Below are 144,179 nucleotides of genomic sequence, written 5' to 3' on the forward strand. Positions count from 1 at the left end.
AAGCATATGCATAGCATTTTAAATCATCCTAGACGTAGAATAAATCTTCGCCGTAGCAAATCCAACCCAAGTGCTCTGTTAGAAGTCTAATTGTTTGAGGTTTTTCAGAATACATTAAACTCAATATTTTTATTTACCTTGACAACTTTTATTTGTTTACATTTGCATATTTTTATTGCCTCGACCAAATTTTTCTGCTCACTTCACTTTTTAATTTTTCTCGCCTCGACAATACTTTTTCATCTGTTCACATCATTTGATACTACATGTTCTTCTTTTTAGACAAAAATCTTAGGACTAATTAGTGACACTTAGTTTTAGCTGTAGCAAACATAAAAAACTCCCACCAATCCCTGTGGAGATGATAACTCACTCACTACTATATTACTTGCATCGATTGTGTATACTTGCACAGATTTGTGTGTCACAACACATACATTTTACATGCGATCATTGATCAAATTGACAAGAACAAATTATAACAGTTGGGAAGATATTACGCTTCTTTCATATTTAAGGAAATAATTAGGGCACCGATTCTCCCGTTCCATTTTTCTTTTGCTTGACTCCCAATCTATTGTAACAATTTCTAGGGATTTTTTTACAAAGTTTTCTTCTTCAGACTAATTTTTATTATTAATAAGAAATAGTGCTATTGGAGAGAAAATGAAAGCCTCCAAACCAACAATATGGTGGAAAGAAATTAACAGGAAGTTTCAAATGCGTTGATTCAACGGTTGATCCTCGTTAAAGCTAATGGCAATAAATTGATTGATGAAGCCCTAGAAAACTTTCAAGGCTTTAAGGACATTGGAGATAAGTGCGAGTATAACTTGATTTGGGCACTACGATTTGTCTCACTCTCCATGATATATCAAGGTGTAGCCATCATCATTCTTGGGGTTTTTCTCAGGGGTATCATTTGACTCATATAACACTGTTGAGGAAAGTTGGGAAGACTTCAAGTGACGTGTGAGGTCTTATGTGCAACACTCCTAAAATCGATATAGTTTTCGAATTTTGATGATTGGAAAATTATTATTATTATTATTATTATTATTATTTCTTGAATCAAGCTTTCGAATAAATAAGTTTAAGTTTGGAATAAATCCTAAAGTAATTTAGGTTAATCTTGAAATTCTTTGAATAAGGACCAAATAAAAAGAAATGTGAGATTAGTAGCCTTGAATGTGAATAAATTTTGAAAACTCTTTCATGTTCATGTTCTTGTTAAAGGACCAAAGCTTTAGTTTTCCCAAAATCCTAGAGTTGGAGATTGATGAGTGTTTAATATTGCATATATTTATTGTTACTTACTCCTTATTTTTGATTGAATATTATTGATTTATTTTTATTTTGGGTTTATTTTAGACATAAGCTTTATTAATTTAATTATCCCAAAAAGTAGTAGTTTTCGACGGTCCAGATAACATCTTCTAGAAAGCGAGAAGAATTATCTTGATTACTTGATTTGAAATTTACCTGGGACAAGGTTATCCAGAAGATGAAGCAAAATTCAACCAGGATTATAAGACTCAAATACTTAATTTTATATTTTGTGATAAACCTTTTAAATTTAGGATTTTTAGTTTAATTATTTTATTATTATTTTTATTTTTATTTAGGATGTTCTAGTTTTCTTTCATCTCTTTATTTTCTTTTCATTATGCTAAGTATGACTCAATCCATGCTTAGCTAGAGTCCACTTAGACTAAAGCTTTGTGAAGCTCAATTCTAAAGCGTGAGAATTCAGTCTTATTCTTCGTAACTTCAAATAGTATTCTTCAATTCTCTGGAAGCTAGGAGTGATAATCGGCTACTTCTTTAAAGTTACTGCATATTCAATCCGAAAAGATTTTGTTGGCTTGAAGGTTGTTTTGACTTATAGTTGGGAAGTCATATCGGTTAGTTGTAATTCGACTTTTTCTAAACAAACTTAGCGATGGTCTGCTAAGAGAAATCAAGACTGGGTTTGACACTCTGAGAGACGCTATAACTCGAGTTGTGCTTTTCCAGAACTTAAAGTTATTTTGGATCTAACAGCGATAGACGTGGTTAGACCAAAACGAATTGAATTTCAAAGATAGACATGGAAATTTCAATTAACCGGAGAGAAGAGTTAGCTATAGGGGTTGGACCCTATTAACTTTAATCGACGTGCATCACGAAGGGAAAGTTCTGTTTCGATGATTGATCGAAGTTGAGGCTAAGAAAAACCTAAGGCTATATCATCTCAATTTAATTCTTCTACTTTATTTATTTTCTCATAATTTATTTTTATTATTTATTATTTTCATTATTTCTAAATCCCTATATTTATTTTTGTAGTTTAAACCAAAGGATCGAAACAAGAAAATTTATTAAACTTCCTTAGTCCATGTGGATCAACCTCTACTACTCTATACTATTTTATTTATTTATTTGAGATTAGAATATTTATTTGGAAAATTCAATGCTTGTTAAATTGGCTATGTTGTCGGGGACTTCGGCAAAAGTTACTAATCATTTATTGTTTTGATTTATGACCAGGTTGTATCCAGGAGAATTAGTAAATTACGAACCTGAAATTGAAGAACTTGATCGAAGATTACGTGGAGAAAATCTTCAGTGAAGGAAACAACAACAACATCAATTGAAACTCGATCCAAACTAATGAGAAATATCTTAGACGGAAGCTTTATTCACATTCAATGGAGAAAAATCAATACATATGGCTGAACCAACGATACGAGAGCTGGTTGCAGCACCTAATTAACAACAACCTCTTTACATCATGTTCTCAAATGGTGAAATATTGTTCGAGTTAAAGACGGGTTTGATCCATCTTATACTGACCTTTAACGGTTTGTAAAATGAAAACCCACATAAATATTTGAAAGAGTTTTATATGGTCTGCCTAAGTATGAAACCACATCGAGTATCTGAAGACCACATTAAACTTCATATTTTCATTTTTCCTTAGCCGATTTGGCGAAAGATTGATTATTTTATTTACCTCATGATTCTATTAATACATGAGTTGATATGTCTCGTTTATTCCTTGACAGGTTTTTCTTGCAACTAAAGCGAGCGAACACATGAGAAATATTGTAGGGATTAAAAAAATATAATGAATCATTATATGATTACTTGGAATGTTTCAGAAAGCTATGTGCAAGCTGTCCACAAAACGACCTATCCAAACAAACTCTCCTACAATATTTATGAAGGACTACTTCCCATGGAGATGAAAATGATTAATGTTACAAGTGGATGAGCCCTTGTTAACATGAACCCTCATGATGTCAGGGATTTAATTTCAACTATGGTCGCTAACGCTCAACAATTTTGTCATTTTAATGAACCCACTCGAAGGGTTCACGAGATAAGTACTCCTTCCATCGAAGATAAGATTGGTAAACTTGCTAATGTTGCTCAATCTTTATTTGTAGGAAAAACAAGTCCAACACGCTTTTGTGGAATTTGTATAATGTCAGATCATCCAACGGATTGTTGTCAATACTTCAGGAAGATAATATAACACATGTGGATCTTTTAGGGAATTTCTTAGGACCTCCCCAAAGACGCTATGAACCTCACTGAAATAATTACAATTTTGATTGGAGGGACCATCCAAACTTTAGCTATGGTTAAAATCCCATATACAATCAAGTTTATCAATTGTGGCCACCTATGTCTCAACAATATCAACCACACAATTCATCTTTAGAGTCAATAGTGGAAAGGCTTACACTTTTCCAGGAGAAATTCCAACAAAAGATTGAGGCACATTTTCAAGAAATCGACAAACAAATTAGTCAATTTACATTAGCTTTGAGTTGCATGAAATCCCAGGGAAAACTTCTATTTTAAATGGAGCTAAATCCAAGATAAAGTTTGAATACACCATCACCCTATGAAATACAATTGTCATTGAATCTGGATCCCCAGAAGAAGTTGGCACAAAATCTAAGAAGAAAAAGAAAGGGTCAAAATCACCAGTGGAACCACTTGTTCCATCGCCATATGTCATAACTCCCCATTCCCAGGAAGGCTCATCAAACGCGACAAGGAGGCTGAAAAAAAGAGATTCTTGACATTTTTTTGAAAAGTCAAATCAATATTCCACTCATTAACGTGATAAAAAAAAATTCAAGGTATGCGATATTTTTTAAAGATCTCTGTACTAACAAGAGGAATATCAATGGGAATGAAAAAGTAAATTTAGGTGAGAATGTTTCTACTATTACTCAACGAAAAATACCACCTAAATAAAAGAACCAAGGTATGTTTGCATTTTTTTTACAAAATCGATAAGGTTGGTATAAAAAAGGCTATGTGTGATTTAGGAGCTTTGATTAACGTTATGCCTTTATCTATTTATAAGGTTCTTAACACATGTTCATTGAAAGAGACAAGGGTTATGATCCAACTTGTTGACAGGTCGGTGGTATATCTAGAAGAAGTGCTGGAAAATATTTTGGTAAAGGTAAATGAATTAATTTTTCCAGCCGACTTCTATGTGATTGATATGGAGGATGATCGATTCAATACTTCTTCTAAAATTCTGCTCAGAAGACCAATCTTAAGTACACACGCAAGAAAAGATTGACTTTCGAAGTGGAATACTCACCATGGAGTTTGACAGTGAAGTGCTGAAGTTTGATGTCTATAAGGCCATGAAATATCCTAACTCTATGGAAAATGTTATATTTGTCAATATTATTGAACCAATTGATGATGAAAATATTAAGGATAACTTTTTTGACGGTTTATGCAGGGACTTGAATGATGAAGTTGATGTGTCAATAGAGTTAGAATTTTTTTTAAAACTGATTTGGATTTGCGCTTAGAACCCTCAAAGACTAAACTTTTTCCTTCAATTTTACATGCACCAAATATTAAGTTAAAACCACCGCAGGAACATTTGAAGTATACTTTTTTGTGAAAAGAGATACCTTGCAGGTTATCATTTCAGACAAGTTTTAAAAGATAAAAAAGATTTAAAGAAAAGCCTATAAGAATGTCATAATCAACAACAACAAAAAATGAAGGAATTCAATTGTTGAAGAATTTCTCATAGGAAGTTCTTGGTTGGAAAAAAGAATATTGTCACACCCCAAAATAGGGTCAATTTATAAGTTTTACAAACTTATATTTAGTTTTAGAAAGTTGCAAGAATTCGGAGACCAAACCCAGAGTTTGCCTATTTTTCTTTATCAGTGAAAAATAAAAACTTTCCTTTTTCTTTCCCCCCGATCGGGTTCTAAATTGTTTTCCTATACCCAACATAGTCACTGCATCTCCACCCCACTTCACTCCTATCCTGTTGCCGTTACCGTGCCCTGACCTTACCATCATGATTGGAGTCCTTCGACGAGCAAACCCCAGCCATCAACGGCCTCCATTGATCGTCGAACTTCGTTAATCGAAGGGAAGAAATTATTTTGTCGTCACCGCTTCCCTCTCTGATTTTGGTTATTCCAACCGTTGGTAAGCCTCACCGCAGTAGCCGTTAGACTCCCCAGCTCCGTGCGACCAAAACCTGACCAGGTTCATCTCCTTAGTGTTGCCCGTTCACCGTCTGCCGTGGGTAAGGTTTTCGTTTCCTTTTTCATTTAGTTTTGGGCATTTGAATATCGAATTTTGGCTAATTTATAGTTTAATTAGATGATTGGATGATATTGGATGAATCGACCGGCCGAAATTGCCCTTGTCATTGCCGCACGCGCCCCCACACGCCGCTGGGTGTGCTTGAGGCTTGTTTTCGGTCTGGGAGGTTTCTAGAAATGGGTTGGCCTGACCTGTCTACCTGACCCGCTTGACCCGATCGAGTCAACTCGGTTGAGTCAACTCATTGGGTTAACTCATTGACTTTGACCGAGTCAACCCATTGACCGTTGACTTTGACCAAAAAGTCAAATTTTTCGAAAAGCCCTATTTTATGTTTTTCGACATCCTGAGTCCGATTCTAAAGTCTGTTTTGCCAAATTCACACCAGGTAAGTTGTTTTTCAATATTTTATCTTCGGATTCAAGTTGGTTTCTAAATTAAGTTCAGTTTCTGACGTAAATTTGGTTGCTTGGTATCCCAGGAATTATGGGGACTTGAATTCAAGTTTGAGGCGATCAAATGGAATTACATGGTCGATTAATATGGCATAAAAATAGTGGTAATACTTTACTACCTTTTGAATGCTTTTCGGGACTCACTGATAAATGATAAATGCATGAATGGAAATAAGTACTCCATTAGGGTAGTTAGCTATCATGGGATTCAGACAGAAATTGGATTAAAGACGGAACATTGTATAAGACTCTGACGAATCAAAAAAGAAATTGGTAGACTGATCAGAAACAAATTTCAGTTCAATGAATAAATCGATAAATTACTCAATCTTAGAATGTGTAATTTCTGATTAATCTCGTTAAAGATTAAATAATGGAAATATTTGGATAAGAAATTACCAAGAATATCACTTTGGGGTAAAATTAAGAAAATGCCCTTGTACTGAAAAATGACCCAGGTATCCCCCAATGGTGAAAATAACCTCTAGTGATTAAATGAATAAAGTACTCTGAACTCTAAAGGAACTAGAATACATTCAAGCCTAAGTTATTCGAAGTAATTCCACTGTCATAATTAGATGAAATGACGATAATATCCTTAAAGTGTAATATGATTCGAAGCATGTCCAAGCCCTGAAATAACTAATACCCACAGCTCTAAAATGAATTTAGTAACCTCAATGATTATGGATTAAGTAAATGATTGGATAAGTATGGAAACTCTAATGAACTTACATGATGTACTATTCTTTTGGGTTATAAACCACAAATCAAGTAAGTTGGTATTTCCTGATACTGTTGAATCGTGGAAATGAAATAAAGACCTATTGAAGATATGTTCTTCTCCTTAAGATATATTCAATGATGATTCAGAAGATGATATTTGGTTAAGAATTGTTGGCATTAAAGAGTGAATACCCTGGAAGGGCAATGAATTGAACAGTCGACAGACATCAGTTCTGGAGTTGTTCATCTTGAGTTGTTTGTTAATCCGATTGATTGACATGGATGGTAAATGCTTTGAATCTTCGTTTCTCCCTTATCAGCTCAAATTACTATGAATTCTCTAAGAACCTAATACCCAAAATGCCCCTGATTTTCCTGAATAATAAAATTCACTTCAGTCATATCTGAAACATAAGTAACTCAAATACAAAGGACTCTGAATACCCTTCTAATTTCTTAGTGCCTCCGAAAAATGTCCGAATACAATATGATCCTGATAAATCACATTCTGAATAACTAATGATTCCGTCAACTAATGAACTCTTTCGATAGTGATTCTAACATCTGACATTTTGTCGGTATACTGAAGATCCATGTTTCTGTGCCTAATAAGATATCCAATATCTCCGAATAATATCTGGAACCTCTAGTGTGTTCCCTTATCACAAGGATGTTTTTTCTGATTTCTGTTCTGATTTCTGATATCTCTGGTTACTGACTGAAAATGTTTTATTTGGGGTATTCTGGGATCTGGTATGAAGACTCTGGCAGGTTCAGTCGCTGCAGTTAATTCCTTTTATAGGTTATGCACCGACTGGTAATTCCTTACGGACCTAAGGGGACCCTTGGGTAGGCTCTGTGGCCCCGAGATCTTTCTTGGGTAGGTCTCCGTGGCCCCGAGAACTTTCTTGGGTAGGCTATCAGGCCCCAAGGTGCCCTCTTAGGTTATACAGTTCTGGGGAGCTTCATATGGCGTTCGGTTGGAGGACTATTATGATTTTGAAAACATGTTTTAAATGGTTTTGTGGAAACACATTAAACACTCTATCCTGATCTCCTGAACTCAGTCATCCAAAATATTTCCCTTTGAACGGAAAACTTAATGTCTATTACTACCTGAGATATCAGTGGGACCTTAACTCAGCCTAAAAATCTATAGATGTCTGAACCAATAAGGAAACATATAATTATCTGTTATCTTCATGTTCTTCAGCATCACCTAGTAGTTTTGTATTACTGAGCTTTCCAAAGCTCACTCTGTTACTCACAATTTCAGGTTAAAAGAATCATATCAGCGCAACTATCGACTTCAGTAGGGAAGTTCCACCGACGTTGCTTGCGGAATACGATGCATGAGATTAGGGGGCATATAAGTTGTATTTTATTTTTATATCTGAGTCTGGAAAACTATTTTTATTTATGAATATTGACAAATTTTACTTTTTTATTTTTAAATTATTTTATTATTTTACATGTTTTAATCAAAATGTTAATTGTTTTCGAGATTTTTACGGTGTGCCGCTCCGGTGGCCCTAATGTGACAGTCGAATCGGATCGGGCCACCCGTATCAGTCTAAGGGGGTTACATTTAGTGGTATCAGAGCTTAGTTTGAGTCAAATTTTTCTAGATAGACCGACCGGTCGAGTGTCAAAAGATGTTTGGTCAGTACATGCCCCTAGAATATAACCGTATTTCTCTAAGCCGAAACTTCAAAGTTATATTCCTCTCTGTAATGAGATAACCTAAAATTTATATCCGTTAGGGCTCGAACTATGTATAAAGGGATACAGTAACATTTTTTCAAACTCTGTAAAGTGCCTCACGAGAAATGTGAGAGTTAATCATTCGAGAAATTCTGACCCGACTCCAGAAATGAATTGGAACATGTTATCGCTCTATAAATCTAATGTCGTATCCAAGATCAAATTGTTTCCACAAGGATAATTTCATTATGATTCTTTTATTGGAATGAGGGAGAGTTCAAATGAGAATTTATACTCATCTGGTTAAGGATTAGTAGAGGAACGTACTTCTATAAAAGCTATCGGAAGATAATAAAGAATTTCTGAAAGTTTCGCTTATGCATTTATGTGACTTGAGTGAATTTCGAGGATGAAATTATTTTAAGGAGGGGAGAATTGTCACACCCCAAAATAAGGGTTTTATAAGTTTTAGAAACTTATATTCAATTTTAGAAAGTTGTAAGAATTCGGGGACCAAACCCAGAGTTTGCCCATTTTTCTTTATCAGTGAAAAATAAAAACTTTCTTTTTTCTTTCCCCTCCGATCGAGTCCCAAATTATTTTCCCATACCCAACCTAGTCGCCGCCTCTCCACCCCGCTTCCCTCCGATCCTGCTGCCGTTACCATGCCCTGACCCTACTATCGTGACTAGCGTCCTCCGGCGACCAAACCCCAGCCATCAACGACCTTTATTGATCGTCGAACATCGTTAATCGAAGGGAAGAAATTATTTCATCGTTCCAACCGTCAGTAAGCCTCACCGCCGTAGCCGTTAGACTCCCCATTTTTATCATTTTTCCTTCAGTTTATTTATTATACTATTTTTCTTTTTTTCTTGTTTTTGTTATCTATTTATTTTTCTTTGTATTTTTAGGTACACCAGGTATTTTGACTGATCTCGAAGATATGACCATGAGGTTTATTTGTGTCTCATAACATTAGACATGAGGAGTATTTTACCTTCTTTCACTTTGTGCTTACTTTTTTTACCTTGTATTGGGACAATACTCTTTATCTAAAGGGTAGAGTGAAAATTTCACCTTGCACATTCATGTTGATTTAATGGATATCTCGATTCTCATGATTGTTGTTTGCGTTGGTTGACTTGTTAGTTTTGTCATGGTCCCTTGTTAACAAGCTTGAGTTGATCTTTTTATGCATGAAAAATTGATTTGAGTTAATAACTTGATTTGATGAAAGCTTTTAACCTTGTGGTATAAATATTAGTGTTTCTTAAAGGTGACGCTTGTGAGTGGTAGATCGTTTGAATGTTACCTAATTGGAGAACCGGGCAAGGTGCTTGGGTTGTCATCTCGCTTTTAGTTTGAAGTTTGGTGATGAGTTGATACTATGGAGTTAAAAAAAATAGAGAGAAACACAGAAAATGGGGAGGAATTCAAATAAAGAAGAATAAAAAACATTGAAAAAAATAAGAGGAAAATAAGCGTTTAGAAAAAAGAAGAAGAAAAAAGAGTGAGTGATATAAAAGGGGGGAAATAAACTCACTCTGCTAATCGTTTACCACATGAGAATTAATCTTGGTTTGATTTCGTCTTTCAAGCAAATGGCAAAAGTTTTGCATATCTACCTCTTATTCATTAAGTTAATTGGTGTTTATTGGATTATCTTGTCTCTTTAGTCTGATTATCTTGTCTAACTTTTTCAATTACTGCTTGAACTTTTGAGTGAATCTTCGGTAAGTGATGGAAATAGGGATTGAAGTATGCTTGAGGACAAGCATTGAATAAGTGATGGGGAATTTGATGAGTGTTTAATATTGCATATATTTTTTGTTATTTACTCCTTATTTTTCGATTGGATATTAATGATTTATCTTTATTTTGGGTTTGTTTTGGACATGAGATTTCGACAGTCCAATCAGCATATTTTAGAAGATGAACATAATTATCTTGATTAATTAAATTGGTATTTACCTGGGACAAAGTTATCCCGAAGATGAAGCAGAATTCACCCAGGACTACAATACTTAAATATTTATTTTTATCTTTTGTGATAAACCTTTTAAATTTAGGATTTTTACTTTGATTATTTTATTTTTATTATTTTTATTTATTTAGGAATTATTTATTTACTTAGAAGTATCATTAGTATTTTTATTTTGATTATATCTTTATCTTTTATTTAGGAATTAATTATTTTATTTAATTAGAACTCTCGGCTTTACCCTTGAACCTCAACAATTGAAATACATATTGGAATTTATATTTCCTTGACTATTTATTAAAGTTTTACTTTTCTTTCATCTCTTTATTTTCTTTTCATTATGTTAAGTATGATCCAATCATGCTTAGTTAAACTCCACTTAGCCTAAAGCTTTACGAAGCTAAATTCTGAATCGTGAGAATTTAGTCTTATTCTTCAATACTTCAGATAACATTCTTCGGTTCTATGGAAACTAGGAGTGGTAATCGACTACTTCTTTAAAGTTACTAATTCTTCAATTTGAAAAGACGTTGTTGGCTTGAAGGTTGTTTTGGCTTACAATTGGGAAGACGGATCGGTTGGTCGTAATTCACTTTTTGGGAATAAATTTAGCGACGGTCTGCTAAGGGGAATCAAGACCGGGTTAGATTATCAGAGAGACGCTATAACTTGAGTCGTACTTTTCTAGAACTTAAAGTTGTTTTTGATCTAACGATGATAGATGTGGTTAGACCAACAATAACCGAATTTGGAGATAGACTTATAAATTTTGATTAATCGGAGAAAATAGTTAGGGTTAGGTATTGAGCCCTGTTGACTGTAACCGACGTGCATTACAAAGAGAAAATTCTATTTCGATGATCGATCGAAATTGAGACTAAGCAAAGCCTAAGGCTATATCATCTCAATTGAATTATTCTACTTTATTTATTTATTTATTTTCTCATCTTTTATTCATTATTTATTTTTATTATTTTATTATTTCCATTATTTCTAAATCCCCATATTTATCTTTGCAGTTTAAATTAAAGGATCGAAACAAACGAATTTATCAAACTTCCTTAGTCATGTAGATCGACTTCCACTTTTCTATACTACTTTCATTATTTATTTGAGATTAAAGTATTTATTTATTTGAAAATTTTGATGTTTGTCAGTGATTCATCACTTATGTTTCATGAAATGGTAAATTGTAATCATTTTATTAATTAAAAAAAATATGGAAATTGATATATTTTGGTGTAGTTCACGCAACACCAAGGGCTAAGTGAGAGAATATATTTTTCTCTCTGTCTTCGACATCTATTCTTTCACCATTAAAGAATATTCATTAAGAACTCATAGCTTTCTAAGCCAAATTCTTCATAAATCAGCCATTGATTTTGAAATCCAAGTAAATATTTGGTAAGCCCATGATTCTACCTTTCTTTTGGTACTAATTTCATTAAGTTTTGAACACATGTATTCTTGATCCATAAACTCTAGCTTTGAGGGTTTGTTTAATTAGTGACCTTAAGTTGTAATAGAAGTAATTCTCAGTTTTATGGTGATTTGTTTTATGATTTTTAGGGCTTTGGAACGTCAAAGCCTAATCTTTTGAAATTTTGGGTCATGTCAATTAGTATAATATGATGTTATGTGTTTTATATGTGTGATTGATGAATTATATGTTTAATTTTATGAATGTGGTAAACTGATTGAAGAAACTCCTCTTTGCAAAAGAGAATCGAGCCTTCAAGATGGTATGATGATCCGAAGTATATAGTGAGTGTAGTTTGTGTGTTAGGGTGACTCGGTGTCATTTCGATTCGATATTTTAACATCTATTATAGGGGAATTCAATTGATGTATTTTGGGCTCACATAGAGCATTGAACGACAAAATGAATATCAAAATAAACTTTGTAAGCTTATTTACCTTATTATGTGTTTTATGAACATGCTATGTTAAATTTATATGATTATTATATGTGTGATATGAATGAATAAAATAAACTAGGTTGGGATGTAAGTGTGAAACAAGAAATGTTATGATAAGCTCTAAATGTTATGATATTTGTACTAAGCAAGCATGTGACATGTGAAGTTATAATTCAATGTGATTTGTAAGAATAAAAGTATGATAAATTGTGTTGTGAAAACATTAATCAAAACATGTTATGACTATGGCTCACTTGATACGCCAAGATAAGAAACTATGTGAAAAAGGAGCTACGGCTCACTTGTATGCAAATATAAGAAATCATTTGAAAATTATATGTTAAGTATTGCCTTTGGATGATAAGTTTAGTTTGGGTACAATTGGCATGTCATAGATCCATTTGAGCTTATGTTAGGGTTTGTATTATGATCCATGGATTACGATCCTTATTTGGCGATGTTGGAGGGAAGTTGTTGATCATTGGTGATGGGGAGGGAGACCATTCTTTGTATTTGATGACAGTTTGGTTGGGGATTCTTGTATCCATGGCTACTTATAATCCATTGGACTAAATAATGACTTTATATGTTATGAATTCTTTCTATAAAAGCCAAAAGACTAAGTTAATGAATAAATATAATTTGATTATGATTGTAATTGGTATTCTAAGTTGCAATAAACTAAGTATATGATACAAGTTATAGCCATTCAAGTATATTAAGAACAAGTTATCATGTTATATTTAATTAATTTACATTATGTTAACTACTTCACTAAGCTATATAAACTTATACTTTCTTTGTTTCGCCATTTCAGGAAATAAGTTCAATAGCTCTCCGATTGTATTTAGGATGTTGCAAGTCACTTCCAAAGCAATCAGTGTAATCTCGTTTTGTTTAAATTCCTAGATGGTGGCATGTCTTTGTTGTATAATTAATTTGTAGTTAAGGTTTGATGCTCTCTAGTTTTAAGTTTGAAAAACTATTATGTTGTGTTGGTTGTGAAGTATATAGTTGATGTGGAAGTCCCTTAAGTGCTATGATGGTGATGGGTAACATCACACATGCAAGTATAAGGCTACGAAGCCTTAAGGTAAGTGCATTGATTTTATGTTACATGATTTATGAATATAATTTATGACATTTTTTATAGCTTAAGTTGCACGGAATATTGATAGTATGATATATGCACGAATAAAATGATTGTGTAGGTCACAAGATTTAATAAATTATGTATGAAATGCTTATATGATGAATGTTAAATAAGTATTACGAATAAATTTGCAAATATATTTTTTTGGTATGCAAATCATGTTTGTTGATTGTATGTTGCGATAGCAAGTGCATGTTAAATGTAATTTGATATTAATTATTGTTAAATTGAATTGCCAAGTGAAGTAATTTATAATTTGAGGTGTCCCAGAGCTTTAGAAAGTGACTTTTAAGGCTTCAAGGGGTCCAATATCGAAACACAGTCATCAGTATATACGTTGGTGATTCTAGAATGCTTTTTGGTATCGAAACCAACATTTGGTATTGATATTGGGTACCCGGTATCCAAACCGGAACCTTGGAATCGATATTGAACTCAAAATTTTGAAATTTTGCATTTTAGTCCTTAATTTATAACTTTGTCATGTGTCAGTCGTCGTTTTTTTTCTTTCTAAATTCATAATTTTGAAAGTATAATTTGTTAATAGACAAATAGATATTAAAATTGAATACTTTTAATGATCCCCATAACTATTAACATTTACATTTTAGTCCTCAAAATTTTCAAAGACTAATAACTAGTCCCTAATAATTTTTTAGGGTTAATGATGAATTACTAATAGCTTTTATGTTTAAGAATATTGTGCTTGATACATTTCTAAATAATGGTTTATTGGTATAAGTTTAGATTTTTTATTAATTCTGATTAAGTCCCCAAGCTTTTGAAAAGTTCCAATTTCACCCTTAAGCAAGATAGAGCTATGATATAATTGAATTTGATGGTGATGATCAAAATATAGTTATGTATTGATTGTACAACAACCTTGGTTTAAGTGAACAATTCTCATAGTTTCAATATTTATAGATAAATCCGTGAATTTCCATGAGTTTTAAAATAATCTCTAAGTATGAATTCAAGTTATAATATATTAATGATTGGCTATTATATGATAATGCTGATGAGGTGATTTGAATTGTGATTATTTGATTTAGTTTTGATGATTGTAAGTTAATATTATGACTGTTCCGTGATTATTTCATTTTGGTTTGAGTTTCATTAACATCTCTGATCCATTTTTCATCTAAACCGGATTCAGGGTGTTACATTATGTCTTAGGCACAAGCTCTTCCTTAATTTCTGATGTGGAGACTCCCTTAAAGGAAAACCCTACTTCTATTTCGGAGGCTACTCTGGATAGCACTGTAGTTGATTCAAAGGCATATTAGATGACGTGGTTGCTAATTCAGAGATTCTTAGTGATAGCTCTCCCGTTCAGTCTTTTATTTGTAATGAATGCTAAGAATCAATCGCTTTTTAATAAACTTATGTTTTGCTTTTCAAATATATTTTGATATTATTGTTGTAGTTCGTAAGTTTTGTTAATCGGATAAGTTTTGGAATTTTGTTTCACATACATAAAATGTTTAATTTGAAAAAAGGGATGGAGAAGACTCCACATGAATTGTGTCGTGAATTGAGTGGGCAATCTCGAATTCAGGCGAAAACCATTTCAACAACACCTCACTCATAAATTTGCTTGAGTTCATAGTTTTCGGTACGATATCATTTTAATTCTTAAAAATTAAACAAACATTTTTGGATTGGTCAGAGTTATTTTGATGTCTATATGCATATTCTGTGGAGAATTCTGTACGCTTTTAAATCATCAATGGAACCTATGGTTCAACTTTACATATAATTTTTGCTAAGTGAAGCTATTATTATGCATATTTTTGTGAACCTTTCGTCGCCCTTATTCACCCTCAACGAGTCGTGGAACCTTGGCAGGGGTCTTGGGTTCTTCCTAGTTCGTTGGCCTTGGGAGATCGATCCCGAGGAAGTCGAGCTCTACCCAATGATAGCTACGAACCTCATTTCCTCTGCCTCAGTATACCGGCTAGCTACCTCATACAACTGGTTGATCTTTGTATATTGGTTATCTATCAGTGCATATTTGAGGGCTTATGTCGGAGCCCGAAGATACACGCGAACACCACCCATTCGCCTGTTAAATCACAGACTTAGTGGGTAGCTTCATATGTTAAGGCAAGCTAATCTGTGCAAGTATACACAATCGATGCAAGTAATATAGTAGTGAGTGAGTATCGTCTCCACAGGGATTGAATTAGAAATATCTTTTCACCATAACTAGAACTAATACCACAAATTAATCCTACTAAGTATTAAAGCTAAGAACTAATATTAAGGAGATTAGAATAATGATTCAATGATTGCAGACAAGTGTGGTCGAGACAAAGAAAGTTTGCAGACAGATAAAACAAAACAAAACAAGTAGTGGATTAAATATAATGCAAACAACCTCACATATTCATACGTGTCACAGAGCACTGATGCTAAACTATTGTCTCGACAACAATTATTTTAAGCCCATAATGAATTATTATGACTCACTAAACTGCCCGACAGGAGTGCTAGGTATTCTTAGACGGTTGCTATGGTAATACCTCTCGGCGTTAACTATAGACGCTGTCTTAACCTACTCTAGCCTTTATCCCTTTTAGTCGTTTCAAACTCACTCCATATCTCTAAGATAGACAAGTTAGAACTTCACCATCCTGGATTCATTCCTTTGCTCACGTTGATCTCTCTTAATTCTCTCGAAATCAAGAATCACTTTCTAGACAAAAAAAGGCTATCTCTCGATGCTCTTACAATGCCCATACATGTTTTACCGAAACCCCAGGCGATCTCTCGATGCTCTTACAGTGTTAAGGCAAAATATTTAAACTATGAGCAAAACAGTCATAAGCAAACATAATTCATCATTCATAAACATAAAAATATTGTTCTGGCAAAACAAAGTTTAACACCAAGTAAAGCATTCATGGTGTTATCAAAGATCATCCAAGATTAAACCGTTTAATATAACCCCAAATAGAATTATAGTTTAGGAACAAATGAAGAACGACTCCCAAAGCCGGGGCTCTGTCACGACAATCCTGATCAGCACCACGCCTGCCTTGGTGATCACCCTCTCTCGAGGCCTGATGACCGCTCTTCTATCATTTGGCTATGGAGGACACCAAGGAAGACTAGGGGGTAGACAGAGGGAAAGCACTACAGCTGCTTGCTCACGCCTAAGGTAAAACTCTTATTTCTTCTTCTTTTTTTTTCCTTCCTTTTGCGGCTATGAATGGTAATTATAAGGAGAATCTCCTAGGGCTTTGCATGCTTTTGGAGTTTCCTTAGTTAGCCGTTATTAATTTCCCAAACTTAAAAAGGAAAGGCGGCTAGCGGCTGGCGGCTGTCAGAATAATCAAGGCTTGCTTGCACGTAAAGTAGGTCATCCAGCTGGCATGTGACATAGGCGGTTTCGCCACATGTGCTTCAGACTTCTTTAGATAAATCTTGCCTCGGTGAGATAAATATGCTCCTCACGTTCTCATCTGCTCCATTGGGCTTTGCAACTTTTCATTGTCACGACTGAAATGTTCTTCCTCTGTAGAGTTCCTGCATAAACACAACTCAAACAACCCCCTTCTCCTCAACAGCACCAGTTAAGCCAAATAAATCTTGCCTAGGAAAAACTTATCCACCACAAGCAAATATAACCTATATGCAACTAAATGCAACTAAAAATGCAATGCATACTTTGTTTAGACGAGCAATAACTTAAGTGAAAAGACTATAAATTATGTCTTTTTACGGAGTTATCACACCCCCAAACTTAAGCTATTACTTGTCCTCAAGCAATGGATAATAGCTAGAAAAAAATTAAAATTGCCATGGCAAAGCAGTATCAAGAACATTATCAGGTTTGCGATTTCAACCCTTAGCAAAAATATGTGGCCTCAACATGTTTGACAGTCATATTAATCAAGTCCCCTCCCTAGTCAGGATCCTTTGCTATTGTGTGTGCGTGATTGTAACCATTCTATGCATAGAGGCAATTAGAAAACTTAAAGTAAGCACTTCTAGGTTATCAAGGCAACAAATTATTCGTCAGGCTTAGTTTATACTCCTAGTTATTTATCAACTTTTATTCTCTTTATTCATATTTTTTTATATAGGGGAGTCAGCTCATCACAACTACCGTTCCACACTCTAGGTGAAAGGGAGCATACCTTCCACCCTTAAACTAGTCGGGCAGAGTCATCCTGTGACTACTTTCATTCACTCATATGCCTTGTCTACTCTTAATTTTTTTTTGAGTTTTTATCATTCATGCCTTTGCGTAAAGGAGTGTCCCTTTTTGTTTTTCGAGTTTTCAAGTTTTTAAAAACTAGAGAGTTTTTACCTTACCCTTAGAATATTTTTGAAGTCTCGGCAATTAGAAAGTTCTTTCCCAAAAATTTTATAGATTACATAGAGCAAAGATAACCTACAATCGTGTTTATATGTTTCAATGGATCAAGCCTAGGGTTGGTTCTCTTCTTCAGACAGTCTTTACAATAATTCTGGCCTAGGCAATAGAATTTTGCATTCATCATTGGGCATCCCTAATTCATTCCTAACAATAATATTTACATGCTTATGTCATTACAACCAAAATTTTCAACCAATTAACATCAATTACTATTTAACAAAGTATGACAGAATGGACAACACCTCCCCCAAACTTGAGGGATGCATTATCCTCAATGCATGAAAACTACACTAAATGATGTTATATGCATATGCGAAAATAAAAATAAAAACGAAGACTAAAAAAAACTTACCTATGGTGGTGTTTCTTAACTTGACGCCCTCGTGCGGCGGCGTTTGGGAGGGGAAGGGCTCTCGGATCCCAAGTATATTGCTTCTGGCTGAGAAGGAGATGGCTGAAGTATACGACCCGCCGTTCTCTTGTATCGCTTCTTGATGGTCGAAGCGCGGGCTGGAGTGGATTGCTCGGTCGCAGGAATCGATTGTGCTGGAACTGGTGGTGGACTAGGAGCTGCTGTTGGAGCTGGTGTGTTGATCGAACTGGGGATGGAATAGGATCCTGCTCAGGCTGCTTCGGTGCTGGCGTGAAATCTTCATCAGTGAAGAAATGGGGTGGAGTATCACTGCTTCTTTCGGTGGTGGAGAAGGATGAGGAACTGAGGAACTCCTCAGTGTCGTCGTGGCTTTTTCTGGTACGGGTGAGACATGGGTTGCCAATGGTGGCACATCAGTAGGCACCCCTGGTGGAACGTCTGGAGGGATATAAGATGTCGAGGCATGGAACGTGTTTCTGCCCGTATTATAGTTGAGGATAACACTGGAATGTTGGCAGTTTGATCATTGTGGTTGGGAGCAACTCATTGATGAAGGTGTTGAGTTGCATGTCCCTTGCCTTGGCGTATTCAAAATAAATTTTCATGTGGTCCTCCAGGCACCCGATCTTTTCACGCATCTCATACGTGTGTGTGACCACAGCGGCCATTTTAGTTGCAGCAACCAATTTTGCTCCTCGCTCCAGACCCTCCTTTGGGTCGTCATCATTGAAACTCATCAACTCGGGGACCTTTTTCTTTGTAATACCCTCCTTGGGTTTGATGAAGTCTTCGAATTGGTCCTTAGGAACCTTTTTCTTTCTTCACAGTGCAGTTATAAGGTTTGGGAATAGTAGGTTACCACGGTTCCTCTTGGCACAATCATGGATCTGCTCAAAGATAATTTCACCCACATTGATCATCTTGTCGTATATGATTGAGTGCAACAGCATCAGCCGCTTGACGAGGACAGTGGTATTGTAGGACATTGTCATCAGCTTGCCTTTAAGAAAATGGTTCCACAGTTTCACGTGTGGCTTGAGGGCTCGGCGATCTACTCGTTTTCTTGTGGGGGCATTCCCTTCGAACTTGGCCCACCAAAAACATAAATTTTGTAGAACTCCACTGTACGTTTCTTGATCTGCCTCAGCCACAAATTTCTTATGTTGATCACCCACTTTCCCCAACTTAAAGTATTTGTTAAGTGCAGAAGGGGAAAAGCGAATGAGTTTTCCTCGAACATATACCGTGTGGTTGGAGGTGTCCGCGAGGTAGGCATAGAACTCCCTCACCATTGCCAGTGCTACGGCGTTAGGATTATGAGCAAACTTCTCCCAGTTATGCTTCTTTATGATGTCAATCACCTTAGGGCCAAACTGCTCTTCTCCCTCAGCTGGAAAAACGAATCCATCTTCCAAATAGACTTGGCATTGTTGAATGGTTTTAAAGTGTGCCTCTGCTTCGGCTGTTTGGAAACGTTCAAAACTCTGTCTGGGAGGTAGGGCTAGTCTCGATCTCACCATTTTTCTTAGCTGATTTTAGTGGTGGCGATAGGGAGGTATTTTTGGGAGAAAGAAAAAAAAAATTCTGGTTTGTAGAGAAATATGGAAACACGATGAAGAAAAAGAATAGTGGGTAGTTTTTTCTTGGAAAATGATGGTTGGTTTCGGGGTATTTTCATCTTTTCTTGACAGGGAAAAGATTTCTCATTAAATGAGAAATATGTGATTTGACGTAAAGGAGGGGCAAAGATTTCTTTCCCTTTTGTTCTACTGCCAAAACTTTTGCCCTAGTTCGTCATTTCTCCTTCATGCATGTTTCAATTCCCCATGCTGCTACGTGTTCCTTATTTGCCTACAATATGAGAGAATAGAATAATAAAATAAAACGGATTAAAGCATAAAATAACTTAACTTATTTATGTACAGAATTCAGATTTTCGTTGCCTAGGCAAAGAATATTTGCTCAATTAAAAAAGCAAACTCTTGGGCATCGTGTGCCAACGATGCCGGTTTGTCGCACATGGCTAGGGCTCCTTTGTACTCCTTGAGTCTCTGCCCATTCACTTTGAAGATGGAACCATCGTTTTGGTTCTGAATTTTAATCGCTCCATTGTCATGGACTTGGTGTACGATAAATGGTCATGACCATCGTGATTTTAGCTTGCCTAGGAATAACTTAAGGCATGAATTGTAGAGCAGTACTTGTTGTCCAGAATAAAATTGCCTTGGCAATATTTTTTTGTCATGCCATCGTTTTATTTTGTCCATGTAAAGGCAGGCATTCTCGTATTCATGTGCTCTAAATTCATCCATCTCGTTTAGTTCCAATAGTCTTCTTTCTCCAGCAAGTTGAGCATCTATGTTTATCTTTTTTATGGCCCAATAAGCTTTGTGTTCGAGTTCAACCGGTAGATGACATTCTTTTCCATAGACTATCTTGAACTGGGACATTCCCAGCGGTGTCTTGAATGTTGTGCGATAGGCCCATAGTGTTTCATTTAGCTTCGGCGACCAATCTTTTCGACTTGGGTTGACCACTTTTTCAAGGATCTGCTTGATTTCTTGGTTAGATACTTCGGCTTGTCCATTTGTCTGAGGGTGATACGCCATAGCAATTCTATGTCGTACTCCATATCTTTTCAGTTCCTTGGCAATCAATTTATTATCAAAATGTGTCCCTTCATCGCTAATAAGAGCTCATGGTGTCCCAAAACAGGTGAATATATTTTCGTTCAAAAACTTCAACACCGTCTTGGAATCGTTCTTAGGTGTTGCAATGGCTTCAACCCATTTTGATACGTAATCCACAGCCAAGAGAATATACATATCTCCGAATGATGTTGGAAAAAGTCCCATGAAATCTATGCCCCATACGTCGAAAAGTTTGATCTCCAGAATGTTTTGTCATGGCATCTCATGCCGTTTCGAGATGTTTCCTGTTCGTTGGCATCTATCACATGACTTGTAGAATTCATGCGCGTCTTTGAACAGGGTTGACCAATAAAATCCCGACTGAAGCACTTTTACTACTGTTCTCATCCCACCAAAATGTCCTCCATATGGTGACGAGTGGCATTGGAGTAGGATATCTTGTTGCTCTTCTTCTGGAATGCACCTTCGAATTATTTGTTCTCCGCACTGCTTGAATAGAAATGGTTCATCCCAGTAGTAATGTCTCACATCGTGTCGAATTTCCGTTTACCCTGGCTAGATAAATCAAGAGGAACAATACCACTAACAAGAAAATTAACGATGTCAGCATACCACGGTGCAACCGTGACAAATAATATTTTTTCATCAGGGAAATCCTCTTTAATATCTGTGATGTCAGGACAATCAGGTTTGTTATCTAGCCTAGACAAATGGTATGCTACTTGATTTTTTATACATTTTCTATCCTTGATCTCTAAATTAAATTCTTGCAGTAATAATATCCATCGAATTAGTCTAGGCTTTGCATCTTTTTTATTAATCAGATATTTAATAGCTGAGTGATCTGTGTGCACAATTACCTTAGTACCTATTAGATATGGTCTAAACTTATCGAATGCAAATACTACTGCTAATAGTTCCTTTTCAGTGGTGGTATAGTTCACTTGAGCATCATTAAGCGTTCGACTTGCATAGTAGATAACATGAAAATTTTTACTTTTTCGTTACCCTAGCACTGCTCCAACTGCATAGTCACTAGCGTCGCACATAAGCTCAAATGGTTCGTTCCAGTCTAGTGGGATAACTATTGGAATTGCTGAAAGTTTTTTCTTCAAATCTGTGAAGGCGTTCAAACAATCATTAGTAAACTTAAATGAATGATTTTGTTGAAGAAAAAGACATAAGGGTTTAGAGATTTAAGAAAAGTCTTTTATGAATCGCTTATAGAATCCTGCATGTCCAAGGAAACTGCGTACACCTTGCACATTAGTAGGTGGGGGAAGATTTGCAATTACATCCACCTTGGTTTTGTCGACTTCGATGCCATGGCATGAAATTTTGTGTCCCAACACTATTTCTTCATTTACCATAAAATGACATTTTTTCCAATTCAGTACTAGGTTGGCTTATTCACACCTTGGATAAATTGCCGAGGCATCGGTCAAAGTCATCACCCGAAACGGAGAAGTCGTCCATAAATATTTCCATGCATTCTTCCACCATTTCTGAAAAGATTGCCATTATGCATCGTTGGAATGTGGCTGGAGGTTACACAGTCCAAACGACATTCGCCTAAATGCCTAGGTACTATACGGGCATGTGAACGTTGTTTTCTCTTGGTCTTCGAGTGCTATGGCAATTTGATTATACCCCGAGTATCCATCGAGGAAGCAATAAAATGCCTTTCCTGCTAATCTATCCAACATTTGATCAATGAAAGAGAGGGGAAAATGATCATTCTTTGTGGCTTTGTTGAGCTTCCTATAATCCATGTATATGTGCCAGCCCATGACTGTTCTCGTGATGATTAACTCATCATGCTCACTTTTAACCACGATTACACCACCTTTCTTTGGCACGTATTGGACTGGGCTAACCCATGAACTATCGGATATAGGATAAATCACTCCCACATCCAGCCATTTTATTATTTCCTTCATGACAACCTTCTTCATGATTGGGTTGAGCCGTCTTTGGGGTTTCACCGAGTGCTATGGCTATCTTCAAGATTGCTTTTATGCATGCATATGGTTGGACTGATTCCTTTCAAGTCTGCCATCGTCCATCCTATAGCTTTTCTGTGCTGTGACAAAACACGCAACAAACTCTTCTCCTGTTTGGAGGTTATGTTGGCAGAGATTATCACTGGTAAAGTTTCATCAACTCCTAGATAAGTATATTTCAAATGTGATGGTAAAGTCTTAAGCTTCAATTTTGGTGCATGTTGTGAAGATGACTCTTGAGATTTAACTTCATCATAATCTAAAGGTTCAGATTTCATACCTGGCCTATGAAGAAATCTCAATTGGTCATTTGTCTTTCCTCTGTGTTCTGCATTGTCGTCGCTTTCAGGGTGTTCATTGTGCAGATTTCTGTTTTCGTGGCCATGATTGTCAGAACCGTCTTCTGAAAATAGTTCGTCTGGGTCAAAGTTTTCTGCTTCATGCATCCCGGTTGTAGGTTCATGGTACAAAGTAGTGTACTCATCGAGCCTTAGGGATTCACCTCGTCCAAGGATTGCCTTTTTTTCAATCTTACTAATGCATTGACATTCCTTTAAATCATCTGCGTATTTCATAGAGTTGAAAACATTGATCGTGACACTTTGCTCGCCAACTCTCATGGTGAATTTTCCCTTTTCATAATCTATTAAAATTCTCCCGATGGCTAAGAATGGCCGTCCCAAAATGATTGGTGCATTTTCATTGGCTTCGCAATCCAGAATGAGAAAAATCACTGGAAATACGAATTTATCTGCCTTTACTGCAACGTCTTCAATTCTGCCCTCGAGTCGCATATAAGGCCGATCAGCCAACTATAGAATGACCGAGGTTGGATGGGCGTGATACCCGTCTAGTTTCATGAATATCGATTTTGGTATCAAGTTTACACTTGATCCCAAGTCAATGAGACCTCTTCCGATGAAGTCATTACCAATGAAACATGATATTATAAAGCTGCCAGAGTCCTTTTGCTTTGGTGGGAGTTTGCTCACTGCTGAGCAGTTTTCTGTTGCCGTGGCGACACGTTCTACCTTCCTTTTCTTTGTAACAATTTATTTCAGATACTTGGCATGGGAAGGCATTTGCTCGATGGCTTCGAGTAGGGGCACATTGATACACAATTGGTCCAGAACATCAACGAATTTCTTGAACTGAATGTCATCATCATGTTTCTTCAACCGTTGAGGAAACGGTGGTGGAGGTCTCACATCGACTACTGATGGTGCACGGTAATCGCAGGCCTTGACCATGAATTTCTTGTTATTCGGTTGATGCTTTTCTGATCATTCACTTCTTTCCTTCTCTTCATGCGCTTTCTCTTGTTCAGTATTCTCAGATTCCTCATACGTTTGTGTTACGCCTTGGTGAGAATTGTTCAGTTGTTCTCCCCCAAACTTGTCATCTTGATCAACTTGTTTTCCACTCCTTAGCGTAAGTACATTGCATTGCTCCTTTCCATGATGCTTAGTGAATTTAGTATCACTAGGGAGATTTTCGTGTGGGCGAGAATGTAATGCCGTGGCAATCTGTCCCACTTGATTCTCCAATGCTCTGAGAGATGAACTATGGCTTTGCAAAAGTGTTGTCTGGCTTTGTAACAAATTTCCTTGTTTTTTTATTGTTGCAGAATTTTCGTGCATCAAGGTCTTTGTAGACGCCATGAAATCTTTTGTCGAGGCCATGAATTCCTGCAAGGATAATTCCAATGAGTTAGTATTGGAATGAGTGTTAGAGGAAGAAGCTATACCTTTATTGTTTTGCCAGGGCTGCTGATTCTGAATATGCTGATGGTCTGAATTATTTTGTTGTGGCTTGTAATTTGTGGCTTGATTGTTGTTGTTCCCTTGATTATTCCACGAAAAATTTGGGTTTTGTCTCCAACTAGGGTTGTACGTGTTCGAATAGGGATTATTGTTATTCCGATTATAGGTGCCCACAAAATTAGTTGACTCATGGTTTTCAGGACATTCACTCTCATGATGGTTGCCGTGACAGAATAGGCACACATTATTGGTCGCCTTGACTTCTCTTACCTCATTAGGACGTTGCAAATTTTCAACATATTGGTTATGGCAAAAAGTTGGGCTGCTACCGAATCTTTGCTTTCTAATTCATATGCTCCAGAGGTTTTTCTGTTGGTTCCCAATCTTACACTTGGAAATTGATAGTCATTATTCGTTATCCTGTCGATGATGTCAAAAGCTTCCTCGGGTGATTTGTCTAGTAGGGTGCCATTTGCTGAGGCATCCAACATCATTTGAGTTGGTGCATTGACTCCATTGTAAAACATCACCACTTGCGTCCAATCATGAAATCCATGATTAACACATTTGCGAAGTAAACTTTTATATCTATCCCAACATTCATACATTGATTCATCATCGCCTTGGCAAAAACTTGCAATGTCATTCTGAAGCTGTGTATTCATATTTGGTGGATTATATCGGAGTAAGAAACTCTTGCATAAATCTGCCCATGACTCCATTGATCCAGAAGGAACTCCGCTGAGCCAAGCTCTTGCTCTTTCACTTAAGGAGTAAGGAAAAAGCTTCAGTTTGAGCACATCTTCATGTACTCCTTGTTGTCTAAATGAATCGCATACTTCAAGGAAAACATGCACATGTTGTCTAGCGTCTTCATTGGGTGTACCACCAAATTGGCCGATAGAGTTCAACATATTAAACATCACCGATTTGAGTTCAAAATGAGTGGCTTGTATCTCATGTGCCACTATGCCAGGATTGAGGTCATCGAGAATTGGGTTCAAGTTATCTCGTATCGCTCTTGGTCTTGCAGCTTGATCTCCTAAATCTCCCATGTCGTTTTGCATTTGATTCAATTGTTCTCTGGTTCTTTGGGCACGCAACCTTTGTCTGAACGATTACTCAACTTCAGGGTCGAATGGTTCCAAAGGCTTACCATCAGATCCCAAGGTCATGCAATAATAAAAACCTATAAAAGAAAATAATAAACTACGTTAGACTAAATAATTAAAAAGTGACACAAATAACTTGTTATGGTTAGAAATTTCGTCAGTTGTCAATCCCCGGCAACGGCACCAAAAACTTGATCGCTTGTGAATGTATTTGTTAAGACAAGCTAATATGTGCAAGAATACACAATCGATGCAAGTAATATAGTAGTCAGTGAGTATCGTCTCCACAGAGATTGGATTAAAAATATATTTTCACCACAACTAGAACTAATGCCACAAATTAATCATACTAAGTATTAAAGCTAAGAACTAATATTAAGGAGCTAAAAATAATGATTCAATGATTGCAGACAAGTGTGGTCGAGACAAAGAAAGTATGAAGACAAATAAAACAAAACAAAACAAGTAGTGGATTAAATATAATGCAAACAACCTCATATATTCAGATGTGTCACAGAGCACTGATGCTAAACTATTGTCTCGACAACAATTATTTTAAGCCCAAAATGAATTATTATGACTCACTAAACTGTCCGACAGGATTGCTAGGTATTCTTAGACGATTGCTATGGTAATACCTCTCGGCGTTAACTATAGACGTTGTCTTAACCTACTCTAGCCTTTATCCCTTTTAGTTGTTTTAAACTCACTCCTTATCTCTAAGGTAGACAAGTTAGAACTTCACCATCCTGGATTCATTCCTTTGCTCACGTTGATCTCTCTTAATTCTCTCGAATTCAAGAATCACTTTCTAGACAAAAGGCTATCTCTCTATGCTCTTACAGTTTTAAGGCAAAATATTTAAACTATGAGCAAAACAGTCATAAGCAAACATAATTCATCATTCATAAACATAAAAATATTGTTCAGGCAAAACAAAGTTTAACACCAAGTAAAACATTCATGGTGTTATCAAAGATCATCCAAGATTAAACCGTTTAATACAACCCTAAATAGAATTAGAGTTTAGGAACAAAGGAAGAACGACTCCCAAAGCCGGGGCTCTGTCACGACAGTCCTGATCAGCACCACGCCTGCCTTGGTGATCACCCTCACTCGAGGCCTGATCACTGCTCTGCTATCGTCTGGCTATGGAGGACACCAAGAAAGACTGGGGGTAGACGGAGGGAAAACACTGCAACTGTTTGCTCACGCCTAAGGTAAAGCTCTTCTTTCTTCTTTTTTTTCCTTCCTTTTACGACTACGGCTGGTAATTATAAGAAGAATCTCCTAGGGCTTTGCATGCTTTTGGAGTTTCCTTAATTAGCCGTTATTAATTTCCCAAACTTAAAAAGAAAAGGCGGCTGACGGCTGTCAGAATAATCAAGGCTTGCTTGCACGTGAAGTAGGTCATCCAGCTGGCATGTGACATAGGCGGTTTCGCCACATGTGCTTCAGACTTCTTCAGATAAATCTTACCTCGACGAGATAAATCTGCTCCTCACGTTCTCATCTGCTCCATTGGCCTTTGCAACTTTTCATTGTCAAGATTGAAATGTCCTTCCTCTGTAGAGTTCCTGCGCAAACACAACTCAAACGACCCCTTCTCCTCAGCAGCATCTGTTAAGCCAAATAAATATTGCCTAGGCAAAACTTATCCAACACAAGCAAATATAACCTATATGCAACTAAAAATGCAATACGTACTTTGTTTAGACGAGCAATAACTTAAGTGAAAAGACTATAAATTAAGTCTTTTTACGGAATTATCAACGAGAAACTCAAGTCTAAAACAAAAAATTAGAAGGCAAAACAATTAAAAACACAGGATCTTACTTTATCCATTGTATAGGTGAAATGCTCCCATAAATGAGTGTAGAGCCATGCTCCCCCCATTGGCCATAGAGCCCATACAGCTTCACCTCGATCTGATGATGTTTTCGCCCATATGTCAGTCACCTGATAAGCAACCCAACCACTTGCTTCGTAATTCACCTGCAACATTCAGTGGCCAAATAAGTAAGTTTACACTTGATGCAGAAAGACATAAGATGCATAAAACCAAAAATATAAAAGGAAAATCTTTCATGGGAAAAAAACAGATGGTAGAGATGGATGGTTGATAGTTTAGCTTTGGGCTATTTTTGAAGTCGAGGTGAGCAGATGCAAAAATTTTATGTAAAACTAAGGCGAAGAAATAACAAGACAATTTTCTTCAAAATACTTAAAAGGTAACCCTGAAACTAAATTTTAGATGCACCACATCTACTTGTAGAAGAGAAAAATAACAAAAGAACCTTACTTTTGCAGTTTTACTCCCATTGATCGAAAGACTGGAAATAAAATCGAATAAAGGTTCTTGGCACTCTTTAAGGTTGCAAGGAAGGGATGGCCAATAGTTCATTTGCAGATTAATATTGAGATGAGGAGTACAACTGACAAATAAAAAACAGGAAATCATCAAATCAAGACATAGGCATATCACTGTGAAATTTAAATTTCTTTAGTTGGTAATAACTTTTTTTGAGATATCATAATGGAATAAGCAATAACTGTGACAGATTTGTTCCACTCATACACAAATATATCAAGGGGATGAGAACTAGCCGGTCTAGCACATTTAAACAGGTAGGAAGAAATTCCAAAGCAGGAAGAGAAAAATATAGAAGGTGTGGTTAAGATAGTTGAAAACATACTCCCATGCTGGTTCAATATCCTTGTTCCAAATACCCTGCAGGTTTGACACCTGAGTTCCTGGTCGTGAAGATATAAGCAAATACCGACCATATTGAAACAAGAGCTCCACAAAGGAAGGATCTTCGTCTGTTTGAAAAGATTTCACCCTCTCAGCAGTTGAAACTGCACCATCTTCGCTTTTACTGAAATATGATTTTTTTGTAGAAGATTTAACTTTATTCATCTCCAAAGAGCCATCTATTAAGTTACTCTTCGAACTTTTTGAAAGCTGCAGAGAGACACGATGAAAAAGATTCTGATAATCATCCAAGTGTCGGGCATAAAGATCAGAATATGACGAGGTTTTTATAGATTTCAATGCATTGAGAGACTCTGAAACGGGATCCTTTCGAGAATCCAAGGGCTTGGTGAATGGACCATCATACGAGGACGAAGCTACCAGAAGCAAAACAGCCCAATCTGAACCTTGAACCTTCAACTTCTTGTCATATAAAATATGTACAACACCTCCTTTACTAATTTGTAAACCAAGAACAGCAGCAAACTGGATTCCTTTTGGAATATCATTTGCGCTAGCTTTTGGTTGGACCCTTTTACCAAGGCAACTTCCTTGCATTAGAATCTGATTTTGCCCATTTGCCTGTGAATGATGGTGTAACTTGCTGTCTAGAGAAACTGTAAATGAAAGAAACCCCGGTTTGCTTCCAGAAATCTTTGTTACTATAACCTGCTCAGGATTTGAAGCAAAATGTTCCCTCGTAAATTCGGTATCACCAACAGAATATTTCACCATTGCTGTTGCAGTTTCCAAGTCAAGCTCTCTGCTATATGAGCCTTCCGTATACTTAATATGGGAATCATCAAACTCTAGCTTGAAATGCCCCAGCAGCTGGTAAACCTTCACCATTACAAAAAGATCATTAGATTATAGAGCTTGAACCAGAACTTGATGAGTTACACAAGGTAAGAATTCATTGAAGTTTAAGTCAAAGCTCAAAAGTTTCCTATAAGTAGAAGCTCTTAGGGAAGAAGAATACAGAAAGTAATTACACATCAGAGCAAACTGAACACAAATTACGAGTAGGTGCAATCAAATTAGACCATCCCCTTATTTATCAACTAACAATAGCAAAATTACATGCATCTAAAACATGCATAAATTATGCAACAATATTTTGTAGCCCCTCTTCCATCATGTCTCTTCAGCTTAAGGATACTGTGGTAGTAATATGTTCAAGCTCCATGTTCAGGTCATAACAAGAATGCACTAGTTCAAAAGAACAGTTTAGAACAGCTTTCAAGTAACTAAACTTCAAATGTCACCGCCTCCGGGAAATTTCAAATTCCCATATATTTTAGATACTTTATTCGTTATTTCTATCGATAATAGGTTTTCGTCTCTTAAAACTTTATAAGTTTATTCCCTAAAATATTATAACTTCACTCTCCCTAGCCTAAAATATTGGGTCCGTCCTGAATGTCACATGCGAATATGATTTTCAAATGGAAATAACATTAAAAACAAAACAGAAATCGCTTGCTTTTGCATATATGATTAAAAGAAAAGTAATGCAAGGGAAGAAACAGATAACTTACATCAGAGGGTTGACCGCTGCTTTTGTAGCCTCGGCATAATCACCATTGTCAACAAGTTTCCGAACCTTCGACAGGGCGGCTGGAGCATCCGGATTCGTGTAATCCCCTGGAACCCCAGTCCACTAAGTGTCCTCTACAAAGCAATTCAAACAGCATTGGCTAATTAAGTATAGGAAATAAAAGATAAAATATCATTAAGAAAATGTATAACAAAAAAGCCCTCTCTTTTTCTCTAAATAAAGTAAGGGGATAAGGGGTGCTCTTGGAATCTAATTACCATTGAGCTGAAGAGTTTCAGTTGCAATGCCGCCCAGACCATGGCTCCAAGGCGACCATTTCCGATGGGAATTGCATCGGTCCAGGCTTGGCAGGGCCGCTGAAAGTAACTTTCAACGACCTGGAAGTGTCGCCAAGGTCCATAGAGGTGGGGTTCCAAAGTCCTTCTCCGCCGGTTTCCGCACCAAAACCCACACTCCATCTTCCATCAGTTCACCACCCAAAAACCAGCAATCCCCACCGGAGGCAAAGAAAATGAAGCTGTAAAGCTGAAAATGGTAAAAAGAAAAAAAAAAGCAAAAGAGAGAACTTTGAGTAGTACAGACGAATACAAAGATAGGGACACAGCGACGTGAGAGAGTGTGTGTGATCGGTTAAATAAGTGATCGGTTAAAATTTAGATCGATTATATTAATATTATTTAACCGGAAATATTATAAAATACAATAACATATTAGTTAGTGCTTATATAATATAATAGGTAACGCTTATATTGACCTATTTTATAAGTAAATCAATATATTTATACCGATAACATTACAAATTTACCTATTACATTATAATATGTTGAAAGTATTCATACTTTTTTATAAAAAAGATCGATACTTTTTTTAAAGTTATGTAAATTATGTTTCAATTTTTTAATAGTGTTTCATGTTTTCCACCTACAATATTAATTTAATAATTTCATTTGCACAAAATATTATTTGATTGTTTTGATATTTTATAAAATTTAGAATTTAAATATAATAATATTAACCAAAGATAATAATAAATATGTAATATATATGTTTTTTGTTTTTAATTTAATAATAATATATATCTTAACGTAAAAAATAAATCATTATACGCCTATAATTACTAAATTAATATCTTAAAGCTCACTCAAAAGATAACCTTAAATTAATGTTTTTCACAGTAAAAACAGTATAGACACTTTTATATAAATGATAAATACTTTACAATATAAGCACTACTTATTACATTATATAAACGCTACCTATTACATTATATAAGCGATACCTATTACATCATATTTTACCAATTATATTGAAAGTGTCCATACTTTTTATAAAAGGATCGATACTTATTTTAAAGTTATGTAATTTATGTTTCAATTTTTTTAATAGTATTTCATGTTTTCCACCTACAATATTTATTTAATAATTTCATTTACACAAAAAATTATTTGATTGTTTTGATATTTTATAAAATATTATTTAGAATTTAAATTTAACAATATTAACCAAAGATAATAATAAATATGTAATATATATGTTTATTGTTTTTAATTTAATAATAATATATACCGCAACGTAAAAAATAAATTATTAGACGCCTATAATTACTAAATTAATATCTTAAAACTCACTCAAAAGATAACCTTAAATTAATGTTTTTCACAGTAAAAAAAGTATGGACACTTTTATAAAAAGGATAGATACTTTACAATATAAGCACTACATATTACATTATATAAACGCTACCTATTACATTATATAAGCGCTACCTATTACATCATATTTTTACCTATTATATTGAAAGTGTGCATACTTTTTATAAAAAGGATCGATACTTATTTTAAAGTTATGTAATTTATGTTTCAATTTTTTTTTAATAGTGTTTCATGTTTTCCACCTACAATATTAATTTAATAATTTCATTTACACAAAAAATTATTTGATTGTTTTGATATTTTATAAAATATTATTTAGAATTTAAATTTAACAATATTAACCAAAGATAATAATAAATATGTAATATATATGTTTATTTTTTTTAATTTAATAATAATATATATTGTAACGTAAAAAATAAATCATTAAACACTTTATGGTTGCACCTCGTTGGTTTTAATATTTCATTCTGGACAAAAATATCGACACAAACTAAAAAAGTGTCGATACATGATTTAGGCCTATTCTCTCATAAAACTGGTATAATTATACCGGTTTCATTGAACATTATACTTATGGGTTTTGATGTTTTAGGGATCGATACTTTTTTAATAAATGTATCGACACTTTAAGGGTACACCTTTTTTGGCATTCATTCTAGACCGTAAGTATCGACACAACTTTAACAAGTGTCGATACTATATGCTGACCTATTTTAGCATAAAATCGGTATATTTATATCGGTTACATTGTAAATTTACCTAATACATTATAATTATTGGTTTCGATATTTTCGGGATCGATACTTTTAATAAGTGTCGATACTTTATGTTGACCTTATATATTATGCGTGCACCTTGTTTGGGTCGATACTTGTTACATTGTTAATTTACCTATTACATTATAATTATTGGTTTTGATGTTTTTTGGGTCGATACTTGTAGTTATTGTACATACCTAAATATGTACTGCGAATTTAATGTTGTACCCACCCTTTAACTACCACTACCAATACCACATCCTATTGAAAGCAGCACGACTGAAACATGTTCAAAATGAACCTTTGCTTACATCTCCATCAACTCCTAGACCACTGAACTTGCACAACAAAATTTTTGCCATGGATAATACTGATGTAGATAATGTTAAGCCAACCGAGGAATGCCATGAAATACATAATGTTGATGAATCTGACAGATTGGTTGGTCAGCTCTTCTGTTCACGTGATCAAGCTTGGTACTTTTACAAGGGATTCGCACGGGAACATGGGTTTAGTGCACGTAAGGGAACAACACGGCTTGACGTGAAAGGGAATGTGAAGACACAAGAATTTTGTTGTTCCAAAGAAGGGTTTTGAGTATCAAAAGTCAATACTGTTGATCGTCAACGTGCTCATACGCCAGTCACAAGAACAGGATGTAAGGCTAGAGTCGTAGTTACAGCAATAAATACAAACGATCAGTGGGTTATAAGTAAGTCTGATCATAAACATAATCATGCATTGTGTACACCTGCTATGAAACCATTTATGCGTTCTAATAGAGCTGTAAGTAAGGCTGATATCGATGAGGCAACAATATTGAAAGAGGTCGGTGTTGGCACGTCACAAGTAATGAACTATTTAACGCAGCAGGCAGGGGGCTATCATAATGTTGGATTTACACATAAAGACCTCTACAATGCACTTCAAAGAGGTAAAGCAAAGGAAATCGTCGATGGGGATGTGAATGCGCTTATTGCCTACTTTGATTATAAGAAACATGATGATCCCGGGTTTTTTATGACATACTCGGTAGACGAATCGGGGGCATTGTATAATCTTATTTGGTCGGATTCTACATCGAGATCGGATTACACATGCTTCGGTGATGTAATTGCGTTCGACACAATGTACAAAGATAATTTGTATGGTCGACCAATTATGCCTATTGTTGGTGTCAATCATCACCATAACACAATTGTGTTTGCCACTGCCATAATCGCTGACGAGACGTCTCAATCTTTCGAGTGGGTGCTACAGAATTTTTTAGAAGCCATGATGAATAAATCACCTATTTCAGTTGTCACCGATGGGGATAGGGCAATGCAGAGGGCTATCAAATCTGTTATCCCTTATGCTAAGCACAGATTATGTTCTTGGCATCTTTCTCGCAATGCACAAGCTAACATTGGTGACCCAAAGTTTACAGCAGCATTCTCAAAATGCATGGCTTCCTGGTGGACAACCAAGGAATTTGATATTCAATGGCGTTCGGTTGTTTCAGAATTCAACGTCCAAAAGCATCCATGGGTGATTGAGAAGGGAAATACACGACACTTATGGGCACAAGCATATCTAACAGGTCATTTCTTTGCCAATATTCGCTCAACACAAAGGTGCGAGTCTATGAATGCTTCACTAGCTATTGCACTGAAACACAAGAAGACATATTTAGATGTTGTTCGTGCAATTGAAGATGGAATTAGTAGAATGCGTATGAACGAGTTGAAAGCGGATTACTTAAGTTCCCATACGAAGCCCTTCCATATCACTAAACTGGTCGACCTTGAAAGCCATGCCGCTGCGATTTTTACCCGCGAATCTTTTTGTGTGTTCCAAGATGAACTTATACGGGAGGCATTGTACCGGATTGAGGCAGAGATTAAGTCCTTATCAGATGAATGTCAACATTATATTTTGTCAAAGTACGCAGAAAAAAATAGGAAATTTGAAATTAGTTTTGATTCTCGTACGAAAACTCTAATTTGCTCCTGCAAAAAATTCGAGACCGTTGGACTTCTGTGTCGCCATCAACTTCACATTTTGAAGCACTTGGACTACACATATTTGCCCGGGACTTTGATTCAAAGTAGGTGGACTAATGATGCGAAGGCTTCTGCACCCAGTTATGTTGATTTGAATATGTCTCCAGAAGTGATGCAAATGGCAAGGTTCGCTGCTCTACGTTCAACGTCAAGTAGGTTATGCTACATTGCATCAAAGACAGACGAGTCTTTCAAAACCGCAAGAGATGAGATGAAAAAACTAATATAAGAATTAGAAAACTCGTTTGGTTTGAATGATTCAGTCAACCAGAGCATTGTAGTAAACAACGTTCGTGACCCTCAACGAAAACAATGCAAGCGAAAAGAAGTGCCGAAGAACAAGGTCGAGAAGAAAATTAGGCGATGTGGGTACTGCAACGGTGAGGGACATAACAAACTAACATGTCCTCAAGTCAAGCTCAGTTTGAGTACATGCACACAGCCTACATCAACTGATTTTTTCGAAGACGGAATGGAATGACAACGATCTCCATATATCGTAAGTATCAACATAACTCCTATTGTGTATAAGAAACATGTACATATAAATATTTTGAATGAAGGAAGAAAAACCGCGTTACTTAAAATTAGCGACACAATATTAAAAAGTGTCGATATAGGTTGTAGACCTATTCGCTCATAAAACCGGTATATTTATACCGGTTATATTACAAAATTATCTATTACATTATAATTCTGGGTTCCGATTTGTAAATGTCGACACTTTTTGACAAGGTATCGACACATTTTTCTTCCATTCTGGACATAAAGTACCGACACAATATTAAAAAGTGTCGACATAGGTTGTAGACCTATTCACTAATAAAACCGGTATACTTATACCGGTTATATTACAAAATTATCTAGTACATTATAATTCTGGACATAAAGTACCGACACAAAATTAAAAAGTGTCGATATAGGTTGTAGACCTATTCGCTCATAAAACCGGTATATTTATACCGGTTATATTACAAAATTATCTATTACATTATAATTTTGGGTTCCGATGTGTAAATGTCGACACTTTTTGACAAGGTATCGACACATTTTTCTTCCATTCTGGACATAAAGTACCGACACAATATTAAAAAGTGTCGACATAGGTTGTAGACCTATTCGCTAATAAAATCGGTATACTTATACCGGTTATATTACAAAATTATCTAGTACATTATAATTCTGGACATAAAGTACCGACACAAAATTAAAAAGTGTCGATATAGGTTGTAGACCTATTCGCTCATAAAACCGGTATATTTATACTGGTTATATTACAAAATTATCTATTACATTATAATTCTGGGTTTTGATGTATAAATGTCGACACTTTTTGACAAGGTATCGACACATTTTTCTTCCATTCTAGACATAAAGTACCGACACAATATTAAAAAGTGTCGACATAGGTTGTAGACCTATTCGCTAATAAAATCGGTATACTTATACCGGTTATATTACAAAATTATCTAGTACATTATAATTCTGGACATAAAGTACCGACACAAAATTAAAAAGTGTCGATGTAGGTTGTAGACCTATTCGCTCATAAAACCGGTATATTTATACCGGTTATATTACAAAATTATCTATTACATTATAATTCTGGGTTCCGATGTGTAAATGTCGACACTTTTTGACAAGGTATCGACACATTTTTCTTCCATTCTGGACATAAAGTACCGACACAATATTAAAAAGTGTCGACATAGGTTGTAGACCTATTCGCTAATAAAACCGGTATACTTATACCAGTTATATTACAAAATTATCTAGTACATTATAATTCTGGACATAAAGTACCGACATAAAATTAAAAAGTGTCGATATAGGTTGTAGACCTATTCGCTCATAAAACTGGTATATTTATACCGGTTATATCACAAAATTATCTATTACATTATAATTATGGGTTCCGATGTGCAAATGTCGAAACTTTTTGACAAGGTATCAACACATTTTTCTTCCATTCTGGACATAAAGTACCGACACAATATTAAAAAGTATCGACATAGGTTGTAGACCTATTCGCTAATAAAACCGGTATACTTATACCGGTTATATTACAAAATTATCTAGTACATTATAATTCTGGACATAAAGTACCGACACAAAATTAAAAAGTGTCGATATAGGTTGTAGACCTATTCGCTCATAAAACCGGTATATTTATACCGATTATATTACAAAATTATCTATTACATTATAATTATGGATTCCGATGTTTTTTCAATCGACACTTTTTGAAAAGGTATCGACACATTTTTCTTCCATTCTGGACATAAAGTACCGACACAATATTAAAAAGTGTGAAAACTTTGTTGTGGATATCATGGAAAACAATGATATAGTAATGTGTTTCGATACATTTGCAAGCAGATGTAAAATACATTAATAACTAGTATTGATATTTCAACAATCCTCAAATGTATATGTATACAGAGAAGCAAATATGGAATAATTAATGAAAATATACACACAATATAATCACACCAAAATATACATACACAAGAATGTTCAAATAATGTACCGACAAACGAAATTAATCCGATGAAAAAGGGTTATTTCTAACGAAGTCATGAACATTAGAGGCCTTCAACAAATTTTCCAAATACTCTCGTATGTTTCCGCCTTTTTCTGAGGACATACATAAATAATTTCAATTATCAAACTAATGAGGTGCAATTTTACTAACAATAAACTAAATTCGCATGAGCATGAATAAATTTGTGTCATACCTAGAGCATTGTCGTTCGAATGGGAAGCAGCGTCAAAGGTATGTGGACATATGTAATTGTATTTCTATATAAACACATAAGTTATTAAAATAATCAATGTCTGAACACCTGTTCAACTGGAAAAACATATTGCATAAATGCAACTTACCGGATTATAAATCATTTTTTCCGCTGAATCATCGACCAAAAGTGTATTTAGCTCGTTAAAATCTGGACACGCGTTCCAAACATCATTGAGATCTTTACAGTAGGTAACATTATCGTATGTTTTGCATTTTGCTTGATCCTGTTCACAAACAGTCGAACATAAATATGTAGGAATCATAGACAACAAAAAGTCAGCAAACTGTAATGACATTCATCTTACCCACACGAATAGAAAATGCTCAAAAAATAAAGGTAGTTTCTCAAGTACACGGTTGACGTTATGCCTGAGATTGTAATCAAGTTTGAATGTTAACATTCAAATGTATATTAACGATTTTGACTACAGTAATTCAATTGCTCCAAACATGTTCTAACCTCATCTTTGAAGACCAAAGGGCAATAACAAAATTGTCGACACAAAATTGCATAAATTCAAATAATCTTGTTCTGAGGACAACATCTACAACATGAAGAAAATGAGATTAAAGTTCTATGCTTATATGTTAAAATAATGGATACAAAAGAATAGAATTAAAACCTGCATGCAGTCTTGGGATGTAGGCAAGGACACCATTGAGATCAAAAATTAAAAGTTTTCTTGAAGGTGGCGTTGCAGACACGATATACTTGTTTGGATCATCATCATCATCATCATCATCATCATCATCTTCATCGTCATCTTCATCGTCAGCTTCATCTTCATTGACCGTTTGGTTGTCCACATCTGTTAAAAGAAAATAAAATACAGTTCAGAACGTGTAAATGTTTAGAAACATAAATAATGAATTACCTAACTCGTTTGATGTTGTTGACGTAATTCGTCACACAACATGGAGACTTCATGTTGCAATGATGAAATATCGGATCGCATTCCACTCACAAGGGAATCAATATGCTCCCAAAAATTGACCATGTATTCCATCACGGTCTTAATTGTGACATCCTTTGCAACTGGAGCTTCTTCCATCATTGCGTCTCCACTTGGTTGCTCTTCTTCATGGCCAACGGGGTCTATTTCCTCCCTCTCTTAATCTAATCCGACCTCCTTGACACGCTTCCAACCGAGTTTTTCAACAAAATCATATCTCGCTTTTTTAATAAATACCTTGTCAATCTTGCGGGTTAATCGAACAGGGGCGTCATGCGAAAAATCAACTTCCTTCTTCTTCAACAGATGGGTGATGACACATCCATATGGTAGTGTAGTTAAAATTGTTGCTCCCTTTGTGACCATATATACAATTGTATTAAATATGAGTTTTGCAATGTTTGGAGTTGTTTTGGATTTGGATTTATACTTTGCTATCCACCAATAATCGTTGTCTCGAAGCGTTGAATGTTTTCCCTCACTAGGCCGGATATACCATGTGAGCATTTTGTGAAACACTCTCGACTCTACATCGAGGTGAATTGGGCTATTTCTAGCAACCCGTTTAATTGTAGACCAATATACACCATTTTCATCTGAATCCCCTTTATTCGCTACACCTAAACCCTCCGCAATAGTTTCTGGAGATATATATATATCCTTCCCCATGACATGTGTATTAATTCCTATTATATTAGTCTTATTAGGCTCGTGCTGTAAGGAAGCATTATTGTAGAAGACTCTAACTAGGTTGGGATAATATCTTGGTTCTACACCAAGGAATTCAAGCCAACCCCAAGATATAAATGTGGATTTAAAACTAAATGCATATTTATCATCAAATAAGAAACCCAGGTCAATGACACGTTCGGGACGAATCTTCCTTACTTTTAAACTCGTCTGCCATCTTTGTTTCTCCATATCGGATCTAAAGTTCAGAGTTTCGAAGGACCTGATTTCCTCAGAAGAATTGTTTGTTTCAAAAGGAGGTTGTGGTTGAGAAGAACTGGGTTGAGAAGAGCTTTGAGAAAGACCGCGCTTCTGACGCTGACGTTTTGGAGCCATTTTGGTTGGATGCTATTACAATGGAACACAAACACATTCAGGAAAAAAAACTCCAATATAGAAATCAATCAAACCCATAAAATATCGATAAATTTACCTGAAGAGTTATATTCTGCCTGTTTGCCTTTATGTTTAGGGTTTTTTGATTTAGAGTACTATATATAATGAACGGTGGAAAAATACTTGATATTTAAATTAGTATCGACAAAACATTAAACAATGTCGATACATATTATATACCAATTCTCCCATAAAATCGGTATACTTATACCGGTTAGATTGAAAAATTACCTAATACATTATACTTTTGGGTTTCGATGTTTATGGGATCGACACTTTTTATATATGGATTGACACTTTATGGTTGCACCCTGTTTTCCATTCATTCTGGACCAAAAATATTGACAAAAACTACAAAAGTTTCGACACATTATTTAGACCTATTCTCTCATAAAACCGGTATACTTGTACCAGTTAGATTGAAAAATTACCTATTACATTATACTTATGGGTTTCGATGTTTATGGGATCGACACTTTTTATATATGGATCGACACTTTATTGTTGCACCCTGTTTGCCATTCATTCTGGACCAAAAATATCGACACAAACTACAAAAGTGTCGACACATTATTTATACCTATTCTCTCATAAAGCTGGTATACTTGTACCGGTTAGATTGAAAAATTACCTATTACATTATACTCATGGGTTTCGATGTTTATGGGATCGACACTTTTTATATATGGATCGACACTTTATGGTTGCACCCTGTTTGCCATTCATTCTGGACCAAAAATATCGACACAAACTACAGAAGTGTCGACAAATTATTTAGACATATTCTCTCATAAAACCGATATACTTGTACCGGTTAGATTGAAAAATTACCTATTACATTATACTTATGGGTTTCGATGTTTATCGGATCGACACTTTTTATATATGGATCGATACTTTATTGTTGCACCCTGTTTGCCATTCATTCTGGACCAAAAATATCGACACAAACTACAAAAGTGTCGATACATTATTTAGACCTATTCTCTCATAAAACCGGTATACTTATACCGGTTAGATTGAAAAATTACCTATTACATTATACTTATGGGTTTCGATGTTTATCAGATCGACACTTTTTATATATGGATTGACACTTTATTGTTGCACCCTGTTTGCCATTCATTCTGGACCAAAAATATCGACACAAACTACAAAAGTGTCGAAACATTATTTAGACCTATTCTCTCATAAAACCGGTATACTTGTACCGATTAGATTGAAATATTACCTATTACATTATACTTTTGGGTTTTGATGTTTATGGGATCGACACTTTTTATATATGGATCGACACTTTATGGTTGCACCCTGTTTGCCATATTGTAAATTTGCCTTTTACTTTAAAGTGAATTTTGTAGTTATTGTACATACCCTCAATATATATGGAATGACCATTCATTCTCGTACATGAAGACAATTATGATGACATTTGGTATAATACAGACAACAATCTCCATATATCGTAAGTATCAACATGACCCTTAATGTGTATAAGAAACATGTACAACAACATACTGCTAACTTTTCTCATCTCATTCATAATTATATTCACGTACAAAATTATAAATCGTATACAAAATTAACCCTATATTTGCATCATTGCATCCTTTTGTTATTCTTATGTATCATGGCAGCTTTTGTTATCTCCTGTCTTCATTGATTTTGATTGTGGCTTACGAGATCGTTTAATATTCGCAATCGATCCCACTCTCCAACAACCTATATTCAAATTGTCAGAACGTTAAGTATTGTAAACTACAACATTCAATCTATGACTTTTAATAATTTTACCACAAACGAATTTTTCTTTCCACTTACAAAATCACCAGTTGCCCCTGTAGAACCGATCGATTCCATCCACATCATCACATACATGCCGCAATCATGTCTGTTACAAAATTTGAAAACCACGCATGTCAATTATGATGAATACTGCATAAATTAAGCTTTCTATTTGTGATAACATCTCATACCCATTCAATTGCTTATTCTTTTTATGCTCCACAAATTTGAAATTTTTTAAGGGATAATTTCCTAGAGATCCACAGGATTCAACCCAAATGCGTTTCTTATTATAAAAATCTAATATTTTAATCTGCATTAAAATAGAAGAAGTTATGATCCAAAAATATTATGCATTATAATTTACATAATGTCCTTTCATATATACATACATACCAATCTCTTAGCATCCTTCACTCTCTGTTTAGCTGCTTCAGTTGTAAACATACTATCATATATTGTTGCAACACGATCTACCATATCCAACACCAACAGATATCAATGTGAATTATGGTAGTTTATTGTGATCATGATCTGCAACAAATTTCACACCCAATTTGACAAAATTCAACATTCTATATCCGAAAACATCATTTGCAATTGGTATAGTGTCTTACCTTCTCACAGTCGGTGAATGTCACATAGTTATTCAATATGGGACCCCAGAAGGTAGCAATACTCTTAACACTTTCTTTGTTGTTGGAATCCAACGCCTGCTGCTGCAATTACGCAACAAACATTATTAATTTACCGTCTATAACACTACTTATCTCCATTTATTAATTTAACTCACCGCTAAGTGGTATGGAAGGTAGCCAATCCTTCGGAGTGACTTCTGAGAATCGTAGCATACTGTCCAGGCGAGCAAATCAATAACCTAACAAAATTAATTACACAATCAGAACATATTCAATAAGTTTTAACATTTTCTACTTTCTACTTACCACACCGCCAACCCATTCCGTAGGCTTCAACGTTGCAACGTCGTATACACTAGCAAATTGATTTCCCATTGAGATTACAGAATATCTGTATGAATCATTAGGATTAATATGTTTTCATGAAATATTTAAATATAACTCACAAAGCAATATATTTCACTTACTCCGATTCTAACTCACTATTCCATAAATAATCACAAATTGCAGCTTCGATGTCATCAATTCCGCTTGGAATATCCGCTTTTTCAACCTACAATTTTGCATACAATTTTTTGTCACAACAATATAATAAAAATCAAATTAAGTTTTCTTTTATTCAACTTACCTTCTGCTTCTTCTTCTGGGGTGCAGGATATTCTGAATCCAAATCTGCTGCTATAACACTCTCCGGTGTATAAATGACATCGACTTCCTTCCTCCTCATTTCTTCCATCTCTTCTTCTTCCTCCTCCCTCTTTTCTTCTTCATATTTTTTCAGTTCATCGTATTTTTTTTCTACATAGCTCTTCATCTCTTTTATTTCACCCTTCAATTGATCTCCTTCATCCAAGTATTTATCAACCACCCCCTTCGCCCGCGTAAGTTCACTCCTCAATTCCACAACCTCCTTCACCACTCCCTCAAATTTTTCACCCGTCACCATCTTAATATCACCCCTTAACACCCCAACTTCTTTCACCACTTCACCCCTCAACACCTCTACTTCTTTCACCACTCCATCTATTTTTCCTTCCACTACCCCCTTATGCCTCTCAAGTGTATCTTCGACTCTCTCAAGTTTCTCTTCAACTCTATCAAGTTTCTCTTCGACTCTTGATTGTCTTTGCATTATATCAAATTAGATTTTTTTGATATCAGCCAATTCAGACATCAAAATGTCGAAGTTACTATGTTTTCCCTCACCGTCGTCCCACTCACCGTCATCCCCCAATACAACCATCTCTCCTTTCTTCTCCTCTGCCTCCTCTACATCCTTGCCAATAACCTTCAAAATTAAATTACAATATTAAGACATTGATTATATTCTTAATATTATTTAATTACATTTATTACCCTTTCTTGCTTCTTCGCTCTATCCAACTTCAACTTCACCATCACTCTAACCACCTCTTCATTCCCCCATGCACGGATACGTGCCACTCCGGTTCTTTCATAAGCCGGCACTGCCTCACAGCCCGACCAAAAATCGAATAGTGCAACCTGCATTTATAATAAAATTTATATTTTTATATAAAAACACAAAAAAGTTCTTCAACTCATTTACCTCTAAGATTGCTATGCACCCTTTGAGGTATCTCTGGCTACCCTTTTTAAAGGTGATTATTGATTCAATCAATCTCGAATGGATATATTCAGCCCAATTGAATTCACCCTTCAAGCCTTCATCGCAAATGAGCTTCATATATTCCTTGTTCGTTGACGTATGACCCGTTGGACAAAGAAAGATACCGACAAGGTATAATAGAACTCTGGCCTTCAGCTCATCCCTAACGTAAGATCCACTTTTTATTTCCTCTTCAATTTCAGCATATGTCACCTTCTTCTTCAAACCATATTTGGAGGCAAGTGCTTTCCAGTCCTTACTCTTACAGACTTCTACAACACTTTTGCCTTCATTTTCTACCCCCAATACGGCTGCATCACATGGGATCCCGAGAGGAAATGAAAAATCACCATACTTAGCAATACATTGTCTGACATCAAATTGCGCCGTCAAGGATCGATACAATTCCCTCCGAATAGGTCGATCCCTTACTTCTACCAACGATCCAAAACCTATTTGTCCCAGCACATTCAACTGACCCTTCTCCTTAAGGTGCATAATTAATGAATTCACCCTTTTAATGTTGAATCTTGTAGACACTTCCTACATTTTTTAACAATATATAATGTTATAGTTCTTATATATTTTGTATCAACGTATTTACAAGTTTAATGAATACCTTATTTTCATGTGCTTTCCTTCGTTCTTTGTATTCTTTACTATCATTCCTTGACTGTGTGATGTAAGGTTCCTTTTCAGCATCACTCATTGAATTCCATTTGGACCTCACATCTTTTGTCACCTAATATTAAACATAAACGTTTCTTAATCAATACATTAACACTAAATACTACTCAATGTCAATTTCATTTTACATACCGAACCGCTCTGTGTGCCATCTTCCTTCATCCTTTTGAATTCGACCATACTGTCAACATTTAAAATTTGTAATCAATTTAAAGTTTATCGATACTTTAATCCAATTACCATTTCAACAATAATAACAAAAAGACATTGATACTTACTAGAAGTACATATATCCACCCTTTGGTTGCTTTTGAGTCTCGGCCTCAATTTCAAAGTCATCTGCGCCACCAACAATTTTCCAACCCATTGACTCCATTTTTCCTTCATATATCAATTTACGCAAATCAAATTATTTTGTTACATACACTTTATTCAATATACAAATATAGATAACTACTCTTGTGGTAAAACGATTTTCTTCAAAAGAATTTGAATGGCCACTACAAAATGTGTCGGCACATTTATACAACCTATAATATTATTTTCTACCTATAATATGTAATAAAAGTATCGACATTTATATTTTACCTTCAATATCACTTTCTACCTGCAATCGGTCCCAAATGCTTCTTTACTCCAAAACCCCAAACAACACATAAAAACCCTATTCGCGATTACTGTAATAATAAAAAAACTAGGGTTTCGACAACATACTTTTTGATTCGATTGCATCAACAAACAAACAAACATCGCTTTAGAAACGCCTTCTGAAATGCAGCAACAATTACGCTTCGATTTCAAAAACTCGTCCGTTCTATCGATTTTCAGAGGATATTTAGATATGGCCTTTTTATTTTCATTGGATATGTTATTTATATTTAATCGATACAAATACAAAAGTGTCGATACTTTTATGTCAGGTGTCGATACTTTCGAAAGGATAATTACCTATTTCTTTGAAAGTGTCGATAATTTATTACACGTACTTACGAAAGTATCGACACTTTCAATATATCCGGTATCGTTTTACCGGTTTTATCATTTTGATACCGGTTTTATCATATTTTTACATGTTATATCGTTGTGGATCGATATATTTTTTTAAAGTATCGACACATTATATGCGCTAAAACTGCTTCTCTTTTAAATTCACAAAGTGTCGATCCTTATATAAAGTATCGACACTTTCTATATATCCGGTAACGTTTTACCGGTTTTATCATATTGATACCGGTTTTATCATATTTTTACATGGTATATCGTTTTGGATCGATACATTTTTTAAAAGTATCGACACTTTATAGGATTTAAAACTGCTTCTCTTTTAAATTCACGAAGTGTCGATTCTTATATTAAAGTACCGACACTTTAAATGTATCAGGTAGCGCTTTACCGGTTTTATCATTTCAATACCAGTTTTGTCATAGTTTTACCTGTTATATCATTTTGGATCGATACATTTTTAATTTGGATCGACACGAACCGACAAGTTAAGTTTGTCGGTTGCATAATTTTTTAATATTTCTTCATGACTTAGACCTACTATATTATTATTAGTCAACATTTCCGGTAGCGCTAAACCAAATTTGTTAAATATCTTTTAATGTATCTGGTAACACCGTATATTAATCGTATATTAACCCGTCTTTCCTGAGACAATCCCAAAAGTGTGAGGTTGAGATACTATACACAAACACGGCAGGTGGCAAAAGTAAATGCAGTAGCAGATACGGGGGACCCATGTTGGAAGACAATGGACTGTTTATTATTAGCATGGTGCACGCGACACTATGTCTGTTTACTTTACAATAATGACAGTTTATCACGAGAAAAACTAGAAAGATTGTCTATTTTTACTGCCACACATACTCTCCTACTGTTTTTTTTATACTTTATTCCAACAAAAATGGCAGTGTGAAAGTAACCGAGTTTTTTTCCCGAAAAATCCCTTATACCCTGTATATTTTCTTGTCAGACTATTTTTTTGATCTAACACCCTTTGCAGTAAGACGCGCCCCTGCAACGTATTTTACATTGATCTGGTACCACGTAGGTAAGGCGCGCTCTCTGAAGAGCGCTTTATGCTGAGTTGAGATACACGTGTATAAGGCGCGGCCCCTACGACACGGCCCTTACGGCACGTCTTACCTTTAAATCTGACACGCGTCAGAAAGGCGCGCCCCTGCAGCGCGCCTTAAGTTTAATTACCCACCTACCCCAACCGTTCACACCCCCACCCCCTCCCTATAAATACCCCATTTCTCAATTAATTTCATGCCACCAAATCCTATCAACTTCTCTTAAATACTTTTATAAATGTTTAAGGTATATTTTATTATATTTGATATTTTATTTTTAATTTATTTAAGTATTTAAATTTTTTAATATTTTATTTAATTAATTTGTTTTGCATATATAAAATAGAAGGCGATTTAATTCGCTTGGATGGAAATCATATATCGCGACATTTTGTTGATACGGTAAAATTTTAACGTTTTAATTTAATTTAAATTATTAGTTATAATTTATTTATTTATTTAATGCATGATTATTAGTTTAAAAATTAATTTTTATAATTATTTAATTTTAGGAGAGGGACCCTGTATTAGATCCTTTTATTATGAACCTTAAGTTAGTGATACCTAGTCGTGTCTTGCCGTATTTAGTAGAGGTTGGATTCGGTCACATATGTAGATATGAGGGTCACTGTAAGATAGAACCAGACCTTATTGCTGCCTTAGTGAAGCGGTGGAGGCCGGAGACCCACATATTCCATCTTCCGTGCGGAGAGTGCACGATTACACTTGAGGATGTTTCGATGCACCTGGGACTTTCGGTGGATGGAGATGCGATATCGGGGATGGCGCACGGTTCATGGACTGCTTTGTGTCGGGAGTATCTAGGACGTGTCCCGGAAAGTTTTAACGGTGATCGGATACCGTTAAATTGGTTAAATGTCAATTTGCGGGAGTTGAGCGAGGACGCCTCTGATGATGAAGTTAAAATGTATGCACGGGCATGCATACTGCAGCTGATAGGAGAATTGCTGATTCTGGACAAATCGCGCAACCAAGTTCACTGTATGTGGTTGCGATATCTTGGCGACTTTCTTCTGACCGAATCACTCAGTTGGGGCTCAGCAGTTTTGGTTTTCTTGTACAGGGAGATGTGTCGAGCGACTAACTACAGGAAAAATGCTATCGGCGGATGTCTCCTTCTGCTGCAGTCTTGGGCATGGTATCGATTGCCCTTTTTATGTCCCATTATCAAGAACACATTCGTATTTCTGCTACTATTGTAGTAATTATAAAACTAATTTCGTATATTAATCATTTTATATAGTGTATAATAAATTTTTTCCTTGAATAGGTGGTCTACTGATAGAAAAAAATCATCAGGAGCTACCTGATGATTTAGAAAAAATTAGGGTGCTAATCGATCAGAAGGCTGGCACACAAGTATGCATTTTAATGTTTAAAAATTGATTTTAGATTATAGTTATATAATTAGATTATTATTTTGATAAAAATTATATATATTTGTTTTAGTTTGAATGGGTGACATATTCTAATGATGATGTGAGGATGGTGATCTCACCTGAGTTGAGGGGCCCATTAGATATTTGGATGGTGATGGTCCCTTTGATCTGTTATGCGATCGTCGAGTGCCACTCTACTGATCGCGTGCTCCGGCAATTTGGTTGTTTTCAACCAATTATGGAAGCACCTCGCAATATGCACGAGTTGCATAGCACAAATAGACGCAGCAAGACCGATACAGATTGGCTGGTAAGGCATCATGAGTGGGTCGTGTTGTGGGAGGATTGACATCGGGACCTTTCCCGTAGAGAGCCCATTTTTACTGACCTTTTTATGGTTACTGACGTTTATTATGAGTGGTTCAACAGTAACGGGAAACCATTTCTACTTTTTGAGGATGCACGAAGGCGGACCTTTCAGCGACGTCAACAGAGACATTCACCGACACAGCACCATCGTCCCCCGACTCGTGGACGGAGAGCAGGTGCTTCCGGTTCATCCTCAACTGCAGCAGCAGGACCTTCATAGTAGCCACCGCCATTCCCTTACCCGATGCCACCACCGCCACCGTCACAGAGTTTTATGACCCCTCCTAGAGGATATTATGGGTCTATGTTTGTAGATCCGACTTGGGGTTCATATGCCCACATTTTGGTTAGTTCAGCCTCATCACCCATGGCCGCAGCACAGACACCTCATGTACAGTTTTCACACTCAGCGATGTCTGGGTTTTATGAGTTTTCCCAGTTTTCGCAGGCCGGTGGGATAGTCAGTCATACACCTCCAGGGTTCTTATTCTATGGAGGTGCTTCATCGTCATCAGTTCCTCATCAACCTAATGTAGCTGCTCACGATGACGACAATGATGATGGTGATGATGATGACAGCGAGGAGTCATAACCAGTGATACGAAGAAATCCTCGTCGAGACCGACAGTCACCCCCTGTGGAACACATTCGCGTCGCAAGCATTGATAGATTTTGTTTTTTTATTATATTTGTATTTAGTTGTTTATTGGATTTTTTTTATTGTAATTGTTTTATTATTTATCATTTAATACTTACTTTATTTCATTAATTTTGTTGGATTTATTTTTATTTATTTTATTAAATTTGTTGGACTTTTTGTTAATGTATTTTGGTTAATTTTGTTTATTATCATTTAATATCAGTTATTGTAATTTGTTTATCATTTACCATTTAATACTTATTGTAAGTTTGTTGTATTTAAAATTATATTCAAATACCAAATTGTTATTAGTTTGATAAAATTTAATAATTGTGTTCGATAACTTTCTTCAGTTTGTCACATATTATCTCTTTTATTATAATCACATATAACGCCAACGTCCAATCTCATATTCTTGTATCGTTTTTTTAATCTTCATCAGCGGTTATCGAATAATATTAACTTGAAGTAAATGTAAATTAAAGTACAAGAATTCTTATTTGATAAACAACTACATCAGTTCCTCATTAATTGTTACTTGATGACAGCAGAAGTAGACATGTTTTTCTAGTGTGTCCTGGGTTTCTACAATGCCCACATCTTCTGTATTGTCTAAATATTTCTCGAATATCCATATCACAATGAATTCGATTGGATTTTGGACGACCACGCTCCCTCAATAAAGTTGGATTTGGTATAATCGGAAGCCAATCTTGAACCTAATCAGAGTCTTTGTCATTACCTATGGGGGGAACTCAAATTCGTATACCTTAAAAACCTGAGATAGTAGGTATACGGGATCCACAAAATAGTTATAATCTTGAAATCAAATTTGCTATCACATGAGAGCATGGATACTTCAGAGCTTGAAAAAACCCTCAGTTGCACGTTCTATCCCGTAGATTTACTCTTAACAACACAACTTCAATCCCTTGAAGAAGTCGCGGAAACTCTGTGACACGAAACATTTCATGTCTTCTAGAGAAGCTTGTTACATACATTCCATTTGATACAACAATTCCATTTGATACAATAATTTTTTGTAGATCTGCAACTAATCTAGGGTGATAGACATAACCGCCTTGCATTCAGGTTTGAGCCTATCCCCTGAACTTCGCAAAAAGCACCCCAAACGAAAATATATAGTTTTTACCAAAGTCGCTACAGGTAAGTGACGTGCACCCTTTAATGTTGAATTGATTACCTCAGCAAAGTTGGTCGTCATGTGTCCATATCGATATCCACCATCATTTGCGTTCGTCCACATTTCTTTATCGACGAGGCTGATGTAATCGTATCCTTCCTCGTTTTTCGCCTGCAAAACTTGAAGCATTGATTCAAACGTTTGAGTAAGTAGTTCGTAACCTGATCAAAAAATGTATAACTTACTAACTTGCTTTCTTTGCAAAATTAAAATGATCGAAAGAAAACAAACTACATCAGTTTCACTTACCCATGCGCACAATTAATTGACGCTCATCATTCTTCTTGTACCTTCCATGGTAGTTCGCAGCAATATGTCGGAGGTAATACCTATGTTGGACAAATGGTGGTTGCCACATTAGAGCCAAAGACTCCATTGCTGCTTTAATCCCAGCTCTGCGATTTGAAATGACACAGATTTTTTCCCTCGTGATAACATGTGCACATAAGTTTTGGAGGAAAAAAAACCCAAGAATCTGTATCTTCTCCTTCAACAAGAGAAAAATAAACTAGAAGAATGTTGTGATTGTCATCTTGGACAACTGCCAATAATAAAACTTTCTTGTATTTTCCATACAAGAAAGTCTCATCGATCTGGACCACAGACTTGCAATATTTGACAGCATTAACGCACTGTGGGTAAGTCCAAAAAACCCGGTAGAATTGGCATCGATCGTGAAGAACTCGATCATTATGGTATGCATATGAGGTTTTGAAGTCCACAATTATCCCAGGATTCAACCTCCGCACCAGCCTAAACCAGCCTGGAAGTTCGTTGTAAGATGTATCCCATTCACTATGAAGTTTGACAATGGCATTTTTTTTTGCCAACCAAGCTTTTTTATAGGAGACAGTGTACCCATACTGCGATTGTATAGCTGAAATCAATACAGCAACAGCTATATGAGAGCTTGCTTTTACCATGGGCATGATGGCTTGGCATATCACTTCAGAGTCCAAGTTGGGATGATCTTGGTTGACCCCTCCAGCACAACATGTGTGACTTCTTTACTTGAAAACTCCATGCCTAAAGATAACTAACCATTATTTATTGATAAGTAATATCCATAGTTACCGAGATGAGGCATATCCGCAAATTCTGGCATGTACATTGCACCATAATCAGCTTCATACATGTGTGCTGGAGGGTCAGCTTGTTCCATATTTGAGGGAACTTCATCTACATCATCATCGGAGTTGAATTGTGGTGATTCTGGGTGAATAAAATAGTCCAGTCTCAGCACCATCCGCACCAGGATCACGAAGCTGTTTTTCTGGTATAGATGATGGTTCCTCCATGCTCTCCACATTTAGGTCGAAGAACCTACTACTTGCACGTCATCCCCTTGAACTATAAGGCATATCGACATTGAGATCGAAAAAGTTCGCAGTTGAATGCCTCCCCCTGGAGCTTGAAGCCATCGTGTCAAATATAAACTGCACAGACTGTTGCGTCGATGGCATCTCCATATTAAGGTCAAATAAATTTGCAGATGAATGTCTTCCCCTTGAACTGGACGCGATGTTGCCATACAGATTGTTCGTAGACCCACCTCGGTACATATCGTAAGGATTTGCGGATGAATGTCTCCCCATTGAAGTTAATGTGAAGGCACCATGATGTGGATTTCCCATTATGGCATTAAAATCATTACACATTACTGTAGTCAGGTTGTCAACTTGATCAACTTATTCAGCCAGCCCATAGTGGGAGCTTAATGACTGACCCCGAACATCACACACTTGAACAAACTTTGCTTACATCTCAATATCGGCATCTGAATAATTACTTTAAGAATCAGCCATCATTTCAACATCATCATTGTTCGATAGTTCGAATGTTGTATAAGTTAATGGCAACTATGATGTTGGAAATTTGTACTGCAACGACGACATTTTACTACTACTTCCAACATGAACCTTTCTCAAAATCTTCGTTATCAGCTCCTCCAGAGTTATGTTTCTCTTGAATGATATTTTAATACGCTCATTTGATACGAAAATAACGCCGGTTTCATCTTCTCTAATTTCTCCATCATAATAAACAATAGCTGAAAGTCGTGTCATTCTTAGAGTTTAAAAGTGCGGCAATATTATATCTCCAAAAAAAAAGAAACAAACATGCTTAAATAAATAATATATGAACGAAAATATAACACAATAAAATTTTTACACATAAACGTAAATAATTTAAATAATATAATTTTATATTATTACCTGTACCGCAAAAATATTTCGACGTATGCTCCCGCTTTCCCCTTGAACTGGCACAAAAATTAATTGAAAACAATTAGTATAATATATTTTCAAATAATCATAATAAACAATAAGTATAATAAAAAAATATTATAACAAAATTACCTTATAACGAAAGATCGAACGAACTTCTAAATCAAATATAAGAGGATTGTCGGGTGTTATTTACTTGTTGAAAGGATTATTGTATTAATTTCTCGATTGAGAGGGAATTGTGAGAGAGTTTACAGGGAGAGGGCTATTTATAGCCGAGAGGGGATGCTTTAAAGCCGAGAAGTTCGGGTAAATTATGTAAGGCGCGGTCCCTGCACCGCGTCTTGCATTATGCATGTCTGATAATTGAGCATGTGATAATTGAAAAGCGCGGCCCCTCCCCCGCGCTATAGCCCCACGTGGCGTAAGGCGCGCCCCAGGGGCCGCGCTTTAGACACGTGTGTCAATGTCAGCATAAGGCGCGCTGCAGGGGGCGCGCCTTACCCCACGTGACGCTAGATCACCGTAAAGCGTGTTGCAGGGGGACGCCTTACTGCAAAGGGTGTTAGATCGAGAAAAATAGTTTGAATGGTGTCTGACAGGGAAATATATAGGGTATAGGTGATATATCGGGAAAAACGCTGAAAGTAACGTTATCATATATATATATTGGAAAACGGTGATTATTATTAAAAAGTTTAACAAAAAATAAGGGTTTAAAATATATCTCAAAAAATATTTTGAGGTTTAAAAAAATTTCGTTAAAACTAGATGTTTAACTTTTTTTTTGTTATTATTTTAGGTGCTTGGGCTTTAACCATCATTAAAAATCTATATTAAGTGACATGTGTCATGTGTCATGTGTCATGTTAGAGTAATTTTAAGAATTTTTATTTTAAAAAAATAAAATTTTAAAAAATAAAATCTTAAAAATCTTAAAAAAAAAACTCAAAACTTTTAAAACTTTATTTTTAATTCATTTGCCATTGTCAACTGTCACCAACGTCGTTAATCGGTCGAAAACCTAACAACGTGTGACCAGCTAACCACCCACGATCAAAACTCCTATACTTCACAACCAAACGTACACCCAAAAACAGTGTAAATGAAAGATTTCATTTTAAGGTTTTGAATCCCTAAAAATCCCTTAGATCAGTCGTTTGATCGGATGTGACTTTCGATCGTGGTAGTCATCCAGTGAGGAGAAGGTCGAATGGAGGAGATGGAGGGTTTTTTTAAATAATAAAAAATATTCTTATTTTTTAAATTTAAAATAATTTTTTAAAAATTATCAGAACATGACACATTTCACTTAATGGGGTTTTAACTGTGATTAACGTCTGGGTACTTAAAATGGTAATGGAAAAACGTTAGGCACATATTTTTAACAAAAATTCGTCACTAAAATCTTTTTTGAGGCATAATTTATGCATTTATTTTTGTATTAACTCTTATTAAAATACTATGGATGAAATATAATATTTTATAAAAACTAAACAATGTTATCCCTATGAAAGGAGAGTCTAAGGAGCGATAGCCTAATTTAAAACTAAAATACGATAATTTTGGAATGCAATCGAAAATATGATAAAAAAAACATAATATTTTTGGTTGAGAGCCTCCGTTTTAATGTAGCATCAAGATGTCTTTTCTTAATAGTGCTATGGAAAAGATGCCTCAATTTGACCTACAGGGTATGGAATATATTGAGATGCCTCCGCATACACCACAATGCATTACCACAAACTAAGAAGTCTCCTCTACCTAGTTGAACAACGTTAGAGTATTTATGAAAATTGGTTGATAGAGTCGAGAGACTCCACTTTAATTGAGTGTTGAGATGCCTCTACCATGAAATCGATGAAAAAACCTCGAGAGCCTGACTGATTTAAGAATGTCTCTCACTCTTATCATGTAGCATGGAGCCACCCTCAAAAAGTGTCGAGATACCTTTATCACGATGTTGAGATGCCTTTTCTTAGCAAAGGGGGAAAAGTTAGTCTCTTCTATTCACTATGACAACGACATCTCAACCCTTCCACTAGACTCTTCTAAGGGTGAAAAGATATTTCTTCTTTAGCCAAAGACCTGAAAATACCCTACAACTATTTCTTATTCACTAAAGATTGACCAAAAGGTTAAGGAGCCTCTGCAACCTCTCTACGACATGAATATGATCTTTTCATTCTTTACATAGGATTTCACACGGAATGTTTAAAAGAGGTTGTGAAAATGAATTTTACCTCTCCCTATAAGGCTTCTGCCACCGTATAAAAATATACCTTCTCATCTAAATGGCAAGAATCATGTTCGAAGAAGCCTTCGACTTATAATTGAACAAAGCGTGGAGGCTCTTAGATGAATATCTTCGTATAAAGCATTGAGAATCCTATATATACCTTCACGTCTAAACGTTAAAGAACCTTTGCATAAAGCGTTGAGTAAAGGAGTAAGTATACCTCCACATAGAACGTTGGAAGAGGAACTTTAATTCAAACTTTGCATAAAGCGTCGGAAGAAACCTTCCGACTAGTGACTCCGCTTTAACATTAAATGAGTCCAAGCAAAGAAGCCTTTTCCCCAAGATGCAAGCCCCACATAAAGCTGTAAGAGCCCAACATGGAGAAACAAAAACCTATATCATTGTACCATCTTATTCGGTGAAACACCATGGCAAAAAAAAAAACATATGCTTACAGTTATACTAGAAAACCAATGATACCTTCATGTCACTAAGCTTGAGATATGACTTACCTTAACAATTCTCAAGGTAAGGTTACTAATTTCATCCAAGGGTTAAGACACCCGACAATTAACTTTCTCCAAGAAATAACAAATTTTACTCCCTCTATAATGCCCTTGTCTTATGACTTGTATCACTACTAAACACTACAGTAAAATAGAGTTTTAGCGGTATTTTTAGTCCTATAGCGCCGTTTTAAGCGCCACTAAAAGTGCTTGCGAAGACTGGAAAAATGCCGCAAGAAACGTCGCTAAAAATAGCGTCGCTAAAGTTAGCGGCGTTTGAGAACCAAAAAAGCCGCTATAGGTCAAGATCTATAGCGGCGTTTTTGGAACAAACGCCGCAAAATGTTGATATCTATAGCGGCGTTTTTAGAACAAACGCTGTAAAAGGTCGAGATCTATAGCGGCGTTTATGGAACAAATGCCGCAAAAGGTTAGATATTTAGCGGCATTTTTGGATACAAACGCCGCTATAGGTCAAGATCTACAGTGGTGTTTTTGGAACAAACGCCACAAAAGGACAGATCTATAGCGGAGTTTTTAAAACAAACGCCGCAAAAGGTCAGATCTATAGCGGCATTTTTAGATACAAACGCCGCAAAAGGTCAGATCAATAGCGGCGTTGTTGGATACAAACGCCGCTAATTACCATTCTTTAGCTAAGATTAATTGATATTTTGCTTATTTCATTTTTGCTATACATCACCTAAATTTAATATCATGCAACTTTATATAAATAACAACCATAAATTTTAACAACAAAATAAATTAAAATGTAATGTAGCTTTGATGTTCATTACTTCGAGAATATTAAGTTCAAGTCCACATATGGAAAAACAAATTAGTATGCATATAATATAAGCTACAAATGCCATTTGGCTAGATTCCTGACCTAAAATCCATTCCAAATTTTCTTGGAGATTAAACCTCTGCAACTCCTCCCATTTTTCTTTGTCTATAACCATTTTCAAAGTTATTGGACATTTCTTAATGGAAAACATAAGCTAAGGATGATCTCTTGCAACCTTCTGGACTACGCCCACCGCTACCCACACTGAAACCGAGAAGAGCCTTATAATCAAATATAATTTCTAAACATGGTTGTTATAGAATGAGTGGTTGATTAGTTTCAAGCTTGAAGGCATGCAAGGTCTACTTTCTCAAAGAGGACTTGCTTGTAATAAAGTTCCCTTTTATTATTTATTTGTTACACATCTTTACCCCTATCACAGTTGTTGAAAATGAAGGATACTTACGCTCTAAGTGAGACTTTAACCAGAAATTCAATAATGGCATCCTAACTAAAGCTCTGTCCAAGTACTATTCTATAGAATAACTGATAGACCACAATTGTTGTCCTAAACACATAAGTTAACAGTATCTTTATCATAAAATGTGTAAAAGAAATCGTGAAATGACATAACATGTTGACTTCAGATAATCTGAGATATCGAGTAATATATGGAGTGTTTTATACAACATAATTAAAAGAGCAAAGGATAAATCCATAAATTGAATACCCATCATTCATCAAGGATTATCCTTCAATTATGGTGCTCAGCCTTTTGCTAGCACCATAATTTCCTTCAACAATGCCACAACAGCAACAAGATCAGTGGCACTAAGAAGTCACCCAAGCAACAGTGATGTTTTCCAGTTCCACTCATAGAAAAGTAAGCTGCAAGGAGAATATAATATTGTAATTACATAATTATAATATCAAATTTCTAAGCACGAAAGGTGGGATACCTTCAAATCAGATCCAAGACAGAAGGTCAAAATAAGAACTCCATGACCAACAAGCAGAAGCATTTGTGACATACAACTCTATTGACACATTAACCACAGTTTTTCAAATGATAAGGTTTAAAGTCATAACTTAATGGATAGAATGATGTTTCAAACATACGTCAATTGAGGTGAAAAGGAAAATCTTTGGTAATCTTTCCTTTGATTGGGAAATGAGAAATCAAAAAAAGATGTTGAGTCTAACTACGAAGAACTACGAAGAAAACCCATTGAAAATAGCTAAAAGCCAAAAACTACAAGTAGTTACCAATAATCTAAAATAGGTTAAGCACGCAGACAAGGGGAAGAAAACAAAAGAAAGAAAGAATATAGACTAACACTTTAATGAGATTGAAGGGTTTTGAATGAAAGAACTCAAACCTCTGGTATTTAGAAGCATCTTTTTAAGTAAAACTGTGAAAGTGATATTCTTATGCACTTATAAGCCAAGGAAGCAAAAACAGACCTTTATCTGGTGCACTTCCATATAAAATGCACTTTCAAAAAGTGAAGCATGTAGAAAAACGGCTAATAGAAGGTCAGGATCAATGTTGTTCCCTGTAAATCAGAGGTAATACCCGTAATTTATGACTTGTACCATATTCTACAAAGCATGGATCAACCGCATTGACAATAATGAGTAAATAACTTCTAGAGACAAGCAGAAGAAATCGTAAAAGACCATGTTCTAAAGAACACGAAATAAAATAAACAAACTTGCAACAGTCTAGCATGACTAAATTTTGATACTCACTTATTGATCAATATAAGTGTTTAAATTTATCTTACAGAGTTCTTAAACTCCAGTAGATGGATTTCGTTCGAAATAACTAAACCATTTTTCAGTTGCAGCAAGTATTTTGGCATCAGATCCATGGCCAATACACTTTAGGTAATAGCTAAATGTTTCCTTGATAGGATATTGAAGCTTGCAAAAGGTATCCTCCTCCTTAGAATAAATGAAGCACTGCTTCCTGAAATCAAAGTAAATCTCCTCCGCATCTTTCACAGATGAAGAACTTGCTACCTATACAATTAGTCAAAGTAAAATTTAAGAACCCAAAGTGGAGGGAAATGATGGGAAAAATAGGAGCACTGGAAGCAAAATCTGGATCGCACATTTCATATGAAATAAGAGAGTTGAAAAGGGAAGAAAGACGAGAGCCTCGTCGGTACTATCTCATAACCATCAGTGTTGGGGAGTTTCGAACCAAAAACCGTATCAATCATCAACCATCAAAAAACAAACGAAAAGAGAGTTTTTTTAAATCGATCGAAAACCAAAATCAAGGAAAAACGAACCAAAAGTCTTACCTTGCTCAAGAACCTTACCTTTTTCTTCGCCAAGGACCTTTGATTCTTCGTCGGAGTCATGAAACCCTCAAGTTATTGAAGGTATTCCCTTTTTCTCCTTAGATGTAGGTTCAGCATTAGGCATTGGGGCTACGAGAGAGACGATTTTGGAAGGTTTAGAAATGGTCTTAGGTTGTCGGAGTTGCGAGGGGAGAGTGGCCATGGAGGATTTTGGCCTCTGGTTCATTTTCTATTAAGGATAAAAATAATAAGAGTGAGAGAGATGTAAGCGGTAGAAAGCTAGAAGGGTAAACATAACAAGGTTTTAGGGCTTCTTTAAAAAAAATTAATGGGACTCAAGTGTGTGTTTTGGGGGTTTAGCGGCAGAAATGCCATTAAAGTACGGATCTTTGGCGGCGTTTGTATAAAAACGCCACTAAAGTACGAGTCTTTGGTGGCGTTTGTATAAAATTGCCACTAAAGTACGGATCTTTGGCGGCGTTTGTATAAAAACGCCACTAAAGTACGAGTCTTTGGCGGCGTTTGTATAAAATTGCCACTAAAGTACGAGTCTTTGGTGGCGTTTGCATAAAAACGCCACTAAAGTGCGAGTCTTTGGCAGCGTTTGTATAGAAACACCACTAAAGTACGAGTCTTTGGCGCCGTTTGTATAGAAACGCCACTATAGTACGAACATTTAGCGGCATTTGTGCTTAAAACGCCACTAAAGTACTATATTTAGTGGCGTTTATACAAAAACATCGCTAAAGTATGAGAATTTAGCGGCGTTTGTGCTTAAAACGCCACTAAAGAATAGTATTTAGTGGCATTTATATAGAAACGCCACTAAAGTATGAGCATTTAGCGGCATTTGTGCTTAAAATGCCACTAAAGTACAGTATTTAGCGGCATTTATATAAAAACGTCACTAAAGCACAAGTATTTACCGGCGTTTGCTAAAAAAATGCCGCTAAAAGTACCGCTAAAAACCCATTTTGCTGTAGTGAAAGAATTAAGAAACTCTACACCAAAAAGCCTATGTTAACAAACATAACAAGGATGTTCACGTCTTACCATAGCATCAAGGCCCCACGATAAATAATACCCCGTAGAAGGACGCCTACAACCATACTAGGGGACACAAACTTTCTTAATCATCTCCCCGCTATTAAGCGTTGAAACTTCTTACTATAAAAACTCCCAAGATAACGTCATTTGGAGATACCACCAAAGAATGCCGAAATGTCTCCACCACAAACAGTAGAACACTTGTCATATAATAAATTCCCCAACGTGAAATATGAAGAAACCTTCACACTTTGACAAAACAACGTCACCTTCACATCTTGAAATAGACCTCCACACCTAGCGTCGATGACCTTTTTACAAAGAGAAACTACTGTAACAAAATATATAATGGAGATGTCTTCATTCAGATATAACGTCTTGATCTTCTGCTAAACAATGCAGTACAAAGGAGCTTCTATAAACATTACATCTTCAAATAGATCATCACCTTAACCGTCGAGATATTTCATCCCAGATACTTTGTAGGCAAATCATTCGCTCAACTAAGAATAGTCTACACTCTAACAAAGTGTCGAGATATCTCTTTTGTCCCTGCAAAAGTTACTCCTACACCCCTTGTTGGCACCAAGACAACCCCGACTTCTCTATAATATATCGAAGTGAGAAAAATAACAAAGGGGGGTTCAAGACGTAAATCCTGAATAACGTCTTGAAACCAAAGGAGGATTCGAGTTGAAAACCTGAAAAGGCGGCTCGAATATAAAAATTTTGCAACTGAGGCGATCACACAAATTCCTTGATAAGGCATCGCACAATCCAAATGTGACTATGAAAGCTGGGAGTCGGAGAACACTTCCAGTAGAGGAGCATGCAAGTACCCCATCAAACCTTTGAGCATCAAATGTCAAACCTTTGACCAAACACAATAACCTGAGACCTTTTTATCTTTTCCTTACTTATCCATTTTCCAAAGATAGCTTTGATCTTAGCACGTGTCAAATAGCTATAATTTATTGAAGAATTAACATTGTAATTAAACATTTGATATCCAATGAACTCTAGTTTTATGATTCGTCTCAATTGTAAAACCGTGAAAGAGACAATATTTTTAAAACTTTTTATTAAACATTTTTCGAAACTCTTTATTGATATTTTCAGAACTTTGAAAATAAAAGAGAAAGAAAAACATTTTTTTTTCAAACAAGACAGTCTCTCTAGAGTGGATCTTGGTAAATGACATGTGACTCTTAGACACAAAACTCATGCTCAGAATCAATGCTGAAGCAAGAAATGAGGAACATTTGGGGCATCTTTGGAGATTCAACATCAAATATTGGTGCATTTTTTGATATTGGGGAACATTTGGGGATTCAACATCCTAATGCAAATTATCAGACCTTTTTCAGGAGAAAAAATATAACCAATTCATGTTACATGCATCTTATGCATACATTTTAGAGCATCATATTTATCATTTTCCACATACATAATTTTTTGCAACTTTTAGAGTCAAGTTTCAACTTCAAGACGAAGGATACTCGATTCAAAAGCACCTTTAAAGATTCATGTTGGTTGCTTAACTCAGCAGCAAGAAGCTACACTTCGACCAACTCGACAGATTGAAAGTTTCTCTCGAAACAACACAATTTGATCGAGAGTGGATTTCAACTTCACGACGAAGGATATCTAGCTCGAAGCCAAACTTCACAATAAAAGGGGTCTCCACGGTTTCAACTTCACGGCGAAGGGAATTGTGTCCACCCGCAACATACAATACTTGGATTTCAACTTCACGACGAAGGATATTCAAGTCAAGGCTTAACTTCACAACGAAGTGGCCATCCGTGATTTCAACTCCACGACGGAGGATATCGTGCCACTCGAGACAACACAAGTTCAACTTCACAATGAAGGGACGGCTGGTTGTCAACAAACAACTTCCCAAATTCATAGCCAATTTCAACTTCACAGCGAAGGATATTGGACTCCAGACAACACAAGTTCAACTTCACGACGAAGGGACCGCTGGTTGTCAACAAACAACTTCTCAATTTCAAAGCCAATTTCAACTTCACAACGAAGGATATTGGACTCCAGACAATGCAAGTTCAACTTCACGATGAAGGGACCGCTGGTTGTCAATATACAATTTCCCAATTTCAGAGACAATTTCAACTTCACAGCGAAGGATATTAGACTCAAGACAACGCAAGTTCAACTTCATGGCGAAGGGACCGCTGGTTGTCAATAAACAACTACCCAATTTCAGAGCCAATTTCAACTTCACAACGAAGGACATTGGACTCCAGACAACGCAAGTTCAACTTCTCGCGAAGGGACCGCTGGTTGTCAACAAACAACTTCTCAATTTCAGAGCCAATTTCAACTTCACAACGAATGATATTGGACTCCAGACAACGCAAGTTCAACTTCACGACGAAGGGACCGCTGGTTGTCAACAAACAACTTCCCAATTTCAGAGCCAATTTCAACTTCACAGCGAAGGATATTGGAATCGAGACAACGCAAGTTCAACTTCACGACGAAGGGACCCCTAGTTGTCAACAAATAATTTCCCAATTTCGGAGCCAATTTCAACTCCACAGCGAAAGATATTGGACTCCAGACAACGCAAGTTCAACTTCACGACGAAGGGACCGCTGGTTGTCAACAAACAATTTCCTAATTTTGGAGCCAATTTCATCTTCACAACAAAGGATATTGGACTCCAGACAACGCAAGTTCAACTTCACGACGAAGGGACCGCTGGTTGTCAACAAACAACTTCTCAATTTCAGAGCCAATTTCAACTTCACAACGAAGGATATTGGACTCCAGACAACGCAAGTTCAACTTCACGACGAAGGGACCGCTGGTTATCAATAAACAACTTCCCAATTTTAGAGCCAATTTCAACTTCACAGCGAAGGATATTGGAATCTAGACAACGCAAGTTCAACTTCACGACGAAAGGACTGCTGGTTGTCAACAAACAATTTCCCAATTTCGGAGCCAATTTCAACTTCACAACAAAGGATATTGGACTCGAGACAACACAAGTTCAACTTCACAACGAAGGGACGACTGGTTGTCAACAAATAATTTCCCGATTCCAGAGCCAATTTCAACTTCACGACGGAGGATATTGGACTCGGAACAATGCTACTTACTTGGATTTCAACTTCACGACGAAGGGGCCACCCGCGGTTTCAACTTCACGACGAAGGGAATCGTGCACACAAGCATCATCCATCTTTAGATTGGATTTCAACTTCACGACGAGGGATATCCAACTCAAAGAAGGATTATCTGTCAACAAAGACCTTCGAGTTCTACTACGCTCAGCTCCAAGGCACATCATTTACAACATAACTCAAGGCTAGAAGGGTTATCTGCCATCAAAATTGTCGAGTTCGATTCCATTCAGCTCGATGACACATCAATCGCACTACTTTCCGGTTGCAGTCGAGGTTTTCAAGTCGAGAAGAGGACCTGGGTTAGTCGTGCCTGAGTGACAAGCAACCATTTTCAAGCAGCATAGCTTAAGTCAAGAAAAAGCTATCTGTCAATGAAGATTTTTTAGTTCGATTCCGATCCAAGGTCTTTAAACCGATAAGAAGACCGAAGGGAAACGGAAAGTCACGTGCTGATTCAAATTCCAAAATACGGCTTCAATTTCATATCATTTCAAGATGAACTCGACTTCACGATGGAAGAGTCGTCCGTAACTCAATTCTACAGGGAGTTATTGAAACATCAGAGTCAATTTTCAACTCCACTGAACGAAAAGTGTGTCTTTTAATCTTTGCCATATTCCCGTTACACGACTATAGGCAAAGAGGGGCAGCTGTCAACACACATTTTCGTCCTACTAGGATTCAAACTCCTAAAAATAGGATAGAATTTTACTAGGATTCAAACTCCTAAAAATAGGATAGAGTTCTACTATTATTTAAACTCCTAAAGATAGGATCCACAAGCATTATAAATAGTCATTGTAACTCACTATTGTAACAGATTCGGAGGAGGATATACGAAATACCAAGCAAAAAATTACAAGCAACTCGTAGCCATTTTTCGAAGCATTTATATTTTGAAAGGTAAAGTTTATACCTTCGCATGTTATTTTTCCTTACCCTTGCTGTGTTTTGATTTCGAAAGAAAACTGAGAGAAGTGTTTTTGGCCGATGAACGGGGCGTTTTTTAGATCTATTTTTGTAGATCTAGTCCCCGAGGCTTGTGTTTTTGAAAAACTATTCGGATTTTTATAAACGGGTCGTGTGGATCCGCGTGTTTTTTCATTTTTTTCTTCGATTGGCTTTTAATTTTGACCCCTAATTCATTTTTAATTTTAATTTAACCCTTATTATTTATATGTATATATGTATATATTTAATTATATTTTATTTATTTATTTATTATATAATTTTTTTCATTTTTCTTTGCGTTACATTATATTATTTTTCTATTATTATATATATAATATTATTTTTTTATCTATGTTTACTTATTTACTATGTTTTTTTACTATATTTTCCTAACGTTATATATATATATATATATATATATATATATATATATATATATATTCTTACTTTATTTATTTATATTTCTATGATTACTATTTTTTTAGTTAATATTATATGTATTTTATTATTATTATATTATTATTATTACTATTTAGTATTTTATTATATTATACATACATTTTTATTTATATATATTTTTATTATTATTTATTTATACTATTTATTTATTTTTATTATATTTTTAGTTTCTTTGTTCTTATTATTATTATTTTTTTTTTAAAATACTTTACCTTTTTTATTTTTTTGTATATATATTTTATCTTCATTTTTTTTTCATCCAATTATTTTATGTTTATTATTATTGGTTTCATTTATTTCCTTGGTTTACTCTTTAGTTTTGTTACTTTCTTTTATTATTATTATTTTATTTTAAAATCTTATTTTTAAGGGTATTTCCGTAAACTCATTAAGGGTAAGTAATTCGGATCAAATTTTACCTTTTAATTTAACTTGCAATTTTCTTAATCAAAGACAACTGGAAATTACGTAGTACTGAAAGGACGGTTCAAGGGTGCTAATCCTTCCTTGACCGTAACCGACTCCCGAACCCAACACATCTTTGGAAAGACGCAGATCAGGTAAGAAATAGGGTATCCGATCAACCTATTTGTTTTAAATAAATGATCGGTGGCGACTCCAATCCATATTTTTTAAGTCGAAGCTCAATTCCGGGACCTAACCGAAAGACGGTTGCGACAATATGTTTATGTCATTGTATTATTAGAATTTAATGATCTAATGATATAATTGAAATTAAAATTAAAATCTAATGTTATAATCGAAGAAATTAAAAGTTAAATGATATATAGGATACACTATCCAATGTTCATTGGTATCTTCTTCCTCTTATGTCAGAAGGAGAGCCAGTGGTTCTGCCTCCTAAAACCCCAAAAAAAAGGTAAATTGTAAAAGAAAAGTAACTTGAAACAGAAATATTGCAATCAAGGTGGGTTAGTTCGTATATATTACAATCTCCACTTTTGATTTTCCGGTAATGGGAGATGAAGACTGGATTATAGTGCGGAAACCCACGGTTGCAGCCCTCTGGAACTCATGCTTCATGGACTCCCAGTGTTCAATTTCAAGGCCACTCAAAGTCATCTTCAACGAACCCGCCAACTACTGGACCGACGCCCTTCCCGTTGGAAACGGTCGTCTCGGTGCCATGATTTGGGGTGGCGTCGCTTCCGAACTTATCCAGCTCAACGGTGAACTAGAACTACATTTTTATTTCGCTTTTTGTTAAATTCTGTTTAAAAACTTGTTTAGGTTTCTCATAACCGTTTCATATTCCTGGCACCGAGCATGTGGAAATAAACAAGTGAATGATAAAACCCTTAAAAATTGTATACATTACTTGATGGTATAATGCTTGTCTCTGTCTGAGAATTATGGGTAAAATTTGTATAAAATGACTGGATATTGTGAATAATTTTGTAGAGGACACACTTTGGACTGGGGTTCCTGGAGACTATACAAACCCCAATGCCCCAAATGCACTGTCAGAGGTTAGAAAACTCGTTGACAGTGGTAAATATGCTGAAGCTACTGCAGCAGCAGCCGAGCTGGTAGGAAATCCTGCAGATGTATGTTGCATCATCTCTTTCAACTTTTTTCTTTAAAATAAAACTTGTGAAAAGGCATGCAAAAATATATTATCTGGAAAACTATTCCTCTGGTGAGTTAAATTCATGAATTAGATGTTAGTTTCGGTTATTCCACAGGAAAATATTGAAATTGCTCTAAGAAGTTTATCTGGGTGATTGCCTTTTAATGATGAAGGTTTATCAACTACTTGGTGATATCAAGCTGGAATTTGATGATTCTCATCTGAATTATACTAAAGAAACGTATCAAAGAGAGCTGGACTTGGATAATGCAACTGTGCGAATAAAATATAATGTGGATGGTATAGAATTTACAAGAGATCATTTCGCCTCTAATCCCGACCAAGTTGTAGTAACAAAGATTTCTGGAAGCAAACCAGGGTCTCTATCCTTCAATGTATATCTGGACAGCAAGTTGGATCACCATTGTAAAATGAACGGCAAAAGTCAGATTATAATGGAAGGACATTGCCCTGAAAAGCGAATCCCAGCACAAGTGTACGCAGATGACAATCCAAAGGGTATCCAGTTTTCTGCTATTCTTGATTTACAGATAAGTGAGGCAAATGGCATGATACATATTCTAAATGACAGCAAGTTGAGGGTTGAAGGTTCAGATTGGGCAATTTTGCTTTTGGTGGCATCATCTTCATTTGATGGACCATTCACCAAGCCTTCAGATTCGAAGAAGGATCCTACTTCAGATTCTCTTAGTGTTTTGAAGTCCATTAGAAGTCTATCATATGTTGATCTTTATGCTCATCATTTGGATGACTATCAAAATCTGTTCCACCGTGTCGCACTGCAGCTTTCAAAAAGCTCAAGATCTATTTCGTGTCCCAAGCAAAATCAAGATAGTAGTGTTTCAACAGCTGAGAGAATAAAATCTTTTCAAATTGATGAGGATCCATATCTCGTCGAGCTGCTGTTCCAGTTTGGTCGATATTTGCTTATTTCTTCTTCACGACCTGGAACTCAGGTGGCAAACTTGCAAGGAATATGGAACAAAGATCTTCAGCCAAAATGGGAGTATATCTATATTCTATTTCTTTTATTTTTCTTATTTTACTCTCTCTTCAATTTAAACATATTATTGTGTGATGTTTTTGATGCGGAACCTTGTACCTACTGCCATTATTTCAACCAAAGTATCGTTTGGATTACGATTGATTCTTTTATCTCTGTCCTCAGTTCTGCTCCTCACTTGAACATCAATCTTGAAATGAATTATTGGCCTTCCTTGCCGTGCAACCTTAGCGAATGCCAGGAGCCTTTATTTGATTTCCTCAGTTTCCTATCAGTCAATGGTCATAAAACTGCAAAAGTAAGAGTCTTCCCTTTACGCTAAAAACTGCTACAATAATTTAGTCTCATATATAACTTGTTTTACCTGATACATTACATGGATGGAATCAAGCATTCAGATTCTTGCAACTACTTAAAAGGCCTAGGTCCTGCCTTTTCCATATGTAGAGATCTTTCTTAGTAGGGTTTCGCTTAACTGGGAAACTAACATGGACGTTTCCTTTTTAGTATGCCTAGAAGCCATATCTTTACAATGGTAGACCTTGACAATATTATCTCATGACTTATGAAGCATAGTTTTCTTGTTTTTCTATTCTGCATTTTTTTCATATGAAAAATTCTTTGTAACACAATCTAACAGGTCAACTATGAAGCAAGTGGTTGGGTTGTACATCATAAATCTGATATATGGGCGAAATCATCCGCAGATGCTGGTAATGTTGACTGGGCATTATGGCCCATGGGTGGAGCCTGGCTGTGTGTCCATCTGTGGGAACACTACATATATACAATGGACATTGTGAGATTCTATTATTATTTTTAACTTTTGTTTTCCATTATCTGTTAAAACATCAAAATTTAGAGGAGTTCTATTTCTCGAATATCTGAACTTTTTTCTTGTTCTAAATGCTGTCATGACCAAAAAGTACAGTTCCACTGATGCCTTCATTAACTAAGAAGAATTTACAAATGTTAATCTTGCACCATTTTAGTGCTAATACTTTCATAATTTAAAGGAATTTTTTTCTCGAATCTCTGAACTTTTTTCTTGAAGTTCATAAATGTCGTTGTGACCAAAAAGTACAGTTCCAACTTCCACTGATGCCTTCATTAACTAAGAAGAATTTACAAATTTTAATCTCGCAACATTTTAGTGCTTATACTTTCATGTTCTTATCACGTATTCCATTATGAAGAATTTTCACTGTTATTATTCTTCTCCGTGATTAGGATTTTCTTAAAGACAAGGCATATCCTTTGCTAGAAGGATGTGGGGTTTTCCTGTTAGATTGGTTGATCGAAGGGCAAGGGGGTTATCTTGAAACTAACCCGTCAACATCTCCTGAACATGACTTTATCGCTCCAGACGGTAACCATGCTAGTGTGAGCTATTCTTCAACCATGGACATGGCAATCATAAAAGAAGTATTCTCTGTGATTCTTTTAGCTGCTGAGGTGAATCCCTTGTTCTAAAGTTAACAAGAATCATAGTTCTCCATTTTTCTGAACTCCTTATACTTTAAAAACGGTACAGGTTTTAGATAAAAATGATGATGCTCTGGTAAAAAGAGTGTATACAGCTCAGTCAAGGCTTTATCCGACCAAAGTTGCTCAAGATGGTTCCATCATGGAATGGGTATGTCAATAACTTCACAAAATTTGAAGCAACTTTTCCAGACCTTGATTTTGAGTCGTAAGTTCTTCTATGTGCCAAATCTATTAATATTTTTCTTGTTAAGAATTTACCTGTTTGATAGACAGGCACAAGATTTTCAGGACCCAGATGTACATCACCGACATCTTTCGCACTTATTTGGACTTTTTCCTGGACACACACTGACGATTGAAAGTACACCAGACCTTTGCAAAGCTGCGGTAAATACACTTCATAAACGAGGTTGGTCTTTGTTGGCCATCTGGATTGTTTATTTAGTATTTCAGCACTCCATTGCATTATTGGTATAGTTCCCCACTGTTGTTAGCGTCCTTTGCTTTTGCTTTTTAAATGATAGTTTGCAACTTTATAATTATTCATATGTGAGATAAGCCTAATCAAGGGTAAATGCATCCTTGACCAAGCCAATACGAAACATATAAACAATGAACATATGTCAATTTTAGTTGTCAAAATATGAGATCTCGTAAAATCTATTCCATGTGAAACACGTTTGTTTTGTACAGTGGGATGAAGGAATGGGTTATGATTCTGGAATCGACTTATTTGCTAAGGCTTAGTTGAATTCGTGTGCTCTCAGTCTAAAAACAATTTGTGGATCCCATCCAAAATAGCACATAGGTCTGAAGTTCATTTCCTCATGCCATCAATTGTTTTGTATATTCTATTAGATTACAGTGTACCCCAGAGGAAATTTTAGGCTTCAAGCTGACTACTTTTGAGAGTAATGATCAGGTAGTGTGTTTTCTCTTATATTCTCATCACTTTACCAGGAGAGGAAGGACCAGGATGGTCAACCATGTGGAAAGCAGCTTTGTGGGCACGGCTCGGTAACAGCGAACACTCGTATCGAATGGTCAAACATTTAATCAACTTTGTGGATCCAGAACATGAGGAAGCTTTCAAAGGTGGAATATACAGTAATTTATTTGCAGCACACCCTCCTTTTCAGATAGATGCCAACTTTGGGTAAGCGACAATGTCTTTTTCTTCTCTCTCAATCAATTAGGTATGACATTTTTTACATCAATGAACATCTATGCCAACTTTTGATTGCCTTATTTGTATAAATTTTTCTTATCACTTAATAATCACTGGAAGAAACGTATTAAATTCAAAACATACAAACTAAGGTGGTTATTTTTGGTGTTAGTTTTACAGCTGCAGTTGCAGAAATGCTAGTTCAAAGTACCATGGAAGACCTGTACTTGCTTCCTGCACTTCCCCGGGAGAAATGGGGAAATGGGTGTGTGTTCGGATTGATGGCAGCTGGGGGAGTGAGGGTTAACATTCGCTGGGAAGAAGGAAATCTCCACCAAGTAAGACTTTGGTTGAAAAGCCAGAATTCTTTGAAAAGATTCAGATTACACTATAGAGAAACCATGGTACCTGCAAACTTATCATGTGGAAGAATGTACACGTACAATGGACAGTTAGACTGCGTCAATACTTGCTCCTTCCTATATGATTAAAAAGATTGAATGCCGATCCTTTTGGTGTTTATATTCAATAAATTTGAGCAGCTTCGGTTCCTCCCTTCTGTTCACGTGTTGTACTATTATCTTACAGACTGCTCATCTGGTATTCTAGGCCAAATGCTACTATAATGAATAGAGGTGAAAATGAATCAAACTTGAACTAACAAGGTTATGTTCGTGTTCGTGTCTTTATTTTTTAAGGTATTCGTGTTTGGTTCGTGTTTATTTAAATTTTTAATATCGTGTTCGTTTATTTATTTTTGAGGGTGTTCGTGTTCGATTATTTATTGTTTGCAAACATGTTCGTTTAATGTTCGTGAATGTGTTTGCTTATATGTTCACGAACGTGTTCATCTAGCGTTCGTTTAGTGTTTGTTTAGTTACGGGTGTTCAATCGGTCGGTTCGGTTAACCGACCGAACTAAACTTTCAAAATTTCATTAATCGGATTTTTTTCCCTTTAATTGTTAACCAAACTGAAATTTTTCGAAAATAATTAGCCGAATTGAACAAATATCTATTAATCGATCGGTTAACTGAATTAATTGAAACTTATAAATAAAATATATTATTATATATTAAATATTTTATATTTTCGGTTAATTCGATTAAAACCAAAGTTTAAACACTCTTAAGCTAAGTAATATATAAATAGTATATATAATATATTATATATTTAATAATTTCGGTTAATTCAATTAACCGACCGATTTCAAACTAAATTAACCAATAACCAACGTTTGAAAAAATCATTAACCGTTAACTGATTGAACCTGCAATTAACCGACTGATAATCGAAAAAACTTTGATTCAATCAGTTAAATTGGTTTTAACTGAAGTTTGAACACCACTACATTTAGTGTTTATTTATTGTTCGTTTATCGTTCTTTTGTATATTCAATTTTTAGTTTTACTATTTCATTTGCAAGTTAAAGAAAAAATAATAAAATTACATCACTAGTACTTCTTAAAATCCACAATTTAAATTTCAACTTTTATCATGTATTCAATTAGTTTATACATTCACCAATATTTTAAAAAAAGAACCGGGTAAACGAGCTTGTTTATGAACATAAATAAAAGAGTCGATAAACGAGTTTGTTCGTGAACATAAATGAACCAAGCACACCTCTATTCATGTTCGTTTATTAAATGAACAAATGTTTTTTGTTCATACTAATTTATTTAACTTAACGAATGAATGGTTCACAAATATTCATCGGACGCTCTGTTCATTTACGCCCTTACCAATGAAGAACCAAACTTGTAACACAGCAGAGGTTGAGGGTATCAAGAGGTATGAACCTGCTCTTTCATTAAATTGAATAGTTTGCGCCGAGCCCAAAAATTTTCTAGCCGGAGAAAAATGTCCTTTAAAGGCCTAGAAAATCTGGATCAATTAGAAACAGTACTATGAAGTTAGATATAATTTTGAAAAATAAAATAAATTTAGATACAAAAACAGAATAAAAGTAATAATTTAAATAGTAATCTTAATATTTCCATCTACATTTTTAATAATATACTCATATTCTTTTATCAACTTTAAAAACAAATAATTATAACTCATTACATATAATGAGAAAATTCAACAAAAAATATTAATTAAATAAAAATTATATAATTTTTTCAATAAAATAATAAGAGATTCCATTATTTTACTTTAAAATTATACTTATAATAAATTATTATACTCACATATTATAAAATAATTAATTTAATTCGAAAATCAAAATACATTACTGACATTATTGTATACATTAAATTCTCTATTCTTAAACGCGCAATCACTAATATATCAACGTATATTCCTAACTCTATGTTGAAGTGTTTTGGAAACTACAATTTTGGAAACAAGCAATGATGAAGTAATATAGTGTGGAGGAGGAGATCAAGTGTTTGAGGAGTAAATCAGTGTAGATATTTTCCAAAACCGATTTCTAATTTTTTTTTTCCATGAAACGTGCACACCTTCGCTCTACATTTAGACTCCGGGGGCATTTGTACAACACTGCGCCTTTTAAAAAAACTAAGGCATATATAATATAGAGTTACACAATGTAAAACTCTTTAGATTTACACAAATTTAAGATCGTTTGATGAGTGAAAATAGACGGTTAAGATTAACTCTTTGTTTTTTTTCTTTCAGTGAATATCTTCTAATTTCGTACTGTTAATCTCAACCATCTATTTTCACTCATCTAACAATCCTAAATCTGTGTAAAACTAAAATAGTTTTACATTGTGTAACAGGATCTTATCCCATATATATATATATATGGGGCATGATATAATTTACACCTAGAATAAAACTTTTAGTTTTATACCTTTTTAGGGCCATTAGATGAGGGAAATCAAAGACTAAGATGAACAATAAGAACTAAGAAGATATTCACTGGAAAAAAAAAAAGAGTCAATCTCAATTTTTGATTTTCCTGTCTAACGGTCTTAAAGAGGTATAAAACACTAGGTGTAAGTGGAATATATATATTCATCAAATAATACCCTGTTGTTTATTGACTTTGCTTAATGCTGAAAACATGAAACTATGGCACCTCAAATCAAATAACAGAGAGAATTCTTATTCTTGTTGACACCCAAAATCACCTCATAAAATTTGCTTGTTAATGACATGAACAATGATTTTTTGCATATTGTATCCACCTAAATGGATCAAGTTCGCAATGACTACACATTCAAATAACTGTTGCGCAAGGCAATTTACAGTCTACAAGTTACCGCGGATTATAAACTTTTGGGTCTGATGCATGATAACAGGAAGCCATTTGCTGATGATGCTTGGATCACTATATGAAGCAGAATCAGTAGGATATCCTTTCTGCACCAAAATAAGAGAAGCAAAACATCAATGTCGTAAGATTAAGCAAGAAAGCTGCTTTATTTTATAATATATCTAAATAAGATTTAATGTGCTACTTCCAGTACATTCCCTGATAGAAAAACATCAAGGCGGACAATGATGTTACCTAACAAACTATCCAGTCATGAGTTGTGACCAACTGACTGTCAAGGGCTATATTGCCGGACATTTATATTATGCATTTAAATTGCTTCTCCGGGATTTAAATTCAAATACAATAAAAACAAAGTTCACTTGAGCTTGAATTTAGTGATACACTAACCCACCCCACACTTGAACCAAAAGCCGCTTCAAATGGTAACACTTTAAAGCTACCTAATCTATGACACAGAAATTCATTAAATGAGTTCTAATGTGACTGGTACGGAGAAATAAAGAAAAACTACTTGAAGTTGAGGCAACAAAGAATTAAGCTGTGGCTTGCCAAGATAGTAAGCTTTCAATGCAAATTGTCAAATAGATATGTGCAAATAAATAAATGTTGGTATGAGAACATATAAACAAGCAGAAAGGCAGTGAATATCTGAGTGATTATATACTTACAGCAGACAAGGCTTGAAATGTTCCTTCCCTCCAACATCTTTCCCTAAGAATGACAGGATTAGTGCTCTCACCAAAAACACAATGCATGCGGGTGTCCCTTAATCGCATTAGCACTCCATCAACACGAAGCTGTTAGAGAAACTGAGTAAGTGGCTGAAAGGGGAAATAAATCGCAGCAGCTTTTATCTTGAGAGTTTTTCAGGCAATCACATGAGCCGAGCTCAGCATTTCTTCCACGAGAAAGGGAAAAGAAAATAAAGAAAGGGGAGGGGTGGGGTGGGGTGAGTCGGTGGTGGGGGGGTTAATGGGGCAAATACATGACGGCTGGGAAAATGTAAATCGCATTTATTTTGCTATTGAGAGCATTGGTAGTCTTCCCACTTACCCAAAATCGCAGGAGTAGATACCAAGAACCTGGCATGACTCTCTAAAAAAAAGGTAATAATGTAATTAGTTGTCTTCCATTCTGGAATATTACAGAGTACAATCCTTTCAAAAATCAGCATTTACCACTTTCACAGTTAGAAGTGAGACTCCATTATCAGCCAATTCGTCTTCGTATAAAACTACCTGCAGAACAAACATGGTTACTTTTGTAACTCTTCTTTTACTTTTTAATGTTAAAAAAATTACTTTTATAACTCTTAAGATAAGAATGACAAGAAGAGCACATAAAATACAGTGCATCATCTTTCACTGTATGTCTAATATAATCTAAGAAGCTGACCTCATCATAGAACAGAATAGGTTCTTTTAATGTGAGTGCAGCAACATCAAGCTGCTCTTCACAATCTTCCCAATGGAGGCCCGAGCCGCCCGCTGAAATTTCCCCACTTCCATCCTGATCATAATTTAAAATGCCAACAAAATCATCATCGTCATTTTAAAAATTCAAATCAGCTCTAGGAAACACAGATAGACTAATATAAAAATTTCTAATTTCACAATTCCTAAACAACAAAACTGTTAGTGTATATCCCAATCATATCACAATTCCATACAAAAAAAGAACTAAAACCGTAATTCAAAAAACAGTTTTAAAGTAAGGTGCATTTTAAAACATAAAAACAAAAAGCTCAGACCTTGTCTGCATCAAACTCAACCGTTTCACTTCCACAATAAGGAGTTGTAAACGTATAGTCGTAGTCCAATATCACCTGCTGGAAGGGTTTACTGCAACATCAAATCAACAACTTTACTTCATTTTCAGTTCACCTAAATCAGATTAAATAATCAGAAACTCAATTTCAAATTAAAAGAAAAGGTTAAAAGAAAGACTTAAACATTTCCACCTTCTGAATTTCCATTTTGCAGCGGCAGGAACCTCAACAGGAGGCAAACCTTCCTGCTTCCAACCGGCCAAAGCATCGAAAGCGTTGAAATGTATTTTGGTGCCGCTGCCGAGGTGTTTAAGAATCAAACAACTTTCACCGAAAATCATTTCCGGAAAGTGAGACGTATGTAGGGTTTGTTCCCATTGTTGGAGAGCCGAGGAATTCAGAATAGAGCGTTTACGAGACTCGATCTCCCATCCACGGATACGTAAACCACGTCTTCCATCTTTCAAAAGCTCGGCTCCCGCCGATTTCAGGCCTTTCTCATCTACTTCCACTTCCATCTTCGCCGATTATACCAAACTTCACGCCTTCCCTCGTCTCTTCTAATTTTCTCCTTTTCTTCAGCTTAGTTATTCTCCCATGTCGGATATAGTTTAGGATCCAGGTCCAATCAGAATTTGAAAACCCTAATTGATCCCTCCCGGTCCTTGGAATTTAAAGCCTGCTGGATCCAAGCCCGGAGATAACAGGTATTTAAAAAACAAAAAAATAATTTACAAAGTAACTATTGTTTAGTTTTTGTTTATTTTAATATTTCGTCGTTAAAAATTTAACGTTTTTAGTATTTAAACTATTAATTTTGATCCGTTTTAATACTTGAACATTCATTTTTTTCAAAACTTAAGTATGATTTAGGTAGTAAACATGTTTTGGTACCTAAACTTTCATTTTTTTTCAACAATTAAGTTTTGTTATTAAAAATGAAACAAAAAATTAAACTTTAGGTATGATTTTAAAAAATTTGAAAATTTAGGTACTCAAACGGATCAAAACTGATAGTTTATATACTAAATATGTAGTTTACCCAATAGTCAAATAATCTTTGGACTATAGATCATATTTTAGGCCCCTAATACCCAAAAAAAAGAAATTATAAAATAATTATTTAATTTAAATAAATAAATAAATAATATGTTGATTAATAAAATTAAATAATAATAAATTTAATCATCAATATTTTAATATTCTGCTCATTGAATCTATAATTTTCAAACTATATTTTCCCTTCTATTGAAAAAAAAACCAGTGAGCAATAAATTTTCTCAGGTCGTGACTTTGCACTCTATTCTATTAGGGTGTAAATAAATTGACGTTTTTCTCGAAATATCACCGGTAATCGGTATATTTATCGATCTAACACCGATTAAATTATATTTCTCGATCTAATACCCGTAGCAGTAAAGCGCGCCCCCTGACCCACGCTATATGCTGATTTGGCGCCACGTGGGGTATAACGCGCCCCCTGCACCGTGCTATAAGCTGACTGGGTTACACGTGGCTATAGTGCGCCCCCTGCTCCGCGCTATACCTATTTATTTGACACGTGGGGTATAGCGCGGTGTAGGGGCGCGCTATTGCTTTAATTACCCGGTCGTTCACACCCCACCCTTCCCTATAAATACCTCATCCTCAATCACTTTCATCACTACAAATTCTCTCAAATTCTCTCAAATACTATCTCGTTTAAGGTATATTTTATAATATTTTTAATATTATGTATTTAATTTATTTAAGTATTTTTACTTTATTTAATATTTTACTAATATAATTTTTTTGCATATATATAATGGAAGGCGGTCTACTTCGCTTAGATAGAAATCATATATCTCGACACTTTACTGATACGGTAACATTTTAACGTTTTAATTTAATTTAAATTATTAGTAATAATTTGTTGATTTATTTAATGCATGATTATTAGATTAAGAATTAATTTTTGTAATTATTTATTTTTAGGAGAAAGACCGTATATTAGATCTTTTTATTAGGAATCTTAAGTTAGTGATACCTAGCCGTGTCTTGCCGTATTTAGTAGAGGCTGGATTTGGTTACATAGGTAGATATCAGGGTCACTGTAAGATAGAACTAGACCTTATTTCTGCCTTAGTAGAGCGGTGGAGGCCGGAGACCCACACATTCCATCTTCCGTGCGGAGAGTGCACGGTCACGCTTGAGGATGTTTCTATGCACCTGGGGCTTCCGGTGGATGGAGATGTGATATCAGGGATAACTTCTGGTTCTTGGACTACTTTGTGCCGGGAAAATCTAGGACGTGTCCCGGAAAGTTTTATCGGAGGTAGGATACCGTTAAATTGGTTAAATGTCAATTTTCGGGAGTTGAGCGCAGACGCCTCTAAGGATGAGGTTAAGATGTATGCACGGGCATGCATATTGCAGTTGATAGGAGGGTTGCTGATGCCGGACAAATCGCGCAACCTAGTTCACTGCATGTGGTTGCGACATCTTAGCGACTTTCGTCTCGCCAGATCATTCAGTTGGGGCTCGACAGTTTTGGCTTTGCTGTACAGGGAGATGTGTGGAGCCATTGACTACAAGCGTAATGCTATCGGCGGATGTCTCCTACAGCTGCAGTCTTGGGCATGGTATCGATTGCCCTTTTTATGTCCCGTTGTGAAGAACACATTCGTATTTCCACTACTTCTGAGGTAATTATAAAACTGATTTTGTATATTAATACTTTTATACATCATATAATAATTTTTTTCCTTGAATAGGTGGTCTACTGATAGGAAAAATCATTAGGAGCTACCTGATGATTTAGAAAAAATTAGGGTGCTAATCGATTAGAAGGCTGGCACACAAGTATGAATTTTAATGTTTAAAAATCGATTTTAGATTATAGTTATATAATTAGATTATTATTTTGATAAAAATTATATATTATTTGTTTTAGTTTGAATGGGTGTCATATTCTACTGATGATGTGAGAGCGGTGATCCCACCTGAGTTGAGGGGTCCATCAGATTTTTTGATGGCGATGGTCCCTCTGATCTGTTATGCGACCGTCGAGTGGCATTCAACTGATCGCGTGATCCGGTAGTTTGGTTGTTTTCAACCAATTACGGATGCACCGCGCAATATGGACGAGTTGCATAGCACAGATAGACGCGGCAAGACAGATGCAGATTGGCTGGTGAGGCATCATGCGTGGGTCGTGTTGTGGGAGGATTGACATCGGCGCCTTCCCCGTAGAGAGCCCATTTTTTATGACCTCTTGATGGTTGCTAAGGGTTATTACGAGTGGTTCAACAGTAACGGGAAACCGTTTTTGCTTCCTGAGGATGCACGAGGGCAGACCTTTCCGCGACGTCGACAGAGACATGATACGACATAGCACCATCGTCCCCCGACTCGTGGACGGAGAGCAGATGCTTTCAGTTCATCCTCAGTTGCACCAGCAGGACCTTCACAGCAGCCACCGCAGCCATATATGATGTCGCTATCGCCTTTCTATTACCAGATGTCGCCGCCGCCTTCACCTAGTTTTATGACCCCGCCGCCACCGTCACAGATGACCCCTCCTGGAGGCTATTATGGGTCTATGTTTGCAAATCCAACTTGGGGTTCATATATTGGATATTTGGCGGGTTCAGCCTCATCACCCATGGCCGCAGCACAAACGCCTCCTATACATTTTTCACACTCAGTGATGTCTGGGTTTTATGAGTTTTCCCAGTTTTCGCAGGCCGGTGGGATAGTCAGTCATACACCTCCAGGGTCCTTATTCTATGGAGGTGTTTCATCGTCATCAGCTCCTCATCAACCTAATGTACCTGCTCAGGATGACGACGACAATAACGATGACGACGACGACGACGATGATGGTGATGATGATGACAGCGAGGAGTCAGAACCAGTGATACGAAGAAATCCTCCTCGAGACCGACAGCCACCGCCTTGCGGAACACATTCTCGTCGCAGGCATCGATAGATTTTGTTTTTTATTATATTTGTATTTACTTTATTTTGTTAAATTGTAATTTTTTATTATTTCTCATTTAATACTTACTTTATTTTGTTAAATTTGTTGGACTTTTTTTAATATATTTCAGTTCATTTTGTTTATTACAATTTAATATCAGTTATTGTAATTTTATTATCATTTACCATTTAATACTTATTGTAAGTTTGTTGTATTTAAAATTATATTCAAATACCAAATTGTTATTAGTTTAATAAAATTTAATGATTGTGTTCATTTTTTTAATCTTCATCATCGATTATTGAATGACATTAACTTGAAGTAAATGCAAATTAAAGTACAAGAATTATTATTTGGTAAACAAATACATCATTTCCTCATCAATTGTTACTTGATGACAACAGAAGTGAACATGTTTTTCTAGTGTGTCCTGGGTTTCTACAATGCCCACATCTTCTGTCTTGTCTAGATCTTTCTCGAATATCCATATCACAATGAATTCGATTGGATTTTGGACGACCACGCTCCCTCAATAAACTCGGATTTGGTACAATTGGAAGCCAATCTTGAACCTCATCAGGGTCTTTGTCATTACCTATGGGGGGAAACTCAAATTCGTATACCTTAAAAACTTCAGATAGTAGGTATACGGGATCCACACAATGGTTATAGTCTTTACATGTATGCGAGCAAGCTGCTATCACATGAGAGCATGGATACTTCAGAGCTTGAAAAAACCCGCAGTCGCACGTTCTGTCCCTTAGATTTACTCTTAACGACACAGCTTCAATCCCTTGAAGAGGTCGCGGTAACTCTATGACACGAAACATTTCATGCCTTCTAGAGAAGCTTGTTACAGACATTCCATTTGATGCAGCAATTTTTTTTCTGTAGATCTGCAACTAATCTAGGGTAATAGACATGACCGCCTTGCATCCAGGTTTTGAGCTTGTCCCCCGAGCTTCGTGAAAAGCGCCCCCAAACAAAAATATGTAGTTTTTACCAAAGCCGCTACAGGTAAGTGACGTGCACCCTTTAAGGTTGAATTGATTGCCTCAGCCAAGTTGGTCGTCATGTGTCCATATCGATATCCACCATCATATGCGTTCGTCCACATTTCTTTATCGATGAGGCTAATGTAATCGTATTCTTCCTCGTTCTTCTCCCGCAAATCTTGAAGCATTGATTCAAACGTTCGAGGAAGAAGTTTGTAACCTGATCAAAAAATGTATAACTTACTAACCTGATCAAAATGATCGAAAGAAAACAAACTACATCAGTTTCACTTACCCATGCGCACAAGTAATTGACGCTCATCATTCTTCTTGTATCTTCCATGGTAGTTCGCAGCAATGTGTCGGAGACAATACCTATGTTGGACAAAGGGTGGTTGCCACATTGGACCCAAAGACTCCATTATTGCTTTGATCACAGCTCCGCGATCAGAAATGACACATATATTTTCCCTCGTGAAAACATGTGCACGTAAATTTCGGAGGAAAAAAACACAAGAATCTGTATCTTCTCCTTCGACAAGAGCAAAAGCAACTGGAAGAATGTTGCGATTTACATCTTGGACAACTGCCAATAATAAAACTTGCTTGTATTTTCCATACAAAAAAGTCCCATCGATCTGGACCACAGGTTTGCAGTATTTGACAACATTAACGCACTGTGGGTAAGTCCAAAAAACCCGGTAGAATTGACATCGATCGCGGAGAACTCGATCATTATGTATCACATTCGCCATGAAGTTTGACAATGGCATTTTGTTTTGTCAAACAAGCTTTTTTATAGGAGAAAGTGTACCCATACTGCGATTGTATAGCTGAAATCAACAGTGCAACAGCTATATGAGAGCTTGCTTTTACCATGGGCATGATGGCTTGGCATATCACTTCAGAGTCCAAGTTGGGATGATCTTGGTTGACCCCTCCAGCACAACATGTGTGAGGACTGTTGTATACTGTTAGTTCTCATATGTTGTTTTTCCTCTTCATTTTCGATACGCGAACCATCCATTTGCATCAGTTTTCGTGTCAAATGGAAACTGCACAGATGGTTGAGTCGATAGCATCTCCATATGGTCAAAAAATTTTGCAGATGAATGCCTTCCTCTTGAACTGGACGCGGTGTTGCCATACGGATTGTTCATAGACCCACCTCGGTACATATCGTAAGGAGTTGCGGATGAATGTCTCCCCATTATGACATTAAAATCATTACACATTACTGTAGTCGGGCTGTCAACTTGATCAACTTGTTCAGCCAGCCCATAGTGGGAGCTTAATGATTGACCCCGAATAACACGCACTTGAACAAAATGTGCATACATCTCAATAGCGGCGTCTGAATAATTATTTTGAGCTTCAACCATCATTTCAACATCATCATTGTTCGAAAGTTCGAACGTTGTATAAGTTAATGACAACAATGATGTTGGAAATTTGTACTGCAACGACGACATTCTCCAACTACTTCCAACATGAATCTTCCTCGAAATCTTCGTTATCAACTCCTCAAGAGTTATATTTCTCTTGAATGATATTTTAACACGCTCATTTGATACGTAAACAACGCCAGTTTCATCTTCTCGAATTTCACCATCATAAAAACAATAGCTGAAAGTCGCGTCATTCTTTGAGTTTAAAAGTGCGTCAATATTATATCTGCAAAAAAAATAACAAAAACAATCCTAATTAAATAAATTATATATGAACGAAAATATAACACAATAAATTTTTACACATCAACGTAAATAATTTAAATAATATAATTTTATATTATTACATGCACCGTAAAACTATTTCGACATATACTCTCGCTTTTCAATTTTACAAACATAAAAATTAATTGAAAATAATTAGTATAATATTTTTTCAATTAATCATAATAAATAATAAGTATAATAAAAAAAATTTATAACAAAATTACCTTATAATGAAAAATCGTACGAACTTCTAAATTAAATATGAGAAGATTACCAAAATTATTGACTCGTTGACGGAATTATTGTATTAATCTATAAGTTGATAGGAGAGATGTGAGGAACATAATCGAGGGAGAAGGGTATATATAGCCATACAAGGCGCAATACCTGCACCGCGGTATATGTAATTATGGTATAACGCGGATCAGGGTCCGCGCTAAATATAATTGTGTAGATACACATATATAGCGCCGAGCAGGGGGCGCGCTATAGCCACGTGTAACCCAGTCAGCGTATAGCGCGGTGCAGGGCGCACGCTATACCTCACGTGACGCCAAATCAGCGTATAACGCAGGTCAGGGGCGCGCTTTACTGCTACGGGTGTTAGATCGAAAAATATAATCTGACCGATGTTAGATCGATAAATATACTACTCACCGATAATATTTCGAGAAAAACGCCAAATAAATTGATAATGAATTAATAGAGATTTTATTCATGTTTATTATTTATTTTTAAAAATATTTATATTTGGCTAGTGTTCGATCGTTTTCATTTGTTTATTTTTAAATATGTTCGTATTTAACTCATTTAACATTAACATATTTGTTTATATGTTCAGAATAATAGAGAAATTACACTAGTCCTCAAATTCTTTATACTTCATAGTTTAAGATCCAAAATTCACATTATATTCAATTTAATCCCTAACTTCACTAATATTCAAAATGTAAAAAAAAAAAAAAAATAAGTACTTAAAACGATTCAATAAACAAACTTTCAAACGAATTTATTCGTGAACATAAACGAATCACACATTTTTTTTGTATTTATTCATTTATTAAATAAACATAAAAATATTATTCATACTCATTTATTTAACTTAATAAACGAACTTTATACGACCGATTTATAAATATTTCATCAAATGCTATGTTGATTTATAGCTTTACATACCACTAGCCCAATATGAATGTGTAAATTGCAACGAAATAGTAAACCCCCTGAGATATATAAACATTCAACCTAAACCAAAAAGGAAAACAGCGTGAGTTTATATGTACATCATTCATATGTATGGGCTATATTTCTAGTTAACATCAAGATTTACAAAACTAACAGAGTTCCAGAAACCATTAACTATGCCAAAAAGAACAGCGAGCAATTAACAATATCACCACTTATCCACCAGCATTTGAACAACTCTAATCGTCCAGTTGGCCAAGACAACATACCATCATTCATCAACAGCATCCTTAAAATAACATTCAGGCACTTCCGATGGTGAAGACAGCATCGCCACACCCTTGAACTATTCCGAATTGCATCATTCAGCCAGTTAAAGAAACTATCAGCCATGGTTAGCTGGATGCTAATCCTATTATAATCTGAACATGAAACATTGATAGTATAGGTAATCACCTTGTGCTGCGTATACTTTTCTGTCATGGCTGTCAAATAGCTTCGTCGTCGATTCAAATGCAAGGCATGGATGGAAAGGACTCATTCCTTCAAGTCAATTGATCTATAACCTGAGTGACATTGCAGTGGCTTGCTCTGGAATACCAGTAAAACAATATGTTATCTTATCAGAAGCATGAACAAGCCCAAAGAATTCCCTGGGTGATTTATTGCTTCTGCTTTTACAAATGATCAATTTTCATCTCTAAGACTAATTTTATAATATGAAATGTGCGTTAAACTGTGTTTAACCACCCAAATTAATTTGTTGCCCTTTCACCTAGTGGATATACATTCAAGTAAACATCAAACTTCACCAAAAGATGGATTTTAATCTAATGGAAACCACGGTACCTGTAAAGCACAAAATTATCACAAGCTTTTTGGCATTTTTTTATGATATTACCTAAGATGATCAAGTAATTTGCAGTGCTAAAAATTTACCATAATGTGAATAAGACACAAAATATAGCTGCTGAAACATCACAAAATATATGGATTTCTTACCCAAGGGTGTGCGTTTGGTTGGATTATGAATCTTGACAGAAAAATAGCTGCTGAAGCAACTACCAACGGTAGGAATCGTAAAAATCCGTAGTCCAGCAAGCTCAGCTCCGCAAGATAACAACTCAAAAATTCCAACTGCAATTCTTGATACTGTGGAGCACACAAAAGAATGCAGAATCAGTAAAAAAAAAAAAAAACTAACAGCCTGTACAAATATAGGTATACTGCTAAAGTGTTCAGTGCCTACTTTGCAGTTTCCCTGTGCAGCTCTCATGACAAGTCTGCAAGCACAACGAAAGCATACCATGTACCTCACTTGTTACCATTAAGCAAATCACATTGGGGAAGGGGAAAAATATTAGAATGATTATGAAAAGAAAAGAAGGAAAAACTTAATAACATTTGGACAACATTCTTGCCTGAGGAAATTCCTAATAGTGGGAGTACCAACTTCGAAATCCAACAATTTAAGAACGTCTTTCTTCATCTCAACCATCTGCAAATCGTCAAGCTTTAATAGGTTAAATGTCCGAAAGACAACGAGGAAAAGAGAGGGAAGACCAAAATAAAGATGAAAGGAATTATGAGATGTAAATATACCTCTTCCTTGGTGTAAGCATTATCTGTTATGTAGCAAAAATCATCAATACCTGGTGGAGTGATCTCTTCGTACTTACTATGTCATCGATGAATCATCAATTTAATAACAAAACGAAATAAAATAAGCACAAAAGTGGGTTAACGTGTTTACCAGGCAATAAGCATGCAAGAAACACCAAGGAGTTGCAATTTGTTCCTACTGACAGAATGAGCCGACAAGAATCTGTCGATGTATGAAACTGTAAGATAAAGGGTATCGGAAACAAGTTTGTACTCCTCGGTTACTTCCACCAACCATCCCATAAGAATTTCCCGCATATCCACTGTAATATGATCATTCTGCACCTTCTCTATGTAATCGGGCAATGGCCTCCTTTTCTCCTCAATCTGAATCAAATTTATCATTAGCCATTAGTTAACAGTTATCATAAGAATGAAACAGAGTCCTTGCTATTTTCTTTTGAATCAAAACCTAAACCTTAAATCCCAGATCTGTTTTTCTTTTTTGAGAAGCCAAGCAGGGCTGCTGATGAGATTCAAACATAGAAGGTGCTAATGAATACTCAAACAATCCATGTTGGCCATAACCAGATTTTTCAAATCAAATTTAATACCTAATTTCTAATTAACGTTGACACAAACACATCAAACTTGTCCAAAGCAAAGAGATACATAGAAATTATTACTCGTGAATACCTCGAGAAAGTGGACATGTCCATATATAGAAGATAAGAAAGAGCATTTCCTCAGATCGGAAAAGCTTTCTTCAATCACATCGCCAGGTTCTTGCTTCTTCTTCTCTTTCAATTCACGTGTTGACTTCTTATCTCTATCTCTACATCTCTCATTCTTGGATATGCAATTCGGGTTATGACCCGAGCCGGTATCAGTACTGGAGCTGGTGAGTTCACCTGGAACGACACGTTTCTTGGCCGAGGAAGGCTGCAGAAGAAAAGAGTTGGTCAAGGAAGTTCGCTTCTTAGAAGAAGATGAAGAGCGCGTTGCTGGCACGTGGTTCTCTTGATCGACCACCATTTTTGGTGAATTACTCGAAAGGATTCTTGCAGAATTCATAACACTTTTGTTTCCTTCTTAAAAGAGACTTTTATTGGTAGTAAGAACATGCAGATTGTACGGAAAGCGCCATTATCTTATTTTGAAATGACTTTTCCCACCTTTTAATGTGATTTGATTTGCTAGTACTGTTTTACAACCAGAATATGCTGGCAATACAAACAAGTTAATCGTACGGATGGTACTTATCCAAATTCGAGAGATTTACTCAATCTTATTTATATTAGACATATTTTTAAAGAGTCAATTATATTATATGTATTTATAATATGATCTTTATTTTACATTTATCTCTAAATTTTTAAAATTCTAATTTTAATCTTTGATTACGTGTATCATTTTAAATTAGTTCTCAAACTTTTAAATATTTTAATTTCATCCCCAAGCTATTACCTTTATTCTAAATTAGTCCCCAAACAATTTGAACACTCTAATTTCATCCCAAAGCATACGTATATACTAATCACATTCATTGTTAATAAAATCATTATGTCAAGTTATATTATTATATGTTTGTAAAAAAAAATTAGGTTAGACTATGGCTGAAACTAATTACACATTTAGATGAAATTGGAATATTCAAAAGTTTGGGGACTAATTTAGAAAGAGAGTCATAGGCTAGAGATGAAATTAAAATGTTCAAATGTTTAAGGACTAATTTATAATGAGATTAATAACTTGAGGATGAAATTGAAATATTTAAAAGTTCAAAGACTAATTTAAAATGAGGTTATAGTTTGAGGACATATTAACTCAATTTTAAAAGAAAATTCATGGTAAAATCAGGTTCGAATTTATGGAGAAAAATATTTGACTTAATCGTCTTGAAAAATGATGTAATTATACTTTATATATCAAGAGATAATTGTAATATTATTTTTTCAATTAAAATTTTATTTTATCGAATAAAATTAATAATTATTTTATAAATATATTTATTTTGGATGGTGTCGAGTTAGTTTTGAATTTTATCTAAAAAATGAGTCGAGTTTGGAGTGGGATAGAGTCATCCTAAATCTGAATCAAATTTTGAATGAAAAATATATTATTTTCATATCAGATTAATCGAAAACACAACCTAATCTTATATATGTGTATCCATAATCAATGAGTTAATTATTTTTTAAAATAGTATAAATATAGGTTTTTAAATTATTTCACATCAACTAATTATATGTAAGGCTTATACATCTCATCATCATCTTTTGCAGCAGTAGATCTATATTATTGGGTAGTGTGAACAAATATCTTACCAGAAATCAATTTTATCCTTAAAATTTAATTTTTTTAATATTATTTAATTTAATAATTATATTTATCATAAATTTTTATTTATACCCGTTATATATAAAAAGAGAAAATAACCTTAATGATAAAAAATGACTTATAATATATGATTTTAATCAATTTTTTTTTGGATTTACCAAAATGACCAACTAAATCGTATGCGATCGATAATTCGCAACGCGATCTCCGGTATCGCAAATCAGTTTCCAGATTCGCAACGCAAACTTCGAATATCGCATTGCGATTTACATATTCGCATTGCGATAGTCCAAGTTCGCGTTGCCATAGTCGAAGTTCGCGTTGCGATTTATTCCAAATTCGTTGCGATAGTCCAAGTTCCCGTTACGATTTATTCCAAATTCGTTGCGATTTATTCCAAATTCGTTGCGATAGTCCAAGTTCGCGTTGCGATTTATTCCAAATTCGTTGCGATAGTCGAAGTTCGCGTTGCGATTTATTCCAAATTCGTTGCGATAGTCCAAAATCGCAACGACGGTATTGCATTTGTTTCTTAAGAATTTTCTCTAAAAAGATAGTATTCGCACGGACGTGTCGAAGACACGTATTACCACGACCACGACCACGACCACGGGACGACGGCGGATGCGGCGGCGGCGTGCGAGAGTCCCCCTTGTTCTCTATCACTCAACAAGGAAGTGAGAAAACCAAGCCTTAAATACTATTCCCAATAGTGTTTCCAATACTATGTGGGATTGAGCATTACCAACACTTGTTCCCAATACTATGTGAGATTGAGCCTTAAATAATGATATTATTTTTTAATGTTTTGCTTAAAATTGCAATAATCGCGATTGATTGTAGATTGACTTTTAATTATGACATATTTAATCGTATAATACTAATGCAATTGGTTGCTGATTCAGTTGTTTTAAGGTGCATGATTGTTAATTGTTTCCTGAATAATCACATTGTATTGAAAACAAGTGTTAGTAATGCTCAATCCCACATAGTATTGGAAACACTATTGGGAATGGTATTTAAGGCTTGGCTTTCCCACTTCTATGTTGAGTGATAGAGAACAAGGGGGACTCTCGCGCGCCGCCGCCGCCGTCAGTCTCGTCGGGTCGGGTCGTGGTCGTGGTAATGGTAATGGTAATGGTAATACGTGTCTTCGACACGTCCGCGCGAATATTATCTTTTTAGAGAAAATTCTTAAGAAACATTATCTTTAACGATTTTATTTTTAAATTTCATTTTAAGAGGTAATTATCTTCCTAATATATGATATTACTTATATGTTTTTCTATAAAAGCCTCTCTTCACAATTTCGCATGCAACACAAATACACAATCTTTTTTTTCTCTATTTTGATTTTTATTATTTATAATTGCCATGCATGATATTTTACTTATAATTTAAAGGAATATTCGGAACTGCTGCTAAAATATGAAAATCAATAAATCATTGACATTTATATAAGTTAATACTGGTTTTCCTTATCCCTCTGCATTTATTGGTAGATTTTATAGTTACTTTACTTAACGTGATGTCAATTATTAAGAGATTTTCCTTACTTATTCAGAGAAGAAAGAAAAAAAAGATAATTAGAGGTGGCTAAACTCTCGACACGTTCTCGAATAAATTATTTCACGAGATAATGCTCTCTCAAGATTAATTGCTCAAAGAGAAGGGAAGTAGGAGCAAGCACGGATCAGAGAAATATTATGAGGTGCGAAAATAGGAAGCTTCTCCAAGGAAAATTGAGGAAGGCTGACATAACAGAAGTTATAAAGAGTGAGAGATCAGTTGAGAGGAGCGGACAATTAGTAGGACAAGGCGAGAAATAAAGTTGAAGGCTGAACAACTTTAACAAAAAGATTAATTGGCTATAAAAAGGAGACTAAGGAACGGGTTCACGATTTTACTTAGTCCCAAATAGTGTTTCCAATCCACTTCATTTTCACCATCATTTCAAAGGCGAGCTTCAAGCACACAGACGAAGATCACCATGAGAGAGGAAGGTTCGATCATTCATTGTTTAGATCATATCCATATCTTATTCCATTTTTTTCTCTATCTTATTCGATTTTTTCTCTATCTCTATTATTTTATAATATGTTTCCAGCTATTTCGTTTGTACGCTGTTTTGAAACGAGGAACTAAACTTCTAGCTGGTTGATGTAATCGGCGAAGATTCTTCTATCCAATTAATAAAGTGTAGTGGTTTGATTTCACTCAATTGTGTCCTTGATATCTATCACCGTAGAAATATGTTGTACTTTGATTGCATTGAGACTTGAAAGAGTTAGATTGGTCTATGAACTCCGTTGAGTGATGCAAGAGCTCTTGAAAGAGAAGCTGTAGCACAATATGTCCCTAGAAATAGGCTTCATATTTGCTTGCGCAATGAAGAGTTGTGCTTAAACATCTCAAGGCTATACACATATAGTTACTTAAGGTAGCTCACTTATCGAAAGAGATGAATTTTACAGCTCAGTTGGGTTAAATTGCTATAGCTTTATTAAGGAAATAATTGGATTAAAACTAGCTACATTGGCTAGTGTCTTCTTCTTATATGTTATTCATCATTGTTCTTGCATGTCTCTAGATTGACATTCATTCACCATTACCTTTTGTAATTCATAATAAAAATTCAACAAATGGATCATAAGCTAACTAAAGACTCGAACTCATAATTTTCACCACTACGACAATGTGTAAGCAATTAACGGCTTGACTCTCTACCTTTCCCAGCGAAGTCGCCAAGCTGTCGTAATGTCCTTTTTATTTTAAGTTTTTTAATTTTAAAAGAAAATTTTGATTACGACTTATTGTGAAAATACTCATTTTAGATTAATTCGATTAAGTTGATTTGGAGTCGCCATCAACCTTTAGGTAAGGTAGGTTAAATACCTAAGAACGTCTTTTAAATGAATTAAAAAAATTTAAAAGACAAAATTGATATGTGTTTACCAAAAATTCATTTTAAAGAGTTCGGGAGTCGATTACTCGTGGGGAAGAACAAACACCACTACAACGTCCAAAATTTTGTCTTGCTACAAGGTTTGTATTTCGATGATTCACTCTCTCGTTTGAGGATGTCAGGTTTTTCACGACATGGTTTCTTCAGGTTGTTCACGACATGACGACTAGTCGTGTTTGGAAAATTGTGAATCTGAAGACAACATTGTTCCTTCTCGTTGGGGAAGTCTAATTGCCTGTAGATAATTTGTCTTTGAAAATGACTTTGCTCCTTCATGTTAAGGAGATCTAATCGCTTATGGGTGATTTGCTCAATGCCAAATATGATGATGACATTGCTTCTTTATGTTGATGAAATCTAGTCATGGTTGACAAGTATTGATTCCTTACCTTAGTAACAAGATAAATCTTTAAGATCATGTTCAAAAAGGTTGTATGATACGATTTCATGTTTGTCATATGTAGTATGTCCTAAAGATGATCTAAATGTGATTTTGATATGATGCATATGAATGTTCAATGTAACTCTGTGCAACTCAATCCTTGCTCCTGGGACTTTATCTGCTCTTGGTGAACAAATATCGATCGTGACATGCGAGATTTTCTTTATTACCATTGTCTGGGCCTCGACTGTGGCTACCTTTCTAACCCCTGTCAAATATTGTGATAATTTGGTCTATTTGACCTAGCTAGAGAAACGGGTTATCTTGCTTGGTTGACTTTTGACAAAAGGTCGATTTTCTCTTGAAGTAATTTGATTTGAGCGAAATCTTATCCGATGCATCCCCTGATTAGGATTTCTTTTGATCTCTTTTCATGGGAAGGCGGATTTGGTTTTAGATTGTTTCCTTTTTTGAATGTTTTTTTTATTTGAGTAAACTCTCTTTTTTAATGCTCTGGTCGATCATATTGAGCTAGAGAGATGTTTCTTTCGTCTATGCTTCCCGGTGAACACCTGTTTTGAAATTCCCATACTCTAAACTTTTCTCAGATTAAGAGATAATAATCTTTTTATATATGATACTATTATTAATCAATTGTTTTCATGCATGGTGCTTATGTAAAGGAGAAATAAAATGTAATCAACTGGTTTCATTAATGAGAGGTGAAAAAAGTGCAATATTTTGGAACAAGTGTTTCTTTTAAGAAAAAGACAAATATTACATAAAGAAGAAAGATTGAGTACCCTGATATCAAGTTCATGAGTTTTTCTATCTTCTCACCACAAGTCTTTTCTTGAAATTTAACATGTCTAAAGGATTCAGATCATACTGAGGATGTCTGAGTATGAGAATGTCTCCCTTAATTGTTAGGCTTCCAAGGGAATCCTCCATTCATAAGCCTAATCTTGAATATTCGAGTCGTCCTTTGTGGATTTTCAACTCAAATCCTCATTTGGTTTCAAGATGCCCATTTTGGGTTTTCATCTTGAACCCCTATTTTCTTTTCTATTTTCTTTTTCCTCTTTCCTTTTTTTTTCTTAATTTTTCCTTTTTTCTTTTTCCATTTTTCTTCAAGTGTAATATCGCTTGACTGAATAAGAATTCACAGGATTAGGCAATTCGTCTTTATTCATTTCGGTTAAAACCAAAGCTCCTCTTGAAAAGGCATTTTTTACAATGTAAGAGCCTTCCCAATTTGGCATCTACTTCCCTCGAAAGTCTTTTTACATAGACATGATATTTTTCAACACTAGATCTCTTTCGTGAAATTCTCGAGGTCTGACCTTTTTGTCCTGAGACTGCATTATTCTTTTCTGATACATATAGCCATGGTAGATAAGTCTCAATTTTTTCTCCTTAACCAAATTCAACTGATCAAACCTATTCTTAATCCAATCAGCCTCTTCCAGTTTCAACTCCATTAATACTCTCAAAGGAGGGATTTCTACCTCAACGGGCAAAACGACCTCCACCCCATAGACTAGATAGAACATTGTTACCCTAGTCGATGTACGAACTGATGTATGATAGGTTAACATAGCAAAATATAATTTTTTGTGCCAATCCCTATATGTTTCGGTTGTTTTTGCGATGATCTTTTTGTTATTTTTATTTTCTTCTTCCACTGCACCATTGATCTTTGGGCGATAAGGAGCCGAGTTGTGACGCTTAATCTTGAATTTTGTGCATACTTTATTTATTAAGTCATTGTTTAGATTCAAGGTATTATCTGAAATAATTATTTCTAGTGTTCTATATCTATAGAAAATTTCCTTCTTTAGGAATTTACAAACTACTCCTTTTGTGATACTGATATATGATGCAGCTTCAGCTCATTTGGTGAAATAATCGATAGCCACCACGATGAAATGGTGTCCATTTGAAACTTTTGGTGAGATTGCCCCAATGACATCAATGCCCTACATTGAAAATGGCCAAGGTGCAGTCATTACATGGAGTGGTGAGGGAAGAACATGTATTTTATCAACATGGATCTGACATTTATGACATTTTCAGGCAAAGCTGATGCAATCCCCTTCCATTGTTGATTAGTAGTAACCAAACCTCATGATTTGCTTGGCCATTATGAAACCATTTGCGTGTGTTCTAGAAATCCATTTATGAACCTCATCGAGTATTTTCTTAGCCTCAACTTTGTCAACGCATCTCAAAAGTACTTGATCTCTTACTTTTTTATACAGGATATCCCTATCAAGAATATACTATATAGCCAATCTTCTTAGAGTTCGCTTGTCATTTTTAGTATCTTCGGTAGGGTAAGTTTGATATTTTATATACTGAAGAATGTCAAAATACCAGAGGAGATCATCATCCTCCTTTTCCTCAATATTAAGCAATGAGTCGGGACTTCTCTTATACTCATTCAGATGGGCATCATTCAAGCTTGATCATCGACTTTGAACATCGAAGCCAACGTGGCCAAAGCATATACCATTTGGTTTTATTCTCGTGGGAGATAAGTAAAAGTAATCTCCTCGAACTCATTTGTTAGATCCATAACCATATTCTTGTATTCTATCAACTTGGAATCTATAGTCATTTACTCTCCACGAAGTTAGTAAATGACTAAGGCAGAATCACCAAATACTTTTAGTATTTTGATATTGCGCTCAATTGCAGCTTGAATTCCTATGATACGTGCTTCAAACTCGGCCATGTTGTTTGTACATTCAAAAGCGAGTTGATTGGTAAAGGGATAATGATTTCCTTTAGGTGAAAATAACAATTCCCCAATTCCATGTCCTACAACATTTAAGGCACCGTCAAAATTTACTTTCCATACTTTATCTTTCGGGGCTTCCTCTTCTTCTACATTGAATATGCACATTATGTCCTCATTCAAAAACTCAAATTTCACTGGTTTATAGTCTTCCAATGCCATGCTTGCTAAGAAATCTGCAATGGCACTGTATTTTACTACTTTTTGATTCATATAAACCATATCAAATTCTGATAACAACATTTTTCACCTCGTCATTCTTCTAGTTAGGGCTGATGATTCCATCATGTATTTCAACAGATCCATCCTCGATATTAACTAGGTAGTGTGGTATAAAAAGTACTATATTAACCTTTTTGTGGTGCATACGAAGGCACGACATAACTTCTTGATCGAAGAGTATCAAGTTTCACAATAAGTGATTTTTTTCACTGAGATAATAAATAGATTGTTCTCACATCCCAGTATCATCATGTTGTGTTAGTACACATCCCATTGAATTTTCAAAGACAAATAATTACAAAATCAGTGGCTTATCCGGGATCTGTGGCACTAAAATTGGTGCATTTGATAAATAATGATTAACTTTATCAAAACCTTATTGGCAATTGTCATCCCATGTTCTAGGTTTTTGCTTTCTCAATATGCGGAAGATTGAATCACTTTTTTCAATTAACTGAGAGATGAACCTGACAATGTAATTTAACCTCCATAAAAATCCTCGCACTTCATTTTTATTTTGGGAGGTGGTAATTCCAGGATTGCTTTGACTTTATCAGAATCTATTTTTATCCCTTTCTCATTTACTACAAATCCTAGCACTTTCCCAAAAGTGGCTCCAAAAGTGCACTTAGATGGATTAAGTTTCAACTAGTATTTTCTTAATCTCAAGAACAACTTCTTTAATATCACAACATGCTCTTCTTCGGTTTGTGATTTAACAATCATATCATTCATGTATACCTTTATCTCTTTGTGCATCATATCATGGAACAGGGTAATCATGCCTCGTTGTTACGTTATTACAAATATGCTCTACATTGTTACAAATATCATATTTTCCATATTCTCAAGGTCCATATTGATTTGGTTGTATCCTAAAAAGCCATCTATGAAGGAGAAAAGAGCTTGTCTAGCTATATTATCAACCAAGGTATCAATATGCAGAAGTGGGAAATAGTTTTTGAGACTTGCTCGATTGAGATTTCAGTAGTCAATAAACATCTGGACCTTCCCATATTTTTTGGAGCTGACACTATATTTGCTACCCATTCATGGTATTTGGATACCTGTAACAAACCGACAACAAACTATTTTTTCATTTCTTCTTTTATTTTTAGCAACATGTCTAGTTTCATTCTTTAAAGCTTTTGCTGCACTGGCTTATATTCTGGTTTTATTGGTATGTACCACAATGTCAGTACCCAATCCTGGCATGTTCTGGTATGACTAAGCAAATACATCTTTGAACTCATGCAGAGCGAAGTGCCAATCTTGACCTCTTTTTTATCCTCATTTGTCCCAAAATTCACCATCTTAATCTTTTCTTGATGGGGAAAAATCTGCTTTTTTTGTTTTTGCTCAATTAATCTAACAAGTTCAGGGTTCAAATCACATTCCCCATCATCCTTATAACCTTCAGATTCCTATAGACACGACATTTTCAAAATCAAAAGTTTTTTCGGAAACATCATTACTCGAGCAATTGATATATGGAGACCTGCAAAAGAAAATGACTATATTTCGGTCTAGAGATAATGATTTTTATATTTATTGAAAGAATGGCTATAATACAATAATAAATAATTAAATAGAATCTTTTCAATGGTGGGAATGAAGAAAATGCATCATTTCATTGAAAATAAAGACTAATTACAGTATGCCTTTACAAAAGATCCCTATTGCTTTCGGGAAAAAGTAACAAGGTTGTTATCATGCATTACTTTGCAATTTTTTTGAAACAATATAGGAATTTCTTCAATAGTGTAGTTGTTCAAAGAGTATCCAAGAGGATATTGATGAATAACTGCCAATGAGTACTCCCTAGTAGACTCATCTGTAATGGCATTGATGCTCAAATTCTCTTTTAAGGTTCAACCTATGCAACTTCCTTATCAAACCACGACGATTCCAGTATGTCTATGACAAAACCTCCAGACGAAAATGTCTTAGTAATGAGTGGTATACTATAGGTCCCTAGGTAATGTCTTCTCCTTGTGCTCTAGCCTTTCTTCTTTCCCTAAGCTTTTGTACATCCCTGACCTTGTCATAGTAGGTGAGATTATATACAATCCCAAAGTAATTCCTTTTGGGTGTCGAGGTCAAACCTTCAATGATTCCTTTCAATATCTTGCCCAAACATTTCCCAGTTTTGGCTCCTCAAACTAAAGTCTCATTTAGCTGCATCTTGGTGTTTCTCAAAAGTTGGGGAGAGGGCATCTTCTTTCCTTCAGGGACGAAAGTGGCATTGAAAAACTTCAAAGACTGGAATGATGACTCTAGTGCATTCTCATCTACCCCCATATACGGTGCATCAACAATGATAGAATCAATGATATCTTCTTATGCTTTAATGGTCACTAGAGTCCCATCAATGATATATCGAAGCTTTTAATGGAGAGAGGAGGGAACTACCCCAGCCATATGGATCCACGACCTTCCCAACAAATATTTTTAATTTGGATGGATATACATGACTACAAACTCCATCTCAAACGTTATAGGACCAACCTTGAGAGATATTGCCATATTTCCCATGATTTTTCGTTTAGTGCCATCAAAAGCTCGCACAATGTTGCCATAAACCCTCATTTAGGAGGTTTCCACAGGAAATCTATTGAGTGTGGTATATGGAATGACATTTAAGGTTTATCCATTGTCAATTAACACTCATAACAAGATTACCCTTTTGCAGTAAGAGGTGATGTGTAATGCCTTGCATCTACCTTTACATTCTTCAAGTATCTCATCATTATAAAAGTAGATGAAGTTGTTTACATTGATGTGGTTTACCATCCTATCTACACGCTCTACTGGCATGTTATTTCCCACAAAGGTCTCATTCAACACCTTTATCAATGTGTTTTGATGCACCTTATAAATTTGAAGGAGATATAACATCAAAATTAGTGCATGAGTTTTATGGAGTTGTTCAATAATGTTGTACTCACTGTGCTTCAAAATATTTATGAACTCTTGAGTTTTTTCGATTTTGACAGTTTATTCATCATGTCTTCATGCTCATTGATTACCAAAACTCTTACATTTTCTGATCTTCCAGATGTGTAACACCTCTCACTCCTAGTGAAACCTCTAACCTCAACAACTTCTTCCTCTTTTCTCTCAGGAATGTAGATCTGGCATGTATAGTTCCATGGGAAACTTTTGTTGCTCTTGTAGACAAATAGTGTCGGTGCCTTTATTACCACATTCGATGTTATATTTCCCTTATTCACCTCATATCTTGGCTTAGATATAACTAGTATTGGTTTCTTTAATCTCTCTTTGGCCTTTTCTGGGCATTCCTCAGAGGTATATACGTCTCCTTCATAGGTTATTAAATATTCCTCAAAGAATTCCAATTCCTTAATGTCCATTAGTCCCTGTACTACCTGCCTGAACTCTTGAAAGTATTGTATCTGATGAGCATCCTCATTGTGGTACTCATAATAGTTTCCTGATATTTGATCTACTGATCCCTTCATTAGGCTCAACAATCCTCTTGCTATCATTTGCTCATACACCTATCTCGGTGGTGTTCTTACTTTTTCGATCTTTCTCTTGATTCTTTAGCCTTCCTTTATAGCATTAACTCCTTGATTTTGATTGTTTGAAAGCAAATTTGTATAAATACATGGTGCCTCTGATTCGTTGAATGACACCACATTTCTTTTAATCAAACATTTTACTATAATTTTGAAGGTAAGACATTTTTCGATTGTATGCCTTGGGATATTAGCGTGATACTCACAAATCTCATTTTCATTGTACCACTTGGGAAAATGTTGTTCAATTGGGTTAGCATACTTTGGAGACACTACGTGTACTTTAGACAATCCTTTTAAGAGCTCACTGTATGTCATCAAAATAAGTGTGAATGATGCCCTTTCAGTATTGCTCTCATGCTTCACTACTCTTTGAGATGCATAATTTCCAATTTTTAGCTTGCTTATAAAGAAGTTTACATTGTTCACTTCTCATTCTTTCTTTCTCACAAAGGGTTTATTTGTTGAGATTTGGGCACCAACGATTAGACCCTTCTTCAACGCCCTCTCAATCATTTCCCCACATATCACTATGTTAGAGAAACCTTTTGTAGCCACCTCTAGCATATAGTTGTGAACTCTCTCTCAACCTATGGGGTGTGAACTTAGGCAACAATATCCCTCTAGCGCTGTGCATACTCACGAAAGTTTTTGCTGTGTTTCATCTCCATGTTTTGGAGAGTAACCCTATCGGGCTTTATGTCAATAACGTGTTGATACTACTCCTTGAAAGCATTTGCTAAATCTTTCCAAGACCCTATCTTAGACGAGTCAATTGATTGTACCACCTCATAGCAGACCCTGTTAGATTTACTTGAAAGCAATGAATTAAGAGTCTATCGTCCCTAAATAAGCCAGCCATTCTTCTACAGAAAATTGCCAGATGAGCAGTGGGGCATTTTTTTCCTTGATGCTTCTCAAACTCTGGCATCTTAAACTTGGGTGGTAAGATTAGATCAGGCACCAGTCTTAGTTCTACTACGTCCATTTCATCTTGGGTCTTTGTCATCCCATTCCTTTGAAGAAGTCCTTGCACCAGTCCTTTAGATGTTATAGCACCTAAGCCTTGGCTCTCTCGATCTCCTCGAGATCTAGCATAATGTATTCATTTTGATTTAGGGATGGGCATGGGCCGGGTTTCAGCCAACCCAACTCGACCTGAACCCGACCCGATTTCTTGAGATAAAATCTGATTCTGATTCGACATGACCCGACCCGAAATAATAAAAAATATTATTTTTATTTAATAAAAATAAATATTTAATTGAAAAATATATATAAGGGGTATTATTGTAATTATTCCTAAATAAATAAGGTAAAATTATATTTTTTAGGTCGGTTCGGGTCGGGTACTTTTTACTCTAAACCCAAATTTAACCCAACCCGAACATCACCTTTAAAAAAATCGACCCAACTCGACCTAAACCTAGATTTTAAAAAACTTATCTGATTAGGTTAAAACCCATCGAGTTCAGGTTCCATGTCCATCCCTATTCAAATTAGCTTGAGGATTTGTTACGACCACTTGAGCTTTTAGTGGCAGAGGATACTAATCTTCTCAGGTGAGATGACCAACTTCGGAGTAGATTCCACTGCTACATATTCAGAAACCTCAACCAATGCAACATTTGATTCTTTCCCTGCTTCAACCTTTAGCCCAAAAAACTTTGCCACTATATCATTTAACATGCTAGATTGGTTTTGTAGGATGCGATATACAATTGATATCTGCGACTGTTCTATTTTCGCTTCCCATTCTTATTTCATCTTCAGTAAGTTCTCTTGCATTTCCTTTTTTAACTGTTCAGATATAACTTCTATGGTTTTACCTCTAGTGTTGTGAGGGTTTGGAGTTTTTCCTGCTAGTATCTTCTTCCACACAACCCTTCATGAATTAATTTTATTATCTATTTAGATATGAATGCATATTATTGGTGACATATTAACAATAAAACAATAAAATGAATGCTTATGCGAAAATAATAAAGAATGCAAATGCAAATAAAAGGTATTGATCCCAAGCGTGAACATCGTAGAACAACTTTCATTGGATGAAAAGTCTTGATCATTACAAAGTAGTTCGATTACATATAATGTTTAGCCCTTAAACTGAGCTCTAAAATTTCATTCATGATTGAAGTGATCTCCTTTATATAATCAGAGATTGGACTAGTGTGAAATAGAATAATTATGGCCTTGTTGGCCAATTCCCTTGTATGTTAAGCCACTTCACCCATTTGTGATATTGCTTAACCCATCATGCGCTCTCGCTCTCCAACCAAAGCATGGTAGTATTTCTACGTGTTTTTCCACCCAGTGTTAATCGGTTGATCTCTTTTTTCAGGTTAATGATTCGAATCCATTATTGTTGAAGTTTGCCCTTTAGTTCCATAACTTGTTCTTGTAGAGCCTTATTCTCCTCAAGAGAGACTCTTATGTCCAACGATACATGAGGGACTTACATTTGAAGCAGAGATTGTTCAAGACATGAGATATGGTCCTTAAGCTCATTATTCTTGGCTTGGGATTGGTTCAACTCCTCTTCAAACCTTATATGCAATTCTCCCATCTCCCCAGTAAGTTCATCCACTAATTGGCTTTTTGTTGAAAACCTTTACATCTATGACCCGATCTCTGCCTGCTTTCTATCAAGGACACGGTTCTAACCTTGCCTTTCGGACCACAATTCATTTTTCTTTTTCTCTTTTTCTTCTTTGAGTTCTTGGATTCTTCATTTTCTAGCTTTAAAATCTTCAAGTATAATATTCATTTCAGTTTCCAACCCCTGAACTCGATTTTCCCATCTTTTAGCTCTTTCAGACTATCTTCTTTTTCTTTCTTAAACTTTCATGCTTTACGGTTTTCAATCTTGAACTGCTTTACCAACTCTATTTTGATAATCCTTTTTCAGATCCTTTAACTCAACTTCTACCACTACTTTTCTTTTTCTCATCATCTCGAATTGTTTGACATGAAAGCCATCATAAAGGGTTAGCATGAAATTCTGACTTACCATTTCTTCTATTCTTTTGGAATCTTTTTTTTTTCCACTTCAAATTCTTTTATCTGGATTTCTAAGTTTGAAGGGATTTTCTTGAATTACTCTTCCATCGACAACGATCATTCTTAGAAGCTAAAGGAATTTTATCATTTGCTCTTTTGATTCTCCTGGCTTCATAGTTTGGAGTTATCATAACGTCAGCTCCAACCACATTCGTTCAAAATTTTAACCTCTATGAATCAGCTATATCCTTGACCCCCTTCTTATAGTTGATTTCTTTGTAATCAAACTCAGCATTAACAAGTCCATAGGCCATTGAAACAAGCTGTCGAGAACCATATTGTCTCAAGATTAACAAAGGAGCATATCCCACTTCTCCCCAAAGTCCCAAAAGCATAATCCAATCAGCACCACCACATTTATACTAGATCTGGGTATGCATTAACCATGGGGTTTACCAGGCTATATCCCGATCTCGAAGGTTTTTGAAGAAATTGATCCACTAGTCTTTATGTGATGTCTCAGGCCACTCTTTTGTATGGTACTATGCAATAGGTGAGTAGTCCTTTAAGAAGTGATTATAATTGACATTTTCTTATTTCTAGAAATGACTTCTGATCCACATGGTGAGCAGTTGAGTACACCCCATAAAGCAACCACCTCTTAACATTCTACAAATGTTCAAAGATATAAACGTCTCATTAGGATTATAGGTACATGATTATACTCCCTCTTCAATTTTTCAAAAAAATCAACCAGGTTAACTCAATGAGACCTAGGCACTTAGGAAAGATCACCAAGCCATAGATCCTTCGAGCAATGAAATTTCTCCTTATATTTTCATCCATGTGAGTCTCAGCTATCTTTTGCAGATGGAACCAAGAAACATCTTCACTTTCCCCTTTTCGTTGTAGGCGTTTAGTCACCCACTTGTCACTCGTGCTTGAGATTTTTATGAGTTTTTCTTTGAAGGATAGTCTTTTTGTTGATTTGGAATAGATCTTGTCCACTTTAACATTTTGTAAGTTCAATAAAAAGTGGTATTCTTCTAATGTCGGAGTCATGTCCTCGCGGTTGAATATGAAACAATTATAGGATGGGTTCCAGAATTGTATCATGCTTCGAATCAAGACCGAGTCTACTATGACAAACATCAGATGAAATATATCTCCATAGACATGTTGAAATGCTTACTTCTCACTAAAGCTCATACTCTTTCGAATCTTTTTCAGACCCTGAAGCTCATTTTATTTGATAGTGGTTGGAGTATAATTGGACAGCTCTAGCACATACTGCTCTAGTAGACTGTCTCTTTATTATTTTTGCTTTACTTCAGACCAGTCACGCACATATGCAAGATTCTCTTATTCGTTTAAGAAACTTTTATCCATCGTGACTCTACCTAAGGTGACCATTCTATGGTTCACTACATGCATGCTTTCAACTCTAACAGGGAAATGGTACTCGAATTATCCTTGCTGTCGGTACCCCTTGGGCTGCCAAACCCTCAATCTTAACCCATTATAGGCATAAATGGATCGAGTTCAATTCGAGGGGATACACTTCCATATACCCATACGAGGAATAAATACCTATAAAGGTATAAAGCATGTGTACCTTAGAGGTTATTTGCTAAGGCTCATACGAAGAATAAATTCTTACGAGAGCAAAGCGCTCACCCTTACTAACTTGGTACGGAACTCGGGTATAGAGCTTATGTCATGAAAATGTACGTGAGGTGTGTGAGGAGGAACTAAACAGCCTACACATGTACTATACATGCCAGCAGATCAACGGTCAGATCTTAATCAGTTGCGGCAACGTGGTGTCACTTTAGGTTAAACCCTAATCTACATTGCATATAGGCATTTGATTCCCATCTGATTCGATGGTGGGCGTTCGTGCGACGCATGGAGATTGCCTAGAGTTTGGGAAACCCTAAATATAACTTCAAATCTAAACTATTGGATAGGTCAAGATCTGATGGTTCTCGTGAAAGGTGGAGCCAGACTTGTGACGAAACCTTAAAGGCCTCACGCGGGCTTATTCCTTTACTAGGCCTGAACCGATAGACTGCTTCAACTGGTCTGGGCTACTTCAATTGGTCTTGGTCCTTTGTATTTGGGGTTGTGTTGTTTTTGTAATATATTTGGGCTGTAATACATGAAAATAAGTGTTAATTAGTGCCCTTTTTAATGTGCATATATATATATATTTATATTTAGTAATTATCTATTATATATTTCCTAATCGAAACTTTCATAAATATGTAAATATATTCTAATAGATTTAATTAATAATGATAAATAAAATAAAATATATATGCATATATATCATAATAAATATAACTAGCTCCTAACGACATATATTTAATTAAATTTAATTATATCATTATTAATAATAAGACTATAAACAAACACAAATATTTGATAAAATAAAAAAGAAAATAAAATAAACTAAGAATGAATATAAATGAAAATAAAATTATAATATAATATAAAAATAAAATAAAAATAAAATGTTTCGGAGAAAAATTAGCATATAAACATGTGAAGGATTCTTAAATGCTTTATCGGGGATCATCTTTGTGTTTCCTAGAGGTCAAGGATAAACTCTCACTATCCTAAAGGAGTATCTCTATCTGATTTGACCAGTGAAAATATTACAATATCATTCGTAAGAGGTATCTCCGTTTCTTCAGCCAGTGGAAGAGGCAACTTGATACCCTTGAGGGTGTGATTGGTTGGGGGAATGTGAGATTCCCATGGGAATGAAATCCACATTCCCCTGTTTGGTTGGCCGGGAATGTTATTCCCGATAATCTTACATTACCAATAGTGGATTTTTTGGGGTATATTATCGGGAATGTCATTACCTCCCTTTCCTTAGGTATTGTTGGATTACCGGCGTTTGGACTAAAATGTCCTTAATTTTTTTTTTCAAAAATATCATTATTCTGTCATTGAATAATAAAAATTCTACGAATGTTAAATTACAAATTTATCCTTAAACTATTTTAGATTTACAAAAAAAAATCTATAATTAAAATTTTATATGAAATTCAGGGGTTAAAATAAAATTTTACCCTTTCATTAAACCTTTTTATATTTTTAATTTTGTAAAAAAAATTATATTAATTTTATGAATTTAAATTTTTAAAGAAAAAATATAAATATTTTCCAACTTGTTAAAAAACAAATATATAATAAGGACAATTTGGTTAAATATTGATTGCAATAATATTTTATTCCTTTAACCAGACACGATAATCTTACATTCCTGCTAAACCAACCAAACACAAAATACAACATTCCCAATAATCCTATTCTCTGGTAATCTTTTATTCCCACTGGTAATCTTACATTCCATGAACCAAACGCATCTCATACTAGGGTGATGACATCTCTATACTCATAATAGTAATAGAGCAATTTTTGTTGTTAAGCAAAAGCATCCCAACACTCTTTGGAGAATTCGTGAAGTTGTGATAATTATAGTGTGAGACAACTCCTAACTAATATAATACCACGAGTTATGTGGAGGCATATCAATATTTTTGAGTGAATGCTTCTCTACACCTATGAGGTGATAAGAGAATAATTCTTATTGCCAAGACGAAGGCCTCCTAACTTATATGATCGATTTTGGGAAGAATTTATTGAGGTGTGAGAATATCTCGATACCCTCAGCTGGTTAGATGGGGTAACACAGTTCACGATAACACACTGGAGATATTGCAGAGGCACCTCTATGCTTTAAGAAAATTTTGTAGGTGTGATTGAGACATCTGTCTTTATAGAAACAAAGAGTTGGAAATGCATGTTCATAGGGAAAATGATATCTCAATGTTCGTTAAGGCACAATATAATCACTCATATTGCTACTGAGAAGGATCTTTTATCCCTTTTGTAGATCCATTAGTCATAAACTTATGGTGAAGGTTTCTTTACTCCTATCGGAGATATCTCGATGCTATTCGGGGTAGAGGCAACTCTGTTTCCCTTAGATAATAAAGGCATCTTAGATTGTTTGATTAGCTAATTTATAGATAGCTTAATACATTCGTCCAGAGAGAAGGCATTCCCACTATGATAGCATAGTGGAGGTGTCTCCATGTCATGACAACATGATAGAGAATATAAGGCACCAGATCCTATTACTTCGAAAGTTTGTAGAGTTTTTCTACTTAAACAGAGAAATAACTCTAATTTTTTTTATTCACTAAGAAGCGTTTGAGTGTTACATAACATGTTAAAATGAAGTTTTTCCCTAGCATTGTTTAAGTAGCTAATATATAGTTTAGGCCTTGTAAGAGTCCAAGGCAAAGATATAGATCTAACTAGTAGGTTTTATCTAATCTAGTTCCTAATCTGTAAGATTAATGAGGAGGCAACTCCCATTTTTCTTGGCTACAAGACTATCATTAATGTTACATGTGTAACTTACCAAGTTTGTCTGTCGGAGGAGTAGTTAGTGTAAAGATTATAAACAAATGTCTAATCTATGAAAAATAAGAAAGAAAGTAAATGAGAGAAATGAATCTTCTGAAATTCATTATATCATGCGTGTGTATTACAACTCTCAAGGGGAGTATTTATAGCTAGTACTATAGCTATAACTGATGATATAACTAACTCAACAAACTAACTACTTCAACTGATCAGCTCCAGTGAATCAATCCTCAGCTGCACAACCATCATGCACAGTTCACGTGAACTTATATACCATGCATTTACATACACTAACATTCCCCTTGCAACCTTCAACTTCAAACCTTCTTTAAGCTCAAGAAGCACAAGCATGATCAATGCTCATTCAAACCCAAAATGAAATGAAAGTTCATTTACACTAACATTCCCCTTGCAACCTTCAACTTCAAACCTGCTTCAGACTCAATCTGATCTGCTCTTAAGTTGCACCACCAACAACCTTTGTCTGTGTTTGAGAAACCAAGAGGCTGATAAAGGCTTGGTCAGCACATCAGCAACCTGCTCAACTGCAGGAACTTCATGCACTTGTAGCTGTCCCATAGCCACCATTTCTCGAACAAAAAACAAGTCCAGCTCAACATGTTTGAACTTGGAATGCAGTACGAGATTAGCACATACAACAACTACACTTGTATTATCACACAACAATGTGGCCTTGCCATGTGAAACTACATGCAATTCCCCCAACAAAGATTGAAGCCACACCATCTCAGGAGCTGCACAAGCCACACTCCTGTATTCAGCCTCAGCAGTTGAACGTGCAACAACCTGTTGCTTTCTAGAGCTCCATGAGACCAGGTTCCCACAAAAATATATACAGAACCCTGAGGTTGATCGTCTATCATCAACATCCGAACCCCAATTGGCATCTGCAAAACCAGTCAGAGCCATTCTCGAGGAGGGTGTAAAACGCAGTCCAAAATCAATGGTGCCTTGTAGGTAGCGAAGTATTCGCTTGACTGCCAGAAAATGAACATCCAGTGGGGTTTGCATAAATTGACACACCCTGTTCACAACAAATGCCACATCAGGTCGAGTGATCACGATGTACTGTAGAGCACATACGATGCTTCTGTATCGTGCAACATCTTCAAGTGGTGTTCCTTCCTTGGCTGACAGCTTTATGTTAGAAACCATAGGGGTGGGCAGACTTTTCACTTCACCAAAACCATGTTTTTGTAAAAGGTCTTAGATATACTTTTGTTGACTCAAAACAACATCACCACCTTCATAACTGACTTCCACTCCTAGGAAAAAGTGCAATGGTCCAAGATCCTTCAACGAAAACTGGGCATTCAGTCTGTCTATAACACTTTGAACAACCACCTCTTTATCCCCTGTTAAGATGATATCATGAACGTACACCAGTAAGTACACCAAGCTATCCGAGGTCTTTCGAACATAAAGAGAGACATCCGACTTAGCTAGGCAAAAACCTTCAGATTGCAGGTATGTCTTCAGTCGCTCAAACCAGGCCCTCGGTGCTTGTTTCAGCCCATAAATTACCTTGTGTAGCTTACACACCAGCTCACCACTGCCTTGCTCATACCCTGGCGGTTGAGACATATACACTTCTTCAGTGAGCAGCCCGTTCAAAAAGGCATTATTGACATCAACCTGTCTCAGCTTCCACCCCCGTGACAATGCCAAGGAAATGATTACCCTGATCGTTGCAGGCTTAACCACCGGGCTGAAGACTTCATCAAAATCGATCCCTGGTTTTTGAAGAAAACCTTTCACCACCAAGCGTGCTTTGTACCTTGAAATCGAGCCATCAGCATTTCTCTTTACTCGAAAGATCCATTTACAGTTCACTGCCTTCCTATCTCTGGGAAGAGGAACTAGTGTCCATGTGCCATTCCTTACCAGGGCATCATACTCGGCTTGTGCAGCTTCTTTCCAATGAGGACTCATTAAGGCCTCTGTGATATTTGATGGTTCTCGATCTGAACCTGCAACGTTATAAACTTTTGGTTTCCAGATTCCATGCTTACTCATACTCATCATGAGATGAACATTGGAGACTGTTTGTGGTACACCACTCTCCACATTTTGTTGAACTTCAACGCACGGCTCTGTTGTACCATTTTCTTCTTGAACCTCACGTGAACTGCCACGATAATTTCTATCATCGTGATTCTCTTCATGGATCCCATGTGCACGACAACTACTCCCAGAACTGCCATTATCGAGACTTTCTTGGATTCCATGTGAACAACCATTAAAAATTCTCTCATTATTAATGTTTGCCGCACCTTGATTGCCATGTGAGCCACCACCACATTCAATATTCGGCATGGCCCCATCACTATGTGCATTTGCCAACTCAAAAGGACTTGAATTATGTGCACCACGTGCATTTGCCAACTCAACAAATGAGCCACCATCATGCGCATTAATATTTAATTGAACTTTGCTCGTACTACGTTCAATATTATCATGGGCATTTAATTGAACTTTGCTCGCGCTCCTTTCAACATTCGGCATGGTCCCATTGCTCGCACTATCGTCATTATCATGGGCGGCAGTCCCATAGCTTGAAATTTGCACACCATTGTCTCAAAAAGCTGGGTTGCCACCACTATAACTTCCACTATTATTTCCATTATTTATATTTTCCGCACCCCTATCTCCTTGGACCACATGTGCACCACGAGAATCTCCTTGGACCACATGCACACCATTGTTTGTTATAGGCGCATTATCATTATTTAAAGTTGCTTCATAGTTTTCTTGGACCCCATGTGCATTGCCAACACAACCTCCATTAACTATATTAGGCGCATTACTCCTCCTTTTATATACAATTGCCACACGAGAATTGCCTTGGACCCCACGAGCACTTCCTTGGAGCCCATGCACATTTGAATTTGGCGCACCATGAGCATTACTATTTAACTCTTCAACGCATGCATTTCTTGAAGTCTCAACACGAGTGGGCACCATGCCAAGGGCACTATTACTTGGACTTTGTGCACCATCATGCGCACCATGGTGAACGGTTATTAATTCAAGTGGTGTGGCCCCATGTTCATGCACAACACCTCACATAGCTCCAAGCGGCGTGGTCTCATGAGCATTGTCTCGTATAGCTCCAAGCGGTGTGGTCCCAAGGTTATCACTATGTGCAAAAGACGAGGTGGCTCCAACCCCATGCGCATTATGATGATTTCCAAGTAGTGTGGCTCCACACTTATTATATATAATATAGGCAATTGTCCAGTAGTGACAATTTCTTGTCTATGGCACCTGCACACAAATTGATTCTTATCAAAAGGAAATACCTGTTCGTCAAACCTCACATGTCGAGATACAAAAACTCTGCCATTATCGTCTAGACATTTGTACCCATGATGTGAAGTGCTAGGCCCGAGAAACAAACACTGCCTTGATCGAAAATCCAATTTATGTTGATTAAACGGTCTCAAGAAGGGAAAGCAAGCACACCCAAACACTCTCATTCCAGAGTAGTCAGGAGCTTTCTGATAGAGAACCTCAAATGGGGTCTTGCCTGAAATGACCTCAGAAGGTAGTCTATTTATGATATACACTGCCATAGTAAAGGCATGACTCCAGAACTTTATCGGCAGTGATGCTTAAGCCAACATGGCTAGTCACATCTCAACAATGTGGCGATGTTTTCGTTCAGCCTTCCCATTCTGTTCTGACGTGCTGGGACAGGAGATTCGATGTTGTACACCATTGGTAAAAAACCAACTCTTCAGGGCCTGATACTCACCTCCACCATCACTCTGCAATGCTTTGATTTTCTTCCCAAACTGAACCTCTGCTATCTTTACAAGATTAAGAAAACATTGGCTGACTTCAGATTTCTTTCTGATTAGATACACCCAGGTATGTCTGCTGAACACATCAACAAATGATACATAATATATGTAACCTTCAGTCGAAACTACAGGAGCAGGTCCCCACACATCATACACAACCAGTTGAAAAATTTCTTTGTATTCAGTCAACGAATTACAAAAAGGTAGCTTGTGAGCCTTGCCTTGTAAACATGCAGAACAAACATTGTTCAATTTGTTTTCACCACTAGAAATATTACACATTTTCATAACATTCTTGACAGTCTTCTCACAGGAGTGTCCTAAGCGCCTATACCAAAGTTCCAGACTGTTTGAAGCCTTGGTCACATTATTCACCATGCAACAAGATTTCTTTTCTTTATACGGTAGCAGCTGGTATAAACCTTCATGTGTGAGCTTCCCTCTCAGCAGAATGTTCCGAGTCTGTGCATCCTTCACCAAGCACTCAAAAGGGTGAAACTCAATAAACACATTGTTATCACGAGTGAATTGAGATATTGACAACAACTTCTTCTTAATGTGTGGGACATGTAGCATATTCTGTAACACCAGAGGTCTAAGACTAGAAGACAGAAAGCCTTGACCAACATGATCAATTTTAATTCCTTCACCATTTCCCATTAAAAGAGTGTTGTTACCTTTGTATGACATACCTGAATTGAAGGGTACAAGATCATTTGATACGTGATGAGTGGCACCAGTATCTGGATACCATAAGCATTAGAGTGGTTTGGAGCATTGTGAGCTGCTGCCATACTAGGCACAATGGATACAAAAGCTGTAGGTGCAGTATGAACAAATGACTCTTGTCCTTCTGTTTTTGCAGGAAGAGTTCCACAGTCACCAGGGAAGGTATTCATTACCTGAATCGAGGAGTAAGGCAGTCCTGGACGAGTCAAAGCATAAGGCATACCAGGCATGAAGGTAGATGGATAGTAGAAGACAGGAGATTACAGCGTGTGACTATACCCATGTCCATTTACAGGAACTATATGTTCAGTTGGTTTCTTCCACTGCTCAGCAGACTGATCTTCACTGCCAACTCCAGTGAAATCTCGATCAAAACGACGATAACACCACTGAACAATGTGCCCAAACTTTCCACACAACTGATATTATGGTCTATTTGAATTGTTAAACCTTCCTCTGCCTCGACCACGATAGCCTCCCTGCTGACTTCCCTGTTGACCTCCTGAATAAAACTGCTTTTCTGTTGCATCTGTTTCAGTGACAGCCTGAGGCCTTGTCCCTTTCTCTTCTTTTGGCTGCACAACCATATTCGCAGTAATACCATCGCTTAAAAAAACTTTCTGCCTAGCCTCACAATCCAGGAGCATTTCAGTGAGACTATCCAGTGACACTACATCACGAGATGCTATAGCAATAATGGACTCAAATTCCATTGACAACCCAGCAAGAATCACACTTACTTGTTCTTGTTCAGGTACAACACAACCTACATCATTCAACAAATCACAGATTGTCTTGATCTTGGCTAAATAATCACTCACAGTCAAGCCAGCTTTCTTTTGAGAGTGCAAGCTGTGTCTGAGAGAAGAAATCTTGGCACTAGAACGAACTCCAAACAATCTTGAAACTGCATTCCAGATTGTGCGAGAGGATGTGAGCCCCGTAAGATGTGGCAAAACCTCCATGCTAACCGTTGTCAACAACCACGAGGCAAGCAACTTGTCTTGTTGCCTACGCACAGGATACACTAGATTTTCCTCAAGCTGCCCAGACTCATTTGTAACAAACTGAGATGGAGCAGGATTATCACCAGAGATGTAAGCCATCAACCCATAGCCATCAATTATAAGGGTCACCTGATGCTTCCAAAGAAGGTATGTTGACTCGGTAAGCTTTATGACATCTTGTTTGGGTATATGTTGCACACTGGATGAGACTGAAGAGCCATATGACGTTGAGGTAACTATGGTATTCACCGGAGACTGAACATCAGCTTGTTGCAAGTTCACCATTGTCAAAGAAGGGCAAGAACCTCCAAGAACCTCCAAGAAAAGAGGCAAACAGAAACTGCAGGACCGTTTTGGCAACTGATACCATGTAAAGATTATAAACAAATGTCTAATCTATGAAAAACAAGAAAGAAAGTAAATGAGAGAAATGAATCTTCTGAAATTCATTATATCATTCGTGTGTATTACAACTCTCAAGGGGAGTATTTATAGCTAGTACTATAGCTATAACTGATGATGTAACTAACTCAACAAACTAACTACTTCAACTGATCAGCTGCAATGAATTAATCCTCAGCTGCACAACCATCATGCACAGTTCACGTGAACTTATATACCATGCATTTACATACACTAACAGTTAGGGAGCTTTTTTGTCAACATAGGCTTTGTGTCGCTTTCCAAGATGAGACTCTCTGTATATCCTAGAGGGCTCTCTCTTTTTTAAAGCTACCTCAGAAACTATTGAGAACGCAACTTCCGAAATTGTTAGTTAAACAATGCTTGCTTAAATTTACCTGAGTAGCTTACTTGTTTTTTAGAAGCTACCTCAGTTGTTGTAGTGTCGTTGTGGTGATGCACATTCACGGTATCAACATTCATCGCTTCCGTGTTGAAGTTTTTTCGCATGCGATGGCGGTGATGCTTGATAGAGGTACGAGCCAACTTCTCCATTCATATTTTAGGATTGCTGCTTTGGTTGTAGCTGTATTAGGCTGAACTAGGGGCATATGAAGAGGGGATGTTTTGTAAAAACAAGACCATAACTTCATTTACTCATCTTCAATGCTCGTAGAAAGAGAGATATGAGTAAGAGTTCTACAACTCCTTTTTGCAGCACCGACCGGAAGCAACAAAGTGAGTCGAGAGAGTTTGTAGGAACAAAGTTGTGGATGTTATTGGTTATTTTGTCTTTAGGGGCGCATTTCGACTTATTCTTTTTTGATACGAGGTATTCCACATTCATTGCACCAATTATTGATGGGAACAAATTGGTGCATCGACTATAAGCGATTCACTCATTTTGATTTGGACAGAGATTCACAGTCAGCGAAGGAACGTCTGTTGTTCGATGTTTACGTCTTTTGTCTCCACGAGAATGTAGAAGAGAGAAGATTATTAAATTATTTTTAATTAAAATTAAGATCAAATTGATAGAATGTGTAAGTAGTGTGAATCAAATGTATAATTATACAAATTTATTAAATTGTATTAAATTGTCATGTGGTTTTGTTAACAATTAACGACAAGTGGTTTAAATGATACAATTTGAATAGTTTAATGACAAAATAGAACCAATCCAATAATTTTGTGAGCCGTAGGGTAGTTTACCCTACAAATCAATAGAATTCATTCTCTGAACTAACATCTTCATTGTGTGGAGGCTGTGCGTTAATTTAAACAATAGTTCCAACGAGCATTGCAAAACCATTTGCTGACCTGCACGATTCAAAAACTAGTCAAATATACAAAGAAAAAGGATAATGGAATTCTTTTTGACGAAAAAAGGTGTGGTATTTAAGACCTGCTGGAAAGTTATTTCTAGCTCCTTAGCCAAATTCTCTTTCGTAGATCGATCAGGATACTGATTTTCCTTGAAAGACTCATAAAGTCTCTGTAAATAAAAAAAAATCCATTTTCAGAAGAAAAATTGAAGTATTTAACCAATAAGTTGCAATGTTTCACAAAACAAAAGCTTGATTATACCCAAGTTTTGATATTGTCATATACCGCACTGTATTTACCTGCTTTACAGCTTCCCCTAATCTTCTATGTGTTGATGAGCTCGAGTTTTTACCACTTGAACCAGATGTTGCTGCAACTTCCTCTGAAGCATTTCCATTTGCTTCTTCTGTACTACATTTCAATCTTTTCCTCCTTATGGTGGCATAACTCCATTCTTCATCATCACTGGAACTAGAAGGAACATTTCCATACGTCTCCTGCATAACCAAATCATATAGGAAATGACTTACCTGATGAAGTACCATAAAAAATAGTACATTTCAGAGAACGAGACGAACAAAAGATTTTATGCTAAGGGGCGAATTTATAAAGTTTTTGGAGAGAAAAACAGGTAATCAATAGAAAATACAAAGAAAATATCTAAAATATATCGGAATTTGAAATTTTTAGGGGACCATCACTTCCGGAGAGTGAGCCCATCATGCACAAAGCTACATGAACCGGTACAACAATGGGTCATGGCAGATTTTCTAAATAGGTAGACAAAACCATGTCTAAGATGGATGACACTCACATCATATAACCTCTTGTAGTCCAACCTTCCATTGCTCCTTTTCTTAGAAACATCATCATCATCTTGTCCAGAAGCTGATTCCATTATTGATAACAGTTCATCATTTAAAGACTCCTTTCCACCATATTCAGACATAGAATCATCTTCTAATACAATGCCAAGATCCTCCGAATTTGAACCGACCCGGTGAGCCACATTATCATCATCTGAACCATTAGCTGTTTCTTCCATTTCTTCAGATCTAGTGCAAGTGAAATCAGATTCATCAGAATCATCTTCCTCATCCTTCTCACTAGTTTCTGAACCATCCGGATTATAATCATTATCGTCAAGATTATAATCATTTTCATCAGAATCATCCGACGACGCTAGTCCAAGGTTGGGGTCCAGATTTTCTCCATCTGCAAGTAAAGCTGCCTCAGGAAAGACCTTCTGTTGAATGAATAATCATGGTGAGGAACAAAAACATGTATTAAAAAGACCTAGTGAAAAAGAAAGAGAATGTTATTGACCTCCCAATTATCAGTGAGAGAAAAACATGTTCCCTGAGATTCATTAAGCAATTGGATACAATCAACTTTGCAGTTGCATCCAGGGCATAACCAACCCTCATCATCGGGAGGAACTGTGATCAACAAGGTAACGTGTGGAAAAAGAAAGAGCATTAATGACAAATAAAGCAATTCAAACCTATATACCAATTTTTTATTCAAACATGAAATGGAAAGTATTACTTCCTTCTTTTAACAAAGCTGGTTGCAAGCAATATTGATGGAATCCGCGGTCACAAGCACCGTCACAGAGTATGATATCATTGTCAGGAGACAAATCTTTGGACCCACATTTTGCACAAAATATCTGCAGTTTGAATAGTTTATGTCTAATCATTTGTAATTCTAAGACATAAATAAGCATCATCTATATAAATAATGATGTTAACTATGATTCTCCTACATCCTCACTGTCAATTTGTCCTTCGGAATCAAATAAAGATTCAGGAAGCCTTCCTTCAGCACATAATGAATCAATCTGTTGAAATTGATCTCTGATTTTCGATTTGCATCGATGAATTTCGGATGTAGCACGCTGAAGCTCCTTCTCTGGTTTTAATTTTTCATGGCTGAAGGTTACACAAACAGTCCAAAGTAACAAACATGCGTTAGCTATCCATGGGGAAATGGGCAATCAGACTTCTCTAATGACTTACACAGATGTAAAGAATAGGTTCATAAACACACCTTAGACCCTTCCAGCTATCTGCAGAATATGCAAGAATCAGGCTTCGCTCATAGTTTATTCGATTCAAGAAATATCGAAGATGTCTCCTGATTCTTGAATATTCATCAACACCTTCTCTCTTTTCCCTCCTCTTATTTTTCCTCCTTTTTTGCTGCTCATTAGGACTGGCATCACCCAAATTATTGCTAGACTCACCAGGTTTAGATTTCTCTTGCGGATTTGATGCCAAAACCCTGTCATTGCATGATAAAGATCTTAGCATATATTTCTTCTCTATCATTTTTAAAGCTTTTTCATCATTGCTTTGGCCAGAATTCTCAGATGTTGTTTTATGCTGTTCTGCACCAGAATGGAGCCCGGTTGTTGGATGCTAGGATCTCCTGAAGCAAATTCTTGAGGCAAGCCTAAAGGATCAGCAGGAGAACTTTTTCTGGTCTGAGTAACGTTGTTTTCATCTTCAGAAGGTGACTTTAAACCCTTTCCATGATTTCTCTTGTTTGTATATTCACAAAGTTCCTTACATATGTTTCGAGATTCGAAGCCCACTGTTGTCTCTGCACTACCTTGTTGGAGACATGAAAGTTTATTAGTCCTAATGTACTTACTAGAATCCTTTGGTGACAGCCCTAAACTATCAGTAATAGCATTCTCGGAAAAACCTTTAGAAAGCGGTTTTGATTGTTTAGCCCAAGTACATGATTCTTCAAGTTTATTTTGAACATTTTCAGAATCACACTGATGCTTATTTTCTAATGTTTCCTTGTTTTTTGATACAGTTTCTCGAGGGCAAAAACTTTGAGTATGATTATGCTCCCTGACAGTTCCTTTAGCCACATGTTCAGAAGATGGTTTTTGAATGGTGGAGCAAGAAGCACCAGTGGCAAATTCTGGTGATTCATTTTGTGTTATTCCCTGGCGACGTTGATTTTTGTTTTCCGAAAGTTGAGTAAGTAAATATTCACTACCAATTTCATGCGACTGTTGAGATGTACTTTGTTCAGGGAAAACATGGTTTTCCTCTTCACCCTTTGCTTGTGATGGAGATACACCCATGTGGTTTATATGGCTGGCAATGTCACATGTCTGCACCATATTACCACAATAAGTTCTGAAAACTCCAGCATTCATGCAAACAAACCCTAATTATATCCTACGCCAAATATTGCTTTAACTAAACAAGTTGCTAATCTTTCCAACATTTGACAAACAAAAATCTAGGTGACTTTTGGATGGTTGCATCATTTCATTTCCATTTAACAAAGAAATTTCTCACATGCATTAAATAGTTCAGCATGCAACGGAATAATATGAAACGTACGTGGATAAAATCTGAACTTATCAGACATACAGTAACCTAAGCTAAAAATCATGAGCCCCGAAAAGAAAAATGAAAGAATATTTGAAAACTTTTCCAACTTTTTTGATTCGTATCTTAATCTTAGTTTCTCAGTAACCGTACAAAGATAGAGAGAGAGAAAAGAAAAGGAAAAACTTAACTGAGATGGGAAATTGAATTGATTGTTGAACAAGAGAAGGCAACAAAAGGCATTGGAATTCAAAACTATTAGCGCCAAACTTTCTCAGCCATTCTTGTTGTCTTTTGCATGAACAAATAGAGAGAGGGTGTTAAATAACAAAGCTTGAATTATTGTGCATTTTGCAAACATAGGATGATAGGAAGAGAGGAGAGATTTTTGAGCAGTGGTGGTGATTAAAGAAAAAGAGTGGGTGTAATAATGAAAAAGGGCCTTTAAATCTGGGCCACCGTCAGGCAGAATGAGCGACTGAGAGACAATAAAGGGGTTGTTTTCACTTATTATTTTTTTCTATGTTTAGGGATGAGACTCTAACCCGAACCCGACCCGATTGGATCGGGTTTTTTAAGTGTGATTTTCGGGTCGGGCCAGATTTAGGGTGAAAAATATTCAACCTCAAAAAATATATATAATTTTTCTTTATATATTTAAAAATAATTACAATAATATAATTTTTTTCCAATTAAGTCATTGTTTTTATTGAATAATTTTTTTATTATTTCGGGTCGGGTCAGGTGAAACCTTGTTTTAGTAGGGTCGAGTCTCGGGTGGAGGCTCCCTTGTTCTCGGGTCGGGTCGGGTGGACCAAAAACCCAACCCGACCCGACCCTTGTCCATCCCTATCTATGTTTTGTTTTGTTACTAGGGTAAACTACACATTTAGTATCTAAACTATTGCTCTTGTTCCATTTTGGCACCCAAATTTTATTTTGTTTCAAGATCATACCTAGCGTTTAGTTTAGGTTCATTTGGTATTCGCCATTAAAAATTTAACGGTGATGTTGACATGTCATCATAAGGTAATTACAACTCATCATTGAAAAAAATAAAAAAAAATAACATGTCAGCAGCTCTGTTCATTTTTGAACGACAGGGTAGCAAAATTGAAACCTAAACTAAATGTTAGGTATGATTTTGAAAAGAAATAAAGTTTGGATACCAAAATAAAATAAATAATAGTTAGATATTAGATGTTTAATTTACCTCAAATATTTTGGGGGTAGGCTGCCTCTTCATTCTCATATTTTTTGCTAAAACAGAAATGGCTAAAAGAAAATGCTAGTAGGATCCTAGTCTATCTTTCTGCACAATAATCTGCATCTCCCTTGGTGGTTTTCCACAACTGCAATAGCTTTTCCACGACTGAAGCTTTCTAAAACATCTGTAGCACCGTTTTGATCGCGGCAGATATGTCTCATCTCCGTAATCCAATCACGGTCCCTAAGCTCATGGATAGCATCCTCCAAGGCACTCCCCATTAAAGCCTCGGAATTTTGGTTCCAAATTTTTGTAACTTCCACATTGTCCGTTTCCACCTCCACACGACCAAATCCTAAATTTGTTTATTTATTATTTGATATATTTTATTTCCTATATAGATAATCTAATCATATAAATATATAATATTTTAAAAATTAAATCATTTTCAATCATAATTTAAATAATTTTACTTTATCAAAAGCATATATGTTTACTATGACTAGAAGATAAACTTGCGTTGCAAAGTAGTTAAATAATTATAAAATTATAATAATATAACAGTAAAACCTTAGTAAAAACTTTTATAAAATTATAATTGTAATGGCAGACACTATTTTTGGTCCGGTCTAATCTAATTAAACAATTTAAATCCCTCAAATAAATTCGGGTCAAAACTAAGCCCAACCAAAAATCAAACCCTATACCAAAATCAAATCAATCAAAACTCGGACCTACCTGATCAAAATGGTCAAACAAAATCTCTTATTTTTTGATCAACCCTAACAACCCATCTCAACATTTCTCCAAAATCTCTCAAGTCTCTCTTCCATTATCTCTCAATTATTGGGACCCCTAAATCACCAAGAACAAAACTAATATTTAGTTTAACCTGCAAAAAATTAGAGAACGAGGTTAGCTATAACGAGAAAAAATATGGATAAAAAAATGAACATAGATAAATATAAAAAAGGAAAAAGGGATTGTATGTAATGCTCCAAATTTTAGAGTAACACATGGAGGTTGACTCGAGAATTATATGGATCGAGGTGAGTTGGTATGCAAAATGGGTGGACCAGATGTAGACCTAATTAGATTTGAATTGGGCCCGATTGGCCATAAAAAGGGATTTTTCGATGAAAGACAAAAGATAAATAACCAAAAGTGCAATTAGACTATTGTGGAAAAAGAGAATGATATGTTGAGATTTTTGTTGGAGCTTGGGACATGGGGGTTAAGGCAAAAAGATGAAAAGCTTTTATTTTGTTCTCCTCATCTTTTTTTTCTTCATTTTTTTTCTCAATCTTCCATTCTTCAAGCTTCATAGCTCTCAAGCAAGTGATATGAGCTTCTTTTAAGTATATTATATAACTAAAATTCGTCCTTTAGCTCTCTTGCATCCTTGGTTGGGTTATATCTCTTGTTTGGCTAGAGAAAATGTGGGAAAGCAACCAAATGATATAGGAGAGAAGATGAGAGTGGTAGCTGAGTAAAGAAGCTTCATTTCAGTATTCTAGCATCAAGGCATTGTAATTTTTATCCTTTATGATGTTTTGAGTCCTAGAAATGTGATGCTTTGTTGTGGATTTGAGTTTTGTAGCATGTTGGGTTATATTGCATGATTTATGACTTTTAGGTTGTCAAGCATGTATTATTATGGTGCTAGATGACTCTAAATAACTCTCTTAAGCTTTAGAAATCAATTTGAGGTTAAAATAAAGTGTTTGGAAGGGTTCTAAAGTGATTCTTAAGCCTAGAAATAAGCATTTTTGGGCTTAGATATCAATACTGGAATAATGGTACTGCTACCAAATGAACTAGGGGATGAAATCTAAGTATTTTCAACATGAAGTATTGATCTATTCATGGAAGTATTGATCTATTCATGGAAGTATCAATAATATTCACGTGGTATCGATACCAAGGGTAGGGTATCAATATTGTGGGACTTCAAAATAATTTTTGTACCGATACTAGCCAAGAGTATCGATATTATAGGGTGAGTATCAATACCCTCAGCTTGGTGTCTATACTACCTACCTTGAAAGTCATGTTTGACTTCGTTAAAGGCTCGTAAAAGAGAGGGACAACTCGTAATGGTAAGATAAATGATCAAATGTGATAAAAGAACACCCTTAAGAAAGATCATTAACCAAAATTACCTTGATGTGTAATATACTTCAAAAGTACCCCAAACGGAAACATACATAACGATTGTGAATGATGATTCATTTTGAAATAATGCCTGCAAGAGATTAAATATTACATGAGAAATGTGCTAGAGGAAATGCGTACCACAAGGAGGTGATAAATCAATGACATGTAAGTTATCCCTCAAACTTAAGTGTGAATTGAGGGAGAAATATGTTGAATGCGACCATGGAGTCGTTAATGAATAATCAACCCCAAGTTGAGTAATGGGCTAGAAATTAATATAAAATATGGGTAGTGATATTATTAAATGCCTTAATGTCATAAATTACTAAAAGACCTTTTTAGAGACCAAAATGACCAAAACACCCTTGTGTAGTAAATGACCAGAGTATTGTGGTCTAATGAACAAATAGATGTGAAATAAACATTTTACCTTGCATAGCGTTCTAGATGAAAGAACAAGTAATACAATAATGAGTGATGAAAGAAACTTATTTGTCATAATAATTGTAATACTCGAGTAGCCGAACCACTTAGATTAGCCTTATGAGGCAATGATTATTATGTGTGGTCTATGAGCACTTATGTGTGTTGTGATTGCATTCATGATGATTTTTGGATATCCATGATGCTTGGTTTGATGGTTATAGTGACCCCAAGCCAACTACTATGTATTGCGAGACTAAATTATTTTGAGGCATTAATAACATCAAGTTCCCCTCTATGATCTTGAGCCAATAGTTATGTTGAGACTAGGATATCATTTGTGATGACTAGTGGCAATTTTACCGAGACATGTGTGATATTAGGTTCCCATATTCATGGTTAGTACCTGATGCCTATGGTAACACCGAGTGCTATCATTGTGTTTGTGAGATGATTATATATTTGAATATGATGATGCATGGCTTGTATGATATGGAAATTAGAAACCCAATATATGGTAATGACTAGGCCTTTAGCTACGAACAAGGGAATACATACGACTCATACCATTGTAATAAAATTGATGAACCTAAAGCATGTAACACATGGATTTATGATTATACATATGTATATTTTTATTTCCATATCGAATAACATGCTTATGTTTATGTGATTCATAATGTCACTTTAAATTAGTGATATACTACTAAACTTCTTAAAGCTCAACATTCATATGTTTTTATCTGTAGGTTAATAGATCGAGATTGTTCAAGAATTATTGTTGTAACAAGATTTCTTGTATCTCATTTTAGAGTACCATATTGTTAGTTTTAGTGGACATGTGCATTCATAGTATCTTTATTTATGTATTGAGTTGTAAACTTTAAGATTGTATTATTTTGGTTTAAACTATATTTAATGAAGCTCTAGTTTGTAAAAGTAGCTTATAATTGTAATGAGTGTCTATTTGATAAACACATTGTTTTTTTAAATGGGAATATTTTTTTTAAATTTTAACGGTTGCCTTGGCAAACCAATATGGCATTTTAGTCTTATATGGATTTAAGGTGTTATATTTACTGATATCAAAGCTAAGGTTTAGTCACTCTTAGGACCCAATGATTGATTGTGATAAGATGTCAGTGAATATATGCCCATACATTATAAAAGTATATGAGATTGTATTATTTTTATTTAAACTATGTTTAACAGAGCTCTGATTTGTTAAAGTATTTTATAACCGTTATGAGTATTTATTTGATAAACACATTGCGTTTTTAAATTAAAATGAAAAAGGTTTTACATTTCAGAGGTTGTCTCGGTAACCCACTATGTCATTTTTAGTCCCATATGATTTTAAGGTGTTACATTTATTGGTATCAGAGCTTAGGTTGAGTCAATCCTAGGACCTAATAGTTGGTTGCGATAAGGTGTTAGTGAATACATGCCCCTAGATTTTAAAAGTACTCTTATAAGCATAAAATTTTGATGGTGTTTTCTCTCATTGACAAGATTTATAGAAAGTGTTGTGGTGGATGGTTCCAAGTGTAGTCTTGAGGGTAGGGTTAGGAGTCGTTCCTCCCATCCTAGTAATGTTAGCGATGAGTTCCTTCATAAGATATAGGTTCATAGGTATCAGTTGATGCAAAAGTCATAGAGCCTAGATTTTAAAAGTACTCTTATAAGCATAAAATTTTGATGGTGTTTTCTCTCATTGACAAGATTTATAGAAAGTGTTGTGGTGGATGGTTCCAAGTGTAGTCTTGAGGGTAGGGTTAGGAGTCGTTCCTCCCATCCTAGTAATGTTAGCGATGAGTTCCTTCATAAGATATAGGTTCATAGGTATCAGTTGATGCAAAAGTCATAGAGGTGATCTTATTTAGAGACTTGATGTATACTCTATAGGAGATAGTGGATGTTATTCCTAGAGCTCAGATTGCTTAGCCAATCTTTTCGATTATGATAACACTGACAGAGTCTCTAGTAGATAGGCTTAGGAGATATAATACAATTGACTTTTACGATTCAAGTGAAAATAACCCAATTTTGGTCGATCAATAGTTGATGGAGACCATGAGGACCTTGAGACAACTTCACCTTACCCCCGAAGGTATGCTAAAGTGTGCCACCACTTTGTTTAAGAGTGACACTATTGATTGGTGTAAGATAGTAGATATGAGTGAGATTTTTATGGTTGAGACGATATGCCCTAGATTTGTTGTCAACCAAGTCCTTGAGGTGTAAGAGGTTTTTTGATGGGCTTCACATTGATATTCATGTGTAGTTTGTGGTGGACTGGCCTAGAGTATTTTCAGAGTTTATATAGTAGGCTAAGGTCATGGAGAGGATACAAAACATGAGGATGGGTTTGATGGGAAAGACTAACATTCAAAGTAAGAGGATTTTAGTACCCAAAAATTCGTCTCAGTTAGTGGCCAAGAGGGCCATGGGTTCATATGAGTAGAGGAAAGTGACACTAGCTCAGTCACATAGATTTAGTCAGAGTTGTGGCGTAGGATCTCGTAGGAGATCACTGTTAGAGGAGAGCATTGAAGGTTTCAATAGAGTTTCATCATATCTAAAGTGTGAGCATTGTTTCTTTAGACTTTTCGAGACCTATTACAAATGTGGATCCTTAGAACATTTTGTGAGGGGATGTCTAGTTTCAGATAGTGATGTTTTGGTTCTATCTTGGAGAGCAAACTTAGTAGCCCAACGTGGTAAAGGGTCTACTTGAGAGATATCAACATTGTGTACGAGCATGAGAGTAGAGGTGTAGTTTGACCTGTTGCTGGTTTAGAAGTTAAAGTTCTTGCTTTTTAGTATGTTATGATATCCTTAAAGGATTGTGGGGCCTCAAATAGAACTTCAGGTAAATTCTTAATATTTTCAATGTATAGCTTTTTTAATTAATAGAATTTTTGTTTGTGCATTCATTAGAATCACGATAAGTATTAGTTGTGAGAGATGTTTTATTGATTAAGGGTTTCGATGTGGGGATCTTGGTATCTACTTTGTTAGGACTTAGTATTGGTAGACGAGGTTTACTTTAGATGTCCATTGAAGACTTGGGTCAGACTTAGTAGTTGACCTAATGAAAGTCATTATCCTAAGTGTTGATGTAACCTTGGGAGTGAGTTATTCTTTGAGTGAGATGATAGTTAGGGACTTGAGGGTTTCAAGTCCAGTGTTGAGGACCACTATGATCATGTATGGATCTTTGATTGTTCCTTGTGGAGTTGAGGATCAACTCTAAAAAGTCGTTTAATCGTGGATTTATCCATCCTTGTGCATTGTGGTAGGGAACGTCCAATTTCCTTATCAAGGATAAGAATATGAATATGGGACTGTGTATACATTGGGAGTCTATGGTTCATGTGACCAGCTTGATATAGCTTGAGTAATCCTGAGTTTGGCTTTGGAGGTAGATGTCCTCAAGGAAATGTTGGATAGCATAGGTTTTAGGTGATGTTGTTTAGGACTCACCATTACCTTGGTAGCAGTGTAGATCTAATGACGTCTGAGCATGTTGTGATTGATGTTCGTTCCTTGTTGCAGACTCTCTCTTTCTCGATTCTAAGATATGTTAGTTGGGGTAAGTACGATTTTGGTTTCTAGTTATGAATCTTTGAACTATGAAATTTTGTGGTTGGTATTCTTGTGGACCACAAAGACCAGAGAAATGTAACATCTCAAAGTTGCGATTTCTTTGAGTTTATCTTTAGTGAAGACTTATATGTGAAGTTGCGATGCTTCATTGGTGAACTTATGTAACCTAGGCTATCATGGGGCCAATGTATTGAGAGTTGGAATTTGACACTTTATATTCAGTCGATGACCAAGCTTGCACCTTTGGTGCTATAGAGCTTCCTAAAACTACGAAGAGGAAGAAAAATGTGATAAGTGGAGAGAAGATGAAGAGTGCAAAAGCCTTCATCTTTTGATCATATATCCTTACACATGACGTAGGCCAAAACAATAAAATTTTAGCCTCATTTTCATAAATGAGTTAATAACTCATTTGGTCCCTACTCATTTACTCCCAAATAAAAAATCTCCCTATATGGCTATTCGAGCCTAATTTTCAATCGATTAGGCTCAAATTCTACCCAATAATTCTAATCACATATATATGTTTGTAGGTCTCTCAAGTCAACCCCACACGTTGAATCAGAAATTGAAGGTTTTAAAATCTTTATTTTTAAATTAATTTTAATAATTTTATTGAAACTTGTTTTTCCCTTTTTAAGATCATCAATTTGCTTTTGATGATCCTTCTGAATTTTGGAAAACAATTTATGCAACTCTAAGTTCTTTTGCTGAAAATCATTTAATTTTTCTTGCAAATCGTTGACTTTGATTTCAAGTTCATTGTTATCTTTAGATAATAACTCATTTTCAATTTTTAATTTTGAATAATTGTTTTTGTGTTTTGACACCATGACTTCACATTCTAAAATCAACTCATCATAGGAATCTTGTAAGTCATAAAATGTATAGCAATTTGAATCAGATCAATTAGAAAATACCTTTAAATTTTTTTTGGATGGACATAAGACATAAGTTTAATCTTTCATCGGATGAGTCTTCATCACTCCAAGTAGCAATATAAGCCTTTCTTCTTTGCTTTCTTGATCAATTTTCTTTCTTGATTCATGTTTCTTTTCATCTCTTTTGGACCTCATGAATCTCTTGAATATTCTAGCAAGTTTAACTACATCTTCATCTTTTTCATCCTCATCTTCAAGAAAATTACTTTATTTATGTGTAGAGGATTTTAGAGCTATGTCAACATCATTTTTCTTCTTTTTTCTTCCTCTATTTTTCTTCTTCTTGTTTTTCTTTTTCTTTCTTTTGAAGTCTTATATCATAATTGAAAAAGGATCCAATTAGCTTATCAAGAGTAAGAGTATCTAAATTCTTGGATTCTTCTATGGCAATTCTCTTTGCTTCCCAAGTATTTGGTAAGCAATAGAGCATCTTTCTCACTATATCTTTACTGGGATGTGTTTTTCTCAAATGTTTTGATCCTATTGATGATGAATCAACCAAACATTGTCTTTATGTCTTCATTGGGCTTAATCTTGAAGTTTTCATAGTTGAGAGTGAGAATGCCAAATTTAAACTTTTTCATTTGATTTTTACCTTTATGAGTCACCTCCAGTTTATCCCAAATTTATTTGGAATCTGAACTTGATAAAACTATAATATATTATCTAGTCCAAGAGAATGAAAGAGGATATGCATGACATTAGCATTGAGTTGGGTTTACCTCTTATCTTCATATTCCATTTTGATTTTCTTTTATGCAAAAATAGCTCTCATTTCTTTAGAGAGGTAGATGGACCATCAAGAAAATATCATATATCACCAAATCAGTTACTTGAATGAATAAAATCATTCTATTCTTCTAATAAGAATAATTTTCATCATTCGAATAGGGAGACCTTGTGATTGATTGAGAATCTTCAACATAATAAGTAATGAAAGTTGAAGTCATATTTTCCAATTTATGTGGAAATTGCTAGAGCTCTTCAAGGATATTCTAAAGAGGTTGTTAGACCTTTAAATGAGTTAAGTTATGGTACCAAATTTTTTAACTCTACGGATCAATCAAAATATGCCAATAGAAGGGTGAATTGACCTTAAGCGTTCGTTTGGTTCACGAAATATAAGATTACCAGTGGGAATAAAAGATTACAAAGGAATAGGATTACTGGGAATGCCATATTTTGTGTTTGGTTGGTTTAGCAGGAATGTAAGATTACCTGTTTGGTTAAAGGAATAAAAGATTATTGAATGTATATTTTACCAAATTGTCCTTATTATATATATATTTTTTTAACAAGTTGGAAAATATTTATATTTTTTCTTTAAAAAATTTAAATTCATAAAATTTATATATTTTTTTACAAAATTGAAAATATAAAAAGGTTTAATGAAAGGGTAAAATTTTATTTTAACCCCTGAACTTCATATAAAATTTTAATTATAGATTTTTTTTGTAAATCTAAAATAGTTTAAGGATAAATTTGTAATTTAACCTTCTTAGAATTTTTATTATTCAATGACATATTTTTGAAAGAAAATTTTTTTAAGGGCATTTTAGTCCAAAATGCTGGTAATCCAACAATACCTAAGGAAAGAGAGGTAATGACATTCCCGGTAATATACCCCAAAAAATCTACTATTGGTAATGTAAGATTACCGGGAATGACATTCCTGGCCAACCAAACAGGGTAATGTGGATTTCATTCCCATGGGAATCTCACATTCCCCCAACCAAACACACCCTAAAAAATATGGCGGTGGAAGCAATCGAAATATAAAACTTTACATTACAATTTAGAGTGTTTCGACTTCTAAAATAAGTCTATATCCACCTTATCTAACCACACAAAGGATTTCTAAAATCCATTAGTTTTTCTCACTTTTAAGGATAATGTGTAACCTTACAAGTACTCTCAAGGTTTATATCTTAAAACTTTGATTACACTCTATCCAAAAAAGGAGTTACAAAATTAGCAACAAAAGAAAAACCTCATAAGACAAATATGTTTGCACAAATAAGCACTCACCCAAATATCATTTGAGTAATATTAAGAATTAAACTCACATGTCTTTTATAATGAAAAATACAACAATTAAGCACTCTAAAACTCTTTGATGTTGGTATTTGCTTTCAATGATGTTTCTTCTTGTTCTTGAGATACTTTAACCTTATTTTTATATCCTCTCTATGATTTCTAACCATTAGAAATGCAATAGAATTGTTACCTACAAAGATACATAACATTTAATACACGAAGTATCGATCTATTTGTGAAAGGGATTAATTCTTTTTTAAATATTTAATCATCAATCGCTAAGAGATTGATTCTTGTAGGCTTTCCTAGAAAGGAATCGTCCTTTTTGAAAGTGGATCAATCCAATGGCTATTGTGATCAATTGAATCGGTCCTTTTGAAGAAAAAATCAATCATTTTACCAAAAGGTTCAATCCTTTTTTAAAGAGAACAATTTTTTTAGCCAAAAATCCTAGGAAACTTAACTTTAAAGCATAAAAATGATCAATTATGTATTTAAAAATGTGCAGATAAGTTGAAAAAATTTAAAATAAATGTTTCAAATTAATTTCGGTTTTGAATTGTTTTTTTTAAATTGACAAATTCAATTAATTCTAAAATCAAAATTTGCAATTTTTTATATAAAAAATATATGCTCAAAAGACTTGGAGCCCATGACCCACACCTTTTATCCCACTTTTAGCTTTTTGTACATTATAATCCTTTTGTTTTCCTTTTCATTTGATTAAGTCTTTTTCACATGTTCTTTTTACTATTTTATGTAATTAAATTATTTTCTTTATAGATTAGTCCCTCAACATGAGTGCATTATTATTTTGTATATTTTATTTTTTAATTATTTGCATTAACTTTATTATTATTATTTTCATTAATATTTTTTTTATTTTTTAATGTCATTTTAAAAAATCTTGCACGTTCATCGAATTTATATTTTCATATATTTTTTAATTTTAATTTTTAGCATAATTATTATTATTTTCGCTAATATATATTTTTCTTTTGTTGTGTCATTTAAAGCTTCTTTTTCGAGATGACCATGATATCAGTGTATACACTAACCAGACTTATGAGTGTTCAGTTATACCTTGCCAAAATGATCAACGGTGAATCTGATAGGGAAGCGGTGGCGGGTTAATGAACGTTGCTCTTGTTGAAGAATCAAACGTAGAAAACTCTAGACTCGATTAAGAACAAAGGGGACGAATAAGGGAAGGTGGCGGCAGTAACTAGGATTCTTTAGGGTTTCTTCAAGAAAATAAGATTAGAACAAAATAAATAAAAGATAAAGAAATTGAAAATAAAATAAGATAAGATGATAAAGAAATCAAAAGATCTCCCTTACGAAGGTGGACGGTAAAGATGATTGATGGTGCAGATGGATTTATGGAAAAATAGATGGATAAGTGTCCTATCGAACCCTCCTAGTCGCAATGAAAAGGCAAACTCGATAAATGGCTCTAACCAACCCTCCTAGTCGCGATGAAAAGGCAAATTGGAGTGTGAAGATTAGTCTCCCTCACAAGAACTTGAAAGAACTCAGAGAAGAAGCTTCGAAGGCACAAGGCAATCAACACTTGCAAAAACGAACTCTTGTTGTATTATTGATCAAAGAAATCTTGAATTACAAAGTTTAATGAAGCCTCCTTTATATAGGGGGTGAGTTCTAAAGGTCCTAAATAACTAATGAATAAAATAATAATAAACTAAACATATCTTAACTCTAATTCCTAATAAAATAATAATAACTAAAGATAATATTTTTAACCCAACCTTAATTCCTAATAAAATAATAAATCTAATCCTAAAATATAATGCATCATCCTATATTAAGTTATATTACAAATAATCAATAAAAATATTGAAAATTCGTAATATTTACAAAATCTCGTATTAATCCCGTATAGGATTTTCTACATGCACCATCTTCAGTAAAATAGCCATATCTTGAGTTCCCGATATTGGATTGATACGATTCAAGAACCGTTGGAAAGATAAGAGACAGACGGTCATATCTCCAGAAGACATCTTAACTAAATAAGATCAGGATCCCATTCAAAAAGTCGTCGTAAGTATGCTTATGTTCTGATCTTCTTTTCCAATGCTTGGACGAGTGGATCATTTGGAAGAGTTATTACTTCTTCCTTTGATGTGAGCCTTGTGATGCATGTATCATCCTCCCTTTCTTCAAAAAGATTCAACCTCGAATCTGAAACATTAAAGGGAGCAACATTAGAATCGTTTAATGATTCATTCACATTATACTTACCGAATAGATATGCTTTGAATCTTCGAGACTTTGTTCTTCCAATAGGTTCGAGTAGAAACATTAGTCGAAAGAAGCATGTATTATGGACTCTGGTGCATGTATCATTCCCCCACTCAAAAGGATTCGTCCTCAAATCTTTGGACTCTCATAAATCATGACTCTTCATTGATATAGCATAGTGATTCGGGCTTTCAGGTGGTAACCCGTCAGGAGGGTCACCTAGCACTATTCGACAACTCTTGGCGATAGAAGATGGTGTGGGCCAGTCTCGTGTTGCTTATACTTTCTCATCATTTACATGGATTCCCTGTGCATGAACTATAAAGCATGTGGAGTTGTTCAAGTCATGTTTCATCATTAAGATGACGTTACGACTAAGGCTTTCATGGATGTAGCCTTTTTGTAACAAATTTAACTCTTTGGTTTCTTCGAGATTGTATGTTTGACGAGGTATGATGGAACCTTGAATTAGATTGGTTTGGTGTTGTTTTCCTTTTTCCAGTGGTAATCCGTCAGGTGGATCACCTAATTCTTCTTGAAAAATCCTGTAACAAAGATGAAAACACACTAGGCAAATCCTTGTTAATGTTAGAAATCGAAACAATTGATTCTCTAAAGCGAACAAGGATGGAAGGCTGTTTGTAAAGAAGGTTCTCTCTCAATTCTTTTGTGCTCACACATAGATTTTGAGTCACTCTTTTCTTCTCACAATTAGGTTCACTCACCTCCCATGGGTCATTATTCTTTTGGCTTTTGTAACTAGTGACCTCTTTTTCTTTTGCCTCTTGCTCAGCTTTTTCTTTTTTTTGCTTTCCCTACCTCCTCACAAATTATCATTTGATCTTTAGGGGCTGGAAGTGTGTCATTGTTTGCTGGTCGTTCTTTCTCCTTGTCAGGTTTGTCATCTCTTAGCTTTTTTAGAGAAGATGGAGCAGAAGACGAGGAAGGATTTGAAGGATTACCTTGGTAAGAGGATGAAGTACCTTGGTAATGTTCTCGGAATCTCCTTTGGATTTGTACTTCGATTGTCATTGCTTTCTTTAGTGTATCTTCAAGGTTTTCGTACCCATGGAGGTCAAGAAGATCAGTGATGTTTGAGTTCAAGCCGACGACGAATCTTGACACGGTGACTTCTTCTTTTTCGGTTATGTTAGCCCTATTGAGTAAGGATTGCATCTCCTTGTAGTAGTCTTCAACTGAACTTCTACCTTGTCGAAGTCGGTGTAGTCGTAGTTTAACTTCTCATGTATAATGTGTCGGTAGGAATCGCTTCCTCATGGTTTGTTTGAGGTCGGTCCAAGAAGTGATTGTTGGAATTTGGAAATTCTGGATCTTTTTCCTTGTTTGCATCCACCAAGTTCGAGCATATCCTTCGAATTGCATGGTGATGAGGGGAACTTGTTTAGCTTGGGGGTAGTCATGGTATGCGAATATGAGATCAACTTTTCCTTCCCAATCGATGTACCTGTCTGGATCGTTGCCTCCTTTGAAAGACGGGATCATGAACTCTGGTTTTGCAAAGAGTTCGGGTGCTTGGAAACGTGGTTGTTCTCTCCTGGGTACCAAAAGTTCAGCATTGTTTAGTCTTGGATTCTGGTTTGGTAGATCCAGTTGTGGTTCTTATCATTCTATCACGGTATTGGTAAGTTCATCAAATCTTTCAACTTGAGTCGTGAGTCATGCAAGTGCGGCTAAGATAGCCGTAAGTGTCTTGTTGTTATTGTCACACATCCTGAAATCATAACACTCGAAATAAAATTTTAAAGTAAAATAAAAATAAAAGAAAGAAAATTCAACAAAGCAAGAAACCTCACAAGTCACTCCAAGAAAGTAACACAACGAGAGGCAAGTAAGCCGATCTTGTACTCTTTAAAACTCACTTCACCAAGTAGTCTTCCACAGTTCGTATTGGAGTTTGATTACTAGCAAAGGCGATAAGAAAAAACCTAAAAGCTCTAAGAGGCCAAACAAAGGTTAGACTCCAAGAGAACGAGAATGCAAAGAAGGAAGAAGTATGCAAACTCTTTAGTCCTACTAACACAAGGAAGATAATGTGTTAGATAATTCAAAATAACAATAATAGGGAAAAACAAAAGAACCTAAAGCACTAAGAGTCAAAGAAAAAAGGGACCAAACCAGAAAACCTAGAAAACGCTGGATTAACTTGAGCAACGTTTTTGAGGGGGTTACCGGTGTCCAAAAATTCTGGAAAAATTCTTGAATGTCTTTAAATGCGTCAAGAAACCACCTGTAAAATTTCAGAACCAAATACCTTCAGTAGTATCCAATAGACTCTGTTGAACGGTGAGTTCTCAAACAATCTATTTTTCTTGATCGCTTTGTTTGAAGTTGTTTTTGATCTCCAAAAATTCTGATTTTTTTGTGTGAATGATCTTCAATATATGAAGTTGCAATCTGGAAATTTTCATCACGAAATTCCTCCTGTAGAATTTTCAAGAAATTCGACAAGATCCTAGACCGAATCTGCCGATGAAAGTTGAAGAATATATTTGAAGGCTCTAATGAACTCCGATTTGGGTGAATTTCGGACTGGAGATTTATATTAGGATGAATATGATATCTGGAGAAAATCATCCCTAAATATATTCATTTTCAATTTTTTGAAATTTTGGCTTTTTGTTTTTTTTAGTTTTTTTTTGCCTTTTTTTTGTTTTGTTTTTTTTGGAAAAAATAGCAAACTAACAAGAAGGATTTGAATCTAAATTAAAATTAAATAAAAAGAACCTGAAACGATGAATCTTTTATGGACTAACTCCGTTGGGATACCTTGACGGTTTTGTGTGCAAGAATAAGCAAGATTGCTTGCTTCTTTCCAAGAATCGGCCCAAATATGATACCAATTGATAGGGAAGCGGTGGCGGGTTAATGAACGTTGCTCTTGTTGAAGAATCAAACCTAGAAAGCTCTAGACTCGATTAAGAACAAAGGGGACGAATAAGGGAAGGTGGCGGCAGTAACTAGGATTCTTTAGGGTTTCTTCAAGAAAATAAGATTATAACAAAATAAACAAAAGATAAAGAAATTGAAAATAAAATAAGATAAGATGATAAAGAAATCAAAAGATCTCCCTTACGAAGGTGGACGGTAAAGATGATTGATGGTGCAGATGGATTTGTGGAAAAATAGATGGATAAGTGTCCTATAGAACCCTCCTAGTAGCAATGAAAAGGCAAACACGATAATATGGCTCTAACTTACCCTCCTAGTCGCGATGAAAAGGCAAATTGGAGTGTGAAGATTAATCTCCCTCACAAGAACTTGAAAGAACTCAAGGAGAAGAAGCTTCGAAGGCACAAGACAATCAGCACTTGCAAAAATAAACTCTCGTTGTATTATTAATCAAAGAAATCTTGAATTACAAAGTTTAATGAAGCCTCATTTATATAAGGGCTGAGTTCTAAAGGTCCTAAATAACTAATAAATAAAATAATAATAAACTAAACATATCTTAACTCTAATTCCTAATAAAATAATAATAACTAAAGATAATATTTTTAACCCAACCTTAATTCCTAATAAAATAATAAATCTAATCCTAAAAGATAATGCATCATCCTATATTAAGTTATATTACAAATAATCAATAAAAATATTAAAAATTCGTAATATTTACAAAATCCCGTATTAATCCCGTATAGGATTTTCTACATGCACCGTCTTCAGTAAAATAGCCATATCTTGATCGGATTGATGTGATTCAAAAACCGTTGGAAAGATAAGAGACAGACGGTCATATCTCTAGAAGACATATTGACTAAATAAGATCAGGATCCCATTCAAAAAGTCATCGTAAGTCTGCTTCTGTTCTGATCTTCTTTTCCAATGCTTGGACGAGTGGATCATTTGGAAGAGTTATTACTTCTTCCTTTGATGTGAGCCTTGTGATGCATGTATCAGAATCCCACCATGTAGCGAGATCTTCATAGATTCAACATGTTTGAATCGCCACAAAATGAATTCAACAACTTGACACAGTTACTGGGGACTTGAAAGAGCTAGGCCAGGTTCCAAAAGAGCACGTTGTCTAAGGAAAGATATGTTGATTAGTAAGTGATATTTACAAATATCAGATTTTTGTAATTTATGAAGGTTTTTCTATTGAGTTCACATTTCGTGTCAACGTATCCTTAGAAATAATGTACCCCATTTATCAAAATGGCACTACAGCAAAACAGGCTTTTTGTGGCGTTTTTTTACCTTTAGCGGCATTTATAAGCGCCGCTAAAAACACATGCGGCTTTAAGACAAACGCCGCAAAAACCGCCGTTGAAAATAGCGCCGCTAAAGTTCGCGGCGTTTTTTCACAAAAAATGTCGCAATAGGTATTGATATTTAGCGGCGTTTGTCACACAAACGCCGCAATAGGTGTTGATATTTAGCGGCGTTTGTCATAAAAACACCGCAATAGGTGTTGATATTTAGCGGTGTTTGTTATAAAAACACCGCAATAGGTGTTGATATTTAGCGGTGTTTGTCATAAAAATGCCGCAATAGGTGTTAATATTTAGCAGCATTTTTCAGACAAACACCGCAATAGGTTATGATTTTTAGCGGCGTTTTTCGCTAAAACGCCACAGTAGGTGTTGATGTTTTGCGGCGTTTCTGTTAAAAACACTGGTACATGTCTATATATAGCGGCGTTTCTAGTATAAAAATGCCGCTAAATTTATGGTATATTACGGCCTTTTTTTACAAACGCCGCTAAATAACACAGAATTTAACATTCCTAAAAATTATGCTTGATTACCCCAAAATTGTTTTTTCAACCTGTTCCATTATCCAACAAACAAAACAATAATAATATCAAACTCTATATCCATAACAAACAACATCAAATCCAATATAATAAATAAAAGTTTTCATTAACGTAATATAAGTTCAGTTACAGAAGGTTCAGTAGAATGCTCATAACATAAATGAGACTACGATGATGGATTCTGAGGTTGCGTTTTCTGAATCATCAACATCATATCATTGAGTCGTTTTTCAAATTCTTCACATCTCTGTTGATATGCTGCTTCTCTCTGTGCTGCCGCTGCTTTTTTCTCTGCTTCCACTGCTGCTCTGGCTGCTTCTGCTGCTGCTCTCTCTGCTTTCCTTGCTTCATTTTTTGCTTTCAAGTTAGCCATTTGTTGATCCATCTCAGCCAACTTTTCTTTTAAACGACAAACTTCTTGGTGGGAAGATCGATACTGTGATGACATGTACTGTGATGAACTGGATCCAAAATATTTGGTGGGAGTAACGAATGATCCTTGACAGCGCACCTGACCATATTTTTCAGGACCCAAAACATCATTAATAGCTTGGTTTTCAATGTCATCATCATTAACAATACCTTGACTCGAAGCAGTAACATGATACTCCGCCTTTTTCTCCCTCAATTTTTCCTAATAAAGTGAATAATTAATTAAAAAAAATGTCATGGTACAAATATAAATAAAGTCAAGTAAATTTAAAACATCTACCCGAAAAACGTACCATAATTTCTGCAGCGTCAGCAGTCATAGGAGTGTCATCATTCTTCGTATGTGTCATGTCGAAGAGTTTGATTCGACCAACTTTAGAACCAGATGTATTTTCCTAATATGTACCATAATATAATTACAATGAGTTAGTATGTACATGAAATACAAAAAAAAACTATTTCAATAATCTGTAATACCTCCTCATGAGCTATACAAGCAAAACTCTTCGATCCAACCGTGTGCGTAAACTTTTGTTGTTGCCTGCTAGCAACACCAATATGCTTTCTGGTCTACAATGTCAAACAACCACTTTTAATGATGATTTACAATTCATTACAATTATTTCTGAAAAATACATCATACCTATCCTTTTTGTGAACTCCAAAATCTGACTGCATCTTCCCATTAGTACCTGAGCATTCCTGGTGGGACTGTTTGCAACTTCTCTTCAAGGCTGAGATCATTCTAGAAGTATTTCTTCTTTAAGGAGCTCTTGTGATCCCTCCATCTCTTCCCTAACGTTTGCTTCACATAATCGTCAGAGATCTCTAAAGAAAATTTCTCCTATACAACATATAAGTGTGCACCGTAAGTATAAATTAGTATTGAATTTCTATAGAATATGTATTATAATGACATTATTACCTTAACAAAATCCAACGCTTGATTTTTGTTACTATTAGGCATTTTACGCCATGACTCGTAATTGATCGGTAACAGATTCGCATTACGTCCAACTATGCGTAAGTAACCTGCTAGAAGACGTGATTCTGGGCCAATAGGTTAACCGGCATCGTTTCTTGAAACTTTGACACAATGCCCAGGAGGAAGTTGGTATAATTCCTTCAAAGTTGTACGTCCTTTGAGTCTTACGCGTTCCAGCATTTTCAACTATATAAGAAATTATTAAATGCTAGTTTTGAAAATGAACAAACTAGTAAATAATGTTTCGAAGAATACTTTGAATTTCTACGTCTTCTTCAACAGTTTTCGGAACTTCGGAAGACTTAGGTGCATTTGATTCCTCGTTATTTCTTTCTTTATGGTCTTCAGAAGCTCGAACAGCCCATAAATTATTTATTTTTCTCCTCGGCATGATATCTATAATAAACAAACATGAGTAATAAAAAATGAATTAATTAATGAATATATTGAAAGATAACATGTTAAAGGTTATAACATTATAAATAAATAAATGAAGATATAAAATCGTACAAAAGTCTTATATAATGTCAGTTGTCATAAATATCTTCATCAACATCCTCCCGAATCCATTGAAATTGTGTTGTATTACTGATAGTTTCATCTAAGTTTTGTGGTAGTAGAGGTAAACTTTCTGATCTTGTTTCAATGTCATCTCTACTTCCATCCTCGATGTCTATCAAGTCTCTGGGAGTATTTCGAAGCACAACATACCAACTGTTATCCATTGGATCGTGACAATAAAATACTTGTTTCACTTGAGAAGAAAATACATATGGTTCATCCATCAAACGTTGACCCGTGTGAATTAATCGAGAGAAATTCACCATTGTAAACCCGAATTTATCTCTTTTTATACATTTGTTTACATCAACCCATTCACACCGAAACAACACAACCTTTCGTTTTCCATAATAATCTAACTCAATAATGTCCGTAAGATTTCCATAATAATCGATCTCTCCCTCTTGAGGATTATTGTCCCATATAGTAGCATAACTTGTAGTTGACGAAGTAACTACGACTCCATAATTTTATGTCCTTCTTAATCTTTCACGAGATTTCGTATGGAACCTGAACCCATTAATGAGGAAGGCATTATATCTTTTAACTATTCTATTCGGACCTCGAGAAAGCCATTTAACTTCTTCACTAACTTCTCTCCCACTCCAGACCTATTACACATGAATGGTGAATTAATTTGCATTGACGTCGATATAAAAAGTAAGACGTATATAATTTATAAGTGTTCTGTAAGATTTAGTTGCTTACCGTCTGGCCTAACCATTCATGAAAATTTTCTGTGAATAACTTATGTAGCTCTCGCTGATTTAATATTCGTTAAAAATTGATAAATATAAAAGATAAAGAGATTTCATTAGGATTGGGTCCGAAAGACTTACGTGTGAAAGGGATTTATTGAATCGTGATGGAAAAGAACATATCGGTGTTCTTGTACCCAAGACGTGTCATCTAAGTGTGTAATTTCAACTTTCCCTAATGGTTGACCATAACTTCCAAAGAAATAATGTTGAGGTAAGTCATCAGTACTTAACACATCATTTCGATTTTGTTTATTCCATCTTGTTTCAACATCTTCCAAATATCTAGAGCAAAATGTCATACATTCCTCTACCAAATACCCTTCAGTAATTGATCCTTCCGGATAACGCTTATTACGACAATAAGACTTCAACTTGCCCAAGAACCTATACACAAAACAAAATACTACGTAAATACATTTGAGTGAGAGGTATAATCAGTAGTAATTTGAAACGTGATATTCAAATAATACCTCTCTATAGGGTACATCCATCGATAGCAAACTAGACCACCAACTCTTGCTTCGTGAGGAAGATGAATTAGCAGATGCACCATAATTGTGAAGAATGAAGGTGGAAATATCTTCTCCAAGTTGAATAAAGTCAAGGCGACTCGATCTTGTAGTTTATCAAGTTCTTCAACCATTAGAACTTTCCCACATATGGCTTTCATTATATTAGAAAGTTCAATGATACAAGACGTCACCTTACTCGACATGCAACCACGAACAGCTACTAGCAGTAAATCTTGTATTAATATGTGATAATCATGTGACTTTAAACCATAAAGTCTTCGATCTTTAACACTGACACATCGAGAAATGTTTGATGCATACCCATATGACACTTTTATATCCTTCAACACAGTGCAAAACACTTCTTTTTCTTTCTTCGAAAGAGAAAAAAATCGAAGGCGGCAATAAATTTCTTCCATTTGGACGTAATTGCGGATGAAAATCATGTCGAATTCCCATGTCCACTAAGTCAAGTCGACTCTTAAGATTATCTTTAGATTTTCTGCCATCATTCAGAATGGTCCCGATAATATTCTCACAAACATTCTTCTCAATATGCATTACATCAAGATTATGTCTCAAAATCTTCTTTTTTCAATAAGGCAACTCGAAAAATATACTCCTCTTTTTCCACAAGTTTACCTCGTTTGGATCATCCTCTTCATCAGACTCATCATCAGTTTGTTCATCAACTTCAACCGCTTCATTGACTTGTTTTTCCTTTTTCTTTGATCGTGCACTACTTGGTTGATTCATCTTTCCATAAGTAAAATTGATATTTTTCAACATTCTGAATATTTGAGAGCCGGTTGTTTGGTCAGGAACATTTTGAAACTCTTCATCACCATCAAACATATTCTTTTGACTTCTAAATCTATGATTATCAGGTAACCACCGACAATGTCCCATATAAGAGAACTTCTTTCCATTAACCAACCACTTCGAACATGTTTCTACAGTACAACAAGGACAAGCGTAACGACCTTTGGTACTTCAACCCGATAAATTTGCATACGCGGGAAAATCATTAATTGTCCATATTAAAGTCGCGCGTAAATTAAAGTTCTCCTTCGTCAACACATCATACGTTTCGACCCCTTCCCATACTGTTTCAACTCTACAATTAGTGGCTGCATGTAAATATCAATATCATTTCCGGGGCCTTTCTCGCCGGGGATTATCATGAATAAGATGAAAGATGATTGTTTCATGCAAATCCAGAGAGGAAAATTGTATGGAACAAGTACAACATGTCAAGTACTATACGAAGTACTCATGATTTTGAATGGATTAAACCCATCAGTTGCAAGACCGAGCCTGACATTTCGAGGATCTCTCGTAAAACTTGGATACTTGTTGTCAAATGACTTCCAAGCTAAAGAATCCGCTGGATGCCATAATAATTCATCATCGGTTCTGCCATCATGATGCCACCTCATAGACTCAGCAGTCTTGGAGGACATAAACAATCTTTGTAGCCTAGGTATGAGAGTAAAATATCGCAGAATCTTAATCGGTTTCTTTCTTGATCATGCTTGAGCTTCATCCTCAGTAACATTTTCTGCCTCCCTAATCATCCATCGAGATTTTCCACATACATGGCAAGAGTCCTGATTTTTTCGATCACCCCAATACAACATACAATCATTCGAACAACTATGAATTTTGTCATATCCAAGACCCAAATCTTTTATCATTTTCTTCATATATTTGCATGATTGAGGAATTTTTACAAAAGGAAACACTTCTCCTAGTAACTCCAACAATTGCGTAAAAGAGTTACCAGTCCACCCTCCCAGGTATTTTAAGTGGAAAAGACGAATGCAGAAAGAAAGCTTTGAAAACTTTGATCCCTCATAAAGTTGTTCATTCATTTCATTCAGCAACTTGTAAAACTTTACCGCTTTTTCATTTGGCTCTTCAGCAATTCTAATTCTTCCCATCTCAATGAAATCATTAACATCATTCTAACAATAATTTTCTGTAACATACGGCTGATGAGTGTGCATATTAAATGCATCTCGTAACATCCCTTCTATGTCATCTTCTCTAAAAGTTGGATGGTGAGAAGGAGTGGGATAAGTCGAATAACTCGTGGAAGCATATCTATCTGATACAAACTCTCCATGAAAGATCCATTTTCTATACCCCTGAACAAATCCAAAAATAACTAGATGCTCGTACACAACTTCACAAATGTTCCAGTTAATGTTAACACAGTTCTTACAAGGGCAAAGAATCATATTCTCTTGGCTTGCATTCAGAAAAGCTAAATTTAGATCCATTTCGATATTCGACGCTTACCCTTGAGAAATCCATCCAAATCTTATCCATTTCGTATTTCTGGAGTTTCAAATTCAAATGTAGTTGTTACTTGGGTAATGTTCACTAAAACTCTTTGAGAATCAACCTTTCAAGAAAAAAAATAGTAGACAAGTGCAAACAAAGGGTCCATAAATGTAATATTCACTGATTTGGAGCTTTAAAAATCCTGAATTCACAAACACAAATGATTATCTAAAATCAGTACAGGACTAACATTAACAAATTGACCCCACAATCAAAACATTCTAACACCTCCCTTGGTCACATGTGCAAAGATATATACAAACAACCAACAATAAGAGCTATAATCATTTCAGCTTTAATTAAAAATCAGTTCAATATAAGTAACTTTCATCCACAATAAAAATCACTGACAAGCAAGGTTTACATAAACCGATTCTGAAACTAAGAGTTGGTATATAGTTAGTTAGTGTATACTTTCTCCCCTGCTTGTTTTAATATAAAATTGCACAAGTCAGACATAACATGTTGATTGCAATGTGGGCAGCGCCATGATGGTCTTCTAGAGTTTATGTCAACATAGTTATTGAAATCAAAGCACTACACCAAATCAAAGAAATTTTATAAACATCAGGAACAAGAGGAACCAGACTACCATGAGAATTGCAACACGACTAAGCAAGTAAGAAACTATTACCTGAAGTATATATTTTTAGTCAAGCTTTTCGAAATGAAAGCAAGATTCAGTGATGAAGGTTTAAGAGGATCAAAAATTTGCCATAAAGAATTCAGGAAGTAGTGAGCTATTAACTCAGGCAAACTGCTGTAAAACTTCAAGTTCCACAACTTTATTAATAAAAAAATACCTCAAGAAAGACTCACAAAAGAAATGTAACAATGGATAATAGGAGCAACATATTGCATCTATTTTAGGTGGAAAAACTTTAGTTTGCACCATTATCCATGGGGGAAAAACTTAATGCTATGTTAGCATTTTACATCGCATATGTTCGTGTTAATATTTATTTTCAACGCATACCATATGTATATCTTTTTGGTCTACATTTTTTTAATCAGGAAGGTGATTTGAATCTCCAGATATTGGAACCCAAGGGCTTGAAATCTTGCTTAATGTGTTACAGTCTTAAAGATGAGGGCAAGAATAATTTGAAACCTAATATGTTTTGAATAAGGGCAAGAATATTTTTTGGTCTGCATTTGTCTCGGTTAAATAATGTGCATTTAGTAGGTACCGCCGACCCAGAGCCGAATGAAACTCTAATGAAAGTCAGGTCAGATAAGGTTCTGCGACCGAACGACAAATAGCAGGGGAGGGTAAGACGAAAACTCAGAGCTCTCGGCCGTATCCTTGTATAATTCTAGCAATAACCTTGGTTACATGGTATGGCAGATCTACTTTGGGCTGAACTTGGTTTTCAAGGAAAGCACTGAAGGGAACTCAAAGATGGTTAAAGTGGGAGATCCTATTTTTGTCATCCAGAAAGTCTTTTCAGCTGCTGAAGCAGCAGCTTGAATATTGCTGAACATCGTCATCTTTGGATTTCAATTTTGTTGTCTAAATAAATATATGGTTTAGTGATTAAACCCCCCAGCATTTTCATGGTATTAGATCTTCATTTCAATAAGGACATGTATATTTTATGTGAGATCCAAACTGTAGATAAAAATGACATGGGAAGCCATGGCAAGGCTGAGAACTCAGAAATTGCCGTACAAGCACACTGAATGAAGTTGAATTACTGGGATATCATGTTCTTTAGATAATGTAGTGGGGAAAAAAGATTGATTCATATAAGGTGTTGGGAAAATTATTTATTGAGAGAGTGTCGGCTATAGTATCAGTAGGAAAATGTCTGGACCACTTAACGTCTTTTGGATTGCTATTATGTTAAGTTTGTCGTTTCGGCTGCATGCACCCTAAAGAAACGATGTGTCTTTCCATAGACGATATGTCTGTATGTCTTTCCAAAGATGTATCTTTCGCGCGAGTTCTTATTAACACTATAACATTCATATTATCTTAACAAATAGTTTCTCCTACACTTGAGTCAATATATTTTTCCCACCATTTTATTTAAAAGTTTTTGCCCCTTGTTAGCTAGACAAGTTAAAATTTTTGAACTCTCTGAAGTAAATTATCTTAAACTCTAAGTTAGTGTCAACTTGTTTAAAATGAGAGCAAATAAATTTTGGGATGATAAAAAGTAGAAGTAGCAACATCATTACCAAACCAAAATAAACTGACAAGCTCAATCAACTGACTAAAAACCGAATATTCCTTCTCTATTAATGGCTGCACAAGTCTCTCAACATCATTACAAAATAATATTCCTAATAAGTTTTTAAATTTGCAGGAAATCTAATATGTTTTGAATGAGGGAAAGAATAATATTTTTTGAACAAATACAGGTATTCAATCTCCTACTACAAAACTCAATTGTTATAAAATTTGAAACAAATAAAAATCAATCAACCCTTAATTCGGTCGACCGATGGTTCAAGGTTGACTAACCGTTTCGATTCTGAGGCTGCGTTGGTGGAGAAACTTTTGGTAGGACGCAAATTGGAGAAGGGTTGTCAAGGAAGCAAGGTCAATGGCAACGTGAGGCTGCGCTGGTGGTCGTTGCGCTGGTGGAGAAGATTGCGCTGCTGGAGAAGGTTGCGCTGGTAGAGAATGTTAGGAACGATATTCAGTAAATGGGTAGGAAAATTAGGGATTTGGAACGATGGGTATTCAATTGTTTAACTATTGCGGCGTTTGTTACAAACGTCGCTACTGTAGCATGTAATGGCTGCGCTTTTAACATAAACGCCGCGTTTATACATGTCAATACTGGCGTATTTATACAAACGCCACTATATATGAGGATATTATGGCGTTTCTAATAAAAACGTCGCAAATGAACTACTCTATTGCTGCATTTTTTACGAAAACGCCATTAAGGAACTATTCTATTACGGCGTTTGTATCCAAAAATGCCACTAAAGTATAACTTTTTAGCGGCGTTTTTTACCAAACACCACAAAATTAAGAGTATTTTACGGCATTTTTCTAAAAAAATGCCACTAAAATATTATTCTTTACCGGCGTTTTTTGATACAAACGTCGCAAAAGTAAATCTATAGCGGCGTTTTTCAAAAACACCGCTAATAACATTTAATTTACATAATATTAGTTCATTTTACAACTAATCATTTCTACTCTACATATACTAAATTCACTGATATATGTAGCTTTATATAAGTAACAACAACCATACATTTGAATAAAGACATAAGGTATGCATAAAAATGCTTAACAACATAATACATTACAATTTAGAAACATTCAAGCTATGCATAAACAGTCTTCACCATATTGTTTAGTAGAATTTAGTTTTGGTCATTCGTGGGGAAAGGATGTAGGAAACCTATTTTCCTTGTTTGACGACGCATTGTTAAGTTTTTCGTCCTTGTAAACTCTATATGGATCAAACCGTGCAATTGTGTTATAGTTCGTCGGTGAGAGGCCTAATTTGGTCGCCGGGACATACAAACGACGACGTCGCTTGGAATCGTTTGAGAGTTATTGTACCAGAGAAGAATCTTTGAGGGAAGAAGAGTTTAAATGATTTTAGGGTTCGGGTAAGAGAAAAGGAGGACTATATATTTAACATTTTGCGGCGTTTATACAAAAAAATGCCACTATTGATTACACTATTATGACGTTTGTTAAAAAACGCCACTATTGATTAACACTATTGCGGCGTTTGTCTAAAAGCGCCACTATTGATTAACATTATTGCGGCATTTTTCTAAAAACGCCATTATTGATTAACACTATTGCGGCGTTTGTCTAAAAATGCCACTATTGATTATCACTATTGCGGCGTTTGAGGAATAAACGACACTATATGTGTAATATATTGCGGCATTTGTGGTATAAACGCCGCTAATTTACCACTCTATTGCGGTGTTTTGGCTCAATTGCCACAAAATTTATACTCTATTGCGGCGTTTGTACCAATTTACCACTCTAATGCGGTGTTTTGGCTAAATCGCCTCAAAATTTATACTCTATTACGGCGTTTGTGGTATAAACGCCGCTAATTTACTACCCTATTGCAGCGTTTTTTGGAAAACGCCGCTATATATCAACTCTATTGCAGCGTTTTTACTACAAACACCGTTAAAGTATCAATTTGTGGCGCTACAATTGTAAACATTGTTATATGTTTAACTTTTGTGGCATTTCTTCTCCAAACGCCGATAAAAACGCCGCTACATATCAGTTTTTCTGTAGTGTGGGTGTTAATCTATAAACATTTGTGTGTGCTTCATTTGTAATCTACAAACATTTGTGTGTGCTTCATTTGTGCTAAACATTTGTATGTATTGTTTCTTAAAAACTATATGAATTCCACTGTCTGTGAAGTTCAATATGTCTATTGCTTTGTGTAAGTATGTCAATAAGAATGCCAAATACACATTGTCTACCTGATTCATCAATAGTCATGCATTGTGGATAGTTTGATTATCATGTCACCTTGTATGATTGATACGCATGTTAGATACATAATGTTTAATTGATTCATCCATATGGCATGCATTGTAGATAACTTAATAATATGTTCTTGAGTAGAAATATACTCGTTTATTGTATGTCATATTGTATCAAGCATGAGATGGGTTTAGGAAGAGGACACTGATTTATATCCATTTATTGTATGACATATTGTATTATGCTTGAGATGGGTTATTAGGAGGAGGACACTAATTTTGTAGTATGCACCATACTATTGCTTGTTACTATAATACGACTATGTATTACTACTTGTTATTGTAATATGATTATGTAGGACTGTTTGTCGGAGAAATAATGTGATACTAAGTTTGAGGGAACTCTTCTTGTGGAGATTAGTGGATAGATGAGTACATTGGGGTTACTAGTCTGTCATACATTTTGTATAATGTATGTGATCGATTTTTGTGTTGGAATGCTCTTGTAATACCCCCAAATAACAGGTTGGTGACTATATTGAAAGGATTTAAAAATTTGGAGGATTAAATTTAATAAATGATAAAGTATAAGAAAATGATTTAGAAATTGTGTTTAAGACCAATTAGTAAGAATAAAAGAATGAAAGGGGTATTTTGGTCCTTTAAAGGGAAATGAATTTAAAATTCATTTTTAATTAGGGTATTAAAGTAAGGAGAAAAGGGGAAAGTGAAAATACACTAAGCTATATTCTCTTCTTCTTTCCCGTGACAATGCTCTCCTTCATAGCCAAAGGTAAGGCTTCATCTAGCTAGCTTTTCCTTTTGTTTTTGGTTTGTTCTTGAAACATTGAGTGTTATAGAGGCTTAAGGAAGGGTTAAATATGATTAAAGCTAAGAGATGGATGATCTAATTGAGATTGAAGAAAATGGTTTTTTTTTAATGTTATGTTGAAATATGAGTTTTTATTGAGATTTACAAGTATATTTGACTTGTATTGAGTTTTTATATGAGATTAGAAACATTGGATGTGTTAAAAACATGTATGAAAAAGTAGTATGATTCTTGGTTTGGGATGTTCTTTGGAGAAATTAGATGTTATGAGAAGCTAAATGGAGGAAAATTAGTTGGGTTAAGTGATGTTAAGTTTAAGGGTATTTTTGTAGTAAAAGTAAGGGAATTTGACAAAATTTGAGTAAAAATTGAGTTAAAAATGGAAAATTTGGGTTAGGGTATCGGCACTGGAAGACAATACCGATACTATAGGTTTAAATTTGAAGAATTACGATGAACAATATCGATACTGATGCAATCGATATTGATGTGAGTATCGATACTAAGAGAAAGGTATCGATACCATGGATTCCAGAATGCAGAAATGGTATCGAATTGAAAGGGAGTATCGATGCCATAGTATAGAAGTATCGATACCATGGTAGGGATATCGATACTATTGAGCCTGGAATTGTAAGATAGGCTGAAATTGTAATAGAAATTGAAATAATAGTACTTTTGAGTATTATTAAAGCATAAATGTTAGGGAATATGCTAACATTGGTATGGTATGTGTATTTAATGGATGCTTTTGTAGATCATAACCAAGCTCCTGAGTCTAGCAAGAAAAAGGGAAAAGATAAAGTTACCCAATAGCCGGACATCATTACAGCTTATTAGCGAGGCTTAACAGGTGAGTACATTTATTATATTTATATGAAATGAGGAAGACTTGCAATGAGTCAACTTAGACTGTTTTGATTTAATGTATGTTTTACAGTATTTAATATACTTTCATTATGTGTATGGAAAGGATATTATGAATAAGTTTTAGAGTATGACCTGCTCTAAAATGAATGAATAAATGAAAATGCATAATGGTGCATTATTGGCATGAAAGGATGCCATAAATGAAAATGCATAACGGTGCATTATCATCATGAAAGGATGTCATAAATGAAAATGCATAATGATGTATTATCGACATGAAAGGATGCCATAAATGAAAATGCATAACGGTGCATTATCAGCATGAAAGGATGCCATAAATGAAAATGCATAACAGTGCATTATTGGCATGAAAGGATGCCACAAATGAAAATGCATAACGGTGCATTAACGACATAAAAGGTGTCACTCATGGTATTTATAAAAGATAAATGACCATTTTGGCACTTCAGTGCAATACATGTACATTACTTTCTCATTTAACATATATAGGGCAAATAAAGAATAATTGAGAAAAATATACAGAAAGATAGGTATGCTGGAGTATGTGATTTAGTTCTTAATCAAATAGCCATAATATACTTATGTATACATTGAAGTTTCTTTACAATATTATGTCTCATTAAGTAAATACTTAACGTGCGTTGATTTCACGCGTAGGTAAAAGCGAAGACTAGTCGAGTAAGGGCTGCAGTAGCAGCTATCATCAATCTAAGGTTGACTCTCATCAGTAACAATAGGACAATCGTAATTTTTTTGAAAATTTGCTGGCATGTAATCGAATTTAAGAAAAATGTTCTTGAATGTATTTAAAGTGATAATTTTTGGTAATATGTTTTAACGAATGTTTTATTATTTTACTAAAATGTTTTGTTTTATTTTCGAAACAAAACCTTATGGGTTTGATGAATGAGTGAATGTTTCTAAATGTCGTGTGATACCCATGACTTGTGTACGGAAATGTATACTGAAAATGTGTGTTACACCTCTCTGATTACTTTTTACACGCCTAAAGATTACATTGGACTTTATATCTCATTTCGTATTTTCTTTCCCTTTCAGATTAACGTTGTTCACTAATTTTAGACTTGACATTTTCCGGAGGTTCTCGTGTTCACTATTATTTTGTTTTAAAGTATTATATTTTTTTTTGTTTGATGCTTTGTAGTTATTTTTTTAGACTTTAAATATTATTTTAGGCTTTATGGTTTTATTTTGAAAATGTAATTTTGTTTTAAGTTTTGTCACATCCCATATTTGGCTGTAATGTCCAAGTCAAGTCTAGGATGTTACAAGATGACTCTATAATCTTTTA

The 144,179-nt window shown here is 35.4% G+C and overlaps 3 protein-coding genes and 3 pseudogenes across 3 annotated transcripts; 1 reads left to right on the forward strand and 5 right to left on the reverse strand.

Moving 5' to 3' along the window:
• Nucleotides 1–8,436: 8,436 nt before the first annotated feature.
• On the reverse strand, nt 8,437–30,607 carry LOC120169463 (annotated as a pseudogene).
• A 26,742-nt stretch (nt 30,608–57,349) lies between these two features.
• On the forward strand, nt 57,350–69,449 carry LOC120169963 (alpha-L-fucosidase 2-like). The gene is made up of 11 exons (XM_039178035.1): nt 57,350–57,380; nt 64,516–64,779; nt 65,012–65,157; nt 65,354–66,207; nt 66,370–66,502; nt 66,845–67,003; nt 67,435–67,659; nt 67,739–67,840; nt 67,966–68,101; nt 68,653–68,848; nt 69,033–69,449. The coding sequence occupies exons 2-11, from the start codon at nt 64,566–64,568 to the stop codon at nt 69,349–69,351; spliced, it is 2,484 nt and encodes an 827-aa protein (XP_039033966.1). The 5' UTR covers nt 57,350–57,380; nt 64,516–64,565; the 3' UTR covers nt 69,352–69,449.
• Nucleotides 69,450–71,917: 2,468 nt separating this feature from the next.
• Nucleotides 71,918–74,542, reverse strand: LOC120169669 (TIP41-like protein). The gene is made up of 7 exons (XM_039177782.1): nt 74,073–74,542; nt 73,863–73,953; nt 73,508–73,621; nt 73,291–73,350; nt 73,166–73,207; nt 72,781–72,909; nt 71,918–72,195 (listed from the first exon to the last, which is right to left on the reverse strand). The coding sequence occupies exons 1-7, from the start codon at nt 74,396–74,398 to the stop codon at nt 72,085–72,087; spliced, it is 873 nt and encodes a 290-aa protein (XP_039033713.1). The 5' UTR covers nt 74,399–74,542; the 3' UTR covers nt 71,918–72,084.
• A 7,312-nt stretch (nt 74,543–81,854) lies between these two features.
• On the reverse strand, nt 81,855–84,382 carry LOC120169571 (annotated as a pseudogene).
• A 19,100-nt stretch (nt 84,383–103,482) lies between these two features.
• LOC120169464 (secreted RxLR effector protein 161-like) lies at nt 103,483–104,217 on the reverse strand. The gene has a single exon (XM_039177598.1). The coding sequence runs from the start codon at nt 104,215–104,217 to the stop codon at nt 103,483–103,485; it is 735 nt and encodes a 244-aa protein (XP_039033529.1).
• Nucleotides 104,218–110,256: 6,039 nt separating this feature from the next.
• On the reverse strand, nt 110,257–115,179 carry LOC120169465 (annotated as a pseudogene).
• Nucleotides 115,180–144,179: the final 29,000 nt, after the last annotated feature.

Source organism: Hibiscus syriacus, unplaced genomic scaffold, assembly GCF_006381635.1.
Source record: "Hibiscus syriacus cultivar Baekdansim isolate YM2019G1 unplaced genomic scaffold, ASM638163v2 tig00111769_pilon, whole genome shotgun sequence".
Taxonomy (NCBI): domain Eukaryota; kingdom Viridiplantae; phylum Streptophyta; class Magnoliopsida; order Malvales; family Malvaceae; genus Hibiscus; species Hibiscus syriacus.

What these genes read in the sequence shown, in the direction of transcription:
- LOC120169464 (XM_039177598.1), bottom strand. Translation starts at nt 104,217, where the DNA reads ATGGTTTCTAACATAAAGCTGTCAGCCAAGGAAGGAACACCACTTGAA.
- LOC120169669 (XM_039177782.1), bottom strand. Translation starts at nt 74,398, where the DNA reads ATGGAAGTGGAAGTAGATGAGAAAGGCCTGAAATCGGCGGGAGCCGAG. An exon ending in GCAAAATGGAAATTCAGAAG is followed by an intron (nt 73,954 to 74,072) that starts GTGGAAATGTTT and finishes TTGATGTTGCAG; the next exon opens with TAAACCCTTCCAGCAGGTGA. An exon ending in CTATTCTGTTCTATGATGAG is followed by an intron (nt 73,351 to 73,507) that starts GTCAGCTTCTTA and finishes TTTGTTCTGCAG; the next exon opens with GTAGTTTTATACGAAGACGA.
- LOC120169963 (XM_039178035.1), top strand. Translation starts at nt 64,566, where the DNA reads ATGGGAGATGAAGACTGGATTATAGTGCGGAAACCCACGGTTGCAGCC. An exon ending in CGAACTTATCCAGCTCAACG is followed by an intron (nt 64,780 to 65,011) that starts GTGAACTAGAAC and finishes ATAATTTTGTAG; the next exon opens with AGGACACACTTTGGACTGGG. An exon ending in TGGTAGGAAATCCTGCAGAT is followed by an intron (nt 65,158 to 65,353) that starts GTATGTTGCATC and finishes TTAATGATGAAG; the next exon opens with GTTTATCAACTACTTGGTGA.